Source organism: Coregonus clupeaformis, unplaced genomic scaffold (genome assembly GCF_020615455.1).
Source record: "Coregonus clupeaformis isolate EN_2021a unplaced genomic scaffold, ASM2061545v1 scaf0161, whole genome shotgun sequence".
NCBI lineage: Eukaryota > Metazoa > Chordata > Actinopteri > Salmoniformes > Salmonidae > Coregonus > Coregonus clupeaformis.
Window position 1 is genome coordinate 231,319 of NW_025533616.1, and position 117,272 is coordinate 348,590.

A 117,272-nucleotide genomic window follows, 5' to 3' on the forward strand; every position below is an offset into this window, starting at 1 on the left:
GCCATTCTTCCGTAAAGCCCAGCTCTGTGGAGTGTACTGCTTTAAGTGGTCCTATAGTCCTATGATTAGCTGTTCGAGATTCTGATGGCTTGGGGGTAGAAGCTATTAAGAAGCCTTTTGGACCTAGACTTGGCGCTCCGGTACCGTGTGCCATGCTGGAGTCTTTGGCCATTTTTAGGGCCTTCCTCTGACACCACCTGGTATAGAGGTCATGGATGGCAGGAAGCTTGACCCCAGTGATGTACTGGGCTGTAAGCACTACCCTCTGTAGTGCCTTGCGGTCGGAGGCCGAGCAGTTGCCATACCAGGCGGTAATGCAACCAGTCAGGATGCTCTCGATGGTGCAGCTGTATAACTTTTTGAGGATCTGAGGACACATGCCAAATCTTTTCAGTCTCCTGAAATAGGCTTTTTTGTGCCCTCTTCACGACTGTCTTGGTGTGTTTGGACCAAACTTGTTGTTGATGTGGACACCAAGGAACTTGAAGCTCTCAACCTGCTCCACTACAGCCCCGTCGATGAGAATAGGGGTGTGCTCGGTCCTCCTTTTCCTGTAGTCCACAATCATCTCCTTTGTCTTGATCACATTGAGGGAGAGGTTGTTATCCTGGCACCACATGGCCAGGTCTCTGACCTCCTCCCTATAGGCTGTCTCATCGTTGTAGGTGATCAGGCCTACCACTGTTGTGTCGTCAGCAAACTAATGATGGTGTTGGAGTCGTGCTTGGCCATGCAGTCATGGGTGAACAGGGAGTACAGGAGGGGACTGAGCACGCACCCCTGACGGGCCCGCGTGTTGAGGATCAGCATGGCAAATGTGTTGTTACCTACCCTTACCACCTGGGGGCGGCCCATCAGGAAGTCCAGGATCCAGTTGCAGAGGGAGTTGTTTAGTCCCAGGTCCTAAGCTTACTGATGAGGGCACTATGGTGTTGAACGCTGAGCTGTAGTCAATTAATAGCATTCTCACATAGGTGTTCCTTTTGTTCAGGTGTGAAAGGGCAGTGTGGTGCAATAGAGATTGCATCATCTGTGGATCTGTTGGGGCGGTATGCAAATTGGAGTGGGTCTAGGGTTTCTGGGATAATGGTGTTGATGTGAGCCATGACCAGCCTTTCAAAGCACTTTATGGCTACAGACATGAGTGCTACGGGTCGGTAGACATTTAGGCAGGTTACCTTAGTGTTCTTGGGCACAGGGACTATTGTGGTCTGCTTGAAACATGTTGGTATTACAGACTCAGTCAGGGACATGTCGAAAATGTCAGTGAAGACACTTGCCAGTTGGTCAGCGCATGCTGAGAGTACACGTCCTGGTAATCCGTCTGGCCCTGCAGCCTTGTGAATGTTGAGCTGTTTAAAGGTCTTACTCACATCAGCTACGGAGAGCGTGATCACACAGTCGTCCTGAACAACTGACGCTCTCATAGTTGCAGAGTTAATTGAAAATAATGCCATTGTTGATTAGATGCTTTTTTCATTAATTAGGCTATTTTCTCTTGAACCATATGGTCTATCTACTAGAAACTCATGGACAATATGGACACAGATATAATAAATTAATACTAAATGTGAATAATTAAAAGTATAAATTACCAAATTTACCATAGATTGTATTATTATATATTATATATTATATTATATATTATTAAAATATATTATTATTATATTATTATTATTATTATTATTATTATTATTGCCATAGATTTTCTGTTAATTACCAAAATTACGGAATATTCCGGTAAATTACCGGTAGCTTTGCAACCCTAGTCACAGGCCAACCAACGTCTCAGCCGTGCATGTTACACTGAGCAGTGTGGTCTGAATCACCTCTCTATATGACTACCATTTTCCACTGACTGATATTATATAAATCTCAGCGTTTTTAGCAGCTAGAGAGACGAGCCAAGTCTTAGAGAACTGTACGTTTCCTTCCTTCCTATTCAGGCCAAGGCAGAGCAGAGCAGTGCTGGCGGTACACAGGTTCAGTGAAGCCACTGTATACAGAGACCAAACCCAAGTCTACTCCAGTGTCACTGTTACAACAACCCAACAGCACAGTGATGCTGACATACTTCCACAGACAAGGACAAAAACAATTCCCAAACCCCTCAACTGGGTCTGAGGGGTTGGATCTGGGGTCCTGAACAAACCCTTGAACAACCTGAATAAATTATACAACTACTGTATGAGAGAGAGAGAGAGAGAGAGAGAGAGCGAGAGAGAGAGAGAGAGAGAGAGAGAGAGAGAGAGAGAGAGAGAGAGAGACATAGAGAGAGAGAGAGAGAGAGAGAGAGAGAGAGAGAGAGAGAGAAGAGACATAGAGAGAGAGAGAGAGAGAGAGAGAGAGAGAGAGAGAGAGAGAGAGAGAGAAGAGACATAGAGAGAGGGGACAGCCTAGAGGAACAGTGGTAGAGGGGTAGTGAAGTCGGCTGTGCCTGGGTTTCTTCTGTTTTATGAACCAGACGCTGGGCAGCAGCATGGTTGGGGGAGCTGAGACGCTAGCAGGCAGCACAGCCTGGTGTGAGAGGAGACACACTGAATTATGAATCTGAGGAGGGTGGAGATGCTGGTGGGTGGGGAGCTGGTGGTGTTGAGGGGGGATACTTTACACCCCCCCCACCTCTCCTCGACCCCTCCCCTCTCCAACGCAACACCCCCTCCCTCCCCCCTCCTCCCTCAATCAATGACAGATAGATGAGGGGGCACAGAGATGGAAGTTTCACAGGAGGTCACCGCCACACACACACACACACCATACAGTCACCAGCTGTCAGGATTGATAGACGTTGTGGGACGTGCCTCCGCTCTTCCCTGTTTTCCGCACCATTTCACAGAACTGGGGGAAATGACGCTTGACACCCCTTCTCTTCCGACAGGAGGGCGGGCAGGCTGGACAGGAGGGCGTGTGGGGGTTGAGGACGCAGAGCGTGTGGGGGGGGTGCAGGGGCAGGGGCAGGTGGTGTAGGGGTATGTTCTGTCGCCCCCAGCCAAGGCGGGAGCTCGTTGACACATTCATGACACATTTGGGACCGTGTAATTGGCTAGAGGTGGTGTGAGGCGAGAGCCACTGACTGCATCCCAAATGGCACCCTACTCCCTATATAGTGCACTACTTTTGACCAGAGACCTATACAGGGAATAGGGGTGCCATTTGGGAAAAAGCCTATACTCTGCTCCATCCAGTAGATCGATCTGTGCTCAGGGATGAGGACCATCTCCTACCTTACAGCCAATGAGCTCCGGGGTCATGGTGTCATGCTCTTAATGACTTCATACCCTCCCCCCAGAGAGGGAAGCCAAATGGTGTTTGAATGAAGACAGAGGAGGGTAACCTTTGTGGGATATGGTTATGAATGGTTAGAATAGCCTGCTGTTGTAATGTAACAGTACTGTATTTCACTCTGGTTCTTTTTTTCATTAGCATGTACTGATTATGTTCCTCCTCCTCCTCCCCCTCCTCCTCCTCCTCCTCCTCCTCCTCCTCCTCCCCCTCCTCTCCTCCTCCTCCCCCTCCTACTCCTCCTCTCCCCTCCTCTCCTCCTCCCCCTCCTACTCCTCCTCCCCCTCCTCCTTCTCCCCCTCCTACTCCTCCTCCCCCTCCTCCTTCTCCCCCTCCTACTCCTCCTCTCCCCTCCTCTCCTCCTCCTCCTCCTACTCCTCCTCCCCCCTCCTCCTTCTCCCCCCTCCTACTCCTCCTCTCCCCTCCTCTCCTCCTCCTCCTCCTCCTCCTCCTCCTCCTTACTTCTCTTCTCCTATCCTCTTCCCTCCTCTCCTCCTCCTCCTCCCCCCCTCCTCCTCCTCCCCTCCTCTCCTCCTCCTCCTCCTTCTCCCCCTCCTACTCCTCCTCTCCCCTCCTCTCCTCCTCCTCCTCCTCCTCCTCCTCCTCCTCCCCCTCCTCCTCCTCCTCCTCCTCCCCCCTCCTCTCCTCCTCCCCCTCCTCCTCCCCCTCCTCCTCCTCCTTCTCCCCTCCTCCTCCTCCTCCTCCTCCTCCCCCCTCCTCCTCCTCCTACTCCTCCTCCTCATTGTATGGTTATGAATGTATATCCTCCTGTTGTTGTAGTAGCCTAGTGTATTTCATTATCTCTCTCTTTGTTTCAGTTTCATTAGCTCTGGCTAGCTGGTACTGTTTCCTCCTCCTCCCACTCCTCCTCCTCCTCCTCCTCCTCCTCCTCCTCCTTCTCCCCCCTCCGCCTTCTCCTCCTCCCCACCACTCTTCATCTGCCTCCTCCCTCCCCCCTCCTCCTCCTCCTCCTTCTCTCCCTCCTGCTCCTCCTCCCCCCTCCTCCTCCTCCTCCTTCTCCTCCTCCTCCTCCTCCTCCTCCTCCTCATTGTAAGGTTATGAATGTATATCCTCCTGTTGTTGTAGTAGCCTGTTGTTTCAGTTTCATTAGCTCTGGCTAACTGGTACTGTTTCCTCCTCCTCCTCCTCATTGTCACCTTGTGCTCCTCTGTCTCTCAACAGCCTCTCTAGCAGTCTGTTAGTGCTATTTCTGTCCAGCGCTGCAGGCCTGCCGGCTATGCATTCTGCATATTGCAGCTGCAACACATCATATGAAGTAGACATATGAAACACCTGCTTGCTACTGGTACTGGTAGGATACTGTGCAGCATCGATACGCCATTTTAGATTTGGTGCTTCCACCATATTGCTTACATCTTACAGATCTGCAAACATCAAAGGGTTAAGGCCAAGGAGAAGAGGTGGGAAGTGAACCGGGACTGGCTTAGAGGCCTTGATGGATCCACCGGACTGTCGTCCTAACCAAGGCCTTCCATATGATGATTCTTGGAGCATGGAGCAGCGGGCCCCTCCCTGTCCCTTTCATTCTCCCTGTCCCCCACCCCACCTCCCCTATGATGGATGGCTAACAGAGGTAACCAGGCCAAGGCTGAGCAGAGATGCCTTTCTCACAATATCCTAACCTAAACATGAAAACGTACTTAGAGCATCCAGTTGATCTTTATTTCTCCCGTTATTTGTGCTCGCCGTGGCCTGTGTGGTCTAGCGGTTAGAGCCGCAGACCTCGGCACACAAATATCAGAGTCGGCGTGGGTTGGAGTCTGACCCAGCGCACCTCTCTCCTTCATTTCATCAGTCCTATCTGTTCAATAAAACCAATCCTACTCACCAGAACCTGTCATTTTCCCTGTCCCCTACCATAGATGGATGTTTCCCCTGTCCCCTACCATAGATGGATGGCTGCTTGTTTCCCCTGTCCCCTACCATAGATGGATGGCTGCTTGTTTCCCCTGTCCCCTACCATAGATGGATGGCTGCTTGTTTCCCCTGTCCCCTACCATAGATGGATGGCTGCTTGTTTCCCCTGTCCCCTACCATAGATGGATGGCTGCTTGTTTCCCCTGTCCCCTACCATAGATGGATGGCTGCTTGTTTCCCCTGTCCCCTACCATAGATGGATGGCTGCTTGTTTCCCCTGTCCCCTACCATAGATGGATGGCTGCTTGTTTCCTCTGTCCCCTACCATAGATGGATGGCTGCTAGTTTCCCCTGTCCCCTACCATAGATGGATGGCTGCTTGTTTCCCCTGTCCCCTACCATAGATGGATGGCTGCTTGTTTCCCCTGTCCCCTACCATAGATGGATGGCTGCTTGTTTTCCCTGTCCCCTACCATAGATGGAGGCTGCTAGTTTCCCCTGTCCCCTACCATAGATGGATGGCTGCTTGTTTCCTCTGTCCCCTACCATAGATGGATGGCTGCTTGTTTCCCCTGTCCCCTACCATAGATGGAGGCTGCTAGTTTCTCCTGTCCCCTACCATAGATGGATGGCTGCTTGTTTCCCCTGTCCCCTACCATAGATGGATGGCTGCTTGTTTCCCCTGTCCCCTACCATAGATGGATGGCTGCTTGTTTCCCCTGTCCCCTACCATAGATGGATGGCTGCTAGTTTCCCCTGTCCCCTACCATAGATGGATGGCTGCTTGTTTCCCCTGTCCCCTACCATAGATGGATGGCTGCTTGTTTCCCCTGTCCCCTACCATAGATGGATGGCTGCTTGTTTCCCCTGTCCCCTACCATAGATGGATGGCTGCTTGTTTCCCCTGTCCCCTACCATAGATGGATGGCTGTTTGTTTTTTCTGTCCCCTTCCACAGATGGATGGCTGCTTGTTTCCCCTGTCCCCTACCATAGATGGATGGCTGCTTGTTTCCTCTGTCCCCTACCATAGATGGATGGCTGCTTGTTTCCCCTGTCCCCTACCATAGATGGATGGCTGCTTGTTTCCCCTGTCCCCTACCATAGATGGATGGCTGCTAGTTTCCCCTGTCCCCTACCATAGATGGATGGCTGCTTGTTTCCTCTGTCCCCTACCATAGATGGATGGCTGCTTGATTCCTCTGTCCCCTACCATAGATGGATGGCTGCTTGTTTCCCCTGTCCCCTACCATAGATGGAGGCTGCTAGTTTCTCCTGTCCCCTACCATAGATGGATGGCTGCTTGTTTCCCCTGTCCCCTACCATAGATGGATGGCTGCTTGTTTCCCCTGTCCCCTACCATAGATGGATGGCTGTTTGTTTTTTCTGTCCCCTTCCACAGATGGATGGCTGCTTGTTTCCCCTGTCCCCTACCATAGATGGATGGCTGCTTGTTTCCCCTGTCCCCTACCATAGATGGATGGCTGCTTGTTTCCCCTGTCCCCTACCATAGATGGATGGCTGCTAGTTTCCCCTGTCCCCTACCATAGATGGATGGCTGCTTGTTTCCCCTGTCCCCTACCATAGATGGATGGCTGCTTGTTTCCCCTGTCCCCTACCATAGATGGAGGCTGCTAGTTTCCCCTGTCCCCTACCATAGATGGATGGCTGCTTGTTTCCTCTGTCCCCTACCATAGATGGATGGCTGCTTGTTTCCCCTGTCCCCTACCATAGATGGAGGCTGCTAGTTTCTCCTGTCCCCTACCATAGATGGATGGCTGCTTGTTTCCCCTGTCCCCTACCATAGATGGATGGCTGCTTGTTTCCCCTGTCCCCTACCATAGATGGATGGCTGCTTGTTTCCCCTGTCCCCTACCATAGATGGATGGCTGCTTGAGTTATACAGGCCAAGGCTGATGAGGCTGAGAGAGCAGAGATGCAATAAAACAGAACATGGCTCCACCATTATAGTAGACAGCCTAATAATTACAATATAAAACTACAATAGGACCATATCTTTTAAAACCTGATCCTGAGTCAGTAAGAGCGTGCGACTAGAAACATCAAGGTTGTCTGTGATTTCAGACCATAAAAAATATCAGACATGTACTTCCTTAGCCAGTACAATATAACACCATGTATGTGGATGAGCTGTTGTACCACACTACCCAGTGGTTTATTTTATGATACGTGTTGACTGGTAGTCCTCCTACTGCATAGATATGCAATGTATGAAAAAATTAACAAACATACTGATACATTAATTCATACATGAATTCATACTTATACATTTCCCTCCCATTATGGATTACGCTATAGATCGTAAGGGAGGGGCTGAGGAGGGCTTGATATTAAATCATATATACTTTACATTGAATCATATATACTTTACATTGAATCATATATACTTTACATTGAATCATATATACTTTACATTAAATCAATACCGCCCGGAAGCGGCGGGTGAAATCCTCGTAGCGGACAGTACTTGCGTCTATTCCTCCCCACTCGGCGTTGGCCCATTCCAGCGCCTTCCCCGATAGACAGGAGATGAGGGCGGACACGCTCTCGTATTCCGAGGGCGCCGGGTGAATGGTGGCCAGGTACAGCACGAATTGGAGGAGAAATCCCTGGCACCCGGCAGGTGTTCCGTCATATGCCCTTGGGAGCGAGAGCCGAATCCCACTGGACCCAGATGGCGAAGCGGTGACCAGTGTTGTAGGTGGTTGAGTGGTTGGAGATGGTGACGGGATACCACCTCTCTCGTTCCATGGTGACCCCGGGAGTCTGAATCATTCATTCCTGACGTTGGACTCGTTCCTCCATCGTCTCGGTTACTCCGGCTGCTCCTGCTGACTCCATAGTGGTGCGTGTTTCTGTCACGAATGTCGGTGGAATGCGGTAGGCCAGAGTCAAGCACAGGACACAGAATGAGATGAAGAACCACTTTACTGAGTAGTAAAGAAATACAAGCAAAAACCTCCAAAACAACAAAGGAGGAGCAAAACCCGCTCACCAAATGACACTCGTACAAGCAAATAAACACGCACACCACACAGTGGACTGGAACAGGTTAAATAGGGAGGACAAACTAACATAATGGGGAACAGGTGTTTAACAACAGACAACAATCAACTGAACATAGAAACATATAACATAGAGCGGCAGCAGCTAGTACTCCGGTGACGACGAACGCCGAAGCCTGCCCGAGCCAGAAGGAAGGGCAGTCTCGGCAGAATCCGTGACAGGCGCAGGAGGTGTGAATCACAGAATATGGTTTATTCGTCCAATACAGCAGTTCGCAGCAATGCGTAAACCAAATACAGTGTGCCTTAAATGCGTACTGGGAAAACAAAACACACGGGTGAATATCCCGGCGATAAACGTAACATAATGCTCAACACGAGCTAGCGACACCTCCACATGGAACAATGCCAGGAGAACGCTACATGCCCGAATGCAGTTTGGTGGAGGAGGAATAATGGTCTGGGGCGGTTTTTCATGGTTCGGGCTAGGCCCCGTAGTTCCACTGAAGGGAAATCTTAACAGTTTGTGGAAGACCCCTTCCTGTTTCAGCATGACAATGTCCCCGTGCACAAAGTGATGGCCGTACAGAAATGGTTTGTCGAGATCAGTGTGGAAGAACTTGACTGGCCTGCACAGAGCCCTGACCTCAACCCCATCAAACACCTTTGGGATGAATTGGAACGGCGACTGCGAGCCAGGCCTAATCGCCCAACATCAGCGGCCGACCTCACTAATGCTCTTGTGGCTGAATGGAAGCAAGTCCCCGCAGCAATGTTCCATCATCTAGTGGAAAGCCTTCCCAGAAGAGTGGAGGCTGTTATAGCAGCAAAGGCGGGACCAACTCCATATTAATGTCCTTGATTTTGGAATGAGATGTTCGACGAGCAGGTGTCCACAAATTCCACATATGCTACTATCCACTATCCTGTACATACAGTGCATTCGGAAAGTATTCAGACCCCTTGACTTTTTCCACATTTTTGTTACGTTACAGGCTTATTGTAAAATGTTCCTCATCAAACTGCACACAATACCCCATAATGACAAAGCAAAAACAGGTTTGTAGACATTTTTGAACATTTATTTAAAATAAAAAGCGTAAATATGACATTTACATAAACATTCAGATCCTTTACTCAGTACTTTGTTGAAGCACCTTTGGCAGCGATTACAGCCTCGAGTCTTCTTGGGTATGACGCTACACGCTTGGCACACCTGTATTTGAGGAGTTGGCTGGGCCATTCAAGGACATTCAGAGACTTGTCCCGAAGCCACTCCTGCATTGTCTTGGCTGTGTGCTTAGGGTCGTTGTCCTGTTGGAAGGTGAACCTTCGCCCCAGTCTGAGGTCCTGAGTGCTTTGGAGCAGGTTTTCATCAAGGATCTCTCTGTACTTTGCTCCGTAAATTTTTCCCTCGATCCTGACTAGTCCCCCAGTCCCTGCCGCTGAAAAACATCCCCACAGCATGATGCTGCTACCACCATGCTTCACCGTAGGGATGGTGCCATGTTTCCTACCATAAAGGCCTGATTGGTGGAGTGCTGCAGAGATGGTTGTCCTTCTGGAAAGTTCTCCCATCTCCACAGAGGAACTCTGGAGCTCTATCAGAGTGACCATCAGGTTCTTGGTCACCTCCCTGACCAAGGACCTTCTCCCCCGATTGCTCAGTTTGGCCGGGCGGCCAGCTCTAGGAAGAGTCTTGGTGGTTCCAAACTTCTTTCATTTAAGAATGATGGAGGCCACTGTGTTCTTGGGGGCCTTCAACGCTGCAGAACCTTTTTGGTACCCTTCCCCAGATCTGTGCATCGACACAATCCTGTCTCGGAGCTCTACAGACAATTCCTTCGACCTCATGGCTTGGTTTTTGCTCTGACATGCACTGTCAACTGTGGGACCTTATATAGACCGCTATGTGCCTTTCCAAATCATATCCAATCAATTTAATTTACCACAGGGACTCCAATCAAGTTGTAGAAACATCTCAAGGATGATCTATGGAAACAGGATGCACATGAGCTCCATTTCGAGTCATAGCAAAGGGTCTGAATACTTATGTAAATATGGTATTTAAGTTTTTTATTTTTAATACATTTGCAAAAATTTCTAAAAGCCTGTTTTCACTTTGTCATTATGGGGTGTTGTGTGTAGATTGATGAGGAAAACATTTTATTTGATCCATTTTAGAATAAGGCTGTAACGTAAGAAAATGTGGAGAAAGGGAAGGGGTCTGAATACTCTCCGAATGCACTCTGTAACATGTCTGTAAACAGACTTCATGATATATGAATAATATGATATGCAGTTAGTTATCATCAATCTGTTGTGTATTTTTTGCATCTTGTAAGGGAATAAATCAGAAGCTCTGACGCACACACACACACACACACACACACACACACACACCACCTGTTTGTCCTGTGCCGTGATTCAGTGTGTGTAGCTCAGGGCAGGCCCTCATCATTATCCCCCAGTAGAGCTGTGTGAGAATCAGACAGAATCCTGTATGTGGTAGGCAGATAGCAGCTAGCGTGTGTGTGTGTGTGTGTGTGTGTATGCGTGTGTGTGTATTCCTGACAAGGCGAGGGTCGTCACCATTTCACACACCTGACCTTGTCCTTGACCTGACAGCTGTTTGTACGTTGCTGACAGGTTGTGGAACAGACACACACTGAGGGGAGAGGGGGAAGAGAGGTACTGAGTTCTTACAGGTTCACCTGATGCATAGCAAACTAACTCACACCAGTCAAGAGAGGAGACAATACATGTATGCCAGAAAGTTTTGGAATTCAAATCATTCCAGGAATTCAGTGAATATCATTATCCACTTTCCTTCGCTATTTCAGCTACAGATGAGACAGGCTGTGTCCTCTTCGATCAACATCCACGGATCAACCTCTCCTTCCTCGCTGTTCGCTCTCTGCTCCCTCACCCCCCACCCCCATCCTCTCACACTACCTTTTATATTTTCTTCTGTCACACTTTATTTGAAGGTGGTATACACAAGGCATTCATAACATACGGCATGCATCAAACGTACCCTTATGCCCCTTCATGTAAAGTGGTACTTTTAATCCATCCACACTTTCCTGTACCTCAACTCTCTCCCTATCTTTCCCCCCCTAATCCTTTCACCTGTGTTGGGAGTTTTTCATCACTGATATTATGCTGTTCTACTTGTCATCCAGTCACCTGTCTGTCCATTTCCACCCTCCTCTCTCTCCATCTATCTATCATCTCCTCCTTTGTCTTCCACCCATCCCTCTCTATTCAACCTCCACCTCTCCCCTTCTCTCTCTTCTTTCTCGTGCCCCTCCTAAAGGTTTACCAGTTGGTTCAGCCACAGAATGACTGATGATACATATTTGATGTGTGGTATTAAAAATTCAAACAATCCGTTCTCCTTCTTTATTGTCAAGGGGTGGGGGGAGTAGTTTCAATAATGGATGAGAGAAAGGTTTGCTAAGAAAATACAGAAAAGAGAAGCCAGGGCCAGGAGACTGAGCTGAGGGAGAGGAGGAGTAACAAACAGAGGGGGTTAGAGAGATGGAGAGAGGGAGAGACTGAGGTAGAGAGATGGATAAAGGGAAAGAGGGTGGGGGGGTAGAGGGATGGAGAGAGGGAGAGACTGAGGTAGAGAGATGGATAAAGGGAAAGAGGGTGGGGGGTAGAGGGATGGAGAGAGGGAGAGACTGAGGTAGAGAGATGGATAAAGGGAAAGAGGGTGGGGGGTAGAGGGATGGAGAGAGGGAGAGACTGAGGTAGAGAGATGGATAAAGGGAAAGAGGGTGGGGGGTAGAGGGATGGAGAGAGGGAGAGACTGAGGTAGAGAGATGGATAAAGGGAAAGAGGGTGGGGGGTAGAGGGATGGAGAGAGGGAGAGACTGAGGTAGAGAGATGGATAAAGGGAAAGAGGGTGGGGGGGTAGAGGGATGGAGAGAGGGAGAGACTGAGGTAGAGAGATGGATAAAGGGAAAGAGGGTGGGGGGTTAGAGAGATGGAGAGAGGGAGAGACTGAGGTAGAGAGATGGATAAAGGGAAAGAGGGTGGGGGGGTAGAGGGATGGAGAGAGGGAGAGACTGAGGTAGAGAGATGGATAAAGGGAAAGAGGGTGGGGGGGTTAGAGGGATGGAGAGAGGGAGAGACCACGGGAGAGGACTGGGAGAGAGAGAGGGGGGAGAGAGAGGGGAGGGGGAGGGAGAGGGCTGGGAGAGAGAGGATGATGCATAAATGGACAGATTTAGAGAGAGAAGGGAAGAGAGAGAGAGAGAGAGAGAGAGAGAGAGAAGAGAGAGAGAGAGAGAAAGAGAGAGAGAGAGAGAGAGAGAGAGAGAGAGGGGAGAGAGATGAGAGAGGGAGAAGGAAGGAGAGAGTGGGGGGAGAGATGGAGAGAGGGGGAGAGACTGAGGTAGAGAGATGGATAAAGGGAAAGAGGGTGGGGGGTTAGAGAGATGGAGAGAGGGAGAGACTGAGGTAGAGAGATGGATAAAGGGAAAGAGGGTGGGGGTAGAGGGATGGAGAGAGGGAGAGACTGAGGTAGAGAGATGGATAAAGGGAAAGAGGGTGGGGGGGTTAGAGAGATGGAGAGAGGGAGAGACTGAGGTAGAGAGATGGATAAAGGGAAAGAGGGTGGGGGGGTAGAGGGATGGAGAGAGGGAGAGACTGAGGTAGAGAGATGGATAAAGGGAAAGAGGGTGGGGGTTAGAGAGATGGAGAGAGGGGAGAGACCACGGGAGAGGACTGGGAGAGAGAGAGGGGGAGAGAGAGAGGGGAGGGGGAGGGAGAGGGCTGGAGAGAGAGGATGATGCATAAATGGACAGATTTAGAGAGAGAAGGGAAGAGAGAGAGAGAGAGAGAGAGAGAGAGAGAGAGAGAGAGAGAGAGAGAGAGAGAGAGAGAGAGAGAGAGAGAGAGAGAGAGAGAGAGAGAGAGAGAGAGAGAGAGAGAGAGAGAGAGAGAGAGAGAGAGAGAAAGAGGGATGGAGAGAGGGAGAGACTGAGGTAGAGAGATGGATAAAGGGAAAGAGGGTGGGGGGTAGAGGGATGGAGAGAGGGAGAGAAGGAGAGACTGAGGTAGAGAGATGGATAAAGGGAAAGAGGGTGGGGGGGTAGAGGGATGGAGAGAGGGAGAGACTGAGGTAGAGAGATGGATAAAGGGAAAGAGGGTGGGGGGGTTAGAGAGATGGAGAGAGGGAGAGACTGAGGTAGAGAGATGGATAAAGGGAAAGAGGGTGGGGGGTAGAGGGATGGAGAGAGGGAGAGACTGAGGTAGAGAGATGGATAAAGGGAAAGAGGGTGGGGGGGGTTAGAGAGATGGAGAGAGGGGAGAGACTGAGGTAGAGAGATGGATAAAGGGAAAGAGGGTGGGGGGGTAGAGGGATGGAGAGAGGGAGAGACTGAGGTAGAGAGATGGATAAAGGGAAAGAGGGTGGGGGGGTAGAGGGATGGAGAGAGGGAGAGACTGAGGTAGAGAGATGGATAAAGGGAAAGAGGGTGGGGGGGTAGAGGGATGGAGAGAGGGAGAGACTGAGGTAGAGAGATGGATAAAGGGAAAGAGGGTGGGGGGTTAGAGAGATGGAGAGAGGGAGAGACCACGGGACTGGGAGAGAGAGAGGGGAGAGAGGAGGGGGGAGGGGGAGGGCTGGGAGAGAGAGAAGAGAGAGAGGGGGAGAGAGAGGAGGGAAGAGAGAGAGAAGGGAGAGAGAGAGAGAGAGAGAAGAGGGGGGGGAGAGAGAGAGAGAGAGAGAGAGAGAGAGAAAGAGAGAGAGAGAGAGAGAGAGAGAGAGAGAGAGAGAGAGAGAGAGAGAGAGAGAGAGAGAGAGAGAGAGAGAGAGAGAGAGAGAGAGAGAGAGAGAGAGAGAGAGAGAGTGGTTCAAGAGGCCTGTTGTGTCAGTCAGTGTGGTTCAGTGCGGTTGCTGGTTGGTGAAGGTGGTGAAGGTGGTAGAGGTGGAAGTGTGTTTGACCTGGTGATGCAGTTCAACATGTCTTTGTCCCTGGGTAGAGGCTAGGTACACACAGCTGGCTGCTTATGATGCGCTGCTCTCATTCAGTCACGCACAGCAAGCAAACGCAGAGTCAGCCTGGCCCATACAGTCGCAATGTCAGCCAACAACACACACACACAACAATGACCACTCTCTCTCTCTCTCCCTCTCTCTCTCTGTGTGTGTGTGTGTGTGTGTGTGTGTGTACAGATGTCACCACCTCACTTTAGCTCTGCACACACATGCGCGTACACACACACACACGCACACACACAAACACCTCCCAGTCAATTTCTCTCACCTCATCCCCATTCGCTAGACCTGACCAACACACTATATCATTATCCCAATGCCTCTTGAACCTCACATAGTCTAAATCAATCACAGTCATATTACATTTGATAGGAAGGATCTTAAACCTCACATAGTCTAAATCAATCACAGTCATATTACATTTGATAGGAAGGATCTTAAACCTCACATAGTCTAAATCAATCACAGTCATATTACATTTGATTGGAAGACTCTTGAACCTCACATAGTCTAAATCAATCACAGTCATATTAAATTTGATAGGAAGGCTCTTGAACCTCACATAGTCTATAACAATCACAGTCATATTACATTTGATAGGAAGGCTCTTGAACCATCTGTTTGGCTGGGTTTTGTCAATGACAAGCCCATCTTCACAGTCACTGACAGTGAAAAAAATAGGTGCGCATTTACTCACTGTGGTGTGGTTTGATGTAGTGTGGTGTAGCGTGGTGTAGTGTTGTGTGGTGTGGTGTGATGTGGTGTGGTGTGATGTAGTGTGGTGTGGTGTGGTGTGATGTAGTGTGGTGTGGTGTGGTGTGGTGTAGTGTAGTGTAGTGTGGTGTAGTGTGGTGTAGTGTAGTGTGGTGTGGTGTAATGTAGTGTAGTGTGATATAGTGTGGTGTAGTTTGGTGGTGTGGTGTGTTGTCGTGTAATGTGGTGTAGTGTGGTGTGGTGTAGTGTAATATGGTGTGGTGTTGTGTAGTGTGGTGTAATGTGGTGTGTTGTAGTGTTGTGTGGTGTAATGTAGTGTGGTGTAGTGTAATGTAGTGTGGTGTAGTGTAATGTGGTGTAGTGTAGTGTAATGTAGTGTGGTGTGGTGTAATGTAGTGTGTTGTAGTGTGGTGTGGTGTAATGTAGTGTAGTGTGATATAGTGTGGTGTAGTTTGGTGGTGTGGTGTGTTGTCGTGTAATGTGGTGTAGTGTGGTGTGGTGTAATGTAATGTGGTGTGGTGCTGTGTAATGTAGTGTAATGTGGTGTAGTGTAATTTGGTGTACTGTGGTGTGGTGTAATGTTGTGTGGCGTTGTGTAGTGTGGTGTAATGTGGTGTAGTGTAGTGTGGTGTAGTGTGGTGTGGTGTGGTGTAATGTGGTGTAGTGTAATGTTGTGTGGGGTAGTGTAATGTAGTGTAATGTGGTGTGGTGTAATGTGGTGTAGTGTAAAGTGGTGTAGTGTGGTGTGGTGTAGTGTGGTGTGGTGTGGTGTAGTTTTGTGTAATGTGGTGTAGTGTGATGTGGTGTGGTGTAATGTGTTGTGGTGTAATGTGGTGTTGTGTGGTGTAGTGTAATGTGGTGTAGTGTGGTGTAATGTGGTGTGGTGTGATGTAGTGTGATGTTTTGTGGTGTAGTGTAATGTGGTGTGGTGTGGTGTGGTGTGGTGTGATGTAGTGTGATGTTTTGTGGTGTGGTGTGATGTAGTGTGGTGTAGTGTGATGTTTTGTGGTGTAGTGTAATGTGGTGTAGTGTGGTGTAATGTGGTGTGGTGTGGTGTTGAGTGGTGTAGTGTGGTGTGTTGTAGTGTAATATGGTGTGGTGTTGTGTGGTGTGTTGTAGTGTTGTGTGGTGTAATGTAGTGTGGTGTAGTGTGGTTTAGTTTGGTGGTGTGGTGTGTTGTCGTGTAATGTGGTGTAGTGTAATTTTGTTGTGTGGCGTTGTGTAGTGTGGTGTAATGTGGTTTAGTGTAGTGTAGTGTGGTGTAATGTGGTGTAGTGTAATGTTGTGTGGGGTAGTGTAATGTGGTGTGGTGTAATGTGGTGTAGTGTAAAGTTGTGTAGTGTGGTGTGGTGTAGTGTAGTGTGTTGGGGTGTGATGTGGTGTGGTGTGGTGTAGTTGTGTGTAATGTGGTGTAGTGTGGTGTAGTGTGATGTGGTGTGGTGTAATGTGTTGTGGTGTAATGTGGTGTTGTGTGGTGTAGTGTAATGTAGTGTGGTGTAGTGTGGTGTGGTGTGGTGTAGTGTAGTGTAATGTGGTGTAGTGTGGTGTAATGTGGTGTGGTGTAGTGTGGTGTGGTGTGGTGTGGTGTGGTGTGGTGTGGTGTAGTGTAGTGTGATGTGGTGTAGTGTGGTGTAGTGTGGTGTAGTGTAATGTGGTGTAGTGTAGTGTGGTGTAGTTTGGTGTAGTGTAATATGGTGTAATGTGGTGTAATGCAGTGTTGTGTAGTGAAATGTAGTGTAATGTAGTGTAATGTAGTGTAATGTAGTGTGGTGTGGTGTAATGTTGTGTAGTGAGGTGTGGTGTGGTGTAATGTGGTGTAGTGTAGTGTGGTGTAGTGTGGTGTGTTGTAATATGGTGTGGTGTAATGTGGTGTGGTGTAGTGTAATGTGGTGTGGTGTAATGTGGTGTGGTGTAGTGTAGTGTGGTGTGGTGTGGTGTGGTGTGGTGTGGTGTAGTGTGGTGTGGTGTGATGTAGTGTGATGTTTTGTGGTGTAGTGTAATGTGGTGTAGTGTGGTGTAATGTGGTGTGGTGTTGTCTAGTGTGGTGTGTTGTAGTGTTGTGTGGTGTAATGTAGTGTGGTGTAGTGTGGTTTAGTTTGGTGGTGTGGTGTGTTGTCGTGTAATGTGGTGTAGTGTAATTTGGTGTACTGTGGTGTGGTGTAATGTTGTGTGGCGTTGTGTAGTGTGGTGTAATGTGGTGTAGTGTAATGTTGTGTGGGGTAGTGTAATGTAGTGTAGTGTGGTGTGGTCTAATGTGGTGTAGTGTAAAGTGGTGTAGTGTGGTGTGGTGTAGTGTAGTGTGTTGGGGTGTGATGTGGTGTGGTGTGGTGTAGTTGTGTGTAATGTGGTGTAGTGTGATGTGGTGTGGTGTAATGTGTTGTGGTGTAATATGGTGTTGTGTGGTGTAGTGTAATGTAGTGTGGTGTAGTGTGGTGTGGTGTGGTGTGGTGTGGTGTGGTGTAGTGTAATGTAGTGTAGTGTGGTGTAATGTGGTGTGGTGTAGTGTGGTGTAATGTAGTGTGGTGTAGTGTGGTGTAGTGTGGTGTTGTGTGGTGTAGTGAAATGTAGTGTGGTGTAGTGTGGTGTGGTGTGGTGTGGTGCGGTGTGGTGTGGTGTGGTGTGGTGTAGTGTAATGTGGTGTAGTGTGGTGTAATGTGGTGTGGTGTGGTGTAGTGTGGTGTAGTGTGGTGTGGTGTGGTGTAGTGTGGTGTAGTGTGGTGTGGTGTGGTGTAGTGTGGTGCAGTGTGGTCTAATGTGGTGTGGTGTAGTGTGGTGTGGTGTGGTGTGGTGTGGTGTGGTGTAGTGTAATGTGGTGTAGTGTGGTGTAATGTGGTGTGGTGTAGGGTGGTGTAATGTAGTGTGGTGTAGTGTGGTGTAGTGTGGTGTAATGTAGTGTGGTGTAGTTTGGTGTAGTGTAATATGGTGTAATGTGGTGTAATGCAGTGTTGTGTAGTGTAATGTTGTGTAGTGAGGTGTGGTGTGGTGTGGTGTGGTGTAATGTGGTGTAGTGTGGTTTGGTGTGGTGTAATGTGGTGTAGTGTAGTGTGGTGTAGTGTGGTGTGTTGTAATGTGGTGTGGTGTAATGTGGTGTGGTGTAATTAGTGTTGTGTAATGTGGTGTGGTGTGGTGTGGTGTAATGTGGTGTGGTGTGGTGTAGTGTGGGGTGTTGTAATGTGGTGTGGTGTAATGTGGTGTGGTGTAAATAGTGTTGTGTAATGTGGTGTGGTGTGGTGTGGTGTGGTGTAATGTGGTGTGGTGTAGTGTAATGTGGTGTGGTGTGGTGTGGTGTGGTGTAATGTGGTGTAGTGTAGTGTGGTGTGGTGTAATGTGGTGTAGTGTAATGTTGTGTGGGGTAGTGTAATGTAGTGTAATGTGGTGTGGTGTAATGTGGTGTAGTGTAAAGTTGTGTAGTGTGGTGTGGTGTAGTGTAGTGTGTTGGGGTGTGATGTGGTGTGGTGTGGTGTAGTTGTGTGTAATGTGGTGTGGTGTGGTGTAGTGTGATGTGGTGTGGTGTAATGTGTTGTGGTGTAATGTGGTGTTGTGTGGTGTAGTGTAATGTAGTGTGGTGTAGTGTGGTGTGGTGTGGTGTAGTGTAATGTGGTGTAGTGTGGTGTAATGTGGTGTGGTGTAGTGTGGTGTGGTGTGGTGTGGTGTGGGTGTAGTGTAGTGTGATGTGGTGTAGTGTGGTGTAGTGTGGTGTAGTGTAATGTGGTGTAGTGTAGTGTGGTGTAGTTTGGTGTAGTGTAATATGGTGTAATGTGGTGTAATGCAGTGTTGTGTAGTGAAATGTAGTGTAATGTAGTGTGGTGTGGTGTAATGTTGTGTAGTGAGGTGTGGTGTGGTGTGGTGTAATGTGGTGTAGTGTGGTTTGGTGTGGTGTAATGTGGTGTAGTGTAGTGTGGTGTGGTGTGGTGTGGTGTGGTGTAGTGTGGTGTGGTGTGATGTAGTGTGATGTTTTGTGGTGTAGTGTAATGTGGTGTAATGTGGTGTAATGTGGTGTGGTGTTGTGTTGTGTAGTGTGGTGTGTTGTAGTGTTGTGTGGTGTAATGTAGTGTGGTGTGGTGTGGTGTGGTGTGGTGTAGTGTAATGTGGTGTAGTGTGGTGTAATGTGGTGTGGTGTAGGTTGGTGTAATGTAGTGTGGTGTAGTGTGGTGTAGTGTGGTGTAATGTAGTGTGGTGTAGTTTGGTGTAGTGTAATATGGTGTAATGTGGTGTAATGCAGTGTTGTGTAGTGTAATGTTGTGTAGTGAGGTGTGGTGTGGTGTGGTGTAATGTGGTGTAGTGTGGTTTGGTGTGGTGTAATGTGGTGTAGTGTAGTGTGGTGTAGTGTGGTGTGTTGTAATGTGGTGTGGTGTAATGTGGTGTGGTGTAATTAGTGTTGTGTAATGTGGTGTGGTGTGGTGTGGTGTGGTGTAATGTGGTGTGGTGTAGTGTAATGTGGTGTGGTGTGGTGTGGTGTGGTGTGGTGTGGTGTAATGTGGTGTGGTGTGGTGTAGTGTAATGTGGTGTGGTGTGGTGTAATGTAGTGTGGTGTGGTGTTATGTAATGTGGTGTGGTGTGGTGTGGTGTGGTGTAATTAGTGTGGTGTAATGTGGTGTGGTGTAGTGTGGTGTGGTGTAATGTGGTGTGGTGTGGTGTGGTATAATGTCGTGTAGTGTGGTGTAGTGTAATGTGCTGTGGTTTGGTGTGGTGTAATGTAGTGTTTCGTGGTGTAGTGTGGTGTAGTGTAATGTGATGTGGTGTAATGTGGTGTGGTGTGGTGTGATGTAATGTGGTGTGATGTAGTGTAGTGTAGTGTGGTGTGATGTAATGTGGTGTGATGTAGTGTAGTGTAGTGTGGTGTGATGTAATGTGGTGTGGGGTAGTGTAATGTAGTGTGGTGTAGAAACCACATAATTACATATTCAGTCCATAATTATCCCACTGGGCAAAAAACAACAACATTTAAGCAATGTTTTACAAATGTTATATTTTGTCATTTTTCAGTCTAACATTAATACTGACAGCTTTTTGGTTCATTCGGTTCGGTGGGATTATCAGTTTGTGTGCCTACATTTATTTAATCATCAGACAGTAACACATTAATGTTTAATAGTACAGATAATATAAGCCTGTAGATATTAGAATAAGGCATACTTTCAGTTCTGGCAGAAGTATAGGAGTCTGTCCATTTCCGTAGAGAGGCCCTGCCAGTGTCCAAACAAGAGTACTCTGCCATCTAGTGGCACAAAAGAAAACATTCAACACTCACTGAATACTAATCTCGGTTAACCCAGAACTAAAGTCTTGCACAATTGGCCAGACGCTCGATTAAGTTCTGGATCCATACATTACCACGAGAAGATATTAATAGATGCTACAACGAGGAACAGAACGGGAACTAGGAGCTTCACCCTCTCTCTCTTTGTGCCAAATGTCCCCTTCCCTTCCGAAATTCGAAAGATGCTAACACCTGCAAAATTGTGACTTGTCCAGATAACCAGTAAAAGAAAACCCCACGCAGTGGAACTAATGCTGCTCATTATTAACCGGTGCCCATAGCATATACTGACAGATCTACGGTACCATTTATGTTCACGTAGTGTGTGTGAAGTGGTTATCCCACTGGCTATAAGGTGAATGCACCAATTTGTAAGTCGCTCTGGATAAGAGCATCTTGCTAAATGACGTAAATGTAACGTAAATGTACACATCTTGCTCAATACCTTTAAAACGGCGAAATATCTCCAATATCTCTTTTTAGTATAAATATTTCCAAAACATATGAGGCATATGTAACAACGGACTAGATGGTTTTTGTGAAGTGATAACATTGTTGGACTTCACAACATGGGATAACAAACAGCAAAAAAGAGTGGTAGAAAATAATAATCTGGCCTCAAGCTTCGATTGGCTCTGTCAAATAAGATCAATATTACAGCCGATATTGTCCTGGCTATTTCTTAGCTGGCAGTACAAGCCCTCACTAACAACCTCCTTAACAGCCAAGGCATTAGGGTAGAGACCATTGAGACGACGTCGGTGTGAGAGACAGGTGGGGAGAGTGAAAGCACTGAAACTGATAAAACTAGGACAAGTGAGAAAGAGGCACGCAGAGTCCACCACTAACTCCAACCACAGCCACAAATTCCCTGGTTTTGCTCCAAGGCAGAACACATTGTACAAACAGTGAGCGAGACACACACACGCACACACACACAAATACACACATACACTATGCAAGAAGTCTAATTAGCACACCACCATGTATTATCAGTCTAATGAGGGACATACAGAAGTAAACATAAGACAGTCTGAGATAACTAGAGAGGATCAGGGGGTCTGGAGAGGAGACAGAGACAGATTCCCCCCTGTTTTCACTTTTCACAGAGATAGACAGTAGGCTAGTAACAGGCCTGGAGAGGAGACACAGACAGACAGACAGACAGACAGACAGACAGACAGACAGACAGACAGACAGACAGACAGACAGACAGACAGACAGACAGACAGACAGACAGTAGACGAGTAACAGGCCTGGAGAGGAGACAGACACTTCAACACTCTCTGGAACATGATACTGTATCAGAGTTAGTGATAGGCCATGACATGCTTTGACATGCTCCGTCCATAACTACTGTTGGCCATAATGAGGTTCCACTTACGTATCCAAATTATTGTAAGTTCTGTCATTTAAACATAGTACATTTGCGGTCTCAGTTGCAACATCTTAAAGCTGACTTACAGTAAATGTATGACAGTGTATCAGATGGTTCTGATAGGCCTTGACCTGCTAACTCATCCACAACTACTACAGGGTATCAGATGGTTCTGATAGGCCTTGACGTGCTAACTCACCCACAACTACTACAGGGTATCAGATGGTTCTGATAGGCCTTGACGTGCTAACTCACCCACAACTACTAGGGGCATAATGAGGTTACTGATACTTTACTTGCCCAAATCACTGTAAGTTCTGTAATAGATTTAAAAACATTGGGGTTTCAGTTGCAACTTCTAAAACTGACTTACCTTAAACATTTGACTATTTGACATCACACAGCATCGTTTAACCAAACAAAGCAGACAGTTCCACGAAGGCAGGCCCAAACCCCCATAGCCGCGAAGGCATGCCCAAACCCCCATAGCCACGAAGGCAGGCCCAAACCCCCATAGCCACGAAGGCAGGCCCAAACCCCCATAGCCACGAAGGCAGGCCCAAACCCCCATAGCCACGAAGGCATGCCCAAACCCCCATAGCCGTGAAGGCATGCCCAAACCCCCATAGCCACGAAGGCAGGCCCAAACCCCCATAGCCACGAAGGCAGGCCCAAACCCCCATAGCCACGAAGGCAGGCCCAAACCCCCATAGCCACGAAGGCAGGCCCAAACCCCCATAGCCACGAAGGCATGCCCAAACCCCCATAGCTAGCCCTCATTGTTCTTCCCTAACGATGAGAAAGATTCAAGATTCACACACTCTAGTCCTCTAAGTTAATCAAGAAGCACAGCAGCACACAACACACACACACACACACACACACACACACACACACAGACACACACTCTGACAGTCAGCACAGCGTCCATCCAACAGACCTTTCCTCTCCTGTTCCTATTTATCTGTTGTTTACTGACGGGTTTATTCTCCTCGGCTCGGGAGTCTGGAGAGCATCGCAACCGCACACACACACACACACGAACACACACATACACACACACACACACACAGACACACGAACACACACATACACAAACATAGACACACACACACACAAACACAGACACACGAACACGCACACGCACACGCACACACAAACACACAAACACAGACACACGAACACACACACACACACACACACACACAAACACAGACACACGAACACACACATACACACACACAGACACACGAACACACACATACACACACAAACACACACACACACACACACCAAACTGTTGGCAGCCTCTATGTATGATCTTCCAGTCACAGATGAAAGGAACCAGAGGGGGGGGGGGGAACGCCAAAACGAACGACAGGGCTTTAGGATATGTGAACACACTAGCTAGCCTAGTGCTAATTTAAATGAAAATACATAACGATGAGAGAGAATGTCAGTTACAGCGAGGGAAAGTGCCAGAGCCAGTATTGTGATGATAAACAGGAGTGTGAGAGAGTGGTTGTGGGTAACAGTAGGGGTCACCTCTACAATAGAACAGAGTGTTTTCATAAACAACACACACACACACACACACACACACACACACACACACACACACACACACACACACACACACACACACACACACACACACACACACACACACACACACTCACTCACTCACTCATATACACTCTAGGGGTCACCTCTACAATAGAACAGAGTGTTTTCATAAACAACACACACACACACACACACACACACACACACACACACACACACACACACACACACACACACACACACACACACACACACACACACACACACACACACACACACACACACACACACACACACACACACACACACACACACACACACACACACACACACACACACACACACACACACACACACACACACACACACACACACACACACACACACACACACACACTCACTCACTCACTCATATACACTCTAGGGGTCACCTCTACAATAGAACAGAGTGTTTTCATAAACAACACACACACACACACACACACACACACACACACACACACACACTCACTCACTCATATACACTCTAGGGGTCCCCCTACAATAGACCAGTCTGTTTTCAACATCAAGGCTGGAAAGTCACTACCAACCCGATGTGTCAAATAATAGGCCCATTTGCTGTGCTTTCTCTTGACAAACAAGAACATTTTCACTTGAAAAACTTTATCCGCCTTCTAGGCTTCATTCTCTGAGTTGTTGTTGATCTCTAACAATTGAGAAGATCAACGTTATGAGTGATCCTCTTATACAGTGCATTTGGAAAGTATTCAGACCCCTTGACTTTTTCCACATTTTGTTACGTTTCAGCCTTATTCTAAAATTGATTAAATTAACATTTTTCCTCAATCTACACACAATACCCCATAATGACGGCGAAAAACAGGTTTTTTTGATTTTTTTTGCAAGTTTATTCAAACTAAAAAACAGAAATACCTTATTTATATAAGTATTCAGCTCAAGTGCATCCTGTTTCCATTGATCATCCTTGAGATGTTTCCACAACTTGATTGGAGTCCACCTGTGGTAAATTCAATTGATTGGACATGATTTGGAAAGGCACACACCTGTCTATATAAAGGTCCCACAGTTGACAGTGCATGTCAGAGCAAAATCCAAGCCACTAGGTCGAAGGAATTGTCCGTAGAGCTCCGAGACAGGATTTTGTCGAGGCACAGATCTGGGGAAGGGTACCAAAACATTTCTGCAGCATTGAATATCCCCAAGAACACAGTGGCCTCCATCATTCTTAAATGGAAGAAGTTTGGAACCACCAAGACTTCTTAGAGCTGGCCGTCCGGCAAAACTGAGCAATCGGGGAGAAGGGCCCTAGTCAGGGGAGGTGACCAAAAACCTGATGGTCACTCTGACAGAGCTCCAGAGGTCCTCTGTGGAGATGGGAGAACCTTCCAGAAGGACAATCATCTCTGCAGCACTCCACCAATCAGGCCTTTATGTTAGAGTGGCCAGATGGAAGTCACTCCTCAGTAAAATGCACATGACAGCCTGCTTGGAGTTTGCCAACAGGCACCTAAAGGACTCTCAGACCATGAAAAACCAAGATTTAAGTATTTTATCCTGAATGCCAAGCGTCATGTCTGGAGGAAACCTGGCACCATCCCTAGGGTGAAGCATGGTGGTGGCAGCATTATGCTATGGGGATGTTTTTCAGCGGCAGGGACTGGGGGACTAGTCAGGATCAAGGGAAAGATGAACAGAGCAAAGTACAGAGAGATCCTTGATGAAAACCTGCTCCAGAGCACTCAGGACCTCAGACTGGGGCAAAGGTTCACCTTTCAACAGGACAATGACCCTAAGCACACAGCCAAGACAATGCAGGAGTGGCTTCGGGACAAGTCTTTGAATGTCCTTGAGTGGCCCAGTCAGAGCTCGGACTTGAATCTTGCTATGACTGTTATATGTTGTTGTTTATCTACCTTAGTTGAATTCACTGACTGTAAGATGCTCTGGATAAGAGCGTCTGCTGAATGACCAATATGTAAATGTGAAAATAAACACTTGCAAAGAATGCTGGGTATTATTCTAATGAGCTCTGCCCCCAAACAAGCACAAATTTGCTCAGTCAGGACCAGACCAAATCTGAATGAATCATAGACATCTAGGCTGCTTCACAAGTTTGTACACCACAGTACAGGACGGCAAAGTTCAGTAGAGTTTTATTCAGTAGAGTACAGTACAGTACATTAAATTACAGTAAAGTACAGTAAATATAAGTAGAGTATAGTACAGTACAATACAGTAGAGTAGAGTACAGTATAGTTTAATTCAGAAGAGTAGAGTACAGTATAGTACAGTACAGTACATTTGTACATTTTTACATTTACATTTTAGTCATTTAGCAGACGCTCTTATCCAGAGCGACTTACAGTTAGTGCATTCATCTTAAGATAGCTAGGTGAGAAAACCACATATCACAGGCATAGAAAGTACATTTTTCCTCAATAACGTAGCTATCAGTAGAGTCCGAGCAAGAAGGGGGGTCGAGGTGAGGAGGAGGATTATTTACAATGCTGTTTGAAGAGATAGGGTTTCAGATGTTTTCAGAAGATGGGCAAGGACTCTGCTGTCCTAGCTTCAGTGGGAAGCTGGTTCCACCATTGGGGTGCCAGGACAGAGAAGAGCTTGGACTGGGCTGAGCAGGAGCTGCCCTCCTGTATGGGGTGGGAGGGCCAAGAGACCAGAGGTGGTAGGACATAGTGCTCGGGTTGGGGTGTAGGGTTTGAGCATAGCCTGAAGGTAGGGAGGGGCAAGTCCTCTTGCTGTTCCGTAGGTAAGCACCATGGTCACCATGGTCTTGTAGTTTAGTTTAGTTCAGTAGAGTACAGTTTAGTTTAGTTCAGTAGAGTACAGTTTAGTTTAGGTCAGTAGAGTACAGTTTAGTTTAGTTCAGTAGAGTACAGTTTAGTTTAGTTCAGTAGAGTACAGTTTAGTTTAGGTCAGTAGAGTACAGTTTAGTTTAGTTCAGTAGAGTACAGTTTAGTTTAGTTCAGTAGAGTACAGTTTAGTTTAGTTCAGTAGAGTACAGTTTAGTTTAGTTCAGTAGAGTACAGTTTAGTTTAGTTCAGTAGAGTACAGTTTAGTTTAGTTCAGCAGAGTACAGTTTAGTTTAGTTCAGTAGAGTACAGTTTAGTTTAGTTCAGTAGAGTACAGTTTAGTTTAGTTCAGTAGAGTACAGTTTAGTTTAGTTCAGTAGAGTACAGTTTAGTTTAGTTCAGTAGAGTACAGTTTAGTTTAGTTCAGTAGAGTACAGTTTAGTTTAGTTCAGTAGAGTACAGTTTAGTTTAGTTCAGTAGAGTACAGTTTAGTTTAGTTCAGTAGAGTACAGTTTAGTTTAGTTCAGTAGAGTACAGTTTAGTTTAGTTCAGTAGAGTACAGTTTAGTTTAGGTCAGTAGAGTACAGTTTAGTTTAGTTCAGTAGAGTACAGTTTAGTTTAGTTCAGTAGAGTACAGTTTAGTTTAGTTCAGTAGAGTACAGTTTAGTTTAGTTCAGTAGAGTACAGTTTAGTTTAGTTCAGTAGAGTACAGTTTAGTTTAGTTCAGTAGAGTACAGTTTAGTTTAGTTCAGTAGAGTACAGTTTAGTTTAGTTCAGCAGAGTACAGTTTAGTTTAGTTCAGTAGAGTACAGTTTAGTTTAGTTCAGTAGAGTACAGTTTAGTTTAGTTCAGTAGAGTACAGTTTAGTTTAGTTCAGTAGAGTACAGTTTAGTTTAGTTCAGTAGAGTACAGTTTAGTTTAGTTCAGTAGAGTACAGTTTAGTTTAGTTCAGTAGAGTACAGTTTAGTTTAGTTCAGTAGAGTACAGTTTAGTTTAGTTCAGTAGAGTACAGTTTAGTTTAGTTCAGCAGAGTACAGTTTAGTTTAGTTCAGTAGAGTACAGTTTAGTTTAGTTCAGTAGAGTACAGTTTAGTTTAGTTCAGTAGAGTACAGTTTAGTTTAGTTCAGTAGAGTACAGTTTAGTTTAGTTCAGTAGAGTACAGTTTAGTTTAGTTCAGTAGAGTACAGTTTAGTTTAGTTCAGTAGAGTACAGTTTAGTTTAGTTCAGTAGAGTACAGTTTAGTTTAGTTCAGTAGAGTACAGTTTAGTTTAGTTCAGTAGAGTACAGTTTAGTTTAGTTCAGTAGAGTACAGTTTAGTTTAGTTCAGTAGAGTACAGTTTAGTTTAGTTTAGTTCAGTAGAGTACAGTTTAGTTTAGTTCAGTAGAGTACAGTTTAGTTTAGTTCAGTAGAGTACAGTTTAGTTTAGTTCAGTAGAGTACAGTTTAGTTTAGTTCAGTAGAGTACAGTTTAGTTTAGTTCAGTAGAGTACAGTTTAGTTTAGTTCAGTAGAGTACAGTTTAGTTTAGATCAGTAGAGTACATTAGAGTATGGTAGGGTACAGTACAGTACTTTATGCTACTGTACTGTACTGAGCTATACTTTACTGTACTGTACTCTGCTATGCTGTCCAAACTTGTGAAACATAGATGTCTATGTACATTTAAATGTTATTCATTTAGCAAACGCTCTTATCCAGAGCGACTTACAATTAGTCCATTCATCTGTTTGGGCCAAATCAAGGCCGGTCTGGACTGGACATCTGTGGACGTTGAAATCAAGGCCGATCCGGACCGGACCAAATCTGACCAAAAATCTACGTCCGTGGACGCTGATATCAAGGCAGGTCCAGAGTGCACCAATTTTTTTTTACAAAAAATAGACTGCCGGTCCGGACAAGACCAAAATAAGTGCTTAGTGGAGCTTGTGGACAAAATGTTAATCAACAACTGACCAAACTAAGAGAGTTACATTCTACCATCACTGAGCTCTAAGAAGAGAGGATTCTTAGAACAGTTCTTAGAACATTTCTTACAATGTCGGAAGAGTGATTAAAGCGTGCCAACGCCATCACAAACAGGCACCAGACCCAGTGAATACAAGATAAGAGACGCTTTTAGCAACAAGAAAAAAGTGGCATGCATCCGGAAAAAAAACTAAACACTTTAAGAGAAGAAGAAACAGACATCTGGACGAGAGAGAGAAAGAGAGAGAGAGAAAGAGGGAGAGAGAAAGAGGGAGAGAGAAAGAGGGAGAGAGAAAGAGGGAGAGAGAAAGATGGAGAGAGAAAGAGATGGCGAGAGGGTGAAATGGAGAGAGTGAGAGACGCTTATCGAAAATGGCGCCATTGAGTTCTGACATTTCAAAGAGGACTGTGCGGTCCCAAATCACCAATCAACAAACCAGCCGTCCCACTTCAACCACACACACAAACACACAAACACACAAACACACAAACACACAAACACACAAACACACAGAAAATAAAACAAACCTCCCCACGACCTCCCCCTTATCTCTCCACACCCAGGCATTCTCTCTCTGGCACTCACAAACACAAACACACACACACACACACCCACACACACACCCACACACGCACATTATGCTCAGCAATACACTGCCACTGCTTTCCCAGCCAAGCGTAGTCTATGGATGTTTACTGGCTATCTTTCATCCCTGAATGTGTCGAGGCAGATGCCCCCAAATCTCTCTCATCCTCTCCCAGCCATTCTTTCCCACTAACTATCCCAGGCCCCATATCTGTCCTCTTATTCTCTCTAATTCCGTCCCTCTTTTCTTCCTGTCTGTTCTTCCCCTTCGTCCCTCTTTTCTTCCTGTCTGTTCTTCCCCTTCTTCCAGACCTGGGTTCAAATTGTATTTGAAATATTTTACATTTTGAGGTGTTCGCTTGACACTTGAATGTTATATGAGCAGAGTTTGCCCTTTTGGGACAATTCCATTAGTTCCATTTTGCCAGGCAAGCTCAAGCTAAAGGTACTATTTGAACCTTTCGACCTTGTCTGTCCTCTCCGTCCCATTGCCTCATTGCTCTGACCCTCGTATGGGTGTTATGCCTGGTTTTCTGTCTGATTAGGCCCCTTTGCTCCTATTCCTAGTAAGCTGCAGTGGGACAATCACAGAAGCTGAATCAAGCCTGTCTCTTCAAGCCAAAACAACAGTGCAGGCTACTGACACGGTAGCTCTCTCTCTCTCTCTCTCTCTCTCTCTCTCTCTCTCTCTCTCTCTCTCTCTCTCTCTCTCTCTCTCTCTCTCTCTCTCTCTCTCTCTCTCTCTCTCTCTCTCTCCAGGACCAGGGTTTCTTGCAACACACAGCATGGTTTAGAGTTCTTTGAATAAATGTTCTATCGGTTTGACCATATTGCCATTAATCATTCACTAAACCCTAAACATCAACTAAATATTGTACTGAATAATGTGGAAACTTAGCAAGTTGAGGTGACTAAACTGCTTGGAGTAACCCTGGATTGAAAAACTGTCATGGTCAAAACATGTTGATACAACAGTAACTAAGGTGGGGAGAAGTCTATCCATAATAAAGCGTTGCTCTGCCTTCTTAACACCACTATCAACAAGGCAGGTCCTACAGGCTCTAGTTTTGTCGCACCTGGACTACTGTTCAGTCGTGTGGTCAGGTGCCACAAGAGGGAATTAGGAAAATTGCAATTGGCTCAGAACAGGGCAGTGCGGCTGGCCCTTGGATGTACACAGAGAGTTAACATTAATACTATGCATGTCTATCTCTCATGGCTCAAAGTGGAGGAGAGATTGACTTCATCGCTACTTGTTTTTGTGGAGAGGTATTGACATGTTGGAATGTACCGAGCTGTCTGTTTGAACTACTGGCACACAGCTCAGACACCCATGCATACCCCACAAGACATGCCACCAGAGGTCTCTTCACAATCCCCAAATCCAGAACAGACTATGGGAGGCGCACAGTACTACATAGAGCCATGACTACATGGAACTCTATTCCACATCAGGTAACTGATGCAAGAAGTAATATTTGATTTTAAAAACAGATAAAAATACACCTTATGGAACAGCGGGGACTGTGAATAGACACACACACACACATGGACAGACACACGCATACACACGCGGGCGCTAGTGGTGTGACAGTGTTATATGATGTACTGTTTTATATTTTGTTTTATGTGTAATATAAGTGTCTTAATGTGTTTGGACCCCAGGAAGAGTAGCTGCTGCCTTGGCAGGAACTAATGGGGATCCCTAATAAAATACAAATACAAATACATTAATTAAGCTATGGCTACTGACTGTATAAAAGTGCAACACCAAAGCTTTGTTGCTTTGCCTTTTGCTGTGCTCTAAGACTTCCACGTTAGTTTACCATGGATGACCACCTAATATTCTCATGATGACACCGTGTTGTTCTCTCTATTTATTTGTTTAAATGATGAATGGTCCCTGTTTGGAAATGTATCATTGTTGTATTATTGTTGTAAAGAAAGTGTTGTTATCTATATATATATCAGATCCAGACAGTAAAATAAGTATCTCTAGATTATCTGTCCTTCACAGGTCCTTACTCCAGAATATTCTCCAAGGTGTAGCTAGGTCTCTGTCCAGTGTGAGCTTATACTGCCACTTGCTGGCCAACTAGGAATACTGCATCTTTGTTAATAGAGGCTTCATAACAGGAGCAATAGCGCCATCTATAGAATCATTTCGGAGACTAGTTCCAGCAACCAGCGACCCTTTGATCTTTCTACTGTTCAGTATCGCTCAAAGCAACTGCCTCTCTATTGTAACATGGCTCCGTATAGAACCACACATCTCTAGGTAAGATTGCATGAGCAGAAGAGAGTGAGAGATAGAGAGAAAGAGAGGAGAGAGACAGACAGACAGACAGACAGACAGACAGACAGACAGACAGACAGACAGACAGACAGACAGACAGACAGACAGACAGACAGACAGAGACAGACAGACAGACAGACAGACAGGGAGAGAGAGAGAGAGAGAGAGAGAGAGAGAGAGAGAGAGAGAGAGAGAGAGAGAGAGAGAGAGAGACACAGACACAGAGAGAGAGGGAAAAAGTACATGCATACAATACACAGCCGCCCCCACTAGAGAATTAGATCATTTCAAAGTGTAGCATCATTCACTAAACACAGCTCTCCGGTGTTTGCACAGAGATGAAAGCACATGATCAAGGTCACTTTGAGAGGCAGTATCATCCTACACACTTCCTTGGGTACAGACTGTACTATCTTTCAACAAATCATCGATCTTCCTTCTCCTGTAGTCCACAATCATCTCCTTTGTCTTGATCACGTTGAGGGAGAGGTTGTTATAGCTTAGTGGACTACAGGAAAAGGAAGATTGAGCACGCCTCCATTCTCATCGACGGGGCTGTAGTGGAGCAGGTTGAGAGCTTCAAGTTCCTTGGTGTCCACATCACCAACAAACTATCATGGTCCAAACACACCAAGACAGTCGTGAAGAGGGCATGACAAATCCTATTCCCCCTCAGAAGACTGAAAATATTTGGCATGGGTCCTCAGATCCTCAAAAAAGGTTCTACAGCTGCACCATCGAGAGCATCCTGCCTGGTTGCATTTGGGGCAGCATTGGGGCAGCAGGTAGGTTAGTGGTTAAGAGCGTTGTGCCAGTAACCGAAAGGTCGCTGGTTCTAATCCCACTAGGTGAAAAATCTGTCAATGTGCCCTTGAGCAAGGCACTTAACCCTAATTGCTCCTGTAAATCGCTCTGGATAAGAGCATCTGCTAAATGACTAAAATGTAAAAATGTTATCCTGGCACCACATGGCCAGATCTCTGACCTCCTCCCCTATAGGCTGTCTCATCGTTGTCGGTGATCAGGCCTACCACTGTTGTGTCGTCGGCAAACTTAATGATGGTGTTGGAGTCTTGCCTGGCCATGCAGTCATGGGTGAACAGGGAGTACAAGAGGGGACTGAGCACTCACCCCTGAGGGGCCCCTGTGTTGAGGATCAGCGTGGCAGATGTGTTGTTACCTACCCTTACCACCTGGCGGCAGCGGCCCATCAGGAAGTCCAGGATCCAGTTGCAGAGGGAGGTGTTTAGTCCCAGGGTCCTTAGCTTAATGATGAGCTTTGAGGGTACTATGGTGTTGAATGCTGAGTTGTAGTCAATGAATAACATTCTCACATAGGTGTTCCTTTTGTCCAGGTGGGAAAGGGCAGTGTGGAGTGCAATAGAGATTGCATCATCTGTGGATCTGTTGGGGCAGTATGCAAATTGGAGTGGGTCTAGGGTTTCTGGGATAATGGTGTTGATGTGAGCCATGACCAGCCTTTCAAAGCACTTCATGGCTACAGACGTGAGTGCTATGGGTCTGTAGTCTTTTAGGCTGGTTACCTTAGTGTTCTTGGGCACAGGGACTATTGTGGATTGCTTGAAACATGTTGGTATTACAGACTCAGTCAGGGACAGGTTGAAGATGTCAGTGAAGACACTTGCCTGTTGGTCAGCGCATGCTCGGAGTACACGTCCTGGTAATCCAGGCCCTGCGGCCTTGTGAATGTTGACCTGTTTAAAGGTCTTACTCACATCGGCTACGGAGAGCGTGATCACACAGTCGTCCAGAACAGCTAATGCTCTCATGCACGCTTCAGTGTTGCTTGCCTCGAAGCGAGCATATAAGTAATTTAGCTTGTCTGGTAGGCTCATGTCACATGGCAGCTCGCGGCTGTGCTTCCCTTTGTAGTCTGTAATAGTTTGCGAGCCTTGCCACATCCAACGAGCATCGGAGCCGGTGTAGTACGATTCAATTTTAGTCCTGTATTGACGCTTTGCCTGTTTGATGGTTTGTCTAAGGGCATAGCGGGATTTCTTATAAGCGTCCAGGTTAGAGTCCCGCTCCTTGAAATCGGCAGCTCTACCCTTTAGCTCAGTGCGGATGTTGCCTGTAATCCATGGCTTCTGGTTGGGGTATGTACATATGATCACTGTGGGGACAACGTCATCGATGCACTTATTGATGAAGCCAGTGACTGAAGTGGTGTACTCCTCAATGCCATGGGAAGAATCCCGGAACATATTCCAGTCTGTGCTAGCAAAACAGTCCTGTAGCTTAGCATCTGCATCATCTGACCACTTCTTTATTGACGAGTCACTGGTGCTTCCTGCTTTAGTTTTTGCTCAATAATCAATAATTTGCTAGTAACAGATGACATTAACATTCTGACAATCTCTGAAACTCACTGAGATAATACCTTTGATGATAGGTCCCCTGTAGCTCAGTTGGTAGAGCATGGCGCTTGCAACGCCAGGGTTGTGGGTTCGTTTCCCACGGGGGGCCAGTATGAAAAATGTATGCACTCACTAACTGTAAGTTGCTCTGGATAAGAGTGTCTGCTAAATGACTAAAATGTAAAATGTAATGATACAGTGGTAGCAATTTTTACATTTACATTTTAGTAATTTAGCAGACGCTCTTATCCAGAGCGACTTACATGAGCAATTAGGGTTAAGTGCCTTGCTCAAGGGCACATCGACAGATTTTTCACCTAGTCGGCTCGGGGATTAGAACCAGTGACCTTTCAGTTACTGGCACAACGTTCTTAACCACTAAGATACAAGGTTATAACATTTACAGAAAATACAGAAATGCCAATGGTGGAGGTGTTGCTGTTTATAGTCAGAACCACATTCCTGTAAAGCTTAGAGAGGATCTGATGTTAAATACTGTTGAAGTAATATGGCTACAGGTTCATCTGCCTAACCTAAAGCCCATTCTGGTGGGAAGCTGCTATAGACCAGCAAGTGCTAACGATCAGTATCTGGATAACGTGTGAAATGCTTGATAATGTATGTGATATCAATAGAGAGGTATACTTTCTGGGTGATTTAAATATTGACTGGCTTTCATCAAGCTGCCCACTCAAGAAAAAGCTTCAAACTGTAACCAGTGCCTGCAACCTGGTTCAGGTTATCAGTCAACCTACCAGGGTAGTTACAAACAGCACAGGAATGAAATCATCAACATGCATTGATCACATCTTTACTAATGCTGCCGGAATTTGCTTGAACGCAGTATCCAAATCCATTGGATGTAGTGATCACAATATAGTAGCCATATCTAGGAAAACCAAAGTTCCAAAGTCTGTGCCTAATATAATGTATAAGAGGTCATACAATAATTGTGTAGTGATTCCAATGTTGTTGATGTAAAGAATATTTGTTGGTCCGTGGTGTGTAATGAGGATCAAACAGACACTGCACTTGACACATCTATGAAATTGCTTATTCCAGTTACTCATAAGCATGCACGCACTAAGAAAATGACAGTAAAAACTGTTAAATCCCCGTGGATTGATGAGGAATTGAAAAATTGAATGGTTGAGAAGGATGAGGCAAAAGGAATGACAAATAAGTCTGGATGCACAACCGATTGGCAAACGTATTGCAAATTGAGAAATAATGTGAATAAACTGAATAAAAAGGAGAAGAAACTACACTATGAAACAAAGATAAATGACATAAAGAATGATAGTAAAAAACTTTGGAGCACCTTAAATTGAATGTTGGGAAAAAAGGCAAACTCAGCTCCATCATTCATTGAATCAGATGGCTCATTCATCACAAAACCTACTGATATTGCCAACTACTTTAATGATTGTTTCATTGGCAAGATTAGCAAACTTAGGCATGACATGCCAGCAACAAATGCTGACACTACACATCCAAGTATACCTGACCAAAGTATGAAAGACAAGCATTGCAATTTTGAATTCCGTAAAGTGAGTGTGGAAGAGGTGAACAAATGATTGTTGTCTATCAACAATGACAAGACACCGGGGTCTAACAACTTGGATGGAAAATTACTGAGGATAATAGCGGATGATATTGGCACTCCTATTTGCCATATTTTGAAATTAAATCTACTAAATAGTGTAGATATAATAATAATAGCCCCCAGGGGAGGGAAGCAAAAATCATTCTGCTACCTAAGAATAGTCAAATAGCCGACCAATCAGCCTGTTACCAACCCTTAGTTAAGTTTAGGAAAAAATGGTGTTTGACCAGATACAATGTTATTTTACAGTAAACATATTGACAACAGACTTTCAGCATGCTTATAGAGGACATTCAACAAGCACAGCACTTACACAAATTGCTGATTATTGGCTGAGAGAAAATTATGCTAAAAAGATTGTGGGGGCTGATTTGTTAGACTTCACTGCAGCTTTTGACATTATCGATCATAGTCTGCTGCTGGAAAAATGTATGTGTTATGGCTTCACACCCCGCGCTACAGTGCCTTGCAAACGTATTCATCCCCCTTGGCGTTTTTCCTATTTTGTTACATTACAACCTCTATTTTAAATGAATTTTCATTTGGATTTCATGTAATGGACATACACAAAATAGTCCAAATTGGTGAAGTGAAATGAAAGAAATAACTTATTTCAGAAAATTCTAAAAGATAAATAACGGAAAAGTGGTGCGTGCATATGTATTCACCCTCTTTGCTATGAAGCCCCTAAATAAGATCTGGTGCAACCAATTACCTTCAGAAGTCACATAATTAGGTAAATAAAGTCCACCTGTGTGCAATCTAAGTGTCACATGATCTCAGTATATATACACCTGTTCTGAAAGACCCCAGAGTCTGCAACACCACTAAGCAAGGGCCACCACCAAGCAAGCAGCAACATGAAGACCAAGGAGCTCTCCAAACAGGTCAGGGACAAAGTTGTGGAGAAGTACAGATCAGGGTTGGGTTATAAAAAAATATCAGAAACTTTGAACATCCCACAGAGCACCATTAAATCCATTATTAAAAAATGGAAAGAATATGGCACCACAACAAACCTGCCAAGAGAGGGCCGCCCACCAAAACTCACAGACCAGGCAAGGAGAGCATTAATCAGAGAGGCAACAAAGACACCAAAGATAACCCTGAAGGAGCTGCAAAGCTCCACAGCGGAGATTGAAGTATCTGTCCATAGGACTACTTTAAGCCGTACACTCCACAGAGCTGGGCTTTATGGAAGAGTGGCCAGAAACAAGCCATTGCTTAAAGAAAAAAATAAGCAAACACGTGTGGTGTTTGCCAAAAGGCATGTGGGAGACTCCCCAAACATATGAAAGATGGTACTCTGGTCAGATGAGACTAAATTTGAGCTTTTTGGCCATCAAGGAAAACACTATGTCTGTCGCAAATACAACACCTCTCATCTCCCCGAGTAAACCATCCATTATATTTGGGACAAATCATTCACTAAACCCTGAACCTCAAATAAACATGTAATAAATAATGTGGAAATTGAGCAAGTTGAGGTAACTAAACTGCTTGGAGCAACCCTGGATTGTAAACTGTCATGGTCAAAACATACGATGGGGAGAATCTGTCCATAATAAAGTGTTGCTCTACCTTCTTAACAGCACAATTAACAAGGCAACTCCTACAGGTCCTAGTTTTTTCACACCTGGACTACTGTCCAGTCGTGTGGTCAGGTGCCACAAAAAGGGACTATGGAAAATTGCAATTGGCTCAGAACAGGGCATCACGGCTGGCCCTTGGATGTACACGGAGAGCTAACATTAATAATATGCATGTCAATCTCTCCTTGCTCAAAGTGGAGGAGAGATTGACTTCATCACTACTTGTATTTGTGAGAGGTATTGACATGTTGAATTTACCGAGCTGTCTGTTTGAACTACTGCCACACAGCTCGGGCACCCATGCATACCCCACAAGACATGCCACAAGAGGTCTCTTCACAGTCCCCAAGTCCAGAACAGACGATAGGAGGCGCACAGTACTACATAGAGCCATGACTACATGGAACTCTATTCCACATCAACTGATGCAAGCAGTAAAACTAGATTTAAAAAAGACACCTTATGGAACAGCGGGGACTGTGAAGCAACACAAACATAAACACAGACACACGCATGATAACATACTGCAGCGGTTTCAGGGGTTGTGTTGTGAATGGACGTCATGTGCCTGCGAGGGTTCTTAGTTTTTTGGCTGCCAGGACCACGGACAGCACTGCAAAGTATTCCCAAGAGGCAGGACCACGGACAGCTCAGTGGAAACTTCTAGACTGCAGCAGAACAGCCACAACGTCTCCCGTTGTAATCAGAGCCAAACTGCAGACAGGTGAAACCAATCAGTTTCTCTATTTAGCCCTGGGTTTCTATCTTTGTCTTTTTTTTTTTTTACCCCGGCAGGTGAAGGAGCACCAGGAGGTTTTAAAGAAGAACGGAAAATATGATTACAACAAAGATTGCACCCCCACACACAAAGCTTGGAGGACCTTCCACTGGGGGTGAAGTGTTTCCTTTGTTTGTTTTGGGTTGTATATATCAAGAACGCTGCCAAAGCCTGATAATAATAAACAGGTTTAACCCTTTACATGGACTGGTGTTGTGTGGCTGTATGTGTAAGCCCAGCCTTACAAAGAACCCAGCGCAGAAAACGCTACAATACATACTACACACGTGGTAGTGGTGGAGTAGGGGCCTGAGGGCACACAGTGTTTTGTGAAATCTGTGAATGTATTTTTAAATGGTATAACTGCCTTAATTTTGCTGGACCCCAGGAAGAGTAGCTGTTGCCAAGGCAGCAGCTAATGGGGATCCATAATAAATACAAATAGTATTTATTATGGATCCTTTACGGAACTCACTAGGCAGTAGTAGGCCTTTACGGAACTCACTAGGCAGTAGTAGGCTTTTTATGGAACTCACTAGGCAGTACTAGGCCTTTATGGAACTCACTAGGCAGTACTAGGCCTTTCTGGAACTCACTAGGCAGTACTAGGCCTTTCTGGAACTCACTAGGCAGTACTAGGCCTTTATGGAACTCACTAGGCAGTAGTAGGCCTTTATGGAACTCACTAGGCAATAGTAGGCCTTTATGGAACTCACTAGGCAGTAGTAGGCCTTCATGGAACTCACTAGGCAGTAGTAGGCCTTTACGGAACTCACTAGGTAGTAGTGGGCCTTTACAGAACTCACTAGACAGTAGTGGGCCTTTACGGAACTCACTAGGCAGTACTGGGCCTTTACGGAACTCACTAGGCAGTAGTGGGCCTTTACGGAACTCACTAGGCAGTAGTAGGCCTTTACGGAACTCACTAGGCAGTAGTAGGCCTTTATGGAACTCACTAGGCAGTAGTGGGCCTTTACGGAACTCACTAGGCAGTAGTAGGCCTTTACGGAACTCACTAGGTAGTAGTAGGCCTTTACGGAACTCACTAGGCAGTAGTAGGCCTTTACAGAACTCACTAGGCAGTACTGGGCCTTTACGGAACTCACTAGGCAGTACTAGGCCTTTATGGAACTCACTAGGCAGTAGTGGGCCTTTACGGAACTCACTAGGCAGTAGTAGGCCTTTATGGAACTCACTAGGCAGTAGTAGGCCTTTACGGAACTCACTAGGCAGTAGTAGGCCTTTATGGAACTCACTAGGCAGTAGTAGGCCTTTACGGAACTCACTAGGCAGTAGTAGGCCTTTATGGAACTCACTAGGCAGTAGTAGGCCTTTACGGAACTCACTAGGCAGTACTAGGCCTTTATGGAACTCACTAGGCAGTAGTGGGCCTTTATGGAACTCACTAGGCAGTAGTGGGCCTTTATGGAACTCACTAGGCAGTAGTTCCCGACGAACAGTTAATGTGCTGACGTTGCTTCCAGATGCAGTTTGAAACTCGGTAGTGAGTGTCGCAACCGAGGACAGACGATTTTTACACACTTCAGCACTCGGCGGTTGTGTGGCCTATCACTTCCGTTGTTGCTCCTTGACGTTTCCACTTCACAATAACAGCACTTACAGTTGACCGGGGCAGCTCTAGCAGGGCAGAAATTTGACGAACTGACTTGTTGGAAAGGTGGCATCCTATGACGGTGCCATGTTGAAAGTCACTGAGCTCTTCAGTAAGACCATTCTACTGCCTGTGTTTGTCTATGGAGATTGCATGGCTGTGTGCTTGATTTTATACACCTGTCAGCAACAGGTGTGGCTGAAATAGCCGAATCCACTCATTTGAAGGGGTGTCCACATACTTTTGTATATATAGTGTACAGTTGAAGTCGGGAGTTTACATACACAGCCAAATACATTTCAACTCAGTTTTTCACAATTCCTGACATTTAATCCTAGTAAAATGTCTTAGGTCAGTTAGGATCACCACTTTATTTTAAGAATGTGAAATGTCAGAATAATAGTAGAGATAATGATTTATTTCAGCTTTTATTTCTTTCATCACATTCCCAGTGGGTCAGAAGTTTACATACGCTCAATTAGTATTTGGTAGCATTGCCTTTAAATTGTTTAACTTGGGTCAAACGTTTCGGTTAGCCTCACACAAGCTTCCCACAATAAGTTGGGTGAATTTTGGCCCATTCCTCTTGACAGAGCTGGTTTGTGGCCTCCTTGCTCGCACACGCTTTTTCAGTTCTGCCCACAACTTTTCTATAGGATTGAGGTCAGGGCTTTGTGATGGGAACTCCAACACCTTGACTTTGTTGTCCTTAAGCCATTTTTCCACAACTTTGGAAGTATGCTTGGGGTCATTGTCCATTTGGAAGACCATTTGCGACCAAGATTTAACTTCCTGACTGATGTCTTGAGATGTTGCTTCAATATATATCCACATAATTTTCCTTCCTCATGATGCCATCTATTTTGTGAAGTGCACCAGTCCCTCCTGCAGCAAAGCACCCCCACAGCATGATGCTGCCACCCCCGTGCTTCACGGTTGGGATGGTGTTCTTCAGCTTGCAAGCAACCCCCATTTTCCTCCAAACATAACGATGGTCATTATGGCCAAACAGTTCTATTTTTGCTTCATCAGACCAGAGGACATTTTTCCAAAAAGTACGATCTTTGTCCCCATGTGCAGTTGCCAACCGTAGTCTGGCTTTTTTATGGTGGTTTTGGAGCAGTGGCTTCTTCCTTGCTGAGCGGCCTTTCAGGTTATGTCGATATAGGACTCGTTTTACTTTGGATAAAGATACTTTTGCACCTGTTTCCTCCAGCATCTTCACAAGGTCCTTTGCTGTTGTTCTGGGATTGATTTGCACTTTTCGCACCAAAGTATGTTCATCTCTAGGAGAGAGAAAGCGTATCCTTCCTGAGCGATATGACGGCTGCGTGGTCCCATGGTGTTTATACTTGTGTACTATTGTTTGTACAGATGAACGTGGTACCTTCAGGCGTTTGGAAATTACTCCCAAGGATGAACCAGACTTGTGGAGGTCTACAAATATTTTTCTGAGGTCTTGGCTAATTTCTTTTCATTTTCCCATGATGTCAAGCAAAGAGGCACTGAGTTTGAAGGTAGGCCTTGAAATACATCCACAGGTACACCTCCAATTGACTCAAATGATGTCAATTAGCCTATCAGGAGCTTCTAAAGCCATGACATCATTTACTGGAATTTTACAAGCTGTTTAAAGGCACAGTCAACTTAGTGTATGTAAACTTCTGACCCACTGGAATTGTGATACAGTGAATTATAAGTGAAATAATATGTCTGTAAACAATTGTTGGAAAACTTACTTGTGTCATGCACAAAGTAGATGTCCTAACCGACTTGCCAAAACTATAGTTTGTTAACAAGAAATTTGTGGAGTGGTTGAAAAACGAGTTGGAATGACTCCAACCTAAGTGTATCTAAACTTCTGACTTCAACTGTATATAAAGCAGGCAGATAGGCATCAAGGAATTCAGTTACTGTTCGATTGAACGTTAGAACAGGCAAAATTTGTGACCTAAGCAACTTTGAGCGTGGTATGATCATCGGTGCCAGACGTGCCGGTTCCAGTATCTCAGAAACAGCCGGCCTCCTGGCTTTTTCATGCACGCCAGTGTCTAGGGTTTACTGAGAATGGTGAGACAAACTAAAAACATCCAGTCAACTCGTTGATGAGAGGTCAAAGGAGAATGGCAAAAATCATGCAAATTAACAGGCGGGTCACAAACAGGCAAATAACCGTGCAGTACAACAGTGGTGTGCAGAACGGCATCTCGGAAAGCACAACATCCACAACTCGTCGGTCCTTGTCACAGATAGGCTATTGCAGCAGACGACCAAACCGGGTTCCACTCCTATCACCTAAAAACACGAAGAAGCTGCTCCAGTGGGTACGCGATCACCAACACTCGACAATTGAGGAGTGGAAAAACATTTCCTAGTCCAAGGAATGCAGGTTGCTGTTGCGTCATGCTGATGGCAGAGTCAGGATTTGGCGTAAGCAGCATGAGTGCATGGACCCATCCTGCCTGGCTGTTCTGGAGACAAAGGGATGGCCTATCCAGTACTAAATGGGTGTACTTAATAAACTGGTGTTTATAGTTTTCCTGCCTTCTACCCAGCTGTTCAAGATTAAGATATTACCATATTAGGTAGGTGCTAGCTTACACCCTCAGATCTACAGGATTGCTGAGTGTAGGGTTCAGGGATCAATTTGGAAATTGTGTCTCCATACAACCAGTCTTCCCATCACCCTTTTCACAGAACTAAAACCAGTCTTCCCATCACATTCAAAGAACTACAACCAGACTTCCCATCTCACTCATAGAACTACAACCAGACTTCCCCATCACACTCACAGAACTACAACCACCCATCACACTCACAGAACTACAACCAGTATGGCTGACGTTCAGCACCATGGAGAGCATACACATCAGTATAAATAATAATAATATGCCATTTAGCAGACGCTTTTATCCAAAGCGACTTACAGTCATGCGTGCATACATTTTTTTTTTGTGTATGGGTGGTCCCGGGGATCGAACCCACTACCTTGGCGTTACAAGCGCCGTGCTCTACCAGCTGAGCTACAGAGGACCACCAGTATGGTCGCCTTCCCTTACTCAGACGTTGCGTGCATCAACCAATGGTTGTGTGCCACGTCATCGACTGAGCAGTCGGGCACCAGATTGCTATAACTTATGATGTGGTTAGCTGATAAGTTTTTAAAAAAGGTCTGCCATGCGTTAGCGATGCCTGGGCAGAGGAAGTTTGTTTAGCACCATGGACAGCACACACCTACAGTGCATTCGGAAAGGCAATAGCCTCTACCCACATGTACATATTACCTCGACTAGCCGGTGCCCCGGCACATTGACTCTGCACCGGTACCCCCCTGTATATAGCCTCCCTACTGTTGTTTTATTTTACTGCTGCTCTTTAGTTATTTGCTTTTCTTTTTTTACTAAACACCTTTTTATTTATTTATTTTATTTATTTATTTATATATATTTTTTTTATGCATTGTTGGTTAAGGGCTTGTAAGCATTTCACTGTAATGTCTACACCTGTTGTATCCGGCGCATGTGGCAAATAAAATTTGATTTGATTTGAAAGTATTCAGACCCCTTCCCTTTTTCCACATTTTGTTACATTACAGCCTTATTAAAAAATGGATTAAATAAATACAAATCCTCATCAATCTACACACAATACCCCATAATAACAAAGCATAAAAATGTATTCAGACCCTTTGCTATGAGACTCGAAATTGAGCTCAGGTGCAACCTGTTTCCAATGATCATCCTTGAGATGTTTCTACAACTTGATTGGAGTCCACCTGTGGTAAATTCAAATGATTGGATATGATTGGAAAGGTACACACCTGTCTATATAAGGTCCCACAGTTGACAGTGCATGTCAGAGCAAAAACCAAGCCATGAGGTCGAAGGAATTGTCTGTAGAGCTCCGAGACAGGATTGTGTCGAGGCACAGATCTGGGGAAGGGTACCAAAAAGATTCTGCAGCATTGAAGGTCACAGTGGCCTCCATCATTCTTAAATGGAAGACGTTTGGAACCACCAAGACTCTTCCTAGACCTGGCCACCCGACTGAACTGAGCAATCGGGGGAGAAGGGCCTTAGTCAGGGAGGTGACCAAGAACCCGATGGTCACACTGACAGAGCTCCAGAGTTCCTCTGTGGAAATGGGAGAACCTTCCAGAAGGACAAGCATCTCTGCAGCACTCCACCAATCAGGACTTTATGGTAGAGTGGCCAGACGGAAGCCACTCCTCAGTAAAAGGAACATGACAGCCTGCTTGGAGTTTGCCAAAAGGCACCTAAAGGTCTCAGACCATGAGAAACAAGATTCTCCGGTCTGATGAAACCAAGATTGAACTCTTTGGCCTGAATGCCAAGCGTCATGTCTGGAGGAAACCTGGCATTATCCCTACGGTGAAGCATGGTGGTGGCAGCATCATGCTGTGGGGATGTTTTTCAGCGGCAGGGACTGGGAGACTAGTCAGGATCAGTGGCCACCTGTTTTTTGCCTGTTTTGCATGTTATTTTGGCATTAATAATAATAAGTGTCACATATCAGTTTGCAAACAATGCAAAAAACAATTGAGTTAATAAAGCCGCATACAAACTTAGTCTCTTTTTTGCTTTCTTGAGTAAGGCAGCTCCAAAATGCAAGTGTTTCAGGCTAGCTCAGTGCTTTCTGTGGTGGTGGGGCAGCCAGCGGAAAATACGGAGCTTAGGGGTTGGTAATGTTCTCTAGTTGCGTCGTGATTGGCTCAGTGTTCTGTCACTCATGTGAACACTACGTCACCGCAAAATCTACAGGTAGAGCTCGAAAATTCATGCCCGTTGGGTGCTGCCATAGAGTTACATTAGAAGTGCCCATCCAAGAAGGCTCAAGGTCATTGGCCACAGATAAAATGACGTCAAATCACGTTATATCTACCGTAGCTTTGATTGGACTGATCATGTCAACATCATACGTTCAAAATATTAGCTAGCAATCTAGCAGTCATCATCATTAATCAAGTCAACAATCTACTGGCAAATCCTTTTCAATCCTTATCATATGAAGTGAAATAATGAAGAGAAATGACAGATAAAAAGTATCGGTGCTCATCGGCCATTGGACATAAACATTACACAACAAGTTGGTGTGATGCGTGATTTGAAGGAGTCAGGCGCAGGAGGGTAAATCCCAGTATACAGAATTTATTCCGTAATCCAGCCTAACCAGTCCAGTGCGCAAAACAGGCGCACTGGAACAAACATGCACACGGGGAAAATACCCCGGCAATACAAAATACTGAGCTCAACCGAGCTACTAATCCTCACAATGAACAATCACCCACAAGGACAAGGGGGGCAGAGGGAACACTTAAACACATACTAATGAGGGGAATATGAACCGGGTGTGTGTAATTGATAAATCAAGAAAAATGGAATGATGAGATATGGTGCGGCAGTGGCTAGAAGGCCGGTGACGACAAACGCCGAAGCCTGCCCAAACAACGAGGGGAGGCAGCTTCGGAGGAAGTCGTGATAGTTGGAAATCGTAAATTCAACAATGAGTGGTTTGGAAGGAATCAGTGGCTAACTGCAAGCATCGCAAAGCAATCACTAGCCTGCTATTCAGTGGAGTGGGTGTGTGGTCCAAGTCTGGGTTTAAGGGTCTCTTTTCCAAGCTTAAAAAGATAAACATTCAACGTTGGCCATGCTGTCAATCCAGCATGACTTCTGTCGCACTCAAAAAAAACTCAGAACTGGGAAATCTCAGACTTCAGTGAGTTCAAGATAACTGGGAACTCCGACAGGGAAAAATATGTTTTGAACGGTCATCCAACTCGGGCCTCTTTCTAGAGCTCCGACCTGAAGATTACTGATGTCATCATGATTCGACCTTGTTTTTGTTAAGAGTTTCCAGTTGTCTTGAAGCACCATAAATCCAGAGAATGCCAGACTTTGATGACCAAGTTTGATGACAAAATTTGCCCACGAAGGACCGCCGCGCCACCTTCCTGTTCAAGTGAGCACAGCACAACAAGGTGAGTCCAAAAATGTATTGTATGCTGCTGCATAAATGATGTAATATGCCAGGGAGATATGTATACAGTAGCGAAGAAAGTAATACTAAGTGTATGTTGTGTAGTAAGTTGTTAGTAGCCCATGTGCCTCACCCTAATAATTTGGTCCCTTTTCCCCTCATGTAGCCTATATCCTGTTTTAGAGAAAAGTAATCATTGAATATTGTAAGAGCTTTCATTGTCTGTTTATATGTCCCCTTCATTTATCCTACGGTTCTGACTTGGTGTACAGGGAGAACACTGTAAGAACGGCCCAGGTTCTGAATTCTGTCGCTGTACATTTTAAAAGTGCTGAACACATAGTTATATTGACTACCTCCGTCCTAGCTCGCTCATTAATGTCTTAATCGAAGTTACGGATTGCCTCTAATCCGCTCGTCGTCCCCTTATGCGATAGTTTGTACATCTCAATTGTCAGTAGAAAACACATTTTTTTAAGCCAGTCAGCCATATCAGCTATGTATTTTTAAAAGGCAGAAAATGAGGCTGAATGAACTGTTTCGCTGCCAGACAAGGCTCCGCAGATAGCCAGGTGTAGCAGTGGTAAGGTGTTGGGACAGCTTTATGTAGGCCTTAACAGTTTGTGGGCACCGTTTGTCACCATTATAGTGCAATTAATGTATTGTTTAGTATTGTGTTGTGTAGTTGCTTTGTTGGCATGAATCTAAAAAAAAAATTGGGGAAGTTGCCAAACCAAGATTTACTGGTCAGGATCGAGGGAAAGATGAACGGAGCAAAGTACAAAGAGATCCTTGATGAAAACCTGCTCCAGAGTGCTCAGGACCTCAGACTGGGGCAAAGGTTCACCTTCCAACAGGACAACAACCCTAAGCACACAGCCAAGACAACGCAGGAGTGGCTTCAGGACAAGTCTTTGAATGTCCTTGAATGGTCAAGCCAGAGTCCGGACTTGAACATCTCTGGAGAGACCTGAAAATAGCTGTGCAGCGATGCTCCCCATCCAACCTGACAGAGCTTGGGAAGATCTGCAGAGAAGAATGGGAAAAACTCCTCAAATACAGATGTGCCGAGTTTGTAGCGTCATACCCAAGAAGACTCGAGGCTGTAATCGCTGCCGAAAGGTGCTTCAACAAAGCACTGAATAAAGGGTCTGAATACTTATGTAAATGTGATATTTCAGTTTTTTGTTTTTAATACATTTGCAAACATTTCTAAAAACCTGTTTTTGCTTTGTCATTATGTGGTATTGTGTGTAGATTGATGAGGGGGAAGAAAAAAAAACGATTTAATCAATTTTAGAATAATGCTGTAACGTAACAAAATGTGGAAGAAGTCAAATACTTTCCGAATACACTGTACATGGCTCTTCATTCAGCACCAATCCTGTGTCTTAAAAGACAGCATTAACCACCCAAATCCCCCAAATATTGTGTATAAATATGTGTATTAATCCCAGAGCAGCGGTTCTATATAGCTACTCTCATTCCGTGGCTTCGTCCTAAATGATCCCCTATTCTCTACATAGTGCACTACTTTTTTACCAGATCCCTACAGGCCCCAGGTCAAAAGTAGCGCACTATGTAGGTAACAATGTAATCCAGCTAAACCCTGGGTGGTGAGTCATGATGGTGATGATGTAACAGGGGCCAGTTTGTCAGAACCCTGTTTAATCCCGATTGAAATGATCCTCTTCCTGTGTTGTGGAAAATTCTGCTCCCCCCCCCCCAGCTGTGATGCCCCCTAAAGCTTGTGGATGAAAGTTTTTTACAGTGACAATCACTGACCCAAATCTGTGTGTTACCACATCACTATGTGTAAAACCAATAGGGGTTTGTGTGGGCTACTGCACAAATAATAAAGTCTTGTCTCTGTGGTATTCATACATTATGAAAATTAGGTATGTTTGTTACATTTGAAGGTACTTTATTCTGAAAATTAAATTAGCAGTTGCAGTCATCCCCCCTCCCCCTCCCCCTCCCCTCCCCCCCCCTCTGAAAATTAAATTAGCAGTTGCAGTCATCCCCCCTCCCCCTCCCCCTCCCCCTCTCCCTCCTATGAGCACAGCAGCGGCAGTGGCGTTCAGTCCTGCACGACAGGTAGTCTACCATCTTTAACTCAGTCATAGGGAGACCGGGAGAGGCGCGCCGCGTGCACTAATCGGGCCACTGAATCTGAGAGGCCAATTTCGCCCTGACCGAGCAGCGTGAGCATTTTGAAAACGGTTTGGCGATTATTGGTATAGGCTCCATTTCGACGCACAAACTGTCAAAGCTCTGATCATGTGATTGCGAGGACGAGGGCTTGTCTTCTCGTCCGGATGTGTCGGTAGCCTACAGAGGGTACCAAAGCCAGAGCGAGGTTGGGGTTGTGATGCAGCAGTGTTTGACCGCTAGTCACGAATGTAGGGCTACACGTCTCATTGAATATATTGGCTATATTTAACCACCTCGTGTGGCAGACAGATGCAATTTTGTTATAGGTTGAGAGAGAACTGAACATCGTCAGCGCTGACACGCGCATCACGGTCCGCTTAATCTGGTGCAGTTATTGAATCGTATCTCTCCTTTTTTCACTCCTCTCCTCCTCCTCTTCTCCCTTCTTTCGGCATCACCTGACAGAGGCTGCTGATGCTGCCGTAGCAATTACCGGGACTGGGCTGTGTGTTATTTATCCCGGGCTAGATGCTGTGAATTATTCCGCAGGATTGTGATTTGGGCTACCGGAGGGAAGGCATCATAGACATTGCATTTCGTTTGCTCCGGTTTGATACCGTCGCTATCGTTAACATTGCTTAGGAAAGAAAAGGACGTATAGCCTATTGCAAACACGGCTGCTCTGTACGCTATTGGTAGGCACATTTTTTTTATATATATATCTACTGAAATTATATAATGTATTTAGTTTAATGCGTAATATCCGAATGACAATCTGATATTTGCTGTGTTTTTCAAGGAGGTATTCCGGGGACATTCGCAAGTGACACGTGCCAAGAGCGATGTGTCTGACAGACGGCCATTCATAGCCTACGAGAGAGGTGGGAGGGAATTATTTCTCACATACGCGAGTTCAGGAGTCGCCAAGTTCTCACGAGTTATCAGTTAGGCTAAATATAGGAGCGAACTTGCAGATAAGCTTTTGACCATCCAGTTTATGCACCAGCATCGGGATGCGACGTCATGAGTTGAATATGCTGGCCAGATGTTGCCTTTGATGTGATTAAATGAATCTAGACTAGGCCTACTTTTGGGTGCTTTTCTACAGCAGAAATATCTACTGACTCCTGCATTTCTTAACTATTTAATTAGTCAGTGCCCCCCGTTGCTTGTCTACCTAATTGAATAGGCATATCTAGGCCACATCATAATACCAGGACTGGGATACAACACAAACTGTGCTACAATGATACCCGGATCGGCCGCCTCGATGCTCCCATCCATGTCGTCCGATGACATTAAACTATACCAGCATAACTACGTCCGCAACTCCCGTGCCATCGGACTCCTGTGGGCCATATTCACCATCCTGTTCGCCATCTTGAACGTGGTGATCTTCAGCCAGCCCTATTGGATCGGAGACGGCGTGGACACCCCTCAGGCCGGCTATTTCGGCCTCTTCCACTTCTGCACCGGCGACGGGATCCAGAGAGAGCTCGACTGCACGGGGACCTTCACCGAGTTCGCTCAGATCCCTTCCACTGCGTTCAAGGCGGCGTCGTTCTTCGTTGGGATGTCCATGATGCTGGTGATGGCTTGCATCGCTTCCTTCACTCTCTTCTTCCTGTTCTCCACCACCACCGTCTATAAGATCTGCGGCTGGATGCAGGGGGCCTCGGGTAAGTGATGACTGCCACTAGGACCTAGGCAGCTTGTTTTGAGTAATGTCTTGGAAGTAGGCCTAAACCTTTCTCCTACAAGGTTTGTGTATAGCCTTTTAGGTTAGCTGTAGGCCTACACATTAACAGAATATGATGTTTTGCTTCTTATCTGGCCAGGTAAAGTGATCAAAAGTTAATAAATATATTGTAATATTACGTATTTTATTAGGGTTCCCCATTAGTTCCTGCCAAGGCAGCAGCTACTCTTCCTGGGGTCCAAACACACTAAGACACTTATATTACACATAAAACAAAATATAAAACAGTACATCATATAACACTGTCACACCACTAGCGCCCGCGTGTGTATGCGTGTGTCTGTCCCTGTGTGTGTGTGTCTCTTCACAGTCCCCGCTGTTCCTTAAAGTGTATTTTTATCTGTTTTTTAAATCAAATATTACTGCTTGCGTCAGTTACCTGATGTGGAATAGAGTTCCATGTAGTCATGGCTCTATGTAGTACTGTGCGCCTCCCATAGTCTGTTCTGGACTTGGGGATTGTGAAGAGACCTCTGGTGGCATGTCTTGTGGGGTATGCATGGGTGTCAGAGCTGTGTGCTAGTAGTTTAAACAGACAGCTCGGTGCATTCAGCTTGTCAACACAAAACAAGTAGTGATGAAGTCAATCTCTCCTCCACTTTGAGCCATGATAGATTGACATGCATATCTTTAATGTTAGCTCTCCGTGTACATTTAAGGGCCAGCCGTCCTGTCCCTCTTTGTGGCACCTGACCATACGACTGAACAGTAGTCCAGGTGCGACAAAACTAGGGCCTGTATGACCTGCCTTGTTGATAGTGGTGTTAAGAAGGCAGAGCAACACTTTATTATGGACAGACTTCTCCCCAACTTAGCTACTGTTGTATCAACATGTTTTGACCATGACAGTTTACAATCCAGGGTTACTCCAAGCAGTTTAGTCACCTCAACTTGCTCAATTTCCACATTATTCATTACAAGATGTAGTTGAGGTTTAGGGTTTAGTGAATGATTTGTCCCAAATACAATGCTTTTAGTTTTGAAATATTTAGAACTAACTTATTCCTTGCCACCCATTCTGAAACTAACTGCAGCTCTTTGTTAAGTGTTGCAGTCATTTCAGTCGCTGTAGTAGCTGACTTGTATAGTGTTGAGCCATCCGCATACATAGACACACTGGCTTTACTCAAAGCCAGTGGCATGTCATTAGTAAAGATAGAAAAAAAGTAAGGGGCCTAGACAGCTGCCCTGGGGAATTCCTGATTCTACCTGGATTATGTTGGAGAGGCTTCCATTAAAGAACACCCTCTGTGTTCTGTTAGACAGGTAACTCTTTATCCACAATATAGCAGGGGGTGTAAAGCCATGACATACGTTTTTCCAGCAGCAGACTATGGTCGATAATGTCAAAAGCTGCACTGAAGTCTAACAAAACAGATCCCACAATCTTTTTAGCATCAATTTCTCTCAGCCAATCTTCAGTCATTTGTGTAAGTGCTGTGCTTGTTGAATGTCCTTCCCTATAAGCATGCTGAAAGTCTGTTGTCAATTTGTTTACTGTAAAATAGCATTGTATCTGGTCAAACACCATTTTTTCCAAAAGTTTATTAAGCGTTGGTAACAGGCTGATTGGTCGGCTATTTGAGCCAGTAAAGGTGACTTAACTATTCTTAGGAAGCGGAATGACTTTTGCTTCCCTCCAGGCCTGAGGGCACACACTTTCTAGTAGGCTTAAATTTAAGATATGGGAAATAGGAGTGGCAATATCGTCCGCTATTACCCTCAGTAATTTTCCATCCAAGTTGTCAGACCCCGGTGGCTTGTCATTGTTGATGGACAACAATAATGTTTTCACCTCTTCCACACTCACTTTACAGAATTCAAAATTACAATGCTTGTCTTTCATAATTTGATCAGTTATACTTGGATGTGTAGTGTCAGCATTTGTTGCTGGCATGTCATGCCTAAGTTTGCTAATCTTGCCAATGAAGAAATCATTAAAGTCATTGGCAATATCAGAGGGTTTTGTGATGAATGAGCCATCTGATTCAATGAATGATGGAGCTGAGTTTGCCTTTTTGCCCAAAGTTTCATTTAAGGGGCTCCAGAGCTTTTAACTATCATTCTTTATGTCATTTATCATTGTTTCATAGTATAGTTTCTTCTCCTTTTTATTCAGTTTAGTCACATTATTTCTCAATTTGCAGTACATTTGCCAATCGGTTGTGCAGCCAGACTTATTTGCCATTCATTTTGCCTCATCCCTCTCAACCATACAATTTTTCAATTCCTCATCAATCCACAGGGATTTAACAGTTTTTACAGTCATTTTCGTAATGGGTGCATGCTTATTAGTAACTGGAATAAGCAATTTCATAAATGTGTCAAGTGCAGCGTCTGGTTGTTCCTCATTATACACCACAGACCAAAAAATAATATGTGTATGACCTCATTCACTACAATAGGCCCAGCCTTTGGACCTGTGGTTTTCCTAGATATGGCTACTATATTGTGATCACTACGTCTGATGGATCTGGATACTGCTTTCAAGCAAATTTCTGCAGCATTAGTAAAGATGTGATCAATACATGTGGATGATTTAATTCCTATGCTGTTTGTAACTACCCTGGTAGGTTGACTGATAACCTGAACCAGGTTGCAGGCACTGATTACAGTTTGAAGCTTTTTCTTGAGTGGGCAGCTTGATGAAAGCCAGTCAATATTTAAATCACCCAGAAAATATACTTACTTTTTAATATCAGTGTCTTCATGCATGGTTCAATGCAGGTGTTAGGTTTTAATGTTTAATGTTCCATAGACTACTGCCCCTGGAAAAAGTTTTAGGAATTAGATAGCCTCAATGCTTGCCCACTCCGGTCATAATCGCCAATGCTGGTTAGGAGCTGTCCAGGGACCTGCCAGATGTATGGCGGCAGACAGGTAGCGCTGAATGGACGGCCGTAACACTTGGCTCTGTCCATGGAGCTGAAATGACAGCCGTGTCACTTACCGCTGTCAATGGTGTTGAATGCCGTGCAGTTTGGTGCTGTCCATGGCGCTGAACTAGATACGTTTGGGGTTGCAATTATTTTGTCGCGTCAGTTGCCGCTGTAAATGGTGCTGAACAGACAGCGATTTTTAAAGTATGGTATGTTAGCTAGGAGTTGGTACTGAAGGGACAGTCGTGTCAGCTGACGCTGTCTGTGGTGCTGAATGGACTATGGGGGTTGCACCTGTCCTGCGGTCATGTTGTTGTCACAGGTGCATAAAGCTAGTCCAGAATAAATCAAGAAGATGGCTGGATATTGCAGCATTATGAACATGCAGTAGTGGGATAGAAGAGGTATCTAAAGAGCTCAGTGCACTCTACCTCTGGATCATCTCTGTCTCTGGATCATCTCTGTCTCTGGATCATCTCTGTCTCTGGATCATCTCTGTCTCTGACATTTTTTTTAACAGTGCACTTTTTTCTCAGCTTTGTTCATTATGCAGCTATTTAACCAGCACAAATGACTAATTCTGATTCACTCCACAGCGTGAACACGATTACACAACCCCATGCCAGGTTTCCTTCCCTTCAATTGAACTCAATACTGGCAGGAGTCACCTGATTGTGAATAGTAAATGGTTTACAGCCATCGTTAACAGAACAGCCTTAGTACTTCCCACTGACACAGTATACAGTGGGGAAAAAAGTATTTAGTCAGCCACCAATTGTGCAAGTTCTCCCGCTTAAAAAGATGAGAGAGGCCTGTAATTTTCATCATAGGTACACGTCAACTATGACAGACAAAATGAGAAAAAAAAATCCAGAAAATCACATTGTAGGATTTTTAATGAATTTATTTGCAAATTATGGTGGAAAATAAGTATTTGGTCAATAACAAAAGTTTCTCAATACTTTGTTATATACCCTTTGTTGGCAATGACACAGGTCAAACGTTTTCTGTAAGTCTTCACAAGGTTTTCACACACTGTTGCTGGTATTTTGGCCCATTCCTCCATGCAGATCACCTCTAGAGCAGTGATGTTTTGGGGCTGTCGCTGGGCAACCACGGACTTTCAACTCCCTCCAAAGATTTTCTATGGGGTTGAGATCTGGAGACTGGCTAGGCCACTCCAGGACCTTGAAATGCTTCTTACGAAGCCACTCCTTCGTTGCCCGGGCGGTGTGTTTGGGATCATTGTCATGCTGAAAGACCCAGCCACGTTTCATCTTCAATGCCCTTGCTGATGGAAGGAGGTTTTCACTCAAAATCTCACGATACATGGCCCCATTCATTCTTTCCTTTACACGGATCAGTCGTCCTGGTCCCTTTGCAGAAAAACAGCCCCAAAGCATGATGTTTCCACCCCCATGCTTCACAGTAGGTATGGTGTTCATTGGATGCAACTCAGCATTCTTTGTCCTCCAAACACGACGAGTTGAGTTTTTTTCCAAAAGTTCTATTTTGGTTTCATCTGACCATATGACATTCTCCCAATCCTCTTCTGGATCATCCAAATGCACTCTAGCAAACTTCAGACGGGCCTGGACATGTACTGGCTTAAGCAGGGGGACACGTCTGGCACTGCAGGATTTGAGTCCCTGGCGGCGTAGTGTGTTACTGATGGTAGGCTTTGTTACTTTGGTCCCAGCTCTCTGCAGGTCATTCACTAGGTCCCCCCGTGTGGTTCTGGGATTTTTGCTCACCGTTCTTGTGATCATTTTGACCCCACGGGGTGAGATCTTGCGTGGAGCCCCAGATCGAGGGAGATTATCAGTGGTCTTGTATGTCTTCCATTTCCTAATAATTGCTCCCACAGTTGAATTAGTCAAACCAAGCTGCTTACCTATTGCATATTCAGTTTTCCCAGCCTGGTGCAGGTCTACAATTTTGTTTCTGGTGTCCTTTGACAGCTCTTTGGTCTTGGCCATAGTGGAGTTTGGAGTGTGACTGTTTGAGGTTGTGGACAGGTGTCTTTTATACTGATAACAAGTTCAAACAGGTGCCATTAATACAGGTAACGAGTGGAGGACAGAGGAGCCTCTTAAAGAAGAAGTTACAGGTCTGTGAGAGCCAGAAATCTTGCTTGTTTGTAGGTGACCAAATACTTATTTTCCACCATAATTTGCAAATAAATTCATAAAAAATCCTACAATGTGATTTTCTGGATTTTTTTTTCTCAATTTGTCTGTCATAGTTGACGTGTACCTATGATGAAAAGTACAGGCCTCTCTCATCTTTTTAAGTGGGAGAACTTGCACAATTGGTGGCTGACTAAATACTTTTTCCCCCCAGTGTAGTTACTTAGGCTGTGTCCCAAATGGCACCCTATTCCCTTCATAGTGGGGCCCATAGGGCTCTGGTCAAAGTAGTGCTCCATATAAGAATTAGGGTGCGATTTGGGACTCACTCTTAGAGATGATTGAACACTATCAACATATCCTTACTTAGCATTGTTATGCTAATATGAGACATTCTAAAAGTCGATTTTATAGAAGCCTCTATATCAGAGAAGATTCCATTCCATTAATTCCTGGAATCTTCCATCCTCTCTTTCAAATCAATCTACACATGTAAACATTGCATCACAGACCGCAGCTGTGCTGCTGAATGAGAGAGCAGGTCTTTTCACTATTCATCACAGTCAAGGTTGGAAAAGGTTGGGTTGGGTTAGGTTGGGTTAGATTAGGTTAGGTTTGGCTAGTGTAGTTTGGGTTGGGTTGGATAGGGTTAGGTGATGTGATGTGTCAGTGACCCCAGGACTTCCATGAGAATGTCTCTTTATTGAACTTGACACAGATAAGGCGTGTTTGATTCCTGTGATAGCCCTCAGATGGTCTTCCTTCCAAACAATGTCATAAATCGTGATTGAGGGGTCACGCTGTGCTCCAACGCCAGCCAGTCGCTAATCGCAAGTATCACCTTCTCTCATTCTTCCACTACATTAGGTTGGGTTAGGTTGTGTTTGGTTAAGTTAGGATAGGATAGGTTGTGTTTGGTTAAGTTGGGTTAGGTTGGGTTAGGTTGGGTTGGGTTTGGTTGGGTTGGATTAGGTTGGGTTGGGTTAGGCTAACTGAGCTCCTTTATCTATCTGACATAGCAGTGGTAGCTCCACTGGACTTGCATCCCTGATGTGATCCTTACCCTGATGTAAGGTTCTCTAGCCTCCAGATTAATACAAATCAGTACAGGTCTATAGAAGGCCAGTAATACAACCTTCTCCGATATGCCAAGAATATAGCAAGGTCATGCATGTTGGCTCACTATACATGCGGCTGATGTCAATACAATGGATATAGCTTTCTAATACATAAAGCTTTCTAGTAATGCCATGAGGACTCATCCATTTGCCTTGGGTCAGAGGGTGAGTGAGTCACTTTGAGGAATTCTCCGCAGCAAGCAGAGGGGTACTATCTGGTCGCTGGATCAGTGTGTGAGTGTGTGTGTACACAACATCACACTCTGTTAATGAGACAACCACATGGCTGTCTGGCTCACACACACGCCCACACACTTGCTTAAGTGCACACCTAGGGACTTCGTGTAGTGTTTGTTCCTATCAGTGCTTTGGAGTGTGTGTGTGTGTGTGTGTGTGTGTGTGTCTGTGTGTGTGTGTGTGTGTGTGTGTGTGTGTGTGTGTGTGGATGGTTATAGAGAGAAATTAAGGATAAAGAGATAACAGCTGCAGTAGAAGCTGAGAAATGGAAGCTAAGACATCTACTAGAATAATGTCAAAGAAAAAGAAAGGCAAATGCTTTCTAGACAGACAGAGACAGACAGACAGACAGAGACCGAGACAGACAGAGACCGAGACAGACAGAGACCGAGACAGACAGAGACCGAGACAGACAGAGACCGAGACAGACAGAGCCAGACAGACAGAGACCGAGACACAGACAGACAGAGACCGAGACAGACAGACAGACAGAGACCGAGACAGACAGACAGACAGAGACCCAGACAGACAGACAGACAGAGACCGAGACCGAGACAGACAGACAGACAGACAGACAGACAGACAGAGCCAGACAGACAGACAGACAGAGACCGAGACAGACAGAGATCGAAACAGACAGAGCCAGACAGAGACCCAGATAGACAGACAGACAGACAGACAGACAGAGACCCAGACAGACAGACAGACAGAGACCCAGACAGACAGACAGACCGAGACAGACAGACAGACAGAGACCGAGACAGACAGACAGAGACCGAGACAGACAGACAGAGACCGAGACAGACAGAGACCGAGACAGACAGAGACCGAGACAGACAGACAGACAGAGCCAGACAGACAGAGAGAGAGACAGACAGAGCGAGACAGAGAGACAGACAGAGCCAGACAGAGACCGAGACAGACAGAGACCGAGACAGACAGACAGACAGACAGACAGACAGAGACCGAGACAGACAGACAGACAGAGACCGAGACAGACAGACAGACAGAGACCGAGACAGACAGACAGAGACCGAGACAGACCGAGACAGACAGACAGACAGAGATCAAGACAGACAGACAGACAGACAGAGACCGAGACAGACAGACAGACAGACAGAGACCGAGACAGACAGAGACCGAGACAGACAGAGACCGAGACAGACAGAGACCGAGACAGACAGAGACCGAGACAGACAGACAGACAGAGATTGAGACAGACAGACAGAGATTGAGACAGACAGAGATTGAGACAGACAGACAGGTGAGACAGACAGACAGGTGAGAGGACCGAGACAGACAGACAGAGACAGAGACAGATACAGACAGACAGACAGACAGACAGACAGACAGACAGACAGAGCCAGACAGACAGACAGAGACCGAGACAGACAGAGACCGAGACAGACAGACAGACAGAGATTGAGACAGACAGACAGAGATTGAGACAGACAGAGATTGAGACAGACAGACAGAGATTGAGACAGACAGACAGAGATTGAGAGAGACCGAGACAGACAGACAGAGACAGAGACAGATACAGACAGACAGACAGACAGACAGACAGACAGACAGAGCCAGACAGACAGACAGAGACCGAGACACAGACAGACAGACACCGAGACAGACAGACAGACAGACAGAGACCGAGACAGAGAGACAGAAAGAGTCAGACAGACAGACAGAGACCGAGACAGACAGAGAGAAAGACAGACAGAGCGAGACAGAGAGACAGACAGAGCCAGACATACAGACAGAGATCGAGACAGACAGACAGAGACCGACAGACAGACAGACAGACAGAGACCGACAGACAGACAGACAGAGACCGACAGACAGACAGACAGACAGAGACCGACAGACAGACAGACAGAGACCGACAGACAGACAGACAGACAGAGACCGACAGACAGACAGACAGAGAGAGACCGACAGACAGACAGACAGAGAGAGACCGACAGACAGACAGACAGAGAGACACAGACAGACAGACAGACAGAGAGACACAGACAGACAGAGACACAGACCGACAGACAGACAGACAGAGACCGACAGACAGACAGACAGACAGACAGAGACCGACAGACAGACAGACAGAGACCGACAGACAGACAGACAGACAGAGACCGACAGACAGACAGACAGAGAGAGACCGACAGACAGACAGACAGACAGAGAGAGACCGACAGACAGACAGACAGAGAGACACAGACAGACAGAGAGACACAGACAGACAGACAGAGAGACACAGACAGACAGACAGAGAGACACAGACAGACAGACAGAGAGACACAGACAGACAGACAGAGAGACACAGACAGACAGACAGAGAGACACAGACAGACAGACAGACAGACAGAGAGACACAGACAGACAGACAGAGAGACACAGACAGACAGACCGAGACAGACCGAGACAGAGAGACCGAGACAGACCGAGACAGAGAGACAGACAGACAGAGACCGAGACAGACAGACAGACAGACAGAGACCGAGACAGACAGACAGACAGAGACCGAGACAGACAGACAGACAGAGACACAGACAGACAGACAGACAGAGACCGAGACAGAGAGACAGACAGAGCCAGACAGAGATCGAGAGACAGACAGACAGAGCCAGACAGACAGAACCAGACAGACCGAGACAGACAGACAGTCAGATAACAAAGCAGTAAGCTTTCTCCCTTTCTTTCTCTCTCTTTCTTTCTCCCTTTCTCTCTTTCTCGCTCTCTTTCTCCCTGTTTCTCTCTCTCTGTTTCTCTCTCTCTCAGGCTCTTTCTCACAGTCCATTAGCTTCACTGAGAGGATGTAACTAAAAGGACCATTAACAACCAGTTAAATGGAGAGATGGATTGCTGCAGGACTGAGTGAATGAGAGAGCCCTCGCCATATTTTTCCAAGGCTATCTATTCACATAGGTCTCACTTTTTGCAAGGCTCTTGCATGCGAGTGTGTTTCAGTCAAACACCATCAGGTTCCAGGGAGGGTGAAACTCCCCAACAGACTGCGGGTTAGTGATGTGATGTGATGTGACTACAGGTTAGTGATGTGATGTGATGTGACTGCAGGTTAGTGATGTGATGTGATGTGACTACAGGTTAGTTATGTGATGTGATGCAATGCAGGTTAGTGATGTGACTACAGGTTAGTGATGTGATGTGATGTGACTACAGGTTAGTGATGTGATGTAATGCAGGTTTGTGATGTGATGTGACTGCAGGTTAGTGATGTGACTGCAGGTTAGTGATGTGATGTGACTACAGGTTAGTGATGTGACTGCAGGTTAGTGATGTGATGTAACTACAGGTTAGTGATGTGATGTGACTGCAGGTTAGTGATGTGACTGCAGTTTAGTGATGTGATGTGACTACAGGTTAGTGATGTGATGTGACTACAGGTTAGTGATGTGATGTGATGCAGGTTAGTGATGTGATGTAATGCAGGTTAGTGATGTGACTGCAGGTTAGTAATGTGATGTGTGACCACTACTCAAGTCAACTAAAACAGGCTAGTCTGTCAGAGAACGTTAAGTCACCTTCAGCCTAAGTCATCAGCACGCCCCAACAGCGTTGTCATTAAGGTTTTAGAGGTGAAATGAGTAGGATGCAGTACTCTGCAATCATAAGTGGATTAATAATGTCTATAATACCACTTTAAAGAAGCCTTTGTAATCGTAAACAAGTCTACCATCGAACCATAGAAATTGTGGATATTGTGCATATGCATCTATCATCAGATTAGTAGATTAGTGGTGGTGATGTATATTTGAGTGGTTATTCACCCAGCACTGACCCTGAAATATAATCCCTGTGCCTTGTATGACAAAATCCGTATCTGGCAGCATTGTCCAGGGCTGAGGTTTTATCTGGCAGCATTGTCCAGGGCTGAGGTTGAATCTGGCAGCATTGTCCAGGGCTGAGGTTTTATCTGGCAGCATTGTCCAGGTCTGGGGTTGTGTGTAGGTGAGTATTGAGTCACATCTAGCTCTGTGTGTTTAAATTCAGTAATGACCCCTGCCCTTGTGTGGTATTTTAATTATGTAGATCATTGCACTGCGTGCTTGTCCACAGGATTAAAGCTAGATTGGGTAGGTGGGCCAGAGGCCATATGTTCATCAGCCAGAGACCAGGGTTTAGGGTTGGTCGTAAGCCAGGGTTAGGACAGGGTGTGTTCATCAATCAATCAATCAATCAATTTTATTTTATATAGCCCTTCTTACATCAGCTAATATCTCGAAGTGCTGTACAGAAACCCAGCCTAAAACCCCAAACAGCTAGTAATGCAGGTGTAGAAGCACGTGTGGCTAGGAAAAACTCCCTAGAAAGGCAAAACCTAGGAAGAAACCTAGAGAGGAACCAGGCTATGAGGGTGGCCAGTCCTCTTCTGGCTGTGCCGGGTGGAGATTATAACAGAACCATGCCAAGATGTTCAAAAATGTTCATAAGTGACAAGCATGGTCAAATAATAATCAGGAATAAATCTCAGTTGGCTTTTCATAGCCGATCATTAGAGTTTAAAACAGCAGGTCTGGGACAGGTAGGGGTTCCATAACCGCCCAGGCAGAACAGTTTAAACTGGAATAGCAGCAAGGCCAGGCGGACTGGGGACAGCAAGGAGTCACCACGGCCGGTAGTCGACGTATGGTCCTAGGGCTCAGGTCTCTCAGTTGGCTTTTCATAGCCGATCATTTAGAGTTGAAAACAGCAGGTCTGGGACAGGTAGGGGTTTCGTGAGCCGCAGGCAGAACAGTTGAAACTGGAATAGCAGCAAGGCCAGGCGGACTGGGGACAGCAAGGTGTCATCATGCCCGGTAGTCCTGACGTGTGGTCCTAGGGCTCAGGTTCTACAGAGAGAAAGAGAGAAACGGAGAGAATTAGAGAGAGCATACTTAAATTCACACAGGACACTGGATAAGACAGGAGAAGTACTCCAGGTATAACCAACTAACCCCAGCCCCCGACACATAAACTACTGCAGCATAAATACTGGAGGCTTCATCAGCCAGAGACCAGGGTTTAGGGTTGGTCGTAAGCCAGGGTTAGGACAGGGTGTGTTCATCAGCTAGAGACCAGGGTTAAGACAGGGGTTAGAATGGAGGGTTAGTGAGGGACATCTGGAGGTTTGTAGTGCTCATCAAACCCTAATGGTTCAAACACACACCCTCTCTCAAAGGACACGTGTCAAAATGTATTATTGAGTTCAGATCAGCATCATGAAGCACCTGTGACTTGAGGATCACTACCCTGGCAGTGAGTCCTACTCAACCGCCTCATAGTTGAATGGAGACTCTGCTGAGTTATGACTTCACACCCCCAGTGGGATAGATGTATTTAATGTAGATAGTGAAACAACAGGGGATTATTGTACTGTCTACAGACCAGCCATACACACACACACACACACACAGAGAGAGAGAGAGAGAGAGAGAGAGAGAGAGAGAGAGAGAGAGAGAGAGAGAGAGAGAGAGAGAGAATTTACTAGGTAGGATTACACAATGTAAACTTTGTTTGTGGAAGTCAAACCAAACAGAAGGATATCCTACAAAGCAGGTTTGAGGAGTTAGTGAGGTAACTTTAGTCAACTCTGAGTTCAACTCGGGATAACCGGTCATACAAAAGTGTCTCGCCAGGTACATTTCTATGGCAACGAATCCTTCAGAACTAACCTGCTCCAGGGCAGGCTAACTCAAGGCCAACTCTACTTACCCTGAATTAAATGACTCAGCCACGAGTTGACGACCAATGAAATCAGATTCCCTACCTGTTGCAAAGATTGTCATCATCCCCTTCATTTGAGGAAGACGACTGATTACATTTATGTGTTACATTTATTTATGTTAAAATATATCACATTACACATTTAGTGATGACAGAATGCATTTTAAACTTCATGCAATGTAACACTTTTTTATGACTTAATAATAAGAAAATTGATATGAGTGGAAAAAAAGGTGGTTGTGCATTGATAAGCACACCAAAGCAACACCAAAGACGGCATTAACGATAAGTAATAAAATAAAGACGGCATTTCTAAAAGCCTATTTCACACCACAGACTGCTGAGTTTGGAGAACTGGTCGTCAACTTGCCCATGGATTGACGTTTCAGCATTGCCTCAATAAAGAGTTTGGCGTTCGACTAGCCACATGCGACATGCACACACAGTTACAAGCCTGCTAGAGATGGCGGCAAGCAGACATGCAATATCCACCGTCGCAGTACGGATGAAGCCTGAGCTGGAATGTGAAGCTAACTGAAGCTGGTTAGCTTTATAAAACCCTGAGTAGAGCTAGCTTGCCTCATAGGATACCCCTCAGGTCAATCCTGATTCATTAATCTAAATCTAAATCATTGTACAAAGGTGAAAATATAACAATGGTCTGCATGCCAAGTCATCCTGCCTCCCCTGAGTCCTCCAGCGGTATCCCAGAGTTCCCTTCTGGGTGTAGACTATAGATCTCCGATCGGAGCTAATCTCTGTGATCTGAGAGCGGGAGGGAGAGACACACACACAGACACACACACACACACACACACAGAGACACACACACAGAGACACACACACACACACACAGAGACACACACACACAGAGAGACACAGAGAGAGACACACACAGAGACACACACACACAGAGAGACACAGAGAGAGACACACACACACAGAGACACACACAGACACACACACAGAGACACACACACACACACAGAGACACACACAGACACACACACACACACACACACAGAGAGACACACAGACACACACAGCTGATTTATTCCAGAGATGAGGTGAGACAACAAGGACACTGTGACCCACCCACGGTAGTGACAGTAGCAATATGTGTGTGTGTGTGTCTTCAGTGTGTGTAAATGTGTCTGCATGCATTACTTGTTGCCTAACTACTGCATGATTAAGGACTGGAAAGATTCTCTATGTCAGTATGGGGTCAGAATGGCTTTTTAGTGGTCAATTCAATAGAATGAACATGATCTATTTAGCTAGGTAATTAATGGTATGAATTATTAATATTTTTGTATGACCATTTTCATGGTTTTATAATGCATGGTTCTAAAGTGTTAGCCACATCATTAGTCAAGCCAATGAGCTCATTTAGCAGGAGGCTCTCCTCCCACAGGGACTGATCAAGCCTTCAGCCTGGTCTCTGTTCACATTCACACTGTTTGATCTGTGAATTGCTGACCAGCTCCCCTACTCTCCAGCTCCCCTAGTCTCCAGTCCCCAGCTCCCCTACTCTCCAGCTCCCCTACTCTCCAGCTCCTCTAGTCTCCAGCTCCCCTACTCTCCAGCTCCTCCAGTCCCCAGCTCCCCTACTCTCCAGCTCCTCTAGTCTCCAGTCCCCAGCTCCCCTACTCTCCAGCTCCCCTACTCTCCAGCTCCTCTAGTCTCCTGTCTCCAGCTCCCCTACTCTCCAGCTCCACCAGTCTCCAGACCCCAGCTCCCCTACTCTCCAGCTCCTCCAGTCCCAGCTCCCCTACTCTCCAGCTCCTCTAGTCTCCAGCTCCCCTACTCTCCAGCTCCTCCAGTCCCCAGCTCCCCTACTCTCCAGCTCCAGTCCCCAGCTCCCCTACTCTCCAGCTCCTCTAGTCTCCTGTCTCCAGCTCCCCTACTCTCCAGCTCCACCAGTCTCCAGACCCCAGCTCCCCTACTCTCCAGCTCCTCCAGTCCCAGCTCCTCTAGTCTCCAGCTCCCCTACTCTCCAGCTCCTCTAGTCTCCAGCTCCCCTACTCTCCAGCTCCTCCAGTCCCAACTCCCCTACTCTCCAGCTCCTCTAGTCTCCAGCTCCCCTACTCTCCAGCTCCCCTAGTCTCCAGTCCCCAGTCCCCAGCTCCCCTACTCTCCAGCTCCTCTAGTCTCCAGTCCCCAGCTCCCCTACTCTCCAGCTCCCCTAGTCTCCAGTCTCCGGCTCCCCTACTCTCCAGTCTCCAGCTCTCCTAGTCTCCAGCTCCCCTAGTCTCCAGCTCCCCTACTCTCAGCTCCCCTACTCTCCTGCTCCTCTAGTCTCCAGTCCCCAGCTCCCCTACTCTCCAGCTTCCCTAGTCTCCAGCTCCCCTACTCTCCAGGCCCCAGCTCCCCTACTCTCCAGTTTCCCTAGTCTCCAGCTCCCCTACTCTCCAGTCCCCAGCTTCCCTACTCTCCAGCTTCCCTAGTCTCCAGCTCCCCTACTCTCCAGCTTCCCTAGTCTCCAGCTCCCCTACTCTCCAGTCCCCAGCTTCCCTACCGTCCAGCTCCTCTAGTCTCCAGCTCCCCTACTCTCCAGCTCCTCTAGCCTCCAGAACCCAGCTCCCCTACTCTCCAGCTCCCCTACTCTCCAGCTCCCCTAGTCTCCAGTCCCCAGCTCCCCTACTCTCCAGCTCACTTACTCTCCAGCTCCCCTAGTCTCCAGTCCCCAGCTCCCCTACTCTCCAGCTCCCCTACTCTCCAGCTCTTCTAGTCTCCAGCTCCCCTACTCTCCAGTCCCCAGCTCCCCTACTCTCCAGCTCCCCTAGTCTCCAGTCCCCAGCTCCCCTACTCTCCAGCTTCCCTAGTCTCCAGCTCCCCTACTCTCCAGACCCCAGCTCCCCTACTCTCCAGCTCCCCTAGTCTCCATCCCCAGCTCCCCTACTCTCCAGCTCCCCTAGTCTCCAGTTCCCAGCTCCCCTACTCTCCAACTCCCCTAGTCTCCAGTCTCCAGGCCTCAGCTCCCATACTCTCCAGCTCCTCTAGCCTCCAGAACCCAGCTCCCCTACTCTCCAGCTCCCCTACTCTCCAGCTCCCCTAGTCTCCAGTCCCCAGCTCCCCTACTCTCTAGCTCCCCTAGTCTCCAGTCCCCAGCTCCCCTACTCTCCAGCTCCCCTACTCTCCAGCTCCTCTAGTCTCCAGCTCCCCAGCTCCCCTAGTCTCCAGGCCCCAGCTCCCCAACCTCCAGCTCCCCTAGTCTCCAGTCCCCAGCTCCCCTACTCTCCAGCTTCCCTAGTCTCCAGCTCCCCTACTCTCCAGACCCCAGCTCCCCTACTCTCCAGCTCCCCTAGTCTCCAGCCCCAGCTCCCCTACTCTCCAGCTCCCCTAGTCTCCAGTTCCCAGCTCCCCTACTCTCCAGCTCCCCTAGTCTCCAGTCTCCAGGCCTCAGCTCCCATACTCTCCAGCTCCTCTAGTCTCCAGTCCCCAGCTCCCCTACTCTCCAGCTCCTCTAGCCTCCAGACCCCAGCTCCCCTACTCTCCAGCTCCCCTAGTCTCCAGTCTCCAGCTCCCCCTACTCTCCAGCTCCCCTACTCTCCAGCTCCTCTAGCCTCCAGACCCCAGCCCCCCTACTCTCCAGCTCCCCTACTTTCCAGTCCCCAGCTCCCCTACTCTCCAGCTTCCCTAGTTTCCATACCCCAGCTCCCCTACTCTCCAGCTTCCCTAGTCTCCAGCTCCCCTACTCTCCAGTCCCCAGCTCCCCTACTCTCCAGCTCCCCTAGTCTCCAGTCCCCAGCTCCCATACTCTCCAGCTCCTCTAGTCTCCAGTCCCCAGCTCCCCTACTCTCCAGCTCCCCTACCCTCCAGCTCCCCTAGTCTCCAGGCCCCAGCTCCCCTACATTCCAGCTCCCCTAGTCTCCAGTCTCCAGCTCCCCTACTCTCCAGCTCCCCTACTCTCCAGCTCCTCTAGCCTAGCCATCTCCAGCTCCCCTACTAGTCCCCAGCTCCCCTACTCTCCAGCTTCCCTAGTTTCCATACCCCAGCTCCCATTAATCCTAGTCTCCAGCTCCCCTACTCTCAGTCCCCAGCTCCCCTACTCTCCAGCTCCTAGTCTCCAGTCCCCAGCTCCCCATACTCTCAGCTCCTCTAGTCTCCAGTCCCCCAGCTCCCCTACTCTCCAGCTCCCCTACCCTCCAGCTCCCCTAGTCTCCAGGCCCCAGCTCCCCTACATTCCAGCTCCCCTAGTCTCCAGTCTCCAGTCCCCAGCTCCCATACTCTCCAGCTCCTCTACTCTCCAGCTCCCCAGCTCCCCTACTCTCCAGCTCCCCTACCCTCCAGCTCCCCTAGTCTCCAGGCCCCAGCTCCCCTACACTCCAGCTCCTCTAGTCTCCAGTCCCCAGCTCCCCTACTCTTCAGCTCCCCTAGTCTCCAGTCCCCAGTTCCCCTACTCTCCAGCTCCCCTACTCTCCAGCTCCCCTAGTCTCCATTCCCCAGCTCCCCTAGTCTCCAGTCCCCAGCTCCCCTACTCTCCAGCTCCTCTAGTCTCCAGTCCCCAGCTCCCCTACACTCCAGCTCCTCTAGTCTCCAGTCCCCAGCTCCCCTAGTCTCCAGCTCCCCTCCACACTCAATGTTTTCCCTCTCTGAGAAATCCAAGGGTTCTCCTTTGTTCCTCACTGCAGCACTGCTGGCTTAGCCAATCACCATGCTCTATGGAGGGAGAACTGGCCAAGACTCATCCTCTGTGGAGGGAGGCCAATCCCCATCCTCTATGGATGGAGGTGGTATGCCGGGTCAGGGTTAAAGACGCATCTGGACCAGTAGTGAGTGAGAGTGAGTGAGAGTGAGTGAGAGTGAGTGAGAGTGAGTGAGAGTGAGAGAAGTGAGAGAGAGTGAGAGAGAGTGAGAGAGAGTGAGAGTGAGTGAGAGTGAGTGAGTGTGAGAGAGAGAGAGAGAGAGAGAGTGAGAGTGAGTGAGAGTGAGTGAGTGAGTGTGAGAGAGAGCTATGCAGACCCTATGTTGTGTTGTGTTCTGTTCTGCTCTGTGTTCTGTTCTTCTGTGTTCTGTTCGGCTCTGCATACTGCAGTTAACACTGCCTGGCTGCTGCACTCTTCTCCCATCCTTCCATCACCCAGCTCTACTAGCTACAACCTGCAGTTACCACTCTCTGTACTCCTCCCTCCCTCCCTCCCTCCCTCCCGCCCTTCCTCCCTCCCATCCCCCCATCTCTCCATCACCCAGCTCTACTAGCTACAACCTGCAGTTACCACTCTCTGTACTCCTTCCTCCCGCCCTTCCTCCCTCCCATCCCCCATCTCTCCATCACCCAGCTCTACTAGCTACAACCTGCAGTTACCACTCTCTGTACTCCTCCCTCCCTCCCTCCCGCCCTTCCTCCCTCCCATCCCCCATCTCTCCATCACCCAGCTCTACTAGCTACAACCTGCAGTTACCACTCTCTGTACTCCTCCCTCCCTCCCTCCCTCCCGCCCTTCCTCCCTCCCATCCCCCATCTCTCCATCACCCAGCTCTACTAGCTACAACCTGTGCTCCCTGATGTCCTCTGCACACTACAGTTACCACTCTCTGTACTTCTCCCCCATCCCTCTATCCCTCCCAACACCCACCTCTTCAGCAACCTGTGCTCTACTTAGCACACTGTGGTTAGTTAACACTAGTTCTAACATTCTTCTAAAACAGGGACATAGAGGGGCGTATCTACCATACTCCCCTCTTCTCCCCTAGTCCCTGTCGCCTGTGGGATGCTCATCACCCTTCTCCGTTCTTCCACATTCTTCCCTGTCTCTATTCCACACATTCATCAATATGTGATGATGAGAGGATAGGACTTGTCACAGCTGACTGACTGGCCGACTGAATGGCTGGCTGGCTGGCTGGCTGGCTGGCTGGCTGACTGACTGGGGCTGGCTGGCTGACTGACTGGGGCTGACTGACTGGCTGGCCGACTGAATGGCTGGCTGGCTGGCTGGCTGGCTGGCTGGCTGGGGCTGGCTGGGGCTGACTGACTGGCTGGCTGTCTGAATAGCTGGCTGGCTGACTGGCTAGCTGGCTGAATATCTGGCTAGCTGGCTGGCTGGCTGGCTCAATATATGGCTGGCTGACTGGCTGGCTGAATATCTGGCTGGCTGGCTGGCTGAATATCTGGCTAGCTGGCTGGCTGGCTGAATAGCTGGCTGACTGGCTGGCTGAATATCTGGCTGGCTGGTTGAATATCTGGCTAGCTAGCTGGCTGGCTGGCTCAATATATGGCTGGCTGACTGGCTGGCTGAATATCTGGCTAGCTGGCTGGCTGGCTGAATAGCTGGCTGACTGGCTGGCTGAATATCTGGCTGGCTGGTTGAAAATCTGGCTAGCTGGCTGGCTGGCTGGCTCAATATATGGCTGGCTGACTGGCTGGCTGAATATCTGGCTGGCTGGCTGGCTCAATATCTGGCTAGCTAGCTGGCTGGCTGGCTCAATATATGGCTGGCTGACTGGCTGGCTGAATATCTGGCTGGCTGGCTGGCTGGCTGAATATCTGGCTAGCTAGCTGGCTGGCTGGCTGAATATCTGGCTGACTAGATGGATGGCTGAATAGATGGATGGCTGGCTGACTGGCTGGGGCTAGGTGGGCATCAACAGTCAGGCAGGGAGGGACAGTGTTAACAGTCAGGACATAGCACTGACAGAATACATTACCACCCAAATACAGGCCTGGGAAAACAAGGTGTATAAAGACTACACAATTCCAGGAACGTACTGAACATACTGTGCCTTGCCTGCATGCCTGTCACGGATTCTGCCGAGGCTGCCCCTCCTCCTTGCTCGGGCAGGCTTCGGCGTTCGTCGTCACCGGAGTACTAGCTGCTGCCGATCTACGTTTCTATGTTCTACCTGTTGTTGTCTGATTGTCTCACACCTGTTTCCCATCGGGCAATTACGCCTTCCCTATTTAACCCGGTGGCTCCCATTGTGTTTTGTGCGTGTTTGTTATTTCGTTTCGTGTGTCGTTTGGTGAGCGGGTTTACTCCTCCCTGTGTGGAGGTATTTTGTATTTGTTTCTTTACTTGTTAGTAAAGTACGTTTTCATCGAGTTCTGTGTCCTGCGCCTGACTTCGATCCACCGCATTACACTGACACTCGTGACAATGCCTGATCATAGACAAGCCACTTGTTAAAGAAACTACAGATGTAGGATCTTAATTTGATCACCCTGCTGCAGGAGAACTTTCCTGCAATGCAGGACAGTTAAAACTTGTAATGTAGTTTAGGAAAGTTCAAATCAAGAAGGCTGGTCTGAATGCTCGTTTAACTTCATTCAGTAAGCATAACATAATTCACTTTGTTTCCTGTTCTAGGGGCATTGTGGGAGAAAGAGTCATCATCATAGTGTCTTGTTTCTCCTCCTCTTTCCTATTAGCCAAGTGAGGAATGTCATTCACCTATTGACCAATTGCCAATAATCATTGATGGTGTCGTGCTGCTTCGACAATCCATATCAGTACTACTGTGTATCCACCTGGTGGTTATAGGCGTAGATGATCATGATGGTGCTAGCTATTGGTGCTAGCTCTAAATGGGGTTGAAAACAGATGATGCACTGATGAGTGCATGACCTTTCTCCTCAGCCTCAGAGGTCACAATGTAAAGCGTTTGGTTGCAGCAGTGGATGGTTGGGTGATTGTTTGACAACACTCACCACGTTTACATGCACACCAATATCCCGTTACTATTCGGGATACTCAAGTATTCTGTTTTTTGAGTTGACGCACATAAACATCATATCCCGTTTACAATAACCAGAAAAAAGCTTGTATCCCGGTTATGTAAAACCAGGATAGGATGCCTGGGATATGCTGATCTTAGACGGGATACTGTGGCATGTAAACATCTTATCCCGTTTACTGTTGTTTTTTCACAGTGTGCGCAGGCTCAGTTGTGCATATCATGGGTGTTGTGCTGTCTATGGTGTTGTGTGATGATGTTTTCATCTGATTGTCACTTCAATAAGTAGGCTACCTGCGCAATTCCATAATAATAATAATTGCATAATAATTTATTTTGCTGATACTCCGTACTGGACCTAGTATAAACATCAGACCTAGCTATGGAAACACAATGTCCCTGGGGTGGCAGGCATCTTAGTGGTTAAGAGCGTTGTGCCAGTAACCGAAAGGTTGCTGGTTCTAATCACCGAGCCGATTAGGTTAAAAAAATCTGTCGATGTGCCCTTGAGCAAGGCACCTAACCCTAATTGCTCCTGTAAGTCGCTCTGGATAAGAGCGTCTGCTAAATGACTAACATTTCAAAATGTATAACATCAGCACTAGATATGGAAAAACAATGTCCCTAATAGAACATCGTGGTGTATTCACTTGTGGAACTATGGTGTTACAGTGGAAAAACAGCATTAGTTACCCCAAGGACATTGATCGAGTATTTGCAAGATTGCAAGATGGTTAAAAGTGTATGTGAGTCTCTTTCACACAAACACTGACACACACACACCCTCACTCAGTGCAACCACAAAGGGTCCATCAGAGATGAGGTGGTGATGGAATAAGCTATTTCCTAGCTGAACCTAATCCCTGAATTGATGTGATGGGCAGAGTTCAGTAGGCTGTTGCAGGCAGTGTGTTGCTGGCTGGTTCAGTAGGCTGCTGCAGGCAGTGTGTTGCTGGCTGGTTCAGTAGGCTGCTGCAGGCAGTGTGTTGCTGGCTGGTTCAGTAGGCTGCTGCAGGCAGTGTGTTGCTGGCTGGTTCAGTAGGCTGTTGCAGGCAGTGTGTTGCTGGCTGGTTCAGTAGGCTGCTGCAGGCATCATGTTGCTGGCTGGGTCAGTAGGCTGCTGCAGGCATCATGTTGCTGGCTGGTTCAGTAGGATGCTGCAGGCATCATGTTGCTGGCTGGGTGGAAAATACATGGTGATGTGGACAGTAAGGGGCTTCAGGGAAATCCTTCAAGCTCCTCTCTCTCTCTCTCTCTCTCTCTCTCTCTCTCTCTCTCTCTCTCTCTCTCTCTCTCTCTCTTTCAATTCAATTTATGGCTCTATTGGCGTGTGTCTCTTGCCCAAGATAGAAAAAAGGAAATAAATATTAACAGTAAAATACGGAATCATTAGATCTTTGTTTTGGTTCTGTCTCTTTGTGCTTGTTTTTGGCACAGTCCGATGGCTAAGATTGCAATATTTACCTACTAACCTTGCTGTTACTGGGTGATCTGAAAAGTCATAGTCAATCAATCAATAATATAATAATACTTTTAGCAAAAATGTTTATTTTTAATTCACAATCTGTAGAAGCAATGAGAATAGAAAGGTTCAGAACTTTTTGTAAAACATCACAGTACGGTTGAAATATATATGGCAAATAGAAATCCTATATGGATGGTGTTAAGAGATAGATGGGAGGTATTGAATAGAGTTGAAGGATGGGACTAATAACAAATAACAACAAATAATAACAAAGATAGCTAATAATGTAAGCATACTGTGTCCATAATAAGTATATAGGTTGTATGTTGGGAGCTTTTGGGAAAGAGAACAGTTAGAAAGATATGGCATTTAGAAGCAAACCGGATGGACATCATGAAAATGATATATATATAGAATTATTGTAAAATTAACTCTGTCCATAAGGTGTAGATAGTAAGTATAGACCGGAAGTAGAGGCCTGGGCGTTGTTGTTCACTAATTTACTCCAAGTAGGGAAAGGATGGTGGGGTTGAAAAGTAATAAAGGGGAATATATATATAAAAAAATAAAAAAACATTTAAAAAAAATAAAAAAAACAGTAAACATTACACTCAGAAGTTTCAAAAGAATAAAGACATTTCAAATGTCATATTATGTATATATACAGTGTTGTAACAATGTGCAAATAGTTAAAGTACAAATGGGAAAATAAATAAACATAAATATGGGTTGTATTTACAATGGTGTTTGTTCTTCACTGGTTGCCCTTTTCTTGTGGCAACAGGTCACAAATCTTGCAGCTGTGATGGCACACTGTGGTTTTTCACCCAGTAGATAAGGGAGTTTATCAAAATTGGGTTTGTTTTCGAATTCTTTGTGGATCGCTGTAATCTGAGGGAAATATGTGTCTCTAATATGGTCATACATTTGGCAGGAGGTTAGGAAGTGCAGCTCAGTTTCCACCTCATTTTGTGGGCAGTGTGCACATAGCCTGTCTTCTCTTGAGAGCCAGGTCTGCCTACGGCGGCCTTTCTCAATAGCAAGGCTATGCTCACTGAGTCTGTACATAGTCAAAGCTTTCCTTAAGTTTGGGTCAGTCACAGTGGTCAGGTATTCTGCCACTGTGTACTCTCTGTTTAGGGCCAAATAGCATTCTAGTTTGCTCTGTTTTTTTTTGTTTGTTCTTTCCAATGTGTCAAGTAATTCTCTTTTTGTTTTCTCATGATTTGGTTGCGTCTAATTGTGTTGTTGTTGTTGTTGTTGTTGTTGTCCTGGGGCTGTGTGGGGTCTGTTTGTGTTTGTGAACAGAGGCCCAGGACAAGCTTACTTAGGGGACTCTTCTCCAAGTTCATCTCTCTGTAGGTGATGGCTTTGTTATGGAAGGTTTGGGAATCGCTTCCTTTTAAGTGGTTATAGAATTTAACGGCTCTTTTCTGGATTTTGATAATTAGCGGGTATTGGCCTAATTCTGCTCTTCATGCATTATTTGGTGTTTTGCGTTGTACACGGAGGATGTTTTTGCAGAATTCTGCATGCAGTCTCAATTTGGTGTTTGTCCCATTTTGTGAATTCTTGGTTGGTGAGCGGACCCCAGACCTCAGAACCATAAAGGGCAATGGGTTCTATAACTGATTCAAGTATTTTTAGCCAGATCCTAATTGGTATGTCAAATTTTATGTTCCTTTTGATGGCATAGAAGGCCCTTCTTGCCTTGTCTCTCAGATCGTTCACAGCTTTGTGGAAGTTACCTGTGGCGCTGATGTTTAGGCCGAGGTATGTATAGTTTTTTGTGTGCTCTAGGGCAACGGTGTCTAGATGGAATTTGTATTTGTGGTCCTGGCAACTGGACCTTTTTTGGAACACCATTATTTTTGTCTTACTGAGATTTACTGTCAGGGCCCAGGTCTGACAGAATCTGTCTAGAAGATCTAGGTGCTGCTGTAGGCCCTCCTTGGTTGGTGACAGAAGCACCAGATCATCAGCAAACAGAAGACATTTGACTTCAGATTCTAGTAGGGTGAGGCCGGGTGCTGCAGACTGTTCTAGTGCCCTCGCCAATTCGTTGATATATATGTTGAAGAGGGTGGGGCTTAAACTGCATCCCTGTCTCACCCCACGGCCCTGTGGAAAGAAATGTGTGTGTTTTTTGCCAATTTTAACCGCACACTTGTTGTTTGTGTACATGGATTTTATAATGTTGTATGTTTTTCCCCCAACCCCACTTTCCATCAATTTGTATAGCAGGCCCTCATGCCAAATTGAGTCAAAAGCTTTTTTGAAATCAACAAAGCATGAGAAGACTTTGCCTTTGTTTTGGTTTGTTTGTTTGTTTGTCAATTAGGGTGTACAGGGTGAATACGTGGTCTGTCGTACGGTAATTTGGTAAAAAGCCAATTTGACATTTGCTCAGTACATTGTTTTCACTGAGGAAATGAACTAGTCTGCTGTTAATGATAATGCAGAGGATTTTCCCAAGGTTGCTGTTGACGCATATCCCACGGTAGTTATTGTGGTCAAATTTGTCTCCATTTTTGTGGATTGGGGTGATCAGTCCTTGGTTCCAAATATTGGGGAAGATGCCAGAGCTAAGGATGATGTTAAAGAGTTTAAGTATAGCTAATTGAAATTTGTGGTCTGTATATTTTATCATTTCATTGAGGATACCATCAACACCACAGGCCTTTTTGGGTTGGAGGGTTTGTATTTTGTCCTGTAGTTCATTCAATGTAATTGGAGAATCCAGTGGGTTCTGGTAGTCTTTAATAGTTCTGGTAGTCTTCTGGTAGTATATATATATATATATATATATATATCTCTCTCTCTCTCTCTCTCTCTCTCTCTCTCTCTCTCTCTCTTCTGAGCTCCTCAATCTCTCTCTCTCTCAATCGCTCTCTCCCTGGAGGACTGTGAAGTTTTGCCAAAAACAACTGGAGCAGAAATAGATTAGTGAAGACAAGAACCTTGTCAAGGAATGGCATGCACCACATTCATGGATAAAGTCAGAGAAAAGTTTGAGGTGGCAGAAAGTTTATCTTCGGAAAGAACAGAACAGAATCACTTCATGTTAGTTCATAAACATTGATTCTGTCCACAGTGCATCAGTGCCATAACACTATTGGTCCAATGTGAACCACACTGTGCTGATTCAGATATTTTATTTTCACATTGTCTTTTCCAGCACTGTTCCGTCAGTTATGGTGGATGCATACTTAGTATATAATTAGTATATGTTTGTGATCCCTGATGGGAATTGAACCCACGACCTTGGCATCACTGGTACAGCCACGCTCTTACCAATAGAGTTGCACCAGCTCCCGGTGCCCCACAGTCTAGGGATGGCACCGTGGAGCCTCTGGGATGTTACTCATCCAGTCACACGGTCATCCGGTCATCCTTTAGAGCCAGACTCATTGAGGTCAGTACCTGCAGGTAGACTGGCCAACCCATGCCAGACACCAGGGGGGGACAGGGACATGGACTCACAGTGTCTGGAGAATAGCACATTTCCAACAGTCTAGAGAGCAAAGCCCCTAGGGATGGGCCATAGTTTCCATACCAGGGAGCAAACTCTGGGTCATACCTAATGAACCACACTAGGGAACAACTACACCTATAAATATGCATAATAATACAAATCTCCACAGGGATCAACATTCAAATATGTCCCCTTAAATACCATCCTGACAGCCTTAAGGCGTTTCATACACCAGTGAATACGTATGTTCCTAGGGACACTGTTAAGTAAACATGCTAATTTATTTACCAACACAAAGACGTCGTGTCACCGCCAGACGTGACAAATTATGTTAAAAACAGCGGCGGGCGCCGGTTCCATTTTGTACAAAGACAAAGAGGGTGTGTGTCGTGTGCGTGTACGAGCATCGATGTAATGGCAGTCCATTTGCAGTGAGAGGTGTGTGTGTGTGTGTGTGTGTGTGTGTGTGTGTGTGTGTGTGTGTGTGTTTGTCACAGCTCTTTAAACAGAGAGCGCTGCATAACATGTGCTCCACAAAGGACAGTGGGATCTGTGCTATGATAATCCCATTTCATGGCTCCTTAGATGTGCTGCTGCAAATGATGCAGAGATGGAGGAGAGCACAACTACTGAGCCACACACACACACAGATATAGAGACAGAGAGAGAGATGCTTACACACACTGATGTAGGCCAGTGGGCAGGCATGAGCACACACACAGTCATTGAACACATAGACATGCATGCATGCACACGCACACACTCACGACTAATACACATGTCCATAGGCACTCACCCTCACAGGCATACTGCACTTTCAGGCATACTGCACCCTCATGCATGCTGCACCCTCATGCATGCTGCACCTTCAGGCATACTGCACCCTCATGCATACTGCACCTTCAGGCATACTGCACCTTCATGCATACTGCACCTTCAGGCATACTGCACCCTCATGCATACTGCACCTTCATGCATACTGCACCTTCAGGCATACTGCATCTTCAGGCATACTGCACCCTTATGCATACTGCATCTTCAGGCATACTGCACCCTCAGGCATACTATACCCTCAGGCATACTGCACCCTCATGCATACTGCACCCTCAGGTATACTGTACCTTCAGGCATACTGCACACTCATGCATACTGCACCCTCAGGCATACTGCACCCTCAGGTATACTGCACCCTCAGGTATACTGTACCTTCAGGCATACTGCACCCTCAGGCATACTGCACCCTCAGGCATACTGCACCCTCAGGCATACTGCACCCTCAGGCATACTGCACCCTCGGGCATACTGCACCCTCGGGCATACTGCACCCTCAGGTATACTGCACCCTCAGGCATACTGCACCCTCAGGCATACTGCACCCTCAGGTATACTGCACCCTCAGGCATACTGCACCCTCAGGCATACTGCACACAGCCCATCTCACTGAGATATAATATAATCATCCATACTCTAATACTAAACACACACACTTACACAGACATGCAAACAAATCTCTATCAAAGCCATGGGACGCCTGACAGATACAGGGTGGATTTGCAAACATAAGATTTACATTAACAAGATAAACTTGCTATTCTGTTCTCCATGTTGTGCTGCCTGCAATGTGACACGATGAGCAGTGGACTGATTTCTATCGATGTGTGTATACCACAAAATAATTCCATTAATATCTAAGACCATTGGTGCTTTCAGGCAACAGTCCCATGTTGCCCGCTGGGTATTGTCCTCTCCTCTCTGAATGACATGTTTAAAAGGATTAGTCCCTTTAGACAACATGAAACAACATGACAACAACTCCCCATCTGTTGCCTTGCTTTCAAACATCCCTCCCTCTCTTGTTGTCTTCCCTTCCCATCCATCTCTCTCTCTCACTCTCCATCTCTCTCTCTCTCCATATCTCTCTCTCTCTCTCCGTCTCTCTCCATATCTCTCTCTCTCCATATCTCTCTCTCTCTCTCCATCTCTCTCCATATATCTCTCTCTCCATCCCTCTCTCCATATCTCTCTCTCCCTCTCCATATCTCTCTCCATCTCTCTCTCTCTCCATATCTCTCTAATCCCTCTCTCTCTCATTCTCTTCTCTTTCTCTTTTATTTATTTAACCTTTATTTTGACAGGAGTCAATGCTGAGACCAAGGTCTCTTTTCCAGATTAGCCTTTTTTAGCACAACATGACAACAACTCCCCATCTGTTACCTTGCTTTCAAACATCCATCCCTCTCTGGTTGTCTTCCCTTCCCATCCATCTCTCTTTCCCTCTCTCTCTCTCCCTCACCTCCCTCTTTCCCTCTCTCTCTCTACCTCACCTCCCTCTTTCCCTCTCTCTCTCGCTCTCTCTCTCTCTCCTACCCTTTCTCTCTCCATCCCTCTCTCTCTCTCCATCTCTCTCTCTCTCTCCATCTCTCTCTCTCTCCATATCTCGCTCTCTCCATATCTCTCTCTCTCCATCCCTCTCTCTCTCTCCATCCCTCTCTCCATATCTCTCTCTCTCTCTCTCCATCCCTCTCTCTCTCTCTCTCTCTCCATCCCTCTCTCCATCTCTCTCCATATCTCTCTCTCTCCATCCCTCTCTCCATATCTCTCCCCATCCCTCTCTCTCTCTCTCTCTCTCCATCCCTCTCTCCATCCCTCTCTCTCTCTCTCCATCCCTCTCTCCATCCCTCTCCATCCCTCTCTCCATCTCTCTCCATCTCTCCATATCTCTCCCTCTCCATCCCTCTCTCCATCTCTCTCTCTCTCCATATCTCTCTCTAATCCCTCTCTCTCTCATTCTCCTCTCTTTCTATTTTATTTATTTAACCTTTATTTTGACAGGAGTCAATGCTGAGACCAAGGTCTCTTTCCTTTTTTTTAGCACAACATGACAACCCCCCCATCTGTTGCCTTGCTTTCAAACATCCCTCCCTCTCTGGTTGTCTTCCCTTCCCATCCATCTCTCTCTCTCTCTCTCTCCATATCTCTCTCCACCTCTCTCCATCTCTCTCTCTATCCATATCTCTCTCTCTCTCTCTATCTCTCCCTCTCTCTCTCTCTCCATCTCTCTCCATATCTCTCTCTCTCTCATTCTCCTCTCTTTCTATTTTATTTATTTAACCTTTATTTTGACAGGAGTCAATGCTGAGACCAAGGTCTCTTTCCTTTTTTTTAGCACAACATGACAACCCCCCCATCTGTTGCCTTGCTTTCAAACATCCCTCCCTCTCTGGTTGTCTTCCCTTCCCATCCATCTCTCTCTCTCTCTCTCTCCATATCTCTCTCCACCTCTCTCCATCTCTCTCTCTATCCATATCTCTCTCTCTCTCTCTCTATCTCTCCCTCTCTCTCTCTCTCCATCTCTCTCCATATCTCTCTCTCTCTCATTCTCCTCTCTTTCTATTTTATTTATTTAACCTTTATTTTGACAGGAGTCAATGCTGAGACCAAGGTCTCTTTTCCAGATTAGCCTTTTTTAGCACAACCATACACATCAAAATACAATAGACATGAAACTAACATTAACATACACATCAAAATACAATAGACATTAAACTACACATTAACATACACAGTCACTTTTCCCATCTGTCAGACATCTCTACTATGGTTCACCTCCCTTCTTCCTATTTGTCACCACACTTATATAAAGATTATTTTAGCCAACGGAGTTTGGTTTTCCAATTCCAATGAATCCCAAGGTCCCTGTGTCCAGCTGGGTGCCTGAGAATAGCTCGTTGGGCTGAAGAGTTTGAGGCTGAGCCATATGTTAGCCAGAGTCATGATGACGTGTGTGGTGTGTCTGTGTGTGGACGCCTGCTCCCCACAGGTGCTCTGTCTCTCACTCCTCACTCCTCCCTTCCTTTTCAATTCAATTTAAGGGGGTTTATTGGCATGGGAAACATATGTTTACATTCTCTCTCTCTCTCTCTCTCTCTCTTCAATTTAAGGGCTTTATTAGCATGGGAAACATATGTTTACATTGCCAAAGCAAATGAAAGATAATAAACAAAAGTGAAATAATCAAAAAACGTTTTTTACAATAAACATGACACTCACAAAAGTTCCAAAATAATAAAGACATTTCAAATTTCATATTATGTGCAAATAGTTAAAGTACAAAAGGGAAAATAAATAAACATTAAATATGGGTTGTATTTACAATGGTGTTTGTTCTTCACAGTTTGCCCTTTTCTTGTGGCAACAGGTCACAAATCTTGCTGCTGTGATGGCACACTGGTATTTCACCCAGTAGATATGGGAGTTTATCAGAATTGGGTTTGTTTTCGGATTCTTTGTGGATCGCTGTAATCTGAGGGAAATATGTGTCTCTAATATGGTCATACATTTGGCAGGAGGTTAGGAAGTGCAGCTCAGTTTCCACCTCATTTTGTGGGCAGTGTGCACATAGCTTGTCTTCTCTTGAGAGCCAGGTCTGCCTTCGGCGGCCTTTCTCAATAGCAAGGCTATGCTCACTGAGTCTGTACATAGTCAAAGATTTCCTTAATTTTGGGTCAGTCACAGTGGTTAGGTATTCTGCCACTGTGTACTCTCTGTTTAGGGCCAAATAGCAATGTGTCAAGTAATTATCTATTTGTTTTCTCATTATTTGGTTGGTCTAATTGTGTTGCTGACCTGGGGCTCTGTTTGTGAACAGAGCCCCAGGACCAGCTTGCTTAGGGGGCTCATCTCCAGGTTCATTTCTCTGTAGGTGATGGCTTTGTTATGGAAGGTTTGGGAATCCCTTCCTTTTAGGTGGTTGTAGAATTTAATGGCTCTTTTCTGGATTTTGATAATTAGCGGGTATCGGACAAATTCTGCTCTGCATGCATTATTTGGTGTTTTACGTTGTACACAGAGGATATTTGTGCAGAATTCTGCATGCAGAGTCTCAATTTGGTGTTTGTCCCATTTTGTGAATTCTTGGTTGGTGAGCGGACCCCAGACCTCACAACCATAAAGGGCAATGGGTTCTATAACTGATTCAAGTATTTTTAGCCAGATCCTAATTGTTATGTCAAATGTTATGTTCCTTTTGATGGCATAGAAGGCCATTCTTGCCCTGTCTCTCAGATCATTCACAGCTTTGTGGAAGTTACCTGTGGCGCTGATGTTTAGGCCGTGGTATGTATAGTTTTTTGTGTGCTCTAGGGCAACGGTGTCTAGATGGAATTTGTATTCATGGTCCTGGCAACTGGACCTTTTTTGGAACACCATTATATTTGTCTTACTGAGATTCACTGTCAGGGCCCAGGTCTGACAGAATCTGTGCAGAAGATCTAGGTGTTGCTGTAGGCCCTCCTTGGTTGGGGACAGAAGCACCAGATCATCAGCAAACAGTAGACATTTGACTTCAGATTCTAGTAGACTGAGGCCGGGTGCTGCAGACTGTTCTAGGGCCCTCGCCAATTCGTTGATATATATGTTGAGGGTCGGGCTTAATCTGCATCCCTATCTCACCCCAAGGCCCTGTGGAAAGAAATGTGTGTGTTTTTTGCCAATTTTAACTGTACACTTGTTGGATTTTATAATGTTGTATGTTTTTCCCCCAACACCACTTTTCATAAATTTGTATAGCAGACCTCATGCCAAATTGAGTCAAAAGTTTTTTTTGAAATCAACAAAGCATGAGAAGACTTTGCCTTTTTTTTTTTTTTTTTTTGTCAATTAGGGTGTGCAGTGTGAATACGTGGTCTGTCGTACGGTAATTTCGTAAAAAGCCGATTTGACATTTACTCATCCTCAGTACATTGTTTTCACTGAGGAAATGAACAAGTCTGCTGTTAATGATAATGCAGAGGATTTTCCCAAGGTTGCTGTTGACGCAAATCCCACGGTAGTTATTGGGGTCAAATTTGTCTCCACTTTTGTGGATTGGGGTGATCAGTCCTTGGTTCCAAATATTTTTTGATTTGATAGGGAAGCTGACAGGTCAAATATACTGTTTAGGTTTCCTACTGCCAAGTTTACACCTTCACTATTACATTGAAATGTTTTGTCCAGGAAGTTGTCTAAAAGGGATTGAATTTGTTGTTGCCTAATTGTTTTTTGGTAGGTTTCCACACTACTTTCCTTTCCTCTATAGCATTTCTTAATATTATTCAGTTCCTTTGGCTTTGATGCCTCATTATTGAGCATAGCTCTGTTCAAGTAGAGTGTGATTTTGCTGTGGTCTGATAGGGGTGTCAGTGGACTGACTGAACGCTCTAAGAGATTCTGGGTTGAGGTCAGTGATAAAGTAGTCTTCAGTTCTACTGCCAAGCGATGAGCTATAGGTGTACCTACCGTAGGAGTCCCCTCAAAGCCTACCATTGACTATATACATACCCAGCGTCCGACAGAGCTGCAGGAGTTGTGACCCGTTTTTGTTGGTTATGTTGTCGTAGTTGTGAATAGGGGGGCATATGGGGGAGAGAATGCTGTCACCTCCAGGTAGGTGTTTGTCCCCCTGTGTGCTGAGGGTGTCAGGTTCTTGTCCAGTTCTGGCATTTAGGTCACCACAGACCAGTACATGTCCCTGGGCCTGGAAATGGTTGATCTCCCCCTCTAGGATGGAGAAGCTGTCATCGTTAAAGTATGGGGATTCTATTGGGGGGATATAGGTAGCACACATGAGGACATTTTTCTCTGTTGAGATAATTTCCTTATTCATTTCTAGCCAGATGTAAAATGTTCCTGTTTTGACTAATTTAATAGAGTGGGTTAGGTCTGCTCTATACCAAATTAGCATACCCTCTGAGTCTCTTCCCTGTTTCACACCTGGTAGTTTGGTGGATGAGACTACCAGCTCTTTGTAACCTAGAAGGCAACCAGTCTCCTTTATACCATGTTTCTTGTAGGATGACAATGTCTGTATTTCCAATTTCTTTGACGAAGTCTGTGTTCCTGCTCTTTACGTCAAAGGCAGATGACCTCAGACCTTGTATATTCCAGGATGAGATAGTAAAAGCTTTGTGTTCCATAGTGTCTAGTGTTATTTTTGTGTGGTTTAGGCCCGGACCATTACAGTAGGTGTGAGCAGAGCATGTTGAGCATCTGATACATACCTCTTAGGTCGCAGGATGGAGCAGGTGTAATAGTGGGGGTTGGGCTTGTTGCTCTGCTCACAACTTGGGCATATGTCCTGCTGTCATGTTGAGGTCCTTGCCACAGGGGTGGAGGGCATGGGGTGGCCAGAAGGGGCATAGGTCTGATATGGGGGGGGGCCTATATAGGGTGTGGCTTCTGTGTGAGGTGCTGGGGCTACGGTTGAGGGTGTCGTCCTTCAGGGTCCTGGCAAAAGTTGGGATTGCTGCCTTGTAGAGGTGTACCTGGTCGTAAAGGCTATTCAAGTCCAGGGTGGAGTCGTGGGCCAGGTAGATATGAGATTTTTTGAGGCACAGTCCCGGGAAATGCTTGCATTCACCCGCTGTATGGTGGCAAGATGAATGTATTTTTGTGGGAGGAGGGTGGAGATAACACTTCTTCCACTTTCCCCAACGCACAAGTGGTTGTTGTGCTGGTCTGTTTTGTGGGTTTGTTCTGTCTGGATTGTGTGGACTAGCTCTCTGACCTCCACCATGTCTCTCTCCATCTCTGTGAATTCATCACTCTCAATGATGGAGGAGCAGTGTAGTTGTGGGACCTGGGTGTGTTCAGTGCTTGGGGGGGGGGTTGGTGGGTGACGATCCTCGTCTGCAGGACAGTTTGAAGAGGTGTGATCAGACTCACTCACTCATGATGGGGGAGTCGTCAGAGAGAGAGAGAGAGTTTTTCCTGCTGTGCTCTCTCTTTGATCCTGTAAAAGTCATGCTGGAACTGCATGAGGATGCCCTGCACCATGACTGCCCCAGACTTGTACATGTTGACAGAGGTTGTTTCAATTTCCTCAATATCTAGTATTCTGAGTTTCCACCCTGGGCCAATACCTTCTCTCTTGACATAGGGGTAGTGTGCTCTTATAGCACTGTGCCATGCCAGGGGATGGTCTGTGTGGAAAATTTACTCGCTCACGTTCCCCTCTTTGTAGCAGTCAGCAAATAGTGTCTCTGGATTGTCCTTGAGGAGCTTTTTTTTTGTACTTATTCCGTGCAGGGTTATTTTTAATATCCATGGGGTACTGTATTGTAATGACCTCTGCACAGGGATAAGCCATTGGGGCTTCAAATGCCTCTGCATTTGGGTGGGGGAGGCTGTGAGACTCTCCTGCCATTGTTGGGCTCAAGCGTTTTCACACATCTGACTTCAGTGCTAACTTGGAGTTGCATTCAGGTCTGTTCTGTCCTAGCAGCTTGGTAGCTTAGTAGACTTATTTACTTAGCTTTATATAACCAAATTACCTAGAGATTATTGTCTTTTTGCTTTTTGGTTTCAGAAGTAGGTTCAGACTGAATATTACTCAATCAGTTTTGTGTTGGATGGTATTTCCAGGTTCCGCTGTGTTTCTTCTGCAGGTTTTGGTTTATTAGAAGTTTTTTCTTGATAGTCCTTGGCAGTAATAGTCCATTTAGGTAATTTTGTCCAAAATCAAGGTTTTAGGTATGGAATTTGGATATGGATTGAAGGTTTTGATGTTGAGGTTAGTATCCTGGTCCGTCGAGGAGTCATTCTACATGGACAACTGCCTTCGAAGCATCCCCTCTGCCGATGAAGCAAGACACCTTGTTAAAGGACTGCTGCAGTTGCTCCATACTGGAGGCTTTGAGATAAGCCAGTGGCCTAGCAAAGTACCAGATGTCATCGAGTACCTGCCGCCCGAGGCCAGATCGAAAAGCAGTGAACTGTGGCTTTCCCAAAGTAGCACGGATCTCCAGGAACAAACCCTGGGGCTACGTTGGAACTGCCTCGGAGACTCCTTGGGATACAAGCACCGCACTGTGGAGTGCTCCAAACCTACAGCATGCTCGCCCGTCAATATGACCCACTAGGCTGCCTTTCACAACCCAAGCCAAGGTACTCGTCCAGGACCTGTGGAAAGTAGGGATAGGTTGAGACAACCCATTCAGCCTCAGAGCCTGCTGGACAGATGGGTTGTCTGGGAACAAGAGATTCCTGACCTTGTCAAGAGGGAACTACCCAGAACCTACGCACCACCATATGCTGACAATCCAAAGTCAACCAGAGACCTCCACATATTCGGTGATGCGTCAGAGAGAGCATATGGCTCTGTTGCCTACATGCGGACTGTGGATGACCAGAAGCAGGTGCACATTTCCTTCATTCTGGCCAGGTCTCGCGCTGCAGCTGTCGATGCCACGCTTAGAGCTGTGTGCTGCACTCATTGGGGCTCAGCTGGCCAGTGTCCTCCAAGTAGAACTCACCCTGCCCATCGGACAAGTCATCCTCTGGTCCGATTCCACCACAGTCCTTCATTGGCTCAAGTCAGAATCTTGTAGATACAAGGTCTTCGTAGGAACTCGTGTTGCAGAGATTCGGAACTTTACGGATGTAGCCAACTGGAGGTATGTGGATACCGCAAACAACCCGGAGGATGACATCACTCGGGACAAGACCTTGAAAGAGCTGGCCCAACCAGGGCCTTGGTGCCCAACAATGGCACCAAGGCCCTGAGTTCCTCCAACACTCAGAAGATCAGTGACCTTAATTGAATTGCCTTCTGCTGACCCGGAGCCTGATGACAGCGAACTGAAGAAATCAGCCTTCTGCGGACACGTCTGTCAGTTCCAGTCCTCAGCTCCCAGATATCAGCAAGTTTGATACATGGAAAAACCTCATGAAGGCAAAAACTAGATCCCTACACGGGGCGGCCGATCCACTCTCCAGTTCACCCAGCCATCCTTGACGATGCAGAAGAACCTGTCACCTAGAACAGACTTTCCATCTGGTTAGAATGTCGTAGCAGACATTCGGGGTGGCTGTGTAAGAAAGCTTGTCCCTTTTAAGAACTCCTGTCCCTTTAAGAACTCCTGTCCCTTTAAGAACTCCTGTCCCTTTAAGAACTCAGTGATGACGTCACAGCTATCACAAGCTGGCAGAGTGTTTAGTTCATTTCCAAGTGCAGCTCGCCACCTACTGCTGTGAACACAAATATCAGTTTTTGACATTATTTCCTTTCTGACCAATTTATTCATCACTGTGTGTGAATACCAAAACTACCATATCTTGTATGGATAAATGGACAGTTAATTGGATAATCACAGCTGAGTGACATGGCACAGAATTGCAAACATTGTTAATCTCCAATCAACATTAAAGAACCCTAAACTGAGGAACTGTCTCTCTCTCACCGTCTCTCTAATAGGAGTACAATCTCAATAACTTCACCTACTCAGTGTATAAATTCCAGAGGCACCACCCTCTAATTCAAATACCATTCTAAATAACTTAAGAACTGTACTACACTATACAAAATAAATAAATATTAAACACAGGATGGATGACTCTTCTTCAAACACAAATTGTCTTAAGACCAAATGTTTTCAGTCGATACTGGCAAAGTGGGACACCTTGATTGGCAAAGTGGGACACCTTGATTGGCAAAGTGGGACACCTTGATTGGCAAAGTGGGACACCTTGATTGGCAAAGTGGGACACCTTGATTGGCAAAGTGGGACACCTTGATTGGCAAAGTGGGACACCTTGATTCTTTATTGTAAAGAAGTATAAATGAGAGAGTACATGAGTCATTTCAATATTTTAATGATAAACTTACATTATTCATACAAATTAAATTAAAACATTCTTTAGGTATTTTTTTGTGTAACAATAATTCTCATGTATTATTATTAATAATATCATCATACTTGATTATAATTATATGATGTAGCCTATATGTTATGGAGGACTAAAAGTGCCACAATTAAATAAATAAATACACCATTAAATAATTACTTAAATGTGTCATTAATTAATTAAAATTAGAATTAAATACATAAATGTGTTATTAAATGTGTCATTAATTAATTCAAATACCGATTCATTTTATGTAAAATACATATATAATAATTTCACTATTTACATTTACATTTCATGGTCCTGCGTTGGAGTGCTTCCTGAATTACTTAAAACTGTCAAACTGACCCATCAAAAGTTGGTAGGCGGAACCTAACGCCTGATTGGTTACCCTCTGCATCAAGCCAAGACAAATCAATTCCGGATAATGGATTGATGCAGAGCTACTGAACACATTCCAATACACTGGGTGGCGCTATTCACCTCTACGTTGGTTTAGTTACACGGTTAAACAGAACTTTCATTGCAACGGCTAAAAATCAAGAGAAGACTCGGGTCCTGCTAGCCCCAATGTTGAGACGCTGTGTGAGGTGCAGGACAAAATGTCTAAAAGTTACCTTCTCGGCTCGCCTCAGCTCGCTTGGAACCTCGACTGAGCAGGTGCTAAAAAAAGTATATGTTAGCAGGTACCAGGTACTTTTTTTCGTAATGGAAAACCAAAAAGGCGAGGCGAGGCGAGTAGGTACCATGTAATGGAAAAGCACCATTAGATTTTGAAGAAGTGTAATATCGTTACATGGTAAGTTTAGTCTTTTCCTGGTTTCAAAGGCTGCATTACAGTAAAGTGATGTCATTTTCTGAACTTACCAGACTGTTCTAGCTGTTCTATTATTTGCCTTTTACCACTTAGTCATTATATCCACAATATGATAGTTATTTATCCGAAATCTAAATGTGGAAGATATTTTGTGAATGCACCAATTGTCAACCTTACAATATCGTTGCAATATCGACATCAAGGTGTTAGGTCAAAAATGTGATATTTGATTTTCTCCATATTGCCCAGCCCTAATGTCAATGCATACACAGTTCAGATGAATTGACACAAGTTCAGTGTCTTTGAAAACATTAACACACTGTGCAGTAGTTGACTTTTTTTCTTCCATTTACTAAAATCAAACTGTTCTGCACCTTCAGTGCTAACAGTACAGCATTCATGTTAGTCATTCTGTGGACCATAATGAGACAGGAAGCTTCAAAGAAACAGCTTTTTTCCTTTCTTTTAAAAGGAAAGTAAACTTTCAGTTTTTCCTTGCTTGTTCTAACACAACAAATAAAAACATGGGTTGGACATCAGTCTAAGATTCTTGATAACACTTCCACAGTCTCTACATATAGTCTAAGTGCATCAGTAACAGAAACTCCTGGAGCTGGCAAAATTGCAACCTCTTCATCTGAGAGCTCACGGGCCAGCTGAACCTCGGGGACTGACACAGTGCCTCGATGAAGGCAGTGAGGTCCGTTCCAATCGATCCCATATTCTTCAGGAACCTGAATGGATGACAAGCATAATCAGTCTTGTACTTAAAACTAGTTTGACATGTCCTTACACAAGATTGTTATTTTTGGTCACCAAGGCAGTGAGAAATGAAATGTTACTTATTCAGTTTTTTAAAATAATACAGCTTTGCATAGTATGCACTGTAGAAACTACAGCTCACAGGTTGATCTTTAAAAGCTCGGGAGATTTTAAAGAGACAATAATCTATAGTAAATGTTTCATTTAAAGTATCACATTTAGCACCATTTTTTTCTCCCATAATTCCTTTGGGGAAACAATTTTAAGAAAGTGTTTAAAGTTCATTGTTAACCTCAGTAGGATCCTCCTCAGGGCCTTGCTCTCTGTAACTTCTCCAGAGTTGCTGTGGTGACTGATTCCTTTCAGTTCTAAGACCGTGGAAGTTCCAAGCATCTCGAAAAGAGTCGAGGCTTTGCTGAACCAGTGGAAGGAAAATCCGGTGCAGAGCGAAAAGATGGACTTCATTGTCTGGATTCAGTGTCTCCTGATCTTCCAATGAAGTAAAGATCTGATAGAAGAGGTCCAGGGCATGTTCATAAACATCTCTCCACATCCTCTCTATTCTGTGTTTAGGATAAAATTGAGAAATTGTTAATTTATGACATATGCTAAAGTACATTCAACTAGTATGTTAGTTGTGTGAGCCTAGTTGCCAAACATATTTCTTTACCGCTGATTGTGGACACTTCTGCCTGTGATGTGTGAATTCCTGTCGGTACCTCTGCTTCTGATCATGAATTCTGCTACATCTGCATTCTCCCCCCCTTTGTCAGACCGTACCCTTGATGGCAGCCCATACTGCTCAACAGCGGCGATAAAGCTCTGTAAGACCGCATGAGCTCTATTATTGCCGGCCACAGTCAGGTAGACCACTAAACGACTGAATCCATCCACCCCACCGTGGACAACAAATCTCCACCTGTTGCAAACACATGAAAAAATATAACTTTATTGTATAACAATTGTAATGAAACATATAGAAAGATGCATTGTTTATCTGCTAATATCACTGACCTGATAAGCTTATGGTGGCCATCTATATGCCACAAAGAGTTTGGGCCAGGAACAAAATACTGCCGTCGCCTTAATACACGCAGCCTCAGACGTCTCATGTAGACTCCCTCTGCATTGACTCTGCGTAAAGACTCTTGCAGTCTTGAGACTGAGGGGAGGAATTTAAAATGAATAACCACACACTCACTGGCTACTTATTTTGAGGATATAGTGGTGTCATAATAAAATAAATAATGTGTGTAAAACAGTCAACTATTACAGAACCACCACAGCTTCAAAAATGTACTTTACTGTCAGATATTGTACATATACATACATATATATATATATATATATATATATATATACACATATATATACACATATATAAAAATTATATATACATATACATATATATATATATACATATATATACACATATATAAAAATTATATATACATTGTGATGTCACGAGAGGCTACACAGCTTTCAGCGGGATTGCTCAAGTAGTGCAAGGAGACCAGGTTCAACCAAAACAAGGATTTTATTAAAGGTCTGGGGAAACTAACGAAAGTATAACACAATACTGTTCTCTGGTGGCTCTTAAGGGTTAACAGTTCAGGGATGTCTCTTCCACATCCAAAATCATAACTCTCCCTTGCTCAAATAACTTTTTCCCCAGTCTTACTGTCTTCCACGTTGCAGCTAGTGGCCAACCCAGCAAAACGTCCTTCCAAATGTCCCACACGTATTTCCACAGGTGCATATATCCAAAGGTGAGTATTTCCCAAAGGTAAGTATCTCCAAATCCTTATATTCCTCATGGAAGTGGACGTGCAGCACTCTTGTCCTCCATAGAGCCCAGGTTGGAGACTGTGTCTCTTCCCTTCCCACCCACTCCCTCAGTGTGTCTCTTCCCTTTCACAAACCTTCAGCTCATCAGCTCCTGATTTGTTTCAGCTGCGTGGGAAGATTGGCCATAGAGGGGTGGAGTTCCCGACCATACCAGCAGATGGAGCCATAGCTGTCTGGGTTTGCAGCCACCTCAGGGGGATGTAACGTCCCTCCAGGACACAGCCTCTCGTGACATCACAACATATACATATATATATATATATATATATACATACATATATACATACATACATATATATATTTATATATACATACATATACATACATATATATACATACATACATATATTTATATATATATATATTTATATATATATATATACATACACACATATATATACATATATATACACATATACATATATATACACATATACATATATATACACACATATATAGATAGATAGATAGATAGATAGATAGATAGATAGATAGATAGATAGATAGATACCACATGCTCGAACAGAGATGACCTGAGATTTTTTGCCTCCTATGATATTTTGCTTTTCTATGATTATATTATACCCTTTACAGCAGGGGCACATCCGGACAGCTGAGAATATTACTGTCAGATATTGTTCCACCTCTATTAAACAGGAGGCTAAAAATCACAGGACATGTCTATCCTGATGATACAAGTCAGCCGTCCTGAAATGTGTGTTTCTCTTCACATTTCTTCTACACATTCTACATCTCAGAGGCGATGTCTTTCCATAAGCGGGCTTCCTTCACCTTTCAAAGGGGCAGAGCTCCAAATTAAAAATAATTTAAATAATGCCCATATTATTATCTACTCACTTGGAACATGCACACCTCTTGCATTCAGGTGACCACGCATTAGCTTGTAGCCGGTGTTTGGATGACTTCTGTGAATTTCACTTACAATACGGTCTAACTCCTCATCATTCACAGCTGAATAGAGATCTGTCTTTCTGTACAAACAAGAAAAAACACAACATCAAGTAATGTTACCTTAAACGTCATATTCTTTCCGAGTGTATGAGAGCAGCAATTCATAAACAGAAAACTCATGAATTTAGTGTAAATACCTTAAACTGTATTGTTGCATGCGCCTCCTGATGGTCCTCTTTGACACACCGAACATCGCTGCAATTTGAACTGCGGGAACTCCACAAAGAAGTTGATGCTCCAGAACTGCACTCGGTATGTCAAACGCCAAACGCCCCGGTCCCTGTGTGTGTTGGGCCTGAAGTGCCCTGGTACCAGAGAAGCGGTGGACAACTTCTTCTAGATTTGCAATCACTCTGTGGTCGATATCTTCGTCGGAAAGTGCGGAAATGACTCCAACAACTTCAATAAGTTCCTCTGCTTTACTAGCTACATGCTCTGGGTCAGCAGGTCCTGCTTCTACATCCTCTGCTAAGTTTAAAATGTCTCTAACCAACTCCCTGGAAAGTTCACGGAGATCCTCCATTGTCTCTATCCAGGTTGGCCTACTCTACTTCAGACCAAAGCAATGGATCAGACTAGATTCGCGTTAGCCCCGCCCCACTGACTTTGATGGGTCAGTTTGACAGTTTTAAGTAATTCATGAATCACTGCAATGCAGGATCATGAAATGTAAATGTAAATAGTGAAATAATTATATATGTATTTTACATAAAATGAATCGGTATTTGAATTAATTAATGACACATTTAATAACACATTTATGTATTTAATTCTAATTTTAATTAATTAATGACACATTTAAGTAATTATTTAATGGTGTATTTATTTATTTAATTGTGGCACTTTTAGTCCTCCATAATATGTAAATGAATAGCCTATAAATAAATGCATAAATAGAAATTAGCTTATCAGCTCAGAATGCTCAATACTGCATTCTAGTGGACATTTCATAGAATGCAACCAGAAAGACCCCTCACCCCACAACAATTTCAATGACTATTTTATCATCACCAGAGTCAAATACAGCATACCTTTATGGTTATGAATATAGCTAGCTAGGGTTTTTAATGTTGGTGAGGTAATATCTTTAAGTAAAATGCAGCTATGCTAGGTTTCACAAGCAAGGACATTTGAGGAAATTGTTATTGAACATTTGATCCTATTTAGAAGATGGATTTCTGTTATTTTGGGGGATTATGTATTTCAATATTTGTTCTCCATTAAAATGACCTAGAGGGGTGTCCCAGTTTTGACAGTAACAGGGTGTCCAAGTTTGACAGTAGGCGATTGGTATACTGGGACACTGTCAAAATGTCAATATTCTAAAAAGAGAGTAGTCAAACCATTTAAAGTCATTTTGATTCACAATTACATCCCATTACAAAATATGTTGTAATGAGACACTGAATATCCTTTCTTATAACCTTAACAATATTTAGAAAGCTGACATTCTACTTACCTTTTATGCCTCTGGAGGCACATCATTACACGGGATGCCACGCCCACAGTGATGACATCATAGCCATTGAACCCATTTATTATCATCACATACTGTCACACAGGCATTGATTGTTGGTTGTTGTTGTGCACATTTTAAAGATATCCATTACAAAGCTTAAGCGTCCCACTCAACCAATACTGCAGCAATGAGGCGCTTTCAGAGCAGAGAGGCGCTTTCAGAGCAGAGAGCCGCTTTCAGAGCGGGGCAGAGAAAAGAAAAAGAAAGAAGATGACGTCATACTCTTTTTGTCCAGACAGCATCAGATACACGGGCTACAGTAAGACAGAGCGCTGTCTCTCTCACCCGGACGCTTTCTCCAGTGCGATAGTTTCAGTCACTTACGAATTTAAGGAAAGTTGGCGGGTGCACAATGCACTGTTCGGATGCTGGAATTATTTTGGATGAACATGTGAAGGTAACCTACTTTTTGAAGTGATTTGTTTGACAATCAGATGAAAACATCATGACTGGTTGTGTTCATGGCACAGTTGAATTACATGTCTTTACTCAGACTGGCCTCTGCCTGGGGCCTCCAAACCACTAAGTCCGCCCCTGGGTCAGAGCAAATGGACGTGTTTCGGAGACAGCCTTCGTCAGTTGTTGCCGAAACGCGTCCATTTGTCATTACAGAATAACCAGATCACTTCCCACAGTGTGTTTAAACCCCCAGTTAAACCCCATATCTCCACATCTGGACTAAGCATTGGCATGTTTATCTCTGTTGTTGTTATTTGTAGTGTGTGTGTGTGTGTGTGTGGTACACTTGAACTATCTCCTTCCATCCATCTGATGCAGTAGATAGATCAGGTGTATCTATCTTATTGACCTCTGAACCTGTGTGTAGATGTGTTTTGACAGGCTAGAGCCAGAGGGACTGGGAGGAGAGGAGAAGAGAGGAAGAAGCTAGGAGAAGATCTGTTTTATTCTATTTGGTATGCAGTTAGACTGTAGCTCTGCAGTAGCATATAGCTCTCTCTCTCTCTCCTTCCTCTCTCTCTCTCTCTCTCTCTCTCTCCTTCCTCTCTCTCTCTCTCTCTCTCTCCTTCCTCTCTCTCTCCCTCTCTCTCTCTCTCTCCCTCCTGATGTCTTTCAGGAATAATAAAGACTGCAACATTACTGTAACAAGCCGCAGTGTGTGTCTGTGTGTGTGTGTGTGTGTGTGTGTGTGTGTGTGTGTGTGTGTGTGTGTGTGTGTGTGTGTGTGTGTGTGTGTACGCACGCCCATCCCGGTGAAGCAAGGTAGCTCTTCTGTAGAATCACAACCATTGTGAGGGGAAGGAGGGAGAAGAGGGGGAAAGAGAGGAGCAGGAAGGAGAGGAGGAGGAGGAAAGAGAGGACGAAGGAGAGGTGGAGGAAAGAGAGGAGGAGGAAAGAGAGGAGCAGGAAGGAGAGGAGGAGGAAAGAGGGGGGAGGAGGGGAGGCGGAAGGAGAGGAGGAGGAAAGAGAGGACGAAGGAGAGGTGGAGGAAAGAGAGGACGAAGGAGAGGTGGAGGAAAGAGAGGAGGGGGAAGGAGAGGAGGAGGAAAGAGAGGAGGAGGAAGGAGAGGTGGAGGAGGAAAGCGAGGAGGAGGAGGAGAGAGAGGAGGAGGAGGAGAGAGAGGAGGAGGAGGAAAGCGAGGAGGAGGAGGAGAGAGAGGAGGAGGAGGAAAGCGAGGAAGAAGGAGAGGAGGAGGGAGAGGAAGGAAATATTTAGGAGAAAATAGGACATGAGTGAGAGTGAAAATACACAATACACATGAAGACAATAATACACATCCCCATTCACACTGTATCATGAAGACAATAATACACATCCCCATTCACACTGTATCATGAAGACAATAATACACATCCCCATTCACACTGTATCATGAAGACAACACACATCCCCATTCACACTGTATCATGAAGACACAAATACACATCCCCATTCACACTGTATCATGAAGACACAAATACACATCCCCATTCACACTGTATCATGAAGACAATAATACACATCCCCATTCACACTGTATCATGAATACAATAATACACATCCCCATTCACACTGTATCATGAAGACACAAATACACATCCCCATTCACACTGTATCATGAAGACACAAATACACATCCCCATTCACACTGTATCATGAAGACACAAATACACATCCCCATTCACACTGTATCATGAAGACAATAATACACATCCCCATTCACACTGTATCATGAATACAATAATACACATCCCCATTCACACTGTATCATGAAGACACAAATACACATCCCCATTCACACTGTATCATGAAGACACAAATACACATCCCCATTCACACTGTATCATGAAGACAATAATACACATCCCCATTCACACTGTATCATGAATACAATAATACACATCCCCATTCACACTGTATCATGAAGACACAAATACACATCCCCATTCACACTGTATCATGAAGACAATAATACACATCCCCATTCACACTGTATCATGAAGACAATAATACACATCCCCATTCACACTGGATCATGAAGACAATAATACACATCCCCATTCACACTGTATCATGAATACAATAATACACATCCCCATTCACACTGTATCATGAAGACACAAATACACATCCCCATTCACACTGTATCATGAAGACAATAATACACATCCCCATTCACACTGGATCATGAAGACAATAATACACATCCCCATTCACACTGTATCATGAAGACAATACAAATACACACACGCATGCAAAACGCGCACACAAACAGTGTTAGGGAATGTGAAAGAAGTTGTGACAAAAGTTTTGTAGCAATGCTTTCTGGGTAATTCCACCTCCTTATTCTACTGCCGCAGCGTCACCTCAGACACACCCAACCCTCGGAGAAGAACCTTATTCAAATTGAAGATGAGGAAAATTCTTCCCCTTGGGCGGAAACCAAACCTCGATCGAGAAGCAGCTACTAAATATTGACGAGGGAGAGCCGAGGGGGTGAAAGCCAAATTCAAAGCTGTACATGTGTGTATGGTCTGTGCATGGTGTGTGTGTGTGTGTGTGGACTATGTATAGAGTTGCAGAGAGGGGGCTATGAATAACAACTCATGTAGCAAAACACTAACATGCTGGCTCAGTACTGACTGTCAGTTCAGTGTCCATCATAGGAGATAGACTGGAGGGCCTTAGATTAATGATTTCATCCCATCAACCTCCTGTTACTCTTAGCTTCTGGCATGGCTGTTTAGCCTTGTTGTTGCTGCTGCCTCTGATGTTGTTAATGAGGATGTTGTTTGTAGTTGGTTTCTTGGCTATTTCCCTGCGAGCTTGCTGTACACGCCGGGAGTCAGGAAGCAGGTGCAGAAGGTGAGTTTAATAAAGATAAATGCAGATAAACAAACCATGAGCAGCACGTGAATGAAAACAATACTACCCAATGACTGGTACTACTGAGGGTTAAATAAAGGGAGAGTAATCAGGGTGATGATGATGATGTCCAGGTGTGCGTAATGATGGGGAACGGGTGTGCGTAATGATGGGGAACAGGTGTGTGTAATGATGGGGAATAGGTGTGTAATGATGGGGGAACAGGTGTGTGTAATGATGGGGAACAGGTGTGTGTAATGATGGGGAACAGGTGTGCGTAATGATGATGTCCAGGTGTGCGTACTGATGGGGAACAGGTGTGTGTAATGATGGGGAACAGGTGTGCGTAATGATGGGGAACAGGTGTGCGTAATGATGGGGAACAGGTGTGCGTGATGATGGGGAACAGCTGTGCGTGATGATGGGGAACAGGTGTGCGTAATGATGGGGAACAGGTGTGCGTGATGATGGGGAACAGGTGTGCGTGATGATGGGGAACAGGTGTGCGTAATGATGGGGAACAGGTGTGCGTGATGATGGGGAACAGGTGTGCGTACTGATGGGGAACGGGTTAGTAGACGACCGGCGACGTCGAGTGCTGGAGAGGGGGAGCAGGAGAGGTCTGGAGAGAACATAGATGGATGAGTGCATTAGGAGCAGGAGAGGTCTGGAGAGAACATAGATGGATGAGTGCATTAGGAGCAGGAGAGGTCTGGAGAGAACATAGATGGATGAGTGCATTAAGAGCAGGAGAAGACTATAGGAGGATGTGGAGGTCAAAGAGTTAGAAAGCTGGAAACAACCTCTCTCTCTCATCCCACTACTTTCCCCTTCGCTACTCCTAATCTCCCCACCCTCCCTCCATCTCTCCTCTCCTCCCCTCCAGGTGTATGTCTGGTGATGGGCTGTATAATCTACCCTGATGGCTGGGACAGTGACGAGGTGCGGAGGATGTGCGGGGAGCAGACGGACAAGTACAGCCTGGGAGCGTGCTCCATGCGCTGGGCTTACATCCTGGCTATCATGGGGGTCCTGAATGCCCTCATGCTCTCCTTCCTGGCCTTCGTACTGGGCAACAGGCAGGACGGACTCATGACCGAGGAACTGCTGGCCGAGAGCAAGGGTAAGACTGGAGTCCATGCAGTCCATTAGGACCTGTAAACACACTTGCTCCACCCTATTCCTTTATTTGGCTAGCAACTTGATAACGTCTTGATCCATACTGTTAGGTAATTAGCCAGATAAAGGTATGGTGGAGCAGTAGTGTGTGTATGGGTCTGTAAAGGACTGGAGAAGACACTACAAGCAAGCAGCACACACACACAGCATCCACACCCATTTTACATTTACATTTTAGTCATTTAGCAGACGCTCTTATCCAGAGCGACTTACAGTTAGTGAATACATATTTTTTATTTTATTTTTTTTATACTGGCCCCCCGTGGGAAACGAACCCACAACCCTGGCGTTGCAAACGCCATGCTCTATCAACTGAGCTACATCCCTGCCGCCCATTCCCTCCCCTACCCTGGACGACGCTGGGCCAATTGTGCGCCGCCCATGAGTCTCCCGGTCGCGGCCGGCTGCGACAGAGCCTGGATTCAAACCAGGATCTCTAGTGGCACAGTTAGCACTGCAAAGCAGTGCCTTAGACCACTGCGCCACACAGCAGCATCCACCCACACACAGCAGCATCCACCCACACACAGCAGCATCCACCCACACACACAGCAGCATCCACCCACACACACAGCAGCATCCACCCACACACAGCAGCATCCACCCACACACAGCAGCACACAGAGACATTTCCCTTTTATCCCTACATTTACATTTTACATTTTAGTCATTTAGCAGACGCTCTTATCCAGAGCGACTTACAGTTAAGTGAGTGCATACATTTTCATACTGGCCCCCCGTGGGAATCGAACCCACAACCCTGGCATTGCAAACGCCATGCTCTACCAACTGAGCTACATCCCTGCCGGCCATTCCCTCCCCTATCCTGGACGACGCTGGCTAATTGTGCGCCGCCCCATGGGTCTCCCGGTCGCGGCCGGCTATGACAGAGCCTGGATACAAAGCAGGATCTCTAGTGGCACAGCTAGCACTGCGATGCAGTGCCTTACACCACTGCGCCACTCGGGAGACTCAATTCACTTTTGTTTATTGTCTATTCCATTTGCTTTGGCAATGTAAGCATATGTTTCCCATGCCAATAAAGCCCTTTAAATTGACACACACACACACTCGCAAGGTTCGAGCAATTAGGCAGAGAGAAAAATCTCATGCTATTTTGCCATGAGGCTGAGAGAAAATGTTGCTGTTTTAGAGCTCAGGGATTCTTGAAAGACCGGACAATCTGTATTTGTCTTAATATTAACAACATTAGAAATATACAGTACCAGTAAAAAGTTTGGACACACTTACTCATTCAAGGATTTTTCTTTATTTTTACTGTTTTCTACATTGTAGAATAATAGTGAATACATCAAAACTATGAAATAACACATATGGAATTTTGTAGTAACCAAAAATGTGTTAAACAAATCAAAATACATTTTATATTTGAGATTCTTCAAAGTAGCCTTGATGGCAGCTTTGCACATTCTTGACATTCTCTCAACCAGCTTCACCTGGAATGCTTTTTTAACAGTCTTGAAGGAGTTCCCACATAAGCTGAGCACTTGTTGGCTCCTTTTCCTTCACTATGCTGTCCGACTCATCCCAAACCATCTCAATTGGGTTGAGGTCGGGGGATTGTGGAGGCCAGGTCATCTGATGCAGCACTCCATCACTCTCCTTGGTGAAATAGCCCTTACACAGCCTGGAGGTGTGTTGGGTCATTGTCCTGTTGAAAAACAAATGATAGTGAGACTATGGGATGGTGTATTGCTGCAGACTGCTGTGGTAGCCATGATGGTTAAGTGTACCTTGAATTCTAAATAAATCACAGACAGTGTCACCAGCAAAGCACCATCACACCTTCTCCTCCATGCTTCACAGTGGGAACTACACATGCTGAGATAATCCGTTCACCTACTCTGTGTCTCAGAAAGACACGGCGGTTGGAACCAAAAATCTCAAATTTGGACTCATCAGACCAAAGGACAGATTTCCACCAGTCTAATGTCCATTGCGCGTGTTTCTTGGCCAAGCAAGTCTCTTCTTCTTATTGGTGTCCTTTAGTAGTGGTTTCTTTGCAGCAATTCGACATTGAAGGCCTGATTCACGCACACCTGTTAATTGAAATGTATTCCAGGTAACTACCTCATGAAGCTGGATGAGAGAATGCCAAGAGTGTGCAAAGCTGTCATCAAGGCAAAGGGTGGCTACTTTAAACTAATCCAAATATATTTGAGATTCTTCAAACACTTTTTTTGGTTATTACATGATTCCATATGTGTTATTTCATAGTTTTGATGTCTTCACTATTATTCTACAATGTAGAAAATAGTACAAATAAAGAAAAACCCTGGAATGAGTAGGTGTGTCTAAACATTTGACTGGTACTGTATATTTTCATAGACAAAAGTATCAGCTATCACACCATGTAAAGGAACAACCTAATCGTTTTTTTTCATAAAATGTAATTTGATTTATGTCAACTCCGTCAGACACCATAAAAGGCATTATTAATACAATTATTGTCCAACAAGTGTATATATGACCTTGATTGTTTAATTCTAACATTAGATTATTAAAATATGTAATATAAATCTCAAACTTTTTTGTTTTGTTTTATAGCACTATTAAATGCTCCGTTAGCATTTTGGCATGTTTTTTTCAAGATTTAAAACATGAAACAGCAAATACTTCAATTGTTTAAGAAAATGATGTAGAACAGTGATTAAAATAATTTTTGGAATGTTAAGGTCTTAAGAGCCATCGGAGTTGACAAGTCACTGACAGAGTTGACAACAGGTACTGAAAACAGACATATTTGCACAAACATTTGTAAAATATGGAAAATTATTTATATTTTGAAAATCTCCAATAAAAACAACCATTCTATCAGATCTTTCAGCACTCTGACGGGGTTGTGTTGACATTATAAAAAAAAAAGGAGTTTGTTTTATGTAGTTGACAAAAAATTATTTTTTCATTCATTCAAGTGGTATGTGTACACAGTAGCAGTACATTTTTCCTCAGTCGCTTTATGAACCCTAATTAAATGTAACATATTTGAACCAAAATGAATATTCTATCAGGCAGATGGAGTTGACAGTTAATGGTTGTGACCATGGTGATTCCAATATTGTTTAACTCTATCAAAAGTAGAGAACTTTCCAGATCATGAGTGGTCTTGTTGCCCTACATGTAATGAGGACATGAATAAGGGGTCCTTATGGTATAGCTGACCCTGATCATTCCTGATTCATTCAGGATTTTAGCCAAATCTGACTGAGTAGACCAAATCTCCGGACAAATTGTTTAGGAATCAAAGTTTTGAGATAAGTATTCTTTAAGTCACAGAGAGCTATTGCAAGAAACTACATATGATCATTTTTCAGTTAATATCCATTATAGCAGTTATTTATTTTGTACACTTTTTTTGGAGACGAGGGCATTTCCAAGCATAGAGCCGACATGGAAATTCATAATATTGAAAGTATTTTGAAAATTCTAAAAACAAAGCTCGTTATGTGCACACCGCCCACAAAATGAGGTGGAAACTGAGCTGCACTTCCAAACCTCCTGCCAAATGTATGACCATATTAGAGACATATTTCCCTCAGATTACACAGACCCACAAAGAATTCGAAAAACAAATCCAATTTTGATAAACTCCCTTATCTACTGGGCGAAATACCACAGTGTGCCATCACAGCAGCAAGATTTGTGACCTGTTGCCACAAGAAAAGGGCAACCAGTGAAGGACAAACACCATTGTAAATACAACCTATATTTATGTTTTATAGATTTTCCTTTTTATACTTTAACTATTTGCACATTGTTACAACACGGTATATAGACATAATATGACATTTGAAATGTCTTTATTCTTTTGGAACTTCTCAGTGTAATGTTTACTGTTAATATTTATTGTTTATTTCACTTTTGTTTACTATCTACTTCACTTGCTTTGGCAATGTTAACATACGTTTCCCATGCCAATAAAGCCCATAAATTGAAATTGAATTGAGAGAACAAAACAGGGTGTCCAGGGAGTAGATATCAGAGGGAATAAATAGATAAGACAAAGGGAGGGGCTAGAGGGGAGGGGCTAGAGGGGAGGAGCTAGAGGGGAGAGAGCGGGAGAAACACTGTGGCAGCAGACATGTTACTTGTAGCCAGGGGGCTTTAGGATGGAGTGATGAAGAAAATGGAGGGATGGATTACTAATGGGGGATGGATTACTAATGGGGGATGGATTACTAATGGGGAATGGATTACTAATGGGGGATGGATTACTAATGGAGGGATGGATTACTAATGGAGGGATGGATTACTAATGGGGGATGGATTACTAATGGAGGGATGGATTACTAATGGAGGGATTGATTACTAATGGAGGGATGGATTACTAATGGGGGATGGATTACTAATGGAGGGATGGATTACTAATGGAGGGATGGATTACTAATGGAGGGATGGATTACTAATGGAGGGATGGATTACTAATGGAGGGATGGATTACTAATGGAGGGATGGATTACTAATGGAGGGATGGATTACTAATGGAGGGATGGATTACTAATGGGGGATGGATTACTAATGGGGGATGGATTACTAATGGAGGGATGGATTACTAATGGAGGGATGGATTACTAATGGGGGATGGATTACTAATGGAGGGATTGATTACTAATGGGGGATGGATTACTAATGGAGGGATGGATTACTAATGGGGGATGGATTACTAATGGAGGGATGGATTACTAATGGGGGATGGATTACTAATGGAGGGATGGATTACTAATGGGGGATGGATTACTAATGGGGGATGGATTACTAAAGGAGGGATGGATTACTAATGGGGGATGGATTACTAATGGAGGGATGGATTACTAATGGGGGATGGATTACTAATGGAGGGATTGATTACTAATGGGGGATGGATTACTAATGGGGGATGGATTACTAATGGAGGGATGGATTACTAATGGGGGATGGATTACTAATGGGGGATGGATTACTAATGGGGGATGGATTACTAATGGGGGATGGATTACTAATGGAGGGATGGATTACTAATGGGAGATGGATTACTAATGGGGGATGGATTACTAATGGGGGATGGATTACTAATGGAGGGATGGATTACTAATGGGAGATGGATTACTAATGGGGGATGGATTACTAATGGAGGGATGGATTACTAATGGGGGATGGATTACTAATGGGGGATGGATTACTAATGGAGGGATGGATTACTAATGGGGGATGGATTACTAATGGGGGATGGATTACTAATGGGGGATGGATTACTAATGGGGGATGGATTACTAATGGAGGGATGGATTACTAATGGAGGGATGGATTACTAATGGGGGATGGATTACTAATGGGGGATGGATTACTAATGGATGATTGCTCAGCTCACTGTTATCCTGTCTCAATGAAGACCAAACACCTGTCAAACACACACATTACTATGCTCCCCTGTGAGTACTAGAAGACTGTAATGGTCCAGACTGACACCTGCCCGTTGTCATTGGTACTACACACAGAACATCACATCCCATAATATACAATAGACTGTTACACATTTTGTGCCTTTTGATGATTCAACACAAATCCAGGAATATTAAACTAACTATTAACCTATCTCCCCCCCTTCTCTTTACCTCTGCCGCCCCCATCTCCCCCCCCTTCTCTCTACCTCTGCCGCCTCCATCTCCCCCCCTTCTCTCTACCTCTGCCGCCCCCATCTCCCCCCTTCTCTCTACCTCTGCCGCCCCCCATCTCCCCCCTTCTCTCTACCTCTGCCGCCCCCATACCCCCCCCTTCACTTCTCACATAGAAGCTGGGAATGCCTAGAACAACCCATAGGTGAGTGATGAGAAATACAGTAAAACTGCCTTCCTTGACAAAACAGGCCGACTCAAAACATGTACATTTACGTCATTTAAACTCTTGTGTCTGTGATATGAATAAGCAGTGTGGGTCTCTTTAGTATGTGTAAAATAATCATGTCCTATTTAATGTAATATCAACACAACAGGCTTGATTGGCATGGAAATGAAATAAGTGTCCTCACTGTGCTATTATGGGACTATAGGAAATGGGTCGTACATTTTCATTGTCAGAGCATAAACAATCTGATAAGTCACACCATAGCCTCTCTCTCTCTCTCTCTCTCTCTCTCTCTCTCTCTCTCTCTCTCTCTCTCTCTCTCTCTCTCTCTCTCTCTCTCTCTCTCTCTCTCTCTCTCTCTCTCTCTCTCTCTCTCTCTCTCTCTCTCTCCCCCCCCCTCTCTCTCTCTCTCTCTCTCTCTCTCTCTCTCTCTCTGTCCTCCCTTCTCTCGCTCTCTCTGTCCTTCTCTCTCTCTCCCCCTCCCCCTCTCTCCCCCCCTCTCTCTCTCTCTCTCTCTCCCCCACCCCTCTTTTCCTAGTGTATATGTGTACCTTTCATCATCACGCTCCAGCGTTTTACCCATCACCCCCCAGAAGAGGATGACTCTGGCACACCATGGCTGTGAGAGAGATCAAGAGGAGAAGAGAGAGAGAGAGAGAGAGAAGCTATGTAGCCAGATGCATCCCATTCATTCACACATGCACTGTATTCTAGCTCTCACCTTCTAGTCTATAGTGGATCTGCCAATGATATGTACAACTCTATGGTATTGGCCCCGCTCACGGTCATACAGTCTCTCTACCTCCACTATCACTGAACCGCTAGGAACCCCAGCAGAGACAAGACAATCTTCGCAAAGCCCGATCATCGACCAAGACAGAGACTTTGACTGACCAACAGAAGACGTATGGAATATCTGCAAGAACATGGATAAAGAACTGGGTTGGAGTATTGTACTGATAAACACATATGGTATTAAAATTACACACGTACAGAAATGCACGTGAGTGAGAAAAACACACACGCACACTCAGACATACACGCAGACACACACAAACACTCTCACACGCAGACACTCATGTAGACAGTCACATTTGAACACATAAATGGCATCCTTAGACCTTGTAATAAATCCCTAATGCTAACGCATTAAGCAACAGTAGATACTGTATATTAGTGTGCCATGTCATTTCCTGAATATATGTTTGTTTTACTTGTGAAAAGAAGGAAATCACCTATTCTCATGTAATATTGGGAGAAACTTTATTATATCTCAACATAATGGGTGAACTCTTATAAACAAAACATTTCCCTCCACCTTATCCTCCTCCTCTTCCTCCTCTTCCTCAATGTCCCTCTTTACTAGAGCACTGTTGTCTGTGAGTTGCTAAGGTTACTGTACATAGATATTCACTGGGGGGAAAAAAATACTACTTTTACAAAGTTGGGGCCGAAACATGTTTATTCTAAAATATCAAAAGAAGCACTAATGTAGGAATTCATTTTGTAACTCCATTTCAAGCGTGTCGTCGATGCCCTGCTCAGCTCGTTTTACACAGTACTTAATGAACTTGTGTCTCAATATTTTGTAGTTTGTGGTACGGTATATTCTTCTTCACTGTGATGGGTTGAATTAATGACTATATGTCTGCTTCATATCTTGTAGCTGCGGGGGGAATGTGTGTGTGAGGATGAGTGTGTGTATGGGATATGAGTCTGTCCATGCATGACTGTCTGTGTGTGTGTTTGTTTAATGCACCTTTTTAGTATACCAACACACTAGCCTCGTCTCATACTGAGTCTTGTACCAGTCAAAAGTTTGGACACACCTACTCATTCAAGGGTTTTTCTTTATTTTAACTATTTTCTACATTGTAGAATACTAGTGAAGACATCAAAACTATGAAATAACAAATGTGGAATCATGTAGTAACCAAAAAAGTGTTAAACAAATCAAAATATATTTTATATTTGAGATTCTTCAAATAGCCACCCTTTGCCTTGATGACAGCTTTGCACACTCTTGGCATTCTCTCAACCAGCTTCACATGGAATGCTTTTCCAACAGTCTTGAAGGAGTTCCCACATATGCTGAGCACTTGTTGGCTGCTTTTCCTTCACTCTGCCGTCCGACTCATCCCAAACCATCTCAATTGGGTTGAGGTCGGGGGATTGTGGAGGCCAGGTCATCTGATGCAGCACTCCATCACTCTCCTTCTTGGTAAAGTAGCCCGTACACAGTCTAGAGGTGTGTTGGGTCATTGTCCTGTTGAAAAACAAATGATAGTCCCACTAAGCCCAAACCAGATGGGATGGCGTATCGCTGCAGAATGCTGTGATAGCCATGCTGGTTAAGTGTGCCTTGAATTCTGAATAAATCACAGACAGTGTCACCAGCAAAGCACCCCCACACCATAACACCACCTCCTCCATGCTTCACGGTGGGAAATAGACATGCGGAGATCATCCGTTCACCCACACCGCGTCTCACAAAGACATGGCGGTTGGAACCAAAAATCTCCAATTTGGACTCCAGACCAAAGGACAAATTTCCACTGGTCTATTGTCCATTGCTTGTGTTTCTTGGCCCAAGCAGGTCTCTTCTTCTTATTGGTGTCCTTTAGTAGTGGTTTCTTTGCAGTAATTCGACCATGAAGGCCTGATTCACACAGTCCCCTCTGAACATTTGACGTTAAGATGTCTCTGTGACTTGAACTCTGTGAAGCATTTATCTGGGCTGCAATTTCTGAGGCTGGTAACTCTAATGAACTTATCCTCTGCAGCAGTGGTAACTATGGGTCTTCCATTCCTGTGGCGGTCCTCATGAGAGCCAGTTTCATCATAGTGCTTGATGGTTTTTGAGGCTGCACTTGAATAAAAACGTTCAAAGTTCTTAATTTTCCAGATTTACTGATCTTCATGTCTTAAAAGTCATAATGGACTGTAGTTTCTCTTTGCTTATTTGAGCTGTTCTTGCCATAATATGGACTTGGTCTTTTACCAAATAGGGCTATCTTCTGTATACCCTTCATACCTTGTCACAACACAACTGATTGGCTCAAATGCATTAAGGAAAGACATTCCACAAATTAACTTTTAAGAAGGCACACCTGTTAATTGAAATGCATTCCAGGTGACTACCTCATGAAGCTGTTTGAGAGAAAGCCAAGAGTGTGCAAAGCTTTATCAAGGCAAAGGGTGGCTACTTTGAAGAATCTCAAATATATTTTGATTTGTTTAACACTTTTTTGGTTACTACATGATTCCATATTTCATAGTTTTGATGTCTTCACTATTATTCTACAATGTAAAAATAAAGAAAAACACTTGAATGAGTAGATGTGTCCAAACTTTTGACTTGTAGTGTATGTACTCCTGTACATATCTCTTTATGTTTCCCTTGATCTCCTTTTTCTCTCTCTCTCTCTCTCTCTCTCTCTCTCTCTCTCTCCTCTCTCTCCTTCTCTCTCTCTCGCGCTCTTTCGCTCTCCCTCTCTTTCTCTCTCCTTCTCTCTCGCGCTCTCTCTTGCTCTCTCTCCCCCACCTCTCTCTCTATCCACCTCTCTCTCCTTTTCTCTCTCTCTTCCTCTCTCTCTCCTTATCTCTCTCTCTCCTTTTCTCTCTCTCCTCCTCTCTCTCCTTTTCTCTCTTTCCTCCTCTCTCTCTCTCTCTCTCTCTCTCTCTCTCTCCTCTCTCTCTCAGTATGTGTTCATCATTCATTATGGGGACATACAAGGTACTAAGTGTGGAGAGGGTCATATATAATAATTGATTGATTGCTTAATTGATTGGTTGGTTGATTGATTGCTAAGGCCTGATGAGGTTGTTCTAGTCCTATACCTCCATCATGAGTTGAGAGGAGGAGGTGCGATGAGCTTTACTGTTAATACTGTAGAAAGGCCTGTGTTTATGTACCACCAATGTAAATATACATTTCATAACAGATACCAAAACATTAAGCAAATATATGGAAGAGAAGGGTAACTACAATTAAATAAATAAAGTTATTATAAAGAAGAATATATCAATATGATTAATAAAAGGTTTTCACATTAGAACAATGGTGTGTGTCCTGTGTTTTGTTCTCATTGAGTTGGTGGTTACTCTGTTATAGGCCGGAGTTCCTATCACGCTTTGTCAACAATGCAGCTTTTAAAAAGGCAATGTTTGCGCTTTCACTGAGACAAATTTCATCTGAAACGATGCATATGCCGTCTCAATCAGAGATTCACTTTTTTTAATTCCACATTGCCACCAAAGTGCGATCGGATTGAATCCTAGCCATTGACTGTATAAAATAAACGTCAGGCCAGTACTGCTCATGTTATGGGCTCTTTGGTACCCTCTGGTGTCTAGTTATGGAAACTGAAGAACTGGATTGACATGAGACAAATCAGTTAGGCAAATCAGTTAAGAACAAATTATTTTTTACAATGATGGCCTACCCCGGCCAAACCCGGACGACGTTGGGCCAATTGTGCGCCGCCCTATGGGGCTCCCAATCACGGCCGGATTGTGATACAGCCTGGAATCGAACCAGGGTCTGTAGTGACGCCTCTAGCACTGAGATGCAATGCCTTAGACCACTGCTACCGTGTTGTGCTGCTACCATGTTGTTGTCGTCATGTTGTGTTGTCAGGAGACATGCAAGTGTATAATATTCTTACCCTGTTTACATATGCATTAAGTCCCCTATTCCGACCCGAGTTAAGCGTGAGTAAATTGAATGTTATTCCTTTTTATACACTTTTCTCTCTCTGCGTATTCTGACCTTGAACTAAAGCATGAAAATGGCATGCTATTCACCCACTATTTGTTCGGGGTGGAGATCGAATACATGAAAGTGTGGCCGAGGTGTGTCTACAGATAAACCATATTCTGACATTGACCTAATTCCCTCTTACTTCCAGTACACCACCTTTAAGGAAACCATGAATAAGGTCGAGCGAACCTGCCGGTTCCAAGTGGAAAAAGCATCTACTTTCTTCTTTCCGATAGAAATAAAAGCATTCTCCATTCACTGTAATTTATAAATGGATCAGAGCAACTTGGTAATCCGGTTGGAGAAGGATATTGTAAATACACATAGCAATTGTTTTAGATGATTTTTCCTTATGATCCCTAGTGACTAATGTGAAACCAGCCATATGGAAGCAAACTGAAAATCATATCAACATGACATCTATTGGGGCCCCTTTTCCACAGTGAATTATTTTCTCCTTTATTTAACTAGGCAAGTCAGTTAAGAACAAATTCTTATTTACAATGACGGCCTGGCAAAAGGCCTCCTGCAACACAACATTTACATTTTAGTCATTTAGCAGACGTTCTTATCCAGAGCGACTTCGTTAGTGAGTGCATACATTCTTTATATTTTTTCATACTGGACCCCCGTGGGAATCGAACCCACAACCCTGGCGTTGCAAACGCCATGCTCTACCAACTGAGCTACATCCCTGAGCAACTGAGCTACATAACAACATGGTAGCAGCACAACGAGGTAGCAGCACAAAACATGGTACAAACATTATTGGGCACAGACAACAGCACAAAGGGCAAGAAGGTAGAGACAACAATACGTCACGCGAAGCAGCCACAACTGTCAGTAAGAGTGTCCATGATTGAGTCGTTGAATGAAGAGATGGAGATAAAACTGTCCAGTTTGAGTGTTTTTTGCAGTTCGTTCCAGTCGCTAGCTGCAGCGAACTGAAAAGCGGAGCGACCCAGGGATGTGTGTGCTTTGGGGACCTTTAACAGAATGTGACTGGCAGAACGGTTGTTGTATGTGGAGGATGAGGGCTGCAGTAGGTATCTCAGATAGCGGGGAGTGAGGCCTAAGAGGGTTTTATAAATAAGCATTTACCAGTGGGTCTTGCGACGGGTATACAGAGATGACCAGTTTACAGAGGAGTATAGAGTGCAGTGATGTGTCCTATAAGGAGCATTGGTGGCAGATCTGATGGCCGAATGGTAAAGAACATCTAGCCGCTCGAGAGCACCCTTACCTGCCGATCTATAAATTACGTCTCCGTAATCTAGCATGGGTAGGATGGTCATCTGAATCAAGGTTAGTTTGGCAGCTGGGGTGAAAGAGGAGCGATTACGATAGAGGAAACCAAATCTAAATTGAACCTTAGCCTGCAGCTTTGATATGTGCTGAGAGAAGGACAGTGTACCGTCTAGCCATACTCCCAAGTACTTATATGAGGTGACTACCTCAAGCTCTAAACCCTCGGAGGTAGTAATCACACCGGTGTGGAGAGGGGCATTCTTCTTACCAAACCATATGACCTTTGTTTTGGAGGTGTTCAGAACAAGGTTAAGGGCAGAGAAAGCTTGTTGGACACTAAGAAAGCTTTGTTGTAGAGCGTTTAACACAAAATCCGGGGAGGGCCCAGCTGAATATAAGACTATCATCTGCATATACAGTGCCCTCCACAATTATTGGCACCCCTGTTTAAGATGTGGTCGAGGACTTCCAAAAATTCTCCTTTTTTTTTTAAACAACATAGAACCCAAATGCAAAAAAAGAGAAAAATCCAACCTTTTATTTAAGTTCATTACTTTGGTGTAAAAAAAAAAAATCACACATTTAGAAAAAAAAACTTGAAATCATGTGTCCCACAATTATTGGCACCCCTGATGTTAATACTTTGTACAACCCCCCTTTTGCCAACAAGACAGCACTTAATCTCCTCCTATAACATTTCACAAGATTGGAGAACACAGAGAGAGGGATCTTTGACCATTCTTCTTTGCACAATCTTTCTAGATCATCCAGTGTCCTGGGTCCTCTCTTATGCACTCTCTTCTTTAGCTCGCCCCCACAGGTTTTCGATTGGGTTGAGGTCTGGGGACTGAGATGGCCATGGGAGGACCTTGAGTTTGTGACTGCTGAACCATTTTTGTGTAGATTTTGCCACATGTTTTGGATCATTATCCTGCTGAAAGACCCAATGACGACCCATCTTCAGCTTTCTGGCAGAGGCCATCAGGTTTTTATTTAAAATGTCCTGGTAGTTCAAAGCGTTCATAATGCCATGCACCCTAACAAGGTTCCCAGGGCCTTTGGAAGAGAAACAGGCCCACAGCATCACAGATCCTCCACCATACTTCACGGTGGGCATGAGGTGCTTTTCGGCATGCTCATCTTTTGTTTTACGCCAGACCCACTTAGAGTGTTTGTTGCCAAAAAGCTCAATCTTAGTCTCATCTGACCAAAGCACACGATCCCAGTTGAAGTCCCAGTGCCGCTTAGCAAACTCCAGACGTTTACGTTTGTGAGTGTTAGTGAGAAAAGGCTTTTTCCTTGCATGCCTCCCAAACAGCTTGTTGGCATGTAGAGAGCATATGATGGTTGTTTTGGAGACTTTGTGACCCAAAGATGCCACTCTTTGATGCAATTCTGTGACAGTGAGCTTAGGACTTTTTTTTACTTCTCTTACCATCCTCCTCATTGTGCGTTGTGGCAAGATAAACTTGGGACCTCTTCCAGCCTTGTTTGTCACCGTTCCAGTTGTTTTAAACTTCTTAATGATTCCTCTGACTGTAGATACGGGCAAGTTAAGGCGAGTGGCTATTTTCTTGTAGCCATTGCCTGACTTATGAAGGTCGACACAAATCTGCCTTACTTGAATGGTGTGTTCTCTTGTCTTTGCCATGTTGACAAATGGGTAAGAGAATTAGGCCTCTGTGTCACGTCATATTTATACCCCAGGGAAACAGGAAATCATGAATTACTAATTAAAAGTTCCTAGATACCCTGACCAACTTTAGCAACTACAGAAAAATATATTTAAAAAAAAAAATCAATTAAAATTTTCAGCGGAATTGTTAGGGGTGCCAATAATTGTGGGACACATGATTTCACTTTTTTTTTTTTTTAAATGTGTGATTTTTTTTTGTTACCACCAAAGTAATGTACTTAAATAAAAGGTTGGATTTTTCTCTTTTTTTGCATTTGGGTTCTATGTTGTTTAAAAAAAAAGGAGAATTTTTGGAAGTCCTCGACCACATCTTAAACAGGGGTGCCAATAATAGTGGAGGGCACTGTAAATGGATGAGAGAGTTTCCTACTGCCTGAGCTATGTTGTTGATGTAAATTGAGAAGAGCGTGGGGCCTAGGATCGAGCCTTGAGGTACTCCCTTGATGACAGGCAGTGGCTGAGACAGCAGATGTTCTGACTTTACACACTGCACTCTTTGAGAGAGGTAGTTAGCAAACCAGGCCAAAGACCCCTCAGAGACACCAATACTCCTTAGCCGGCCAACAAGAATGGAATGGTCTACCGTTTCAAAAGCTTTGCCCAAGTCAATAAAAATAGCAGCACAACATTGCTTAGAATCAAGGGCAATGGTGACATCATTTAGGACCTTTAAGGTTGCAGTGACACATCCATAACCTGAGCGGAAACCAGATTGCGTACCAGAGAGAATACAATAGACATCAAGAAAGCCAGTCATTTGATTATTTACAAGTTTTTCAAACACTTTTGATAAACAGGCAAAATATAAATTGACCTATAACAGTTAGGATCAGCTTGATCTCCCCCTTTAAATAAAGGACACACCGTGGCTGCCTTCCAAGCAACGGGAACCTCCCCAGAGAGGAGAGACAGGTTAAAAAGGTCAGAGATAGGCTTGGCGATGATAGGGGCTGCAACCTTAAAGAAGAAAGGAGCTAAACCATCTGACCCAGATGTTTTTTTGGGGTCAAGTTTAAGGAGCTCCTTTAGCACCTGGGAAAAAGAGGGAGGAGCATCAGGGCTAGTCATATTCGAAGGTGTGGGAGATGAGGAAATGTTGGATGGGCAACGAGGCATGGCTGAGTCAAATAGGAATCCTGACTTAATGAAGTGGTGATTAAAGAGCTCAGCCATGTGCCCTTATCAGTAACAACCACATCATCAACATTAAGGGACATAGGCAGCTGTGAGGAGAAGGGTTTATTCTCTAGGTCTTTAACCGTTTTCCAGAATTTATTGGGGTTAAACCCACAGAGAGAGAACTGCTCCTTAAAGTAACTAACAATACCACTGAAAATATATAAAAAACGAAGGTCCAAGCGTCTTCGACAGAGGGGATCAAGCTGATTCTATACCAATTGACAGAGGCCAGGTCATGAAGGAAGGCTTGCTCATTAAAGTGTTTTAGCAAGTGTCTATGACAAATCAGGACAGGTCATTTCACTGAGCAGCCATTACGAACACAGGCTGTAAAACAGTGATCACTAAGGTCATTACAGAAAAACAGTGTGGCGGGGGTACCTGTACCAGACAGAGGGAGACAGGGCAGACGGTGAACAGATCGGCAGGTGGAATGCAAGCAGCAGGCAACGGGAGTAGGTGTCACACCCACTCGTGATACGTTTTTTTTCTTTTTTCGGGAGGCAGATTCCTTGTAGAAAATCCCAGCTTGCTAGCTAACGTAGCTAGCAAGTGTCTGTCCGCCGTTTTTTTTTTTTCCACGTGGAAAGGTGGTCGTTAGCTAGCAATATCTCTTCAGTTTCGGCGAATGGTCCTTTACGACGTCCAAACAAAGTTGTCCTGTGGCTGTTGTATTTTGGCGATTGCGAAATAGGCAGTGCTTAATTTGTAAATCGGGAGGTGCCGGAACAAAAAGCGAGCGCGAGAGGAGGGTGACCTGAGGAGCTCTGAGGTACCGGAACTCATGAGGGCAAAAACCCACCTTTACAATAAAGCATTGCATGCATAGCATCACATTTGCGTAGTGGCATAGAGCAGTAGAGTAGAGGCACTTATAGAAGTTGCACACATGGGAAACACTTTTTGTGGCCTTTTACGAACACATTTCATGCAATTCTACAACATTTTACATGACTGGAGACTTTGGCATAATCTTTTCTAATGCTGCGTTCAAAACAACTGGGAACTCGGAGTTGGGAAATCTCCGACTTCCGTCTTCAGTGCGTTCAAGACAACTGGGAAATCAGGGAAAAAACGAGCTCTAACTGGGAAAATTCGTTTTGAACGGTCATCCTTCTAGGAATTCGAAGTGGGGAGCTCTGGCCTCTTTCTAGAGCTCAGACTCTCCGACCTGAAGATCATTGACGTCATGATTCGACCTCGTTTTTTTCTCTGACTCCCAGTCATCTTCAAAGCACCATAATACCTCACAAATGATCGAAATGACAGGGTACTTTGACACTGATAAACTGAGATCAATGAAAACGACCTTGTCTTGAATCCATCATTAGCCTAGGCCTAGTTGTGTGGAGACATATTGTAGGCACTCGCTGGTGATGGCCTATGCGCTCGTGCCAAAAGCCTCTCTCGTTCAACTTTGTCAAAAAAAACAATATTTGGAAGTTGATCAAATATTTTGGTAGCCTACAGCTGACATATTAGAGTATTCTCTTTTCAGCAGGAGCCATGTGTTTTTCCGCGATTGTAATCTATTTGAAATATTGAGAAAGGCCAGTATTTGAAATATTGAGAAAGGCCAGTTTTGTCTGCATCCTGTTTGTTCACTGACATATTTGCCGCGCGTATACCTTGTATTGGGCTGCATTCCACGGCTAGGCTATTTTTAAAAGAAGCCATTTATCCTCTGTGGCAAATGTTTAGGCTTTCTCGTGGTGTAGTAGGCTACTCTGAAATATTTAATTTCTTCCTGAACAGACAGCAGTAACTCTAACTTTGGCAGACGTATTTCAATTTCTCATGCGTGCTGCAGCTTCCTCCAGAACCCTTCGCGCGGCTATTATTCTATAAGGAAAAAAATCATCTTAAGTGCAACGCTGGAGAGATGAGTTGCAGGCTCATGTCTATCAAAGCAGAGAGAGAGAGAGATCATAGAAAGTGAATCTCATTCTAGTTCTGTGAGAGATACTGTACGGGGCAGACGGCGTATATGACGTTGTGTGGGCGAGCGATTTGCAGATGTCATCGCTGTGAACAGAGTGCTCCATGGTGGCGTTGGGGTTATGGTATGGGCAAGCATAAGCTAGAGGTAACCCGAATGAACTTTGATCGAGTATATTATAATAATAATATTTTTTAATTTTTTTAATCAAGAATCAAATTTGATGTGTATGAAATTGTTTGGTGAAATTCTGCACCTTGGATAGTTGTACTTCCAATTTTGATCATGATTTAGTGACTGCATGGATCTACTGGGATTTCCTGTTTTGTCTACTGGACTCAAGAGACAAGTATACTTGTGTTAATCTTTTTGCAGGCAGTCGTGTTCTTTTGATGAATGTATTTGCAATTTTAACGGTATAATATAGTTTTGATGAATGTATGTATATTTTAAAAAGACAACTACATTTTGAAAACCAATTTACTGTTTTGCAAAAGTTGTTTGTCTTGTGGACTTTTTTTGAAAATCGACAACCTTGTTCAAAAAATGCTTGTATGCGATTGAGAGAAACTGTAAATCGGTAAATACAGTTGCTCCCTGATTAAATAGTACAAGAGTACACCATGCTGGACAAAAATGCTTACAGCACATGGTTTTCCCAGGCAGTCTTCCCATCCAAGGACTAACCAGGCATGACCTTGCTTAGTTTCCAAGACCGGGCATATTGAGGCTAGGCCGTAAGACAGTGACTGTATTGTATATATGATATGTACATATGCCTCCAGTGAAGGAATAACTCTTGGTACACTATATGAAGTTTGACACTCAAGAAAGTGCAGTGAGAAATCATAGAAATAGAATCAATGGGATAAATAGCCATAGTTACTTTGTAACACAGGAAGATGAAGAACAAACCATGCTTTAATTTCAATGGCATATATTAGAATTTTGTAAAAATAGCAGGCCTATCGAATAATGACTTCAGGCAAATACATAAAATAACGTTACAGGTATGAGAGGCATTCCATGTTACCAGTACATGACTTTAGTCAATAGAATAGGCGACTGACTTGACCACCACGACTTAGTCATCATCGACACTGAGATGAACTACCTCATCTCAAGATGGCGTAGCAGTGCGGTCGTATACTCTTGTGTGTCCGTGTAAATAGCCTGTTTTTTTCGTACATATTTCCATATCACACTTTTCATCCTTCTACTAAATATACTTTCCTGTAACCCGCCTCACTCAATGTGGAACGGATTCTATTATTGACTTACCTTTTATCTAGAATCTCCAGTTGAAACTAGCTAGCCAGCTAACTAGCTACTTGCTATTAGCCACCGTTAGCGGTTTTTCACCCAGAACATTGGATTTTCTGCCGGAATAACTGAATCACTGGACATTAACACCGGATCACAACTAGCTAGCCGCAACCAAATGGATGTTGCTGTTGGCTAATCACCACTGCCCCCAAAGCAAGCACCAGTTAGCCTTGAGCTAGCCTCGAGCCAGGCCCACATCCCGGCTATCTACCTCTCTGTCTACCGGACGGGAGTAGCCAGCTAACTAGCTACTTGCTATTAGCCACCGTTAGCGGTTTTTCACCATTGTCCATGGCCTGCACTACCTACCAGCCAGCTCTAGCCTGGACTATTATCGGCCAGTCTGCACTGTCTGCACAGCACGTTATCGACCCAGAACATATCGGTTTTTCTGCCGGAATCACTGAATCACTGGACCTTTAACACCGGATCATCGGTGTTAGCATCAGCTAGCTAGCTGCAGCCAAATGGATGTTGTTGTTGGCTAATCAACCTTGAACTAGCCTCGAGTCAGGCCCATCTCCCGGCTATCTACCTCTCTGTCAACCGGACGGGACCTCTGGTGATGTAGAGGTTAACCCAGGCGCTGCAGCCCCCAGTATCACTAATACTCCCCAGGAGCTATCATTTGTTGACTTCTGTAACCGTAAAAGCATTGTTTTTTTGCATGTTAACATCAGAAGCCTCCTCCCTAAGTTTGAGTTATTCACTGCGTTAGCACACTCCGCCAACCTTGATGTTCTAGCAGTGTCTGAATCCTGGCTTAGGAAGGCCACCAAAAATTCAGAAATGTCCATCCCCAACTACAACATTTTCCGTCTAGATTGAACTTCCTAAGGGGGTGGAGTTGCAATCTACTGCAGAGCTCTATCATACTATCCAGGTCTGTGCCCAAACAGTTTGAGCTCCTACTTCTAAAAATCCACCTTTCCAGAAATAAGTCTCTCACTGTTGCCACTTGCTACAGACCCCCCTCAGACCCCAGCTGTGCCCTGGACACCATATGTGAACTGATTGCCCCCCATCTATCCTCAGAGTTTGTACTTCATGACCTAAACTGGGATATGCTTAACACCCCGGCCATCCTACAATCCAAACTAGATGCCCTCAATCTCACACAAATTATCAAGGAACCTACCAGGTACAACCCTAAATCTGTAAACATGGGCACCCTTATACAGTGGGGAGAACAAGTATTTGATACACTGCCGATTTTGCAGGTTTTCCTACTTACAAAGCATGTAGAAGTCTGTAATTTGTATCATTGGTACACTTCAACTGTGAGAGACGGAATGTAAAACAAAAATCCAGAAAATCACATTGTATGATTTTTAAGTAATTAATTTGCATTTTATTGCATGACATAAGTATTTGATGACCTACCAACCAGTAAGAATTCCGGCTCTCACAGACCTGTTAAATTTTCTTTAAGAAGCCCTCCTGTTCTCCACTGATTACCTGTATTAACTGCACCTGTTTGAACTTGTTACCTGTATAAAAGACACCTGTCCACACACTCAATCAAACAGACTCCAACCTCTCCACAATGGCCAAGACCAGAGAGCTGTGTAAGGACATCAGGGATAAAATTGTAGACCTGCACAAGGCTGGGATGGGCTACAGGACATTAGGCAAGCAGCTTGGTGAGAAGGCAACAACTGTTGGCGCAATTATTAGAAAATGGAAGAAGTTCAAGATGACGATCAATCACCCTCGGTCTGGGGCTCCATGCAAGATCTCACCTCGTGGGGCATCAATGATCATGAGGAAGGTGAGGGATCAGCCCAGAACTACACGGCAGGACCTGGTCAATGACCTGAAGAGAGCTGGGACCACAGTCTTAAAGAAAACCATTAGTAACACACTACGCCGTCATGGATTAAAATCCTGCAGTGCACGCAAGGTCCCCCTGCTCAAGCCAGCGCATGTCCAGGCCCGTCTGAAGTTTGCCAATGACCATCTGGATGATCCAGAGGAATGGGAGAAGGTCATGTGGTCTGATGAGACAGAAATAGAGCTTTTTGGTCTAAACTCCACTCGCCGTGTTTGGAGGAAGAAGAAGGATGAGTACAACCCCAATAACACCATCCCAACCGTGAAGCATGGAGGTGGAAACATCATTCTTTGGGGATGCTTTTCTGCAAAGGGGACAGGACGACTGCACCGTATTGAGGGGGGGATGGATGGGGCCATGTATCGCGAGATCTTGGCCAACAACCTCCTTCCCTCAGTAAGAGCATTGAAGATGGGTCATGGCTGGGTCTTCCAGCATGACAACGACCCGAAACACACAGCCAGGGCAACTAAGGAGTGGCTCCGTAAGAAGCATCTCAAGGTCCTGGAGTGGCCTAGCCAGTCTCCAGACCTGAACCCAATAGAAAATCTTTGGAGGGAGCTGAAAGTCTGTATTGCCCAGCGACAGCCCCCGGAAACCTGAAGGATCTGGAGAAGGTCTGTATGGAGGAGTGGGACAAAATCCCTGCTGCAGTGTGTGCAAACCTGGTCAAGACCTACAGGAAACGTATGATCTCTGTAATTGCAAACAAAGGTTTCTGTACCAAATATTAAGTTCTGCTTTTCTGATGTATCAAATACTTATGTCATGCAATAAAATGCAAATGAATTACTTAAAAATCATACAATGTGATTTTCTGGATTTTTGGTATCCAGGTATCCTGGATGGATATCGATCTCATTCTGTCAGTAGAGGATGCCTGGTTGTTCTTTAAAAGTGCTTTCCTCTCAATCGTAAATAAGCATGCTCCATTCAAAAAATTCAGAACTAAGAACAGATATAGCCCCTGGTTCTCCTCAGACTTGACTGCCATTGACCAGCACAAAAACATCCTGTGGCGTACTACATTAGCATTGAATATCCCTTGTTTCAGGGAAGTTAGGAACCAATATACACAAGCAATTAGGAAAGCAAAGGCTAGCTTTTTCAAACAGAAATGTGCATCCTGTAGCACTAACTCCAAAACGTTTTGGGACACTGTAAAGTCCAGAGAGAATAAGAGCACCTCCTCCCAGCAGCCTTACTGCACTGAGGCTAGGAAACACTGTCACCACCGATAAATCTACAATCATCGAGAATTTCAACAAGCATTTTGCTACGGCTGGCCATGCTTTCCACCTGGCTACCACTACCCCGGCCACCAGCTCTGCACCCTCCGCTGCAACTTGCCCATGCCCCCCACACACAAATTCAGACAGTTGATGTTCTGAAAGAGCTGCAAAATCTGGACCAAACAAATCATCTGGGCTAGACAATCTGGACCCTTTCTTTCTAAAATTAGCCGCCGAAATTGTCGCAACCCCTTTTACTAGCCTGTTCAACCTCTCTTTCGTAACGTCTGAGATCCCCAGAGATTGGAAAACTGCCGCGGTCATCCCCCTCTTCAAAGGGGGTGACACTCTATATCCAAACTGTTACATACCTATATCCATCCTGCCCTGCCTTTCGAAAGTTTTTGAAAGCCAAGTTAACAAACAGATCACCGATCATTTCTAATCACACCGTATCTTCTCCGCTATGCAATCCGGTTTCCGAGCTGGTCATGGGTGCACCTCAGCCACACTCAAGGTCCTAAACAATAATATAACTGCAATCGATAATAGACAGTACTGTGCAGCCGTCTTCATCGACCTGGCCAAGGCTTTCAACTCTGTCAACCACCGCATTCTTATTGGCAGACTAAACTCTTTCCTCAGTGTATATCAATGATGTCGCTCTTGCTGCTGGTGATTCTCAGATCCACCTTTACGCAGACGACACCATTTTGAATACATCTTGCCCTTCATTGGACACTGTGTTAACAAACCTCCAAACGAGCTTCAATGCCATACAACACTCCTTCCGTAGCCTCAAACTGCTCTTAAACACAAGTAAAACTAAATGCATGCTCTTCAATCGAACTCTGCTGGCACCCACCCGACTAGAATCACTGCTCTCGACGGGTCTGACCTAGAGTATGTGGACAACTACAAATACCTAGGTGTCTGGTTAGACTGTAAACTCTCCTTCCAGACTCACATTAAGCATCTCCAATCAAAAGTTAAATCTAGAATCTGCTTCCTATTTCGCAACAAAGCCTCCTTCACTCATGCTGCCAAACATGCCCTCGTAAACTGACTATCCTACCGATCCTTGACTTCGGCGATGTCATTTACAAAATAGCCTCCAACACTCTACTCAAATTGGATGTAGTCTATCACAGTGCCATTCGTTTTGTCACCAAAGCCCCATATACTACCCACCACTGTGACCTGTACGCTCTTGTTGGCTGGTCCTCACTACATATTCGTCGCCAAACCCACTGGCTCCAGGCCATCTATAAATCACTGCTAGGCAAATCCCTGCCTTATCTTAGCTCATTGGTCACCATAGCAACACTCACCCGTAGTATGCGCTCCAGCAGGTATATCTCACTGGTCATCCCCAAAGCCAACACCTCCTTTGGCCGCCATTCCTTCCAGTTCTCTGCTGCCAATGACTGTAACGAACTGCAAATATCTCTGAAGCTGGAGACTCTTATCTCCCTCACTAACTTTAAGCATCAGTTGTCAGAGCACCTTACCGATCACTGAACCTGTACACAGCCCACCTGAAATTAGCCCACCCAACTACCTCATCCCCATATTGTTATTTATTTTGCTCATTTGCACCCCAGTATCTCTATTTGCACATCATCTCTTGCACATCTATCATTCCAGTGTTAATACTAATTGTAATTATTTTGCACTATGGCCTATTTATTGCCTTACCTCCATAACTTGCTACATTTGCACACACTGTATATATATTTCTGTTGTATTTTTTGACTTTGTGTTTTGTTTTACCCCATATGTA

General features: G+C 45.0%; 1 protein-coding gene across 3 annotated transcripts; it reads left to right on the plus strand.

The window, feature by feature from the left end:
- The first annotated feature begins 46,828 nt into the window (after positions 1-46,828).
- On the plus strand, positions 46,829-102,143 carry LOC121531547 (LHFPL tetraspan subfamily member 3 protein). 3 transcript variants are annotated; one of them, XM_041836800.2, is made up of 5 exons: positions 46,829-47,607; positions 47,712-48,591; positions 94,140-94,376; positions 100,221-100,249; positions 100,812-102,143. In XM_041836800.2, the coding sequence occupies exons 2-4, from the start codon at positions 48,159-48,161 to the stop codon at positions 100,235-100,237; spliced, it is 687 nt and encodes a 228-aa protein (XP_041692734.1). In that variant the 5' UTR covers positions 46,829-47,607; positions 47,712-48,158; the 3' UTR covers positions 100,238-100,249; positions 100,812-102,143. The 3 variants fall into 3 exon arrangements, with proteins under 3 accessions (XP_041692734.1, XP_041692735.1, XP_045069793.1); XM_041836801.2 differs by having other exon boundaries at positions 100,224-100,249; XM_045213858.1 differs by lacking the exon at positions 46,829-47,607 and having other exon boundaries at positions 47,618-48,591.
- The last annotated feature ends 15,129 nt before the right edge of the window (positions 102,144-117,272 follow it).

What these genes read in the sequence shown, in the direction of transcription:
- LOC121531547 (XM_041836800.2), top strand. Translation starts at nt 48,159, where the DNA reads ATGATACCCGGATCGGCCGCCTCGATGCTCCCATCCATGTCGTCCGAT. An exon ending in CTGGATGCAGGGGGCCTCGG is followed by an intron (nt 48,592 to 94,139) that starts GTAAGTGATGAC and finishes CCTCCCCTCCAG; the next exon opens with GTGTATGTCTGGTGATGGGC.